We start from the raw sequence: 121828 nt of genomic DNA, 5'->3' as shown, positions 1-121828 counted from the left end.
GAAAAGGGGAGATGTAATTACAAACTGTAATTAATGTAATTACAAACTGGGGTAAGGGTCAGGACAGACACAAAGCAGGGTTTCTGCCCTAGATCTGGTGGTCAGGGAAGATCCATTTCTAGAGCAGAGGTCATTAATTCTATACTTCATCAGAATCACCTGGGAGTGGGGCTTAGTGGGCCCGATACTCAGAGACTGGCATTTTTCACATGATGCTTCTGGTCCCTGTGGGCCATATTTGGAGATGTTTTGGTCTGGAGATGTGAAGGCAAGATAGTGGAGTGGCTAGGAGCCCAGACTTCAAGGACAACAGCTCTGTGATGTGTAACCTTGGGTAAGGTACTGATCTCTCTGGGAGTAGACCAGAGTTTGCAATCTCTATTTTAAGCTGAGATAATACCATGAATAAAAACAAGTGAAGGTGAAGGACATGTTGAAGAGGGAACAGACTAGTGTAATCTGAAGCATAGAGTTTGTTGAAGGAAGTAATGGAAGATAAAACTAAAGATAATTTAGGGACAATTCTTGGTAGGCCTTGAATACATGGCAGGGAATTTGGACTTTAGTTTTACAGGTAGGTTTTTGAGAAGAGGAGTGACTTCCAATTCATGATTCTGATGACGATGGGAAAACAATGAAAATTTGGTGACAATATTAGTAAGCTTTGCAGTAATTCATGTGAGAGGATTAGAACTTGAAATAGACCAGGAAAGAGGACAGAGACATGAGGGGAGAAAAATCAACAGGCCTTAGTAACTGACCAGATTCACTCAGCCAACATTTACAGCATGCCAGTCAAGTGCCAGACGTGGTTCTAGGCATTTGAGATACACAAATAATTGTATATTCCTTGAAAGGAATTTAAAGCTTAGGTGACGTACACTTGAACAAATAACGGGAAATACAGAATAGCATATTGCTAATAGGTAGGAATTAAGTACAATGGGACAACAGGAGGAAAGGGGTCAACTGTCTACCTGGTGGGATGCAGGAGGGAAGTTTTCTCAGGAATCATTGGAGCTGAGTTCCAAATAGGATCAGATATTGGCAATGAGGAAAGGGGCTAACAGCCAGGTTGAGCACGTACCGTGAGTCACGAACTAAATATTAAACATCTAGTCATCCCAGCAGCTTTATAAAAAAAGACTATTATCATGTCCATTTTCTATGTGGGGAAACCGAGACAAAGGACAAAATTCACGTAGCTAATAGTAAGAACTGGGATTTGAACCCAGAAAGTCATTCCAGAGCCTGGGCTCCCAACCAGTGCACATAACAAGGGGCATGTAACTAAAGATGAGTCACAGATAAAGACAGAGGTTTCTAATCTGTGAATGAGAGGAAAGTGTCGTTAACCTGAATAGGGAGAAGAGGATGAGCAGGTTTCCGGGGTGAAGTAATGAGCTCATTTGGGGAACAATCGGTTGGAAGTGCTTCCCCATAAGAGGGGGTTAGCCAGAAAAAGGAAATGTGGGTCTACAGCTTAAGAGAAAGAAGTTAGGGTTAAAGACGTGAATTTGGGAGTTATCTTCCCAAAGGTGATCAAGAAATTCCAGGAATGAATACAGCCACTAGAGTGAACGCGAAGAAAGCGAAGAATGTGACCTTAGGGACTTCCAGAAGTAATCTGGAACAGAATCTGGAAAACAGATGCATGATAAAGGTGGCTAGTGCTCAGCTTTTTTTTTTAAAGTAATTTTGAAGTAATGAATCATTTAAATGTGGCTCATAAACTAGCTGTGAAGGAGTTCCAGAAATGTTTTGTGCTATGAGAGCATTCCTGAAATAAGTGTAGGTTGAGATCATTTCAGCTCAAGTCCTCTAATGATTTGCTTTACTGGATAAACTTCAGAGATCCAAGCCTCTTAACATTTGGAACAAGTCAACAACTTGCAAGGGGATAATAAGTTCCTGTGTGTTAGATTTCCCCACACTAGCTTTTTAGTCACATAAAAGCAATTTGGATTAAGATCTAAGAATTTGTAGCTGAAAAAATCAGTATAGGGTGGCATTAGCTAGTCATTGGTTTTAAGGTGAAGAGACAGAAGGAAGGAATTAGGCTGTGATGTGGAGACACCCAGCCTGATTAGATTAGGGTATCTTACTGGAAAGAATTAAGGATTTAAAAAATGGGTGATTTAGGCAAGGCATATTGATAATAGGAGCATGTGTTTGAACAGATAGGGCACTGAAATCCCTAGACGGGATTAATACGATGAAAGCAGTGTTTTAGAGATTTAAGTGTGGTGAAACTGGGGCACCTGGAAGGCCATTGTAACACAAGCATGAAATAGATGATGTGATGGAGGAAGCAATGACTGATGAATGATGGGCATGGCAGAATAGAAAATGTCTGATAATTCTTAAGGTTGGAAATAGATGGAATTGAGAGAATAGTACTAACAAATGGAAAAAGTTGACAATGTGATTCTGGGAAAGAAAAAGTTTTGTTTGTGTTTTAGGTCGGAGTCCCCAACCCCCAGGCCTCAGACCGGTAAGGGTCTGCACAGCAAGAGGGGAGTGGCGGGGCGAGCCAGCGAAGCTTCATCTGCCGCCCCCCATGGCTCACACTGCCACCTGAACCATCCCCCCCAACCCCTGTCCGTGGAAGAATCATCTTCCATCTTCCACGAAACCGGTCCCTGGTGCCAAGAAGGTTGGGGACTGCTGTTTTAGGTGACATTAGGTCAGCTGTGCAGACATATAGGCAGCTGGAGATATAGGACGATGGTGTGGCTGAGAGGCCATGCCTGGAATGGTAGCTTGGGGTTTCTCTTTCTCGAGGAGGGAAAAGAATGAAGCTTTAGTAAAACTCCTCAGAAGAAGGGAGAAAATGAGATGGAGAAACAGTGTTCTACGAGAAAAGCAAGGAAGTACAATGTCTCTCAAGCCCAGTAAGAAATCAGTGGTTTCAAACATAGCAAAGTTTTCTACCACAGGCTATTAAAGATAGCATGGAGCTGGAGGCAGAGGGTATACATTTTATTTTATTTTATTTACTTTTTAATTTATTTGGCTGCACCGGGTCTTAGTTGCAGCATGCGGAATCTAGTTCCCTGACCAGGGATCGAACCCAGGCCCCCTGCATTGGAAGCTCAGAGTCTTAACCACTGGACCACCAGGGAAGTCCCAGAGGATACACATTTTATTTTAAAAAAAAAAAAAAAAAGAGTAGAAAACAACATGGTGATTTGAAAGTGTCAAGTGAAGGTATAGTATTGTTTGTCCTAAATTAATTAAGGATTGAATGAGTAGAGTAGGAGAATTTTAACTTGTTATGGAAGGATATTCATGGAAGCTTCCTTAGGAGGTTGAAATGAGTGGGACTGCAAGCCAAGGTGCAGAAGGTAACTTCAGCTCAGAAGAGCAAGGCCAAATACTGAACCAGAAAATGAAGAATGCCAGTGGGTAGAATGTAGTAAATACGTAAGAATAGTGAGAAAGGGGGCCTGGTTATGCAACACAAAGAAAAATATAAGGATAGAGACAGAGGATTTGTTGGGATGGAAGGGTGAAGGAATTGTGTGGGTGGTGGGCTATGGGGATGGTTACAATTTGAAATTATCTATTGTACAGGAAGGTTCAAAGTCTTGGCCTCTCACCTCCAGAGTTACAAGTCAAGCATCTGAGAGTGAAAAGTAGTATCTCAAGTACCAAACAACCTCAGCCAGTTTATTCTGGATCCAGATCCTCCATTTTGTAAACCATGGGGGCTTTCTTCTCTTCACAACATAGTTGTCGGTTGCCCTCTGCTGGTCAATTTTGGTCTTGGCTCTTCAGATATTTAAATTTGAGAGTGTGTGCAAAATGGGATTTGGTAGGAAGTCCAGTACAGAACCTATTAGATTCTATTCATTCAGTACATTTTTTTTTTTATCACATCTATGTCTAAGGCCTAGTAGAGTCCTTACTCTCAAGAAGCTTACAGTCCAGTCTGAGTGAAGATTAAAGCATGTACACATGACTATGTTAAAAAACACCCATGTACGCAAAAAGGTTTTTTTGGAGTGGCTTATATGTGCCAAGAGTGTATATTCTATGGGGGAAGAAGGATTTCACATAGAAAGATTAGAGAATAGGATATGGTGGGAGACAGGTGGTTAGAGAAGACTTCCCAGGAGAACCAACATTTAAGTGGAGACTGAGAAGAAGGTAAGGATGAGAAAGATTATTTCAGGCAGAGAGCAGCATGAACACAGAAAAATACTATATGCCACCAGGAACTAACAGAATACCAGTGGATGAAATGTAGTGAATATGAAAAAGTGGGGAGAAAAAAAGGGACCAGATCATGAAATACAAAAAGCAACCATGGAAGGGTTTAAGGTCCCCGGCTACCTTAAACCGGGGTAGTGTGGATGCTTTAGTGAAGCTTTATATATACATCAACTCATGTGGTCCTCAAAAGTACCCCTACCTTCAGCAAGTGGTGGGTCCAGCCTGCACTCACCTCTGAGAAAAGTGGACACAGTTGAGACTATTTAGGAGGTAGAATAATGTAACTTGTTTTATTTTATTTTAATTAATTTTTGCAGAAGCGTGTCAAAGGAGATGCCTTGCATTCAACCTAGTGGATGGTGGTGGTAAGTTCTAGCTGTTGTAATCAAGAACCTCAAAGAGGAGGGGTAAAAAGACGGGGAGGATGGAAAATAATAATGGTGTGGGGGCCAGGGGGAAGGAAGTGGTGAGGGAAAAACAGCATGAATGGAAAAAACAGCATAAGCAATGATAGGAAGGTGGGAAACTCCAAAGTGTAAATGTGTAAAAAGCTCTGTGAATTACCTTTGAACCCCCCTGCCCCCTGGGGAACCTTCTTGGAGATGTGGCTGTGCAAGAAATAAAATACAAAGAGAACATCTTCAACAGGTATCCTAGATATTCCCCACAGTGAGCAATTGGGAATAGGAAGAACGAGCTGAGGTGAGTACAGGAGGGTTAGAGGCTAGAGAAGGATTAATACCCTAGCTAGGAACTTGGAACATGGAGAATTTATTTATTTATTTATTTATTTATTTTAACGTCTTTATTGGGGTATAATTACTTTACAATGGTGTGTTAGTTTCTGCTTTATAACAAAGTGAATCAGTTATACATATACATATGTTCCCATATCTCTTCCCTCTTGCGTCTCCCTCCCTCCCACCCTCCCTATCCCACCCCTCCAGGCTGTCACAAAGCACCGAGCCAATACATGGAGAATTTAGAACACATAATGAGCACTCAATAAAAAGTGAGTTATCTTCGCACACTCTGGCTCCAGCTAGATTGGCAGCGTTCATGATTCAATAGGTTACTCCCCACTAGCCCTGTGATACCTGAGGTGCAGCTCTTCACAGCAATCCCAGTGAGAGAATGCCTTGTTTCCCGGGTCTTCATTGTAATCAGGCCTACAAGATGTGACGTCTGGTCATGAAATCCAGAGGTGCCCTCTTTACCTGGAAACTCCAGTTTTGACTATTATAGCACAACAGTTATTCACATTCCCGAACAAAACTTAACCTTTCTTCAACCAAATCCTTTGCTATGCCCTCCCAAAAGAATGAAACAAGGTATGCCAAAACTCTGCTTGCAAAGCTGAAGTTACAGAACTCTGAAAGTGCCTTGTATCCTAGCAGCCAATACAGTGGTGCATAATTACGCTTCTCATGGTCACCCTCATTCCCGCCCCCTCCCCCCAAATCCAGAGGTGAGACCTTCTGGCTTCTGTTTCTGAGACAAAGGGAGGTGCACGAAAGACACGTGGAAGACAAGGGGCTCCCTTCACACACTCTTGAGGAGAAAAAAAAAAAGCGGCCGTCACGAACAGGATTCGAACCTGTGCGGGGAAACCCCATTGGATTTCGAGTCCAACGCCTTAACCACTCGGCCACCGTGACTTCCAAAACCACTCTCCGCCGCGCATTTACAGAAGGGGTCCGCATAGCGACCCGGAGGGAGTGCGACACAGGGAAGCCGGGCCAGGCCCAAACACACACACCCTGTGACCTCCTCCCGCCCCGCTCCTTACCTCTTCCTCCACGCCGCTCAGAGGAATAGAGTCTGGTGGACCGGGTGACCCAAGGAAGGAGGGTCTCCCGCCCCACGAAGATGAGGGTCTCAAGGAGCGTAAAGCTATTCAGGAGGCGACGGTGAGGCCTGCAGAGGAAGCAGTTGGAGAGGAGGGGCTGGGCCCCCAGGGTAGCGGCTAGGGGACTCCTCGGGTTACGGAGTGAGAGGCGGACCTGGGACATGGCCTTAGGGGCGAAGGAGGCTCAGAAAGAGCGTAAACGGGGAACTCCTGGGGATGGATGAAAGGAAAGAACTTCTTGCGGAAAGGGGTCCGGGGTTCCTTGGGATTAGGGGTTCCGTGGGGTTAGAAATGGGCAAGATGAGGACTACCCGGAGCTATGGGCTGGGGGCTTCTCATGCCACGGGCATCCCCTTGGGGTAGGATAGAGAGGTACCCCACTTCCCGGGCTGAAAGACAAGAAGAGAAAAGGCTTCAGGTCGGTAAAGGGCGATCTCAGGGGAGTGTGCGCCCCCTCCAGGAAACAGCCTCCTCCCCGAAGCTCCGGCAGCTCCCACCGCCGCCGCCGCCGCCGGGGAGGCCGCCAGGGTCCGCCCAGCGCCCCGCGCTCCGCCGCCGCCGCGTGCGACCAGCCGGCAGGGGGCGCTGCGCGGGCCGGGGCCAGCCTAGGCGGCGGGAGGCGGCGGCCGCGGCAGCGGCGGGAGGCGGCGGGAGGCGGGCGGAGGAGGAGGCGGGAGCTGAGCGGGGCGGGCGGCGGCGGGGCCCGAGCCCGAGAAGATGGCGGTGCGGAAGAAGGACGGCGGCCCCAACGTGAAGTACTACGAGGCCGCGGACACCGTGACCCAGTTCGACAACGTGCGACTCTGGCTCGGCAAGAACTACAAAAAGGTACGCGGGCAGGGCCGCGCGGGGCCCGGGGGCGGGACAAAGGGACCGAGGGCCCGCGGCCCCCCCGGCTCCTGCCCACCCTCCCGCGGCCCGCGGCCCGCGGCCCCTCCCCCGCGGCGTCCTGAGCGGCCCCAGCGCGCCCTCCGCCGCCCCGCGCCCCTCCTCCAGCCTCTTTTACCGCCCCCCGCCAGCCTCTGATTCCAGCCCCCGCCCCCACTGCTGCGCCCTCTGCCCCTTGTTTTTCTCCGCTGGCCCGGCGGGTCCCGGTGCCAGCTGCCCACCCTCCATAAGCCATCGCTTTGCGGGCTTTTCCGGGAGAGACGGCCGGGGGTGGACGGGGTGCCGAATGCACACCCCCCCCACACACACACAGCGTGCCCGGCACGGTGCCCGCCAGAGCTCCCCACGGGGCCAGGTACCAGCAAGGCTGAGGCCTCCCCGGTGCTTTGTGTGTGTTCAGAGAGATGATGAAAGCGGGAGGGTAAACAGCTACAGAGCAGGCCCTCGACTGCTCATCAGCCTGAAAAAGGCCCCCACCCCGGGATCACCTGTCTATCGCTCGTCCCCCATCTCCGTACAAGGGGCAACAGAACCTCTTTGGGAGTCAGGGTATATGAGTTCCTGGGCAGCTACCCCTTATAAAACCGTTCCTCAGCTTCACATTGAAGTCACCTCACCACCTGGCCTTGCATTGCCTTGGGTTTGGGGTTCAGAGTCTAGGACACACTTTATGTCCGTAGTCCCCCATCCCATAACAGGAGATATAATGTAGTGAACAAAGGGTTCAAGCCTTACCTGTCTTTTCTACCAGACCTCTTCCTGGTGGTGTCTTTGTCTATAGGCCTGGTTGAAAGGAGCATCTCTACATAGGGCTTTTCTCTGGAGATGGTCTGCCCTTCTTCCTTCTCACTACCCCCAGTTAGGGGTTCTCTTTCTGACTTTCCTTCAGCTCCCCAGTTCTTCCTGCCCAGCTTTGCAGCCTGTCGGAAGTGTGATGGGTGGTTTAGGAGAACGCCCCCCTGATCCTGGTCATGAGCCTGGGAGGTCTCTCTGGGTGTCAGGATCTTGACAAACAGCTGCTGGGTCTGTGGCTTGTCTGTACCCCAGCGTGAGGCTCTGGTTCCCAGGCATCTACCTTTGACCTTTTGGAAGGGAGATCAGTCTAGGGGCTTAGTCTGTGGCCCTGGGGGGGTTGACAGCCTGTGACCTGGTTCAGCTTTCAAGCTCTTAGCTCTCTGTCATTTGCCTTTTCTTTCAGGGATCTCTTTACACCTCCCACTGAAAGGTGCACTTTTCTCTGTGATCAGGGTTGAGGAAAAAGGGGTCAAAAGGTAAAGAGAAAGTCTCTTGGCACAGTTTTTAAATGAGAACAGAAGGCTAGGATGCTAGGTAGCATAATATGGAAATATTTAAGAAGGCCCAGGGTTGCTTGTCTCCGATACAGTTTCCTCAGAAAGGACAGATGTCTTGCTATTTCCCACCAGGCTGGGTAGTAGCTGGTCTTTTTTTTCCATCTAGCAAGGCCTCTGAAGACATTTGTGCCCAGTCCTAGCAGAAGCAGAATGTACAAACTATTCTCTCAGTCCATTTGCCCTACCTTACTTCCTTGCATCTTTTTTATTAGGCTGTATTATCGAGGGAATCTTGACCTTCCACAAAGTTACCCCAAGGAGTAGACTGTTGTCTCGCTTAGAGCCTTGAAGATGTTGCTTCTGTGGCCTGAACTCCGTGAATCTTCAGAATTTTACAACTCTCAGTGCTGTTGTCTAGAGATCAGGGTCCTGCAACTCCATTTTTAGGGTGTTGCTGAGGGAGAGTAGGAGACTGCCTTTACCTCCAACACCAAAGACTGGTAACCTAGGCTGGAGGCAGCAGAATTTCAACTTCTTGGTGAGGGGCATCTAGGGCCTTCCTTCTGCCATTTTCTTTTTAGAGACTAGACACGTGGGGGAAGAAGACACTATTTCTTTCTGCCCCAGATGCTTCCAGAGCTCCTGGGGAAGAAATAAGGGAGATGGTGGATAATTGATCTGGGGTCTATTTTTCTTTCCTTTTCCCTGTTTCCCCAGTATATACAAGCTGAACCACCTACCAACAAGTCCCTGTCTAGCCTGGTTGTACAGTTGCTACAATTTCAGGAAGAAGTTTTTGGCAAACATGTCAGCAATGCACCGCTCACTAAACTGCCGGTGAGTGCAAAAAGCACGGGGGCAAAGCCTCCAAACCCGAGAGGGAGTTGTTTTTTTTGTGTTTTTGTAAATTTCGTAATTTTTGAGATTTGGGTTATTTCCTACCATCCCTTTCCCTGGTTGGGGTGTTACTGGCTTAGCAGAGTCCCCAGTTTACCATTCCCTTTGTCCTAGGAATATTCTGTGCAACAGGTTATCTCACGGTGTCTAAGCTCAGTCATGAAACTCATGGCATGGTTAAAACATATGAGATTTGGATTTGCACAAGCTTGTGTTCAAATCCTGGCTCTGCCACTTGGTGTCTCTGTGATCTTGGACAAGCCATTTATACCTTTTGAGTCTTGGTTTCTTCATCTCTCCATGGGATTAATACACCTACCTTGTAGGGTTTCTGTAATGGTTAACGAGGTAACCCAGTAAAGCACATGGCGGGGCTTTGTGAATATTGGTTTCTTTCTCTCCTCTCTTCCAGGCCTCATGATAGAATGGCACAGGTGTTAAAGAATTCCAGCTTCAAGAGGGAGATCAATTCAGCATAGGATTTTGTGAAAGGATTGTTAAAGTCATAAGAAAATTTAGGATGTAACTCTCACATACTTCTTCCCTTCTCAATTTTGTAGATCAAATGTTTCCTAGATTTCAAAGCAGGAGGCTCCCTGTGCCACATACTTGCAGCTGCCTACAAATTCAAGAGTGACCAGGGATGGTGAGATGCCTTCTCTTCTCTCTGTGCTTCTTACATGTAGTTTAGAGGGAATCCCCCTTTATGATTCCCTGGGGTCTTTGTGGGGTGGGAGAGCCTAGTCATTCTTGCAAGTCTCTTACTTTGCTAGGTCAGTAGGCCTGACCTGCTAGGTTGGCTGGGAGTCAGAGCCAAAATAGTCTCCAAGAATGAGTGAGTATGTGTATGTGCATCAGTGTGTGTATTGTAGAGGAAAAGGGATTCTTAGGTTGGCATCTCAAGCTTTTCTTTGTCCTTTCGCACTAAGTACAAAGTGATTCACGGAGTTATGATCAGTGAACCCCAGATCCCAGGTGATTTTGGCAAAGCTGAGGGCACGATTGCCTCCTAATTTCCCATGTTAAAAAAGTCACATACTCTGACCTCATCCCCAGACTTGAGCTATACCACTCACTAGATTATTGCCTCTTTACAAGGCGGCGTTACGATTTCCAGAATCCATCACGCATGGACCGCAACGTGGAAATGTTCATGACCATTGAGAAATCCTTGGTGCAGGTAATAGGAACCTCCTCCATCCATCTCCCTTCCCTTGGTGAGAATCCAAAACCCCTTCCCTGTAATCTCATCCCATTTATTTCTTCTCCCTACAGAATAATTGCCTGTCTCGACCTAACATTTTTCTGTGCCCAGAAATTGAACCCAAACTGCTAGGGAAATTAAAAGACATTATCAAGAGACATCAGGTGAGTGGGTGGGTCGGGAGAGGTTTTAGAAACCCCATGACTCTCTTTCTGAAGTTTTCCGTACAAGCCGCAGCCCTGAGGTAGCTCTACCTACTTGGAAAGGTATTAGAATGAAAGCCTTGAGCCTCTCTTTCGCTGTTCCTCCCATTTCCCAGTCTTGGCAGATTTGGATCACTGTTCCTAGAGACCGCATGCGCCTGGGGGAAGAGCATCTACTTCCACTGAGCTAGAGGTTGCCTGGTTTCAGATCAATGAAATCTTTGCTCTTTGGAACTCTATAATAACAAGCAGATGTTGTTGGGACATACAGGGACATAAAATCGACTGTACGTTTCCCATGTGTGACAGATTATCTACTCAGAGGATTATCTGCAATTTAAAATTCTTTGATTTGTCTCCATTATTTGCACAATCCCAGCTGTTTCTCTCTGCCACTTAGCTGATGTGTGCTTAGAGAATGCAAACCAACTTCGATACCATTCTGAGCAAAATATGATGAGGAAGGCAGATCTGTGGTTAAACCTTACTTTGGTTTATTTACATCCATGAGTAATTCGGAGGGGACCATACTTACCTGCTTCTCCTTGTGCCATCCAGGGAACGGTCACTGAGGATAAGAACAATGCCTCCCATGTTGTGTATCCTGTCCCAGGGAACCTGGAGGAAGGTGAGACCAGGGTTTTCTTGGTCACTGCAGTGGACAGCCTGGACTAGGAGGTGGAGGACTGCTTAGCAGCTATGCAGTGCCTGGGCTCCTCTCTCCTTTCAGCCCTGAATCCTCTTACCACCTTTGTTCCTATTTCCAGATCCCCTGCTGCAACAGGAGTTGTGTACAGAGTTATTTTGTGTGTATCTCCCTTTAGCTTATGTTTCTCTCTGCTCTGTCTCTATCCCCAGAGGAATGGGTACGGCCAGTCATGAAGAGGGATAAGCAGGTTCTTCTGCACTGGGGCTACTATCCTGACAGGTGAGGATGGGTTCCTGGGGCAGGTTTAAGTACAAGAGCCAGACTGAGAAGCCCTAGAACATCTAGTAAAGCGAGAAGGCACTCTTCGAGGGTTATTTTTAGGTCTAACGTTAATTTGTTCTCCTCCCACCTATTACGCGAATCTTCTGTCTTGGGGGAAGTTTGGACTTAATGGACAAGGCTTAGTCTAAAAGGATTGGGGCTTTCTGTGTGAAATGGTTAGCGTAGTATAATTTTTGGTAAGTAAACATTAGAAATAATCTCAATATCTAACAGTGGGAAAATGTTTCAGCAAATTTATATATCTAGTCAGTGGGCTATTTTGCAATCTTTAAACTGATAGAGATAACACGTGATTTGTAGATAAATATTGCAAAAAGTAGGACGTACGATAACATCTAGTATCAATGCAATTATATAAAAACAAAATTGTACAGAAAAAGTTACTGGGTCACAAGAACTTGTGTTAGAGTGATTCTTTTCTATTTTTGAAATATTTTATAGTCATTTTTATTACTTTATAGTGAAAAGAATCCCAATATTAATTGGAAAAATAATCATACCAACAAATAACCCAACAACCCATACTTTTTGTAAATGAGAAAGGTAAAAGGTTTGCACTTTATTTTTCCACAACTCTATCCCATTGATTGTGCTTTATGTTCAATTTCCCGTGGCAGTTACGACACGTGGATCCCAGCCAGTGAAATTGAAGCATCTGTGGAAGATGCTCCGACTCCTGAGAAACCTAGGAAGGTGAGCTTTTCTTGTCTGTGCCCCCTCCCCCAAGAAGAATGCCAGGGCCAGACCACTTTTTGGAGGTGAAGCAGAGGCTCCTGTGCCCTTGGGCTCCTCTGTTAAGGATCCGCAGACAGAACTGGGGCTTCCAGGCCTCTCTCCAGGACAGTCTGCCTTTGTACTTCAGGTTCATGCAAAGTGGATCCTGGACACAGACACCTTCAATGAATGGATGAATGAGGAAGACTATGAAGTAAATGATGACAAAAACCCTGTCTCCCGCCGAAAGAAGATTTCAGCCAAGACACTGACGGATGAGGTGAAAGCTATTCTTTTCTCCTTGATCCCTTAGCACAAGTCCCAGAACAGGTCTTTGCTGGAGATTGTTGGCTGACATTTGCCCCAATTCTCCAACCTGCAGGTGAACAGCCCAGATTCGGATCGACGGGACAAGAAGGGGGGGAACTATAAGAAGAGGAAGCGCTCCCCATCCCCTTCACCGACCCCAGAAGCTAAGAAGAAGAATGCTAAGAAAGGGTAGGCCAGCCCCTAACCCGCCCCCGCCTTTACTGCTCTGTCCACACCATGGTGAAGGAAGGAAGGACAAATTGCCTCCCGTAACCACTGGGCCCTGACCTGGCTGAGCCTGAGCGGGAGGATGAGGAGGTCTTCAGCTGTCCAGTGGATACTTCTGATCCCGGCCACTAGTAAACTCACAGAGAGCTTAATCTCCAAATGAAAGGCCTTTGCCTCTTCCCATTACTCTGTAGTGATGGGTTTCTCTTTGCTCAGCTCTGCCCTCAGGATTCTCTCTCCCTTTTTTATTTCCTTCCAGTTTTATTGAGGTGTAGTTGACATACAGCCCTGTATAAGTTTAAGGAATACAGTATCATGATCTGGTTTACATACATCATGAAGTGATTATCATGATACATTTGGTGAACATCTATCGTCTCATGTAGATAATAAATTAAAGAAATAGAAAAATAAATAAGTAAAAACATTTTTTTTTCTTGTGCTGAGAACTCCCAGGATTTCCTGTCTTAACAACTTTCATGTGTACCGTACGGCAGTGTTAATTATATTTATCATGTTGTACCTCACCGTCTCTTTGGGAGTCTTTCTTGCTTCCCTTCCATTGGACCTCACCTTCCAGGGATTCCTTGTCCAGGGGTGACTAGATTCTCTTTCACTCTCTTTCCTTCCCAGTCCCTCAACACCTTACACCAAGTCAAAGCGTGGCCACAGAGAAGAGGAGCAAGAAGACCTGACAAAGGACATGGATGAGCCCTCACCGGTCCCCAATGTGGAAGAGGTGACATTGCCCAAGACAGGTATGGGCCAGACCAAGCTCCTGGGCCCCCGCTCCCTGTCCGGCTCTTCCTGTGTCAAACCCCCTGGGTGGGCTGACTTCCCAGGCCCAGCTCCAGGTGTAGAGGATCTTTCCCTTCAGCTTAGCTGGTTACTGAAACTATTTTCATCAGACAAGCCTTGAACTTCATATCCGTATCTGAGTTGTGGACTGTGCTCTGTCTCCAAACTCTTTTTTATTACACACCGTCAGTAAAATATATTTGAGCACAAATTATACACGTGTACTATTTACCACTACTTTAGGAGTGTTATAAAACACATACATTGTCTAAAAATGGGCAAATGTAGAGGATAAGATTAAAAAATATAAAGAGAGGTTCTGATATTCTTTGCCTGTATTTCAGTGGACCCTCTTTTGCGTCCCCATTTTGGAGACCATTGCTCTGCAGTACTGGTTTACAGTCTATATTCCATAGACATCCAGGAGTGGGTTTCTGGAGTAGGATAGGGGAGGCCACTGAGAGAGAGGAGTTCCGGCTTCCACCCCCTCATCAATCAGAGCAGCTCTCCTCTCTATTTATGTTTTCTCCTGAGCTGCTGTGTATGAATTCAGTGGAGGAAAATGTCCTCTGCTTTCAAAAATGTTTAAGATCCAACTACTCCTCTACAGAGTGATTTGGTCAGACTCTGTCTCAGTCCATGAAGAACTTACAGACACATGAATGGAGATAAGGGCCAATCAAAGACAAGAATGATTGATGAATGTTCATAGAGTAGAAGATGCTTCTTTATAAGAAAAAAGTTGAGTTAAATGAATTTTTGGTTGGGGAAGGGGAGAAAGTGGCAGGAAGGGGAGAAAGTTTCAAGCCACAGAATGATTGTGACTGGAGGAAGTTGCTACGTTTTGTGATCAGATGGGGCAAGCTTTTGGAGAAAGTGAGCTCTCTGGAACTGTTAGCAGTGGAGAGGCGAGGGCTTGATTTAGGCAGAACCTGTCTGTGAAAATGACTCTCTCCCCTGGCAGTCAATACTAAGAAGGACTCGGAGTCAGCCCCAGTCAAAGGAGGCACCATGACTGACCTGGGTAAGATGGGGAGCTTGGGGCAGGTGGTCAACGCCTAAAGGAGGGGAGGGGAGGCTGCCACCTGCCCCTAGCCTGCCGGGGCCTTTCCGAAAGCACACTAGTTCTGCGGCCCCTGAGGAGGCTCCAGCCTGCTATCTTGCTGTCTCTCTCTTTCAGATGAACAAGAGGATGAAAGCATGGAGACCACGGGCAAGGTGGAGCCAGTTTAGAGAGGCCCTACCTCTCTATGTGATTCTGACTTGTGATTATAAAGTTCCTTCTACCCAGAACTTTCCACTGCCCAGACTTCTCCCACCCGATTTCTAGCTGTTGCTCAAAACTCTGACGCTTTGAGTCCCGGGGCCCAGAACTGTTCATTCCCATCCCGTCTTTAGTGCCCACATTCCTGGGGTATAGGAGAAGCAGGGGGTTGCTAGGGGCAAGATGGGAATGCTGAGAGTCCAGCAGCCTCCATACTCGCAGGATGAGGATGAGAACAGCACGGGGAACAAGGGGGAGCAGACCAAGAATCCGGACCTGCATGAGGACAACGTGACCGAACAGACCCATCACATCATCATCCCAAGCTATGCTGCCTGGTTTGACTATAATAGGTATCGGTGCTCCACCTTCTCACTAAATCCTCATTTTCCTGCTCCACAGATCAACATGTTGTTCCTCCTCCTGCCTCCAAATGAGTTACCTCTTCCTCAGCCAGGTAGACCGGGGTACAGTTCAGTTTTAGGGAAGCTCCTGGTCTCAGAGTCTTCCAGCCCTGGCAGAGAGTTCTCCCCAAGCGTCTCATTCCTTCCTGCTGCCCCATCTTCCAGGCTTTTCCTCCCTTTGGGGTCTCATCTCTCCTCTAGAGCCTCCGAATGCACCCTTTCTTGTCTTGCAGTGTTCATGCCATAGAGCGGCGGGCTCTCCCTGAGTTCTTCAACGGCAAGAACAAGTCCAAGACTCCAGAAATGTAAGGAAATCTCAGCTCATGATGCTCTGCCTCCTGTGTCCCCATTTGTTCCTCCCAGTCCAGTGTGGCAAACATTTCTTGAGCTCCTTCCATGAGCCAGGCACTGTGCTAGGCTTACAGAGACATGGTCTCTGCCCACAGGCAGCCTCAGCCCAGCACTGTGACCACTGCTCTCTAGGATTTGCCTGGGGGCCATGTTAAGCATATGCCTCTTCTGCTCAAAACAGGTATCTGCTCCGGTGCCTACAGAGCCTCTCCATCCATAATTACTCATGCTGTCTAAAATGCACATGTCTCTAGCATAAGTAGTAGCTTTGACTAAAATATAACTGACTGCTATTGGTCCCTTAGAGTAGGTTTTGATAGGAAAAAATGGGAGGAGGAACTATTAAGACCCAAGTCTGTGAATTTAAGGGATGGAGAGATGTGTTTTGTAAAGTCTGGGCTTGGGGCTCAGAAGTCTTCATCTCCTTCAAGGCTCCTCCTGCCGGGCCAAATCTGCCTGGCTTCAGTTTGGTGTTTTCCATGGTTAGGGATGCTCCAGGATATATATGGTGAGGCAGGTGGGACTTAGTGCTGAGCCCAGGCCCCCTGAGGACTGAACCAGCTGGCTTCCCAGCTGCTCCTCAGCTTCCCCACTCCCTGCTCCGGGGCCACCTTCCCTTCCACCATGTTTCTTTCCCTGAAGCCTGGTATGGTTCTCTCCTCCTCCTCTTCCTGGGGAGAACAGTGTGTGAAAAAGCCTTACTCTCTCCAGAGGAAGTAGTGACAGATGACAGGAGTGCAACTTGATCTGCAGGCAGAGTTGGAACTAGAACTGTTCTACACTTTGCACTCTTGGTGTAAAATAGTAAATGATAATTGCCTACATGTATTGAGAGCTTACTGTCTCCCAGGCGTTATCCTAAGTGTCCTACATACCGTGAATAATTTAATATTCATGTCAGCTTTAGAAGTAGGTCCTGTTATCTTCAGTTTAGTGATAAGGAAACTGAGGTGTAGAGGTGTTAAGTCACTTGCTTAAGGTCACACAGCTCTTGAGTAGTAAAGCTGGGATCTGAGTCCTTTAGTCTGGCTCATGTTCTCAAATTTTACACTATACCACACAATAGCTACCATTTTGGGGGCTAGTACAGTGTGCCCGGCACTGTTCTAAACCTCTACAGACCTTTCTAATTCTCAATAGACACTTCATTTTACAGATGAGGAAACTGAGGTTCAAAAATTGAAGGCCATCACAATAGAACTAGGATTTGAACTTAGACCTTTCCACCTTTGACACACGTTTTCTCAAGACTACGCCATGCTGAGGAGGTGGAGGCACCGATCAGGACTTCCCTTTAACAGCTGCCTTTGGAATTAAGGGCACTTTCTCTTACCTTTTGATTCCTTTTCAAAAGTTGGATTGAGGGAGTTCCCTGGTGGCCTAGTGGTTAGGATTCCAGGCTTTCATTGCGGTGGCCTGGGTTCAATCCCTGGTCAGAGAACTGAGATCCTGCAGGCCGAGTGGCACAGCCAAAAAACGTTGGATGAAACATCCCCAAGTACAGCTAAGGAGATAACTCATTTAACTAAAAACCCCATCAAAGGTTTGAACCCCTCGTGTCTAGCACACAGTGACCCGCAGTGTGTATTGAGTCAGCTGCGGTGTTCTTCTCTGTCTGTCACACAGGAGGAGTCCTTAGCTCTCTTATCGTTTTACCTACCCTTCAGCCCTCTCATCGTTCATCTCTCTCTTTTCTAAGCTACCTGGCCTATCGAAACTTCATGATCGACACTTACCGGCTGAACCCCCAAGAGTATCTCACGTCCACTGCCTGCCGCAGGAACCTGGCGGGTGATGTCTGTGCCATCATGAGGTGGGTCTGCAGCTGAGGGGCAGCGGGTACCTGAGGATGAATGCCCACAGATGTCTCTTGGCTGATGTAGAGAGGCCGGCAAGGAGCATAGGGGACGAGCAGGAAAGAACATCTCTAGAGAAAGGCGAAGTTCAGGTTCGGGTACGGGTGACTTAGGGAATGGCAGGGGCGCTCTCGGAAGTGCGGAGGAATGGAGGAGGGGCGCGTCCGTAGTGAAGGAGCCTACCCAGCGAGATAATGCAAGGGGAGATGTTTAGTAGCTGGGTGGGTATGGAGAGAGGCTCCCGCTGTGGATGTGGACGTGGGTGTCACTGGCATATAGGTGCTGGGAGGAGGCGGTATTTCCCAGGGAGTGGGAGGAGTGGAGAAGAGGGTGCCCCAGCTCCACCCCAGCCCTCCTCCCCGTGTGTGACCGTGTCTCTGCCTCTCTCCTCACAGAGTCCATGCCTTCCTAGAACAGTGGGGTCTTATTAACTACCAGGTGGATGCCGAGAGTCGACCAACACCAATGGGGCCTCCGCCCACCTCGCACTTCCACGTCTTGGCTGACACACCGTCTGGGCTGGTGCCTCTGCAGCCCAAGACCCCGCAGGTAGGGCGAGGGGCTGTGGGGACAGGGTGGGATTGGGCAAAACGGGGCTTCTTCGCACTTTTCTTTTTCTGGTTTTTTAGGGTAATGGTTCAGGAGTGTTTTGAGGCTTCTTCCTTTCCCAGGGGATGCAAAGGGCCACAGGAATCAGCCCCATGTATTTAGCACCCTCTCTCAGCCTTTGTGCCCAAGACTCTGAGGACTTGCTGAGGCAGAAGAGATGCTTCTTGTCCTTGGGGAGCAGACAGGCTAATTAGGGGACGGAGCGGATAGAGAAAAATGGCTTAAAATTAAGTTGCATGAAATTTTTTAACTTTGTCACGTTTCCAACATTTTTTCATTTTTGCTTCATAATTTTTGTCACTTCCATTTTTTTTCCACTTCCATTTCATACATCACAAAAATTAAGAAGAGAAAAGTTACGTGGCTTGCCCAAGGTCACACGTGTAGGGTTAGAGCCTACTTGTTCAGCTCCTAAATCCTAAGAGAACCTGTAAAGATCCATGTGAATACAAGTGGATATCATGCCAACTACAGATCTAAACAATCATTAAGGGAGTACGGAACAGTGGCATGAGTGCCCCCCAAGCTTGCGAGCTGCCCGGCATTTGCTCTTGAGGCCTCCAGGGCCTCGGCCTGGTCTTTTCCTGCCCAGCCTCCATGACGCCAAGCTCTGTCCCCCAGGGCCGCCAGGTTGATGCTGATACCAAGGCTGGGCGAAAGGGCAAAGAGCTGGATGACTTGGTGCCAGAGACGGCTAAGGGCAAGCCAGAGCTGGTAGGTGGGGTGTAGACCCCGCTGGGCTTCTTATTTGCCCCTTTATTGGGGGGCCCCTGCCCGGGAAGAAGAGCCATGAGAGCAGAGGAGCTACAGCAGTGAGGGAGGAAGTCCCGCCCAGGGGTGTCCCTGGCTGTGGGAAGGAAGCTCCTTCTGTCTGTCCTGTCTCTCTGTCTGCCCCTGGCTCCTGGCAGTCACTCGGACTCACCTCTTTCTTTCCCCTCCACAAATAGCAGACCTCTGCTTCCCAGCAAATGCTCAACTTCCCTGATAAAGGCAAGGAGAAACCGACAGACATGCAGAACTTTGGGCTGCGCACGGACATGTACACAAAGAAGAACGTCCCCTCCAAGGTACGGAGGTGCGGGCTGCCTGGGCGTGGTGCACCTTCGCTCCTTGAGGCTGCGGGCTCCTCCCTCTGACCCACCTGTGTTTCCCCTGCAGAGCAAAGCTGCGGCCAGTGCCACTCGAGAGTGGACAGAACAGGAGACCCTGCTACTCCTGGAGGTAAGTAGGGCAAGGGAAGGGGAGCCCTATGAAAACGGAAGTGGCCAGGGGGCCGGCTGCACTCGTGAGTGGGGAGAGCATGATCTTGCCCCAGCCTCTCTCCTTCCTGGCGCCCACTGCACCTGCCCCAAGGACCAGCTCCAGGCCAGGGACTGGGACCATTTCGTTAACCCCTTGTCCTTTCTTAGTGCTACTTGCAGATCCCCCTTGGGTCCAGCAGAGTACACAAATACCACAACCCAGAGAGCTTTGAAGCAGCTCCGTTTAGTGGGATGGGGGTGTTGACCTTCAAGGAAAGTGGCTAAGTGAGGTTGTGTCTCCACCACCACCAGGCACTGGAAATGTACAAAGATGACTGGAACAAAGTATCAGAGCACGTGGGAAGCCGCACACAGGACGAATGCATCTTGCATTTTCTTCGGCTTCCCATTGAAGACCCATACCTGGAGGACTCAGAGGCCTCCCTGGGCCCCCTGGCCTACCAGCCCATCCCCTTCAGCCAGTCCGGCAACCCTGTGATGAGCACCGTGGCCTTCCTGGCCTCTGTCGTCGACCCTCGCGTGGCCTCCGCTGCTGCGAAGTCAGCCCTAGGTAATGCGGAGGGGTCCTGGCCCTCTCGGTTTGCGTTTGAAGGGCTGGGTACTCAGGCCGTGAAACCCCCTCAAGTTTGGCTGCCTTCCTGGCCTTGTCTGCTGCTGGCATCAGCCCAGGCACCTGTCCAGCTCCATGAAGGTGTAGATGAAGAGCTGGGCTTGTGAGGAAGCTCTCACAGGGAGAGCCAGAACTGCCTACCGCCCGCTCCCAGCCTCACCCTCTCTGGGTCTTACAGAAGAGTTCTCCAAAATGAAGGAAGAGGTACCCACAGCCTTGGTGGAGGCCCACGTTCGGAAAGTGGAAGAAGCAGCCAAAGTGACAGGCAAAGCAGACCCAGCCTTTGGTCTGGAAAGCAGTGGCATTGCAGGAACCACCTCTGATGAGCCTGAGCGGATTGGTAAGACCTGGCACGTTCCCGGACTCCTCCCTTTTTACCAAGAGCCTGAGCCACCTGGCCTCCCCACACCATCCCTGCGTCCACTTGGCCTCAGAGCACAAGACGAATGGGGAGAATTGGTGGGGCTTTTGTTTTTCCCAGGGCTTTACCTTAGGTACCGTGGCTCCCCACTGGTCCTCCCAGTAAGATCTTGGCTAGGAGAAGGGGCTGTTGGAAGAGCGTTGTAGACAGACTGTGTCAGACATTTCCCGTTTCCTCTCCCCCGGGCCCAGAGGAGAGCGGGACTGACGAGGCGCGGGCGGAGGGCCAGGCCACAGAGGAGAAGAAGGAGCCCAAGGTATAGCGGGACCCACACAGGCTGGGAGGGCAGAGGGGACAGGCGTGGACCGCGGTGGGGGGAGCCGGCTCCGTTCAGCTCAGGCAGGCTGGGCTGGACCTCCCAAGTAAGAGGCGTAAACTCAGTTCCTGGTCTGGGCCCTCTGTGTGCGAACCAGCGCCCTGATGCTCCCCCCTTTCCTGGGACTCCAGGAACCACGAGAAGGAGTTGGGGCTATAGAGGAAGAAGCAAAGGAGAAGACCAGCGAGGCGCCCAAGAAGGATGATGAGAAAGGGAAAGACGGCGACAGCGAGAAGGAGTCAGAGAAGAGTGACGGGGACCCGATAGGTGAGCCTCGAGCATGGTGGTTGGGGTCCAGGAAGGAAGCGAGGCTGTAGGGCTCAAGACCCTTTTCCTGGCCCAGTTGATCCTGAGAAGGAGAAGGAGCCCAAGGAAGGGCAGGAGGAAGTGCTGAAGGAAGTGGTGGAGTCGGAGGGGGAAAGGAAGACGAAGGTGGAGCGTGACATCGGCGAGGGCAACCTCTCCACCGCTGCGGCCGCTGCCCTGGCTGCCGCTGCCGTGAAGGCCAAGGTGAGGACCAGAGACCCAGGGGAGGAGGTGCCCCTTCCCTCATCTCACGTCACCTGGAAGAAATCCTTTCTTGTCATCCTTAAACGACGCTGGCCTGTTTCCTTTCTCTTTTGATCGTGAGAGGGAGACTCGGTCATCTCTTCTCTAAGCTTTTTTAAGCCTTTACCACTGGGCCTGTTTTCACCCTCTAATTATTTGACCTTGTCTTATCCTTTGCCACTCTCTCTCTCTCCTCATGTTCTTTTAAAAATATCGGTCAAGCCTGTGCTGCTTTCTGGGTTGTGACCACAGCAAGTTCTTTCTTGAAACCTGGCAGCCTCCATGCTACCCTTCTCGGTCCCGGAACGTCTTCAGCTGGGTCCTCCCACTGACGGGCCGCCCCACCCCTCCTTCCTTAGCACTTGGCTGCCGTTGAGGAGAGGAAGATCAAATCTCTGGTGGCCCTGCTGGTGGAGACCCAGATGAAAAAGTTGGAAATCAAACTCCGGCACTTTGAGGAGCTAGAGACGATCATGGACCGGGAGCGAGAAGCAGTGAGTTGTGTCCCCTGGGTGTTGGTGGGGTCCCACCTTGACACTGGGCTGGGCCCCAGTTTAGGATGGAGGGAGCAGCAGTGCAGAGAGCCTGAGGCCAACAGGGCAACACAGCAGAGCGGGCTAGCCCAGGCCGGAGCCGGAGTCAGCCCAGGCAGCTGGGGATAAGCAATCCACAGGTGCAGCCTGGAGACCGAGGTCCCACAGAAGGTCAGCTCCAGGGTCACGTTCTAGTCGGTTCTTTGACTGCTGCATCTCCAGGTCCTTGAAGGGTGCTTGGCCCATAGTAGACTCTCAATAGAGATTTGTTGAGTGATTGAACAGGTTTAAGGCGTGATGAGAGGGTAAGGGCTTCAGATCCAGGAGGTGAACTTGGAAAGGGAATGGGATGGACAAGGTGTTGAATCATTTTGATTTTGAGAAGATATAAAAGAACTAGAAGACAGGGACTCTGACCCTGATCTCCCCAATTGAAGATATCAAACATACAATATGGAGACATCAAAACCAGTTAATGCTTCAGGTATCTGACAAATGCAAATTAAGAGGTCTCCAATTAAGTATAAAAGTCCTGAGAGAGAATGAAATAAAGGCTGAAGCTCAGAGGCTAGGGATTTGATCTGGGATGGCTTCCTAAGAGTGGTGAGTTTTTCTCCAGTTTTGAAGGAAGAAAAGAACATGATTTGACAAGAGGAACTGGAGGGGTTTTCCAGATTAAAGTAACGACAGATTCAAAGCTTTGGAGCTGAAATGAGCAAGGGCTGCCACCAGATTAAGTCCACTGCAGTGAGAAGCCAGCGGGCAGCCAGAAGACCTGGTGGGGGGAATTGGAGAGGGGAGGGCGGGGGAGCACGGAGGAAGCCAAGCACAAGGGTGAGATTTGGCGTGGGGAACTGGCAGAACGAGAGTCTGGGTTTGTCAGAAGACAAAGCAGGGGACAAGGCGTTCGCCTCTGGGGTCTCCTGAACCCGAGTAACCGTTCTTCGTTGGCTCTGGCAGCTGGAGTATCAGAGGCAGCAGCTCCTGGCCGACAGACAAGCCTTCCACATGGAGCAGCTGAAGTACGCGGAGATGAGGGCCCGGCAGCAGCACTTCCAGCAAATGCACCAACAGCAGCAGCCGCCCCCGCAAGCACTGCCCCCGGGCTCCCAGCCTGTCCCACCTGCGGGCGCTGCTGGGCCACCCGCTGTCCACGGCCTGGCTCTGGCTCCGGCTCCAGCCTCCATGGCCCCTGCCTCTGCGGGCAGTGGGGCCCCTCCCGGAAGCTTGGGCCCCTCTGAACAGATTGGGCAGGCAGGGTCAACTGCAGTGCCACAGCAGCAGCAAACAGCTGGAGCCCCCCAGCCTGGGGCAGTCCCACCAGGGGTACCCCCCCCTGGACCCCACGGTGAGTGATGGGTTCTGAAGCTCTCGCTGACTGGAGGGATCCGGGTGACCGTGCCAGTTCCCCTCAGAGGGGATATGGGATAGGACTGGAGATGAGGCTCAGCCTCGATTTCTATAGATTGACCTTGGTTATATCCCTAAGCCAGCAGGGATCCCTCCCCAGTCCCAGACTTTGGGAATTTTGTTCCCAAAATTTTTTTTCTATTTATTCTAGTATCAGGAAAAAGGCAGGTGGCACCTAGGAGTGACGAGGTTATCCTCGCTGTGAAAGTGAGTTGGCAAGTGAGATTGTATGCTTCTAATCTTCTCGATCTCTCCTTTTCATTCCCAGGCCCCTCACCGTTCCCCAACCAACAAACTCCTCCCTCAATGATGCCAGGGGCAGTGCCAGGCAGCGGGCACCCAGGCGTGGCGGGTAATGCTCCTTTGGGTTTGCCTTTTGGCATGCCGCCTCCCCCCCCTGCTCCATCCATCATCCCATTTGGTAGCCTAGCCGACTCCATCAGTATTAACCTCCCCCCTCCTCCTAACCTGCATGGGCATCACCACCATCTCCCGTTCGCCCCGGCCACTCTCCCCCCCCCTAACCTGCCTGTGTCCATGGCGAACCCTCTACATCCTAACCTGCCGGCGACCACCACCATGCCATCTTCTTTGCCTCTTGGGCCGGGGCTCGGATCCGCCGCAGCCCAGAGCCCTGCCATTGTGGCAGCTGTTCAGGGCAACCTCCTGCCCAGTGCCAGCCCACTGCCAGGTGAGAAGGGTCCTGGAGGGGAGAAGGGTGAGGGAGAGGGGTCCACGTGGAGGGCTGGAGGGCAGGGGGGGGTGGGCTCAGGTACTAGAGCTTCCACAATCCCTTTTTGAACGCTCTGGTAAAATTAGAACACAGGAGGGAAGGGCCTCTCTGGCTGTCCTCCACCATTCCCCAGCCTGGCAGCTGCCACCCCTGGGATGACGCTGGGGCCTTTCACTGGTGGGTCATGGAGGAGTCCTGTGGCACAGAGCATCTCCGTTGTAAACTGGAAAAACGGCTACTTGTCTGCATGATGATTGGCGTTCCCTTTGCTTGTTCCCGTCACGTTCAAGTGCCCCATGTAGAGAGTTCCCTTGGGGGCAGAAGGATGATTTGGGGTATCCCAGTTTTCCCAGCGTATGGTGGGAAAGGGTGTCGGGGAAAGGAAGTTGTACACCGTGGGTACTCTTTCACCTCCTGTCCATTGCATGCCATGCCCGGTTGTTTGTCTGGTGGCCTGGGTCTGGAGCCCTCTCTCCTGCTCACCCCAGCTGATGCAGCTCCCTTCTCTCCACAGACCCAGGCACCCCCCTGCCTCCAGACCCCACGGCCCCGAGTCCAGGCACAGTCACCCCTGTGCCACCCACACAGTGAGGAGCCAGCCAGACATCTCTCTCCCTCACCCCCCATGGATATCAAGGTTCCAGGAACAGCCCTCTCCCCACCACTGGGACCCTTCCCCAGCCTGGAGAGTTCATCACTACGTAAGGAAAGCTCCTCCTGCCCCTCCAAAGCCCCCACCATGCCTGTCAGAGGCATGTACTTTTATATTGGATTATTCAAGGACTTCTGTTGAAAAGATGTTTCTAATGTCTGGGAGAGAAGATAGGATGGGGATGCTGCCCTCAAAGGAAGGGCTGGGGGAAGTGTTTATACAAGGCTCTAATTAACCACTTCTAAGGGTACATCCCCTCAAAACTATTGCATTTTTTATGGGTTGAAAAAAAGTGAAGCTCTTTAAAAGGAAGTAGAGGTTTTAAAAAAGCCACATTGGAGCTCCCTCCACCCAGTGGAAAAAATCCAACTTTTACATATTTTGAGGAGGGAGGTGAGTTTTAGGAAAGGGGAATTTAGGTTCTGGGGAGAGCTCTGGGGATAGAACAGGGTGCAGATACCTGTCTCCTCCGGCCTCTCGTTAGTGACTGAGGCAGCTCCCGAACCCCCTTGGCCACCCCACCCCCAGTTTATTCCCACTAATCTCTCCTGCTGCTTCCTCGGTGTTGCTGTTTTAGGCCACCCCAGCTCAGCCAATGGCCCCTTTCCCTCTGAATGTCAGCTTTGTGTTTTAAAGTCTCCTGCGTAGTTGATGTCAGCGTATGTGTATTTGGTGGGGACACATTTTGGGGGTTCCTGTGGCAGGCAGTAGAGGAAGAAAGGGCGCTTGGGGCTATGCTGCCTCCTGCCTGGGCTCTGTCAGCGAGCGGGCTCCCAGAAGATGTGGAGAGGGGCTCTAAGAGGATGGGAAGTCCTAAAAACGTGAAATTGTCAAAAGCACTTAAGCACCTCCTTCTTAGGGCTGGGTGGGTCACCCCGCTCACCTCTTCCCTCTCCCACCAAGACCATCAGAGCCGTGGCTGGCAGTAGCTAGGGATTCCTTGGGATTTGGGGCAGCAGCCGGGGAGGGGGTGCCCGACCTAGGGTAGGGCCGACCCCCTGCTCGCAGCTCATGGCTCAGCTCTGCTCCCCGGATCCCAGTGCCCCCAGTACCGGCTCCCCGCTCTTCGTCCTTGGTGTGAAGGCGAAAGTGACTCCAGGCTCTCCACCAGTTCTTCCTGGTTCCTCCCACCAGGCCTTGTGTTCCTCGTGTCCCCATATTTCTCTTCCTCTGCGTCTTGGCACCTTTCTTCTGTTCAAAAGTTTTCTGTAAATTTTCTTTTTTCTTTCTTCTTCTTTTTCTTTTTTTCTTTTTTTTTTTTTTATAAATTAATTTGCTTTCAGTTCCATCTGTGGATGCCTTCTGTGTTCTCTTACCTGTGGCTGTTAGGCGGGGCGGGGGGGGGTGGGGAATCAGGCTGTGGGCAGCACTCCTGGAGTCTTTCGCAGTGGCGATCGGTGGGGCTGCAGAGGCACTGGGCCTCTCTCCCAAACAGGCCAAGGGCAGCACAGCTGTCCAGACTGTACGACTGGTGCAGGGACTGGGCAGAGGCTCTCTCTCACCTGCCCTCAAAATAGCCATTTAAGACTTGGAAGGACATCCTCACATCCCAGAGATTTTGTCTATTTATCCTTTCAGAAGTGGTGGCTTCATAGCTTCCCTTATTAGGCGGGGAGAAGGCAGGCATCTCAGCTACTTGTTACTGTTGGCCCCTAGCCCTGCTGAAGTGAGACAGGCTCAGGCAGTGCTAATATGGCCTGGCTTTCGTGCCAATAAACAAACACTCCCCGGGCTCCCCGACAAAAGGCCTTCAGTGCTGGGGAGGGCTAGGAGAGGACTCAGCACCATATGGGATGGCACAAGGGTGGCCAGCGTTGGTGCTACAGGGATTTATGGCTTTCCTAATCCCCAAGGGGTAGCCTTTGTAGCATCAATAACTAAGGCCAGCATTTCTTAAATCAGGCAAAGATGGTTCCTAGAGGCCCTTTGCCGGCCGGCTTTCCCCAGCCTCTGGTCCATTGACCCCAGACTGTCCTCCCCTTCACCCTGCTCAGGAAGGAAAGCAGAACCGCATGTAGGGCAGAGAGCAAGTTTATTTGGTGAATGCTGAAGGCAAACATCATCCAAGAGAGACAATCTGGGAAAACTACTGTGACAAGAGCACCTAGGAGGCCTCCGGGGCTACATACACAGTCTCCCACAGGGAAGGCGTGGTTTCCGTGCACACTGGGAACGTCCTCAGCCATTCAGCACCATGCGGACGAGCTCTGTGGAAAGGAGAGGGGGTGATCCAGGGAGCAGGGCCAAGGGGAGGGGTCCACCAGGGGCCAGGAGACCACAAGACCACAAAGGTAGCCTAAGAAGGAATGTGCCCACAGCAACCAACCTTGGGGTCAGTTTGCAGAGGGGCCACCTTGAGTCTGACCAGTCCTCTCAGCCCCCAGTTCCCCTCCCACCAGCTGTTATTTCCCCACCCCACCCTGAGCAGCAAGAACACAGCAGAGGCAGAAGAGTTCTCAACTACACCTACAGCTACTGTCAGCCATTGGCGGGAGGAGAAGACAGAGTTTTGGGTTAGGGTACCTCCGAGCTGCCCAGCAGAAGGACGGGAAAGAGACTTCAGCTACAGTAGCACAGTGGGACAGGCAACCCACCCCCCGCTGCCAGCTGCCCGTGCTCCCGGGCTAAAGGATGACCATGAAGCAAGACTGGGATAGGCTGGTGTGAGTTCCCAGACACCAGCGCCCTAAGAAGCAAAACCTCAGCCCATTCTAGGAGAGAAGGAGGTACCACACCCCCAGGCTGTCTTCCTCTTTGAGGAACCCCTCCCCTCCCCAGTCAGCTCCATGCAGACACATGCCAGGAGGAAGTCAGATGGTAGTAGGGGAAGGGCAGGGGCTAGAGAGCAAAGGCTGGGAAGAAAAACACTGGGGAGGTCAACTAGAGAAGAGGGGCTGGGAGGAGCCGTACCCGCCCCATGGGCCCGTCACCCCGACAGGATATGCCTCACAAACGCTGCAGGAAGGAAGAGACATTAATGGTGAAGACAAGACACAGACATGGGGTGAAGGGGTCAGGCGGCGAGGGATTAGACATCCATTTATTTTACTTCCCATCCCTTTCCCACCCTTCATGCCACATAAGCCCTTCCTTTCCTGTCATACCCCCCTGGCCTCCCACTCCTGGGCTGGGCTGGGCTGGGCCCTGCCCCTTGCCTGTTGGCACTTTTTGGAGCCTGAATCCAGGGACAGGGAAAGCCCCAAATGCTGCACTTGACCTGCCCTGTATGGCTGCTTCCTCCGTGAGACCCCAGTTAGTCCCTCACCTTCATAGTTGATACAACCATTGCTGTCCTCATGCCCCGCCACCAGCATCTCTACTTCTTCCTCTGTCATCTTCTCACCTGCAGAGGGGAAGAAAGAGTGAGCGTTCTGGAATTGGGTGACACGTGAGGTCTATCAGGTGGCACCTCAGCTCAAGAAGGAAGGGCAGAGCCTTACCCAGTGTGACGAGAACATGCCGGATCTCAGCACCCATGACCGTGCCGTTCCCTTCCTTGTCAAACACCCGAAGGCCTTCAACGTAGTCCTCGTAGGTGCCCTGGTCCTTGTTCTTGGCCACAGTCTGCAGCATGGGCAGGAAGTGCTCAAAGTCCAGCACCTTCACGTTCATCTCTGCCATAAAGGAGGTGGAAGCAAAGTCACATGCATCCTCAGGACTGGGGATTATGTGGTTCCCACTCAAGGCAAGAGAAATCTTATCTGGGATTTGCTAGACAAGAGCTGCTTGAGTTCAGGGCCTAAGAAGACAAAGCGAAGCCATCAGCTAAGGACTGCAGACCCACTACCACACTGCAGAGTTATTCTTAAGGACCCTCACCATCACTCTTGGGGTTCCCCAAGACCTTGAGCACCTCGGCGTTGGTGGGGTTCTGGCCCAGGGCCCTCATCACGTCCCCACACTGGCTGTACAGGATCTTGCCATCCCCTGTTCGGTCAAACAGCTGGAAGGCCTCCTTGAACTCTGAGGATTCAGATAAACATCAGCACTGGGCACGTGGGGGTTGACCCAAACCCTCCCTTACAGCCCCTGCGGCCCATTCCACTTTGATCATGCTGCGGAAACCAGATATTTATACCGCTGTGCACCCAAACCCTCTAAGTGATCCAGCGTCCCTTCCTCCGACTCAGGTGTCCCCCATAAATACCCGGCCTGCCTCCCCTGGCAGAGGCACCAGCCATTTACATACCCTCCGCCTGCCCAGCCTCCTCACCGCACTACTCAGGGCAGGGATTTGCCACCGCCCTGTCTGGGCCCTGTCCTTATAAGGAAGTGGGAGCAGCAGCCTGGGACTGGGGTCATCCCAGCCTGCCACTTCCCACCCCTCCAGTACAGAGACCTTTCAGAGAGTACAGCTACAAAGAAGTATCCTCAGCAAACTCCCCTGTCCCATTTTCACAAAGTAACAGGTCACTGCTGTCTACAGCCTTCACGATTCCAAGCTGGGGGAGGGGGAAAGTTATCACAGGAGGAGAAAAGAGGCAGAAGTAGCTAACTAAGGAACAGGGGAGCACAGGCAGCTTAATACACAGTCCCCAAGCCCCACACACAACAGGCATTAGTGACCAAGTTGTTTCACATGCCCACACCACCTAAAACTCACCCAGTGCTTGGGGCTCAGATCTAGAGTACAAGGGAAGGGAGGAAGAAAGAGTGAGAAAAGAAAATGGAAGATCCAGAAGGAGGGAGAAGGGAATCCACGAAGTACTCCCCTGGGGGTGCTGAAGAGAAGACAGGTGGCTGGAGGGTGCTAGAGGGAGTGTCCTTCTCCCGAAGCATGACCTCAATAGGGGTCAGATTACCTACCTGCGGTCTGGTCCTCGGTGAAGTCACACTGCTCAGAGAAGAGGGGAGCGGTCAGCATCTTAACTCCAATCCCCCAAGCTTCTATCCCCGTCCCAAGAACTCTGAACCACAAACTCCCGTTCCATGCTGGGGACCCGCTTCCCAGCAGGACAGGATCCCCGACACTCCAACCCCACCTCCAACCTTTAAGGCCCTCAGGTTCCTTTACCCCCTACCTTTTGCCTTCTCCCCGCCCCCTATCCCCGGCTTCCCGCCTCTCGCCCCAAATCCCGCTCATCTTCCCAGCGCTGGGCCCCACCATCTTGACTGCTCAGCTCTGCGGGACCTTTTCCTGCAGTAATGGCTCCGGTTCCGGGCCCAACCCTAGTCTTAGTACGTCCCAATTACGTCACCCCCAGGCGACCCAGCCAATAGGAATCCTGGCCCGGGTTTATGCAGATGACGCTGCTATATTAGTAATGAGGTGGGCGGGACCCACTGCTGTTCATTTCTCCTGAGCAGCCCTAACTGGGGCACAGAAACTGCAGAAGAGGGTGGAGTGGGGCGCGAGGAATCTGCTCCTCCGAGAAGCAAGAAAGTCAGAGGTTGTCGGATTGGGGAGGGGTGGGGGGAGAAGAGAGCCCTCCCTTTCCTTCCTTCCCTCCCCCACCTATAAAGAAAGCAAGAGTCGGAGACCAAGGGAGGAACCGTCTCTTTATTTTGAAACAATAGCCTCCTGGTGGCAGGAACTTGCTTTCGCCTGCGGGGGCGGGAGGGGGGAAGTATCCGACCCCACTGCACCTGTGGAAAAAGATGAAAGTTGCCAAATCCTGGCGCTCTCGCGCAGCAGGACATGCAGACGTACTTCCCTGCTTTTGCACCCTGGCTGAGGGAAGGGAAGGAGGCTTGCCTCTCAAGGCGAAGTGGGAGGGCCCTACCTGTGGAGCTCAGACGCTTAGGATGTGCTTCAGGAAGGCTGCAGAGAGAGGAGGCAAGAGGGGCTGCAGAAGCTGGCCTGATGATAATCCACCTGACTTTAGATAATATGGGTCCCAGGATGCCTCACCCACATACCTCGAACTTCCTGCCTCCCCGCTTCCCCTGTCCCTTCTGCTCCTCTGGCCCCTCACCTTCATAGTTGATGCAGCCGTTGCTGTCCTCATGTCCTGCCAGAACTGCCTCCACCTCCTCTTCAGTCATCTTCTCTCCTGAGCCCCAGACACGGCGTTTTAGCCCCTGCCTTCCCTCCCTCATCAACCTAGGCCTCTTTCTTCTGAGTGGTACCTCCTCTTCTTCCACCCTGGAGACTTGCCCACAGCAACAGTCCCCCAAGAGAATCCTCTCCCTGTAATGAGCATGCCTTGAACGTGTCCCTGAATCTTGCTTTCCGTTTCACCTCAGTTACACCCGGTGAAAGTTTTGACAGATAAGGAAACTGAATTCCAGAGGATTAAGAGACATACCATATCATAGAGTACGACCATCTCTTCCAAAACCGAAACTCAAATCTCCCACCTCATCCCCTTTCCTCTGCCCTTTGGGAGGCATCTGCAGCCCACACACTTTAGCCTCCACAGGAGTAAGACCTTCAGACTGTCCCCAAGGCTCTGACCTTCTCAGTCTCCTGCCCATGATCTGCAGGAAAGTAATCCCTCCCTGGCTCTGCCTACTTAGCCAAGCTTCTCCTTAGTTCACCCCCTTCTCTCAGCCCCACAGGAGTTCTGGTGCCTGCCTCACCCAGGGTGGTGAGGACATGTCTGAGCTCTGCTCCCATGACTTTGCCATTCGCCTCTTTGTCAAACACCCGAAGCCCCTCCAGGTAGTCCTGGTATGTGCCTTGGTCCCGGCTCTTGGCCACTGCCTGGAGCATGGGCAGGAAAGTCTCAAAGTCCACACGCCGGGACTTCAGCTCTGGAGATCAGAGAAGTGAAGGAGAGGTCACTGTAGTGTCACCCAGGACCCAGCTCCCATACCCACCATGAAGGGTTTTATCCCTTCAACATTCACGATGCTTTTCTGCCCCTGCGTCTGACAGTTTCTAAAGTCCTGGGACCCACCTCAGCATTTTTTGTCACCTTACCAACATTCCTCGGTTCCACCACCAAACTGAAAACCCGCATCGTCCCAGAGGTCCCCTCACCATCACTCTTGGGGTTCCCCAGGACCTTGAGCACCTCGGCGTTGGTAGGGTTCTGGCCCAGGGCCCTCATCACATCCCCACACTGGCTGTACTGGATCTTTCCATCCCCTACTCGGTCAAACAGCTCGAAGGCCTCCTTGAACTCTGAAGTATAAGGAGGGGTCAGTGTTGACAAGGGGTCCCATCACCACCAGGAGAAAGGAGATTCAGAAACTATGTGCTTGAGCTGAGCAGAACGGGGAACACAAAGAGTACTAGTGTGGGAGTTTTCAAGGTCAGGAATGGAGTTAGGGGAATAGAAGGAGGATCTGAAGAGGGACTTGGGATGGACAGTGGGCTCAGGGGCTTCGCCTCACCCTCCAGCTGGTCCTTGTTAAACTCGATCTGTGGAAGAAAAGAGCAGGTGAGGAGAGATGACAGGGCTCATTCAATTCCTCTCCAACACTCCTCCCGACCAACTGGCAGCCACTTCTGGGGAGGGGCCCAAAGGGACCAGGCTGGGAGCCCAGCCACCTCAGTCCCATTCCCAGCTCCAGACCTTGGGAGAATCCCAAGAGGAGGAATTATTGGGGGGAGGGTTTCCAGGGAACGGGGTTAATCCCATGCCACCTGTTCCCCTCCCTCTACTGCCCTGAGCCCTGCATCCCTCACATAACTGGGGGCTGAACAAAAGCTAAATTTACCCCTGGCCCCCAGCTGTGATTGTCTAACAAGTCTGTCCTCTTCAGCCTTTCCTCCTGGGGTTCAGAGCTGTGGCCTTTAGTGTTGAATAGTCAGCCAGGCACAGGCAGCAGCTCCCTCCCTTCACCTTGAAACTGTCCTCAGAACCCAGATGTTCCCCATCTTACAGGCCCTGCCTCCAGCAGGAGGGTCGGTGAGAAGGTGGGGGGGTGTGGGTGTGTACATACACACACGTGACAACAAAGACAACAGCAGAGTCATAAGCCTGGATGCTTCCAAATGGGGTACTAAGAGAAAGCGCCACTGTTATCCAGTGCTTACCGATTCCCTACCTTCTAGATACCCCTAGTCCCCTAGGCTGTATCCCACCCTTGTACCACCCCCTCCAAACTCTTTTCTCATTTTCCAGGGACTCACCACCACTTTGGAGAGATCGATGGGGGGCTCCTGGGTTTTCCCAGGGGTTGGAAGGACAGCTGGCACTGGTGCTGGCACTGGCTCAGCCTTGGTCTTGGCTGGAGGGGCCCCTGCTGCTGGCTTGGCAGCAGGCTTGGGGATAGAGGGTCCTGCTGGTTTCTTCACGGGAACATCCTTCTTGGGAGGCATGATGTCCGGTGGCCAAAGGACAGTGTGCTGATGGGGGCACCCATCTCTGTTTAAATAGCCAGGGAGTCTGGGATGTCAAGGGGCGGGGGCAGGGGCAGGGAGCCAGTTGGCTGTGGGGAGGGTGAGATAGAGGAGAGATATGACGGCCTGCCCTCACTCCCCTGGCCTCCTACAGTTCAGGACTCCTGCCCCAAGGTCTTCTCCCTTCTGTCCACCCCGCCCCAAATGCTGACCAGAACAATGGCCGCTTTGGGGGGGAGGGGGGGGAGGAGGAGGCCAGAGACTGCCCCGAATGGGGGAGTTAACCTCCAGGGTGAGGATAGGATGCTTGCCAGTGACAAACACTGAAATAGGGGTGAGGCAAAGAAGGGCATCCAGGCATTTCAGGCCCCCAACCGCCTGACTCAGAATAGCCCTTTTTCCTAGCAGCTTTAGACTCCTGAAGGCTGAGGCAGGGATGGGGGCCTTGTGAACTGGGATTGTTCAAGTGGAATCTGGGAGTAGTGAAAGGAGAAGGAAACAACCAGCCCTTCCATTTCCCTCTTACCATGGATGAGGAGCAGGGTAGTTGGCCCCACAGCCTAATAATCCTTAATACCTCAAGTCCCTAACCCCCTCCCTCCCAGCCCAGAACTGGAACTTTGCACAATATAGAGAAAGAATAGCAACAGAAGAGTGTGACCCCCACCCCCCGCATTGTACCCTGTGTCCAGTGTTGTTTTAGAGGTGGGGATGAAGGCAAGGATCAAGGAACGAACCTTGTCCACAAGCTTATGGTCATTCAAGTCAGACAAAGGTAGGGTGCCTGCTGAACCTGCAGGGACTCCGTGGTGGCACCTGGGGGGAAGGGCAGGCTCTGAGAGGCAAAGGGCCTAATTTCTAAAATCTCTAATCCAAAACGATGCGAGAGGTCCCCTGGGCTCCATGAGTACTCACACCCAACCGGAGGGATAATAAAACCCTGACTCAGTAGCCAGGTTACAAACCTTGCTGGGGGCGCTGGGGAAGGGTGAAAGTCGATGGGGGGAGTACGGAAGAGGGGATGGGTTGCTGGTTACTTTTGTTCTGGGGGTAAAGAAGGAGACGATTTAGATAGCATTCTGAGGAAGATAGTAGTGATACCTCTTAGGCCCTGGGATTCAGAGAGTTGATGCTGGGTCTCCCACTCGCAAATAAAGAATTTGAATGTCATTACTGCAAATTGTCTCATTTTAGGAAAGTCAGAATCATTCCTCCAGCCGGGAGTACATCACACACACCCCTAAGCCTTAAATAAAGGAAAGAGTCCCTCCCCAGCGCCCCAAAACTCACCCTGCGGGGTCCAGGTAAGGGGCGGAGGCGGGGCGCAGGGCATCCGCGGGCCCTGAAGGGTTAATTCCCGTGGCCTCTGAGCATGCCGGGAGTCGTAGTCCTCGCGCGCCCGCGGGCTCACGGGAAACGCCGCCCTACATAGCAGGGCGGACGCCGGCTCAGTGACTTCCGGCCCGCGGCGGCGGTTGGTGACTCACGGTCGTTGGGAAGTGATTCTTGTCCCGGAACCGAAAGGCAGTGAGCACTTTACAATCCTCTTCCCTGACCCTAAAGCCGCGCGCGGTCCCTCAGGATATCTCCCTTGCTCAGGCCTGCGTTACGCGTTTAGTGTGGGCGGGGATATTTTCCTGAATCCACTGGTGAGAACGCAGAACGTGGGGAAAGGCTGCAGTGGCAGCCGGCCGGATGGAGGTCAAATAGTAGGAAGCGTTTACTGCCCGGGGCAGAGTGGTGCGGTCTCTAGCTTCCTCTTGCGGTTTGGTAGAAAGAGAACAGAAGCTGTTGAGTAGCCGTGTGACTTGGAACAGTGACTTGGAACAGTGACTTGGAACAGTTTTTGATATGAACTGGTAGTTGAAGTAAGTGTTAAATTTTGGAATTGAGCCGGGTCACCTGCCCCAGTCTCTAAGTTGAGATTTCTCCATTCTGCGCCGCGTATGCGCCAGCCACCTTGTCGGTTCCTCACAGGTCTCCTTGGAGTGGAGGACTGGGTTCTCCAGCCCGTGACTAAGACATCTCTTCCCAGCATTGGACATCTCTTTTCCGGAGATTGTTTGTTCTTTAGATCTGTTTTTTTTTTAAATTGAGGTATAGTTGTACAATATTACAGAAGTTTCAGGTGTACAACAGTGATTCACAATTTTTAAAGGTTATACTCCATTTATAGTTATTATAAATATTGGTGATATTCCCTCTGTTGTACATCCCCCAGATGTTCATCAAAGGTCTCATCTGTGTCGGGAGGGAACCAGCCCAGGCAGGCCCAACTTCACTTGCTGAATCAGTAAATGCCCTGGCGGCATACCTTGCTGGACATTGGGGCTTGCATGGGCCTGCAGGCAGTGGGTCAGAGTAGAAAACCCTCGGGAGGTCAGAAAGGTGAGGCATAAGTTAACTTTATGGGCAGTGCAGAAGTGATGTATGCTGGTTGGGGAAAGCTTGGAAGAACAGAAATGGGTTGTATAATATGGTTGGTTACAAGACTGGGTGAGGGCATAACAGATGCCTTTTAGTGTCTTTCATCACTTACACAGAAGTTGATTTCGAAGATGTGTTTTATCTGATCTTTTTACTCCTCCTTTCCTTTATGGCTGCCTTTTGGCAGTTTGCCAAGTAGAAGTAGTTATGGCATCATGACTTCTAGCTTTGTAAAAAATATATTTATTTGTTTATTTTGGCTGCACCACCTCTTAGTTGTGGCATCGTTGTTTGTTTTTTGTTTTTGTTTTTTTTGGCTGCGTTGGGTTTTTGTTACTGCATGCGGGCTTTCTCTAGTTGCAGCGAGCAGGGGTTACTCTTCCTGGCGGTGTGCAGGCTTCTAATTGTGGTGGCTTCTCCTTGTGGAGCATGGGCTCTAGGCTCGTGGGCTTCAGTAGTTGTGGCACGCAGGTTCAGTAGTTGTGGCGCACAGGCTTAGTTGCTCTGCGGCATGTGGGATCTTCCCGGACCAGGGCTCCAACCCATGTCCCCTGCATTGGCAGGCGGATTCTTAACCACTGCACCACCAGGGAAGTCCTGTCTTTTTGATAATAGTCATTCTAACAGGTATGAGGTGATACCTCATTGTGGTTTTGATTTGCATTTCCCCGATGATTAGTGATGTTGAGCACCTTTTCATGTACCTATTGGCCATCTGTATGTCTTCTTTGGAAAAATGTCTATTCAGATCTTATGTCCATTTTTTTAAACAGGTTATTTGTGTTTTTTTGCTTTTGAGTTGTTTGAGTTCTTTATATATTTTGGATATCAGTCTCTTATCAGATAAGTGATTTGCAAATATTTTCTCCCATTCAGTAGGTTGTTTCTTTTGCTATACAGAAATTTTTTAGTTTGATGTAGTCCCACTTGTTTATTTTTGCTTTTGTTGCCTTTGTGTTGTGTGTCAGATTGGTTTTTAGTTCTTTAGGGCAGTCTTACCTTTACATTTCAGTAGTACCTTTCTAGTGCAATGCTCCACAAATGTTTTCTGAATTCCTGCCGAAGATTAGAAAATTGACAGGTAGGGGGACTGCTACTGGAGAGAAAGCTTACTAATTTCACCCAGAAATGACAATTGGTAATCTGATAGTGAGGGAAGAGACAGGAAAAATCTGTAAAAGTAGGCAAAATTTTGCCCATCATTTGGCAAAGATTTTTAAAATTGTAATATCCAAAAGAGAATATAGGAAAACATTTTTGTGTAATGCTGGTGGGAGTAGAGAATTCATATAATTTCCTTAGAATGTAGTTTGGAAGACTGTACTAAAAATCGTTAGGGGACTTCTGTGTGCCACAACTACTGAGCCTGCGGTCTAGAGCCCACGAGCCACAACTGCTGAGCCCGCATGCCACAACTGCTGAAGCCCACACACCTAGAGCCTGTGCTCCGCAACAAGGGAAGCCACTGCAATGAGAAGCCTGCCCAGTGCAACTAAGAGTAGCCCCTGCTTGACGCAACTAGAGAAAGCTCGCGCGCAGCAACAAAGACCCAATGCAGCCAAAAATAAAAAAAAATAAAAATAAAAAAAAATAAAAGTCGTTAGGGAATTCCCTGGTGGTCCAGTGGTTAGGACTCTGCACTTTCAGTGCTGAGGGCCTGGGTTCAGTCCCTGGTTGGGGAACTAAGATCCCACAAGCCACGTGGCGTGGCCAAAAAAAAAAAAAGTCATTAAAGTACATAAGTTGACCCACCAATTATACTTATCCTAAGGAAATCATTTGAGATGTGTATACTTTTGTGTTCCCACAGTGAATAGCAAAGCAGAACTACCTTCATTTCTGACAATAGAGAATCAGTTAAACTATGGGGCAATCATTCTAAGGAACTGTACACATTGTGACCATTATAAATTATATTTTCAAGGAATATTTAATGAAGTGTAAAAATGCTTATGTGTTAAGTGAAAAAAGCAGGTTATAATATAACTCTAATTTATAAAATATGTATCTCTGTTATCATGTTAGCTTTTCTTCCTTGTGTTAGCGACCTCAGGCCTTAAAGAAAGCTTTGCAGCTCCAGGCGCCACATCGTCCCACTAATGACCCAAGCAGAAAGGAAGGGAGCAGTGAGGGCTCTCTTCTGTTGGCGCTCCATCCCCAGGTGTATTCCTCTTACATCTTATTGACCAGAGCTGGATCATAGAGCCACTCGGAGTTGCAGTGGAGGCTGGGAAAGTGAGTATCCAGCAAAGAGGATTGTGATTAATCCCTTGGGGCTGGCACACTGCCATGCCACTAAGAATGCTCTGGGGTTCTGTAGGTAGGGAAGAGGGGCAAATGGCGGGTAGACAAATGTGTTGCCACACCCAGTTAACTACAGCATGTTGTTTGGGCCAATAAAGCCACATTCCAAGAGGGCAGTATTTGTAAACATCAGTGACAGTGTACCCATATGCCATCATCTCTGCCTTTCTCTGGAAGAGGTGCCAGTGTCAAAGACCAGCTGTTTGAGAAATAACAAATTAGCATTTGTTTAATTCCTGTGATTAATGACCCTTAGTTTACTTCATCTTTGTGTAAGAGCAACAGTGTACTGAATTGTGTCTCATCTTGTATTTAATACGTAGATCAGTACTTCTTCTCTTATGTATCCTGAACTTGAAAAGGTTGGGAAAGAGTAGGGACCCTTCTGGGATGGAAGAATTTGTGCCATGTCCTTTAGTTTTCTGGAATTGTAATTACTTGGAAGTGATGAACTAGGTAAAGAGTGCTTCTTAAAATCACACATTGCAGGATCTCTGAAGCCAGCTAGAACAGCAGGCCTTGGGCTACATGCCCAGTATTGAATAATAAAACGAGAGACCTTAGAAATATAAGCTCCTCTGCCCTGTGTTTTGGGGGTTTTCACCCCTTCAGTTTTTGGGTCTGGGGAAGGGCAACAGAGACTTCTTGCTCACAGCCAAGGCTCTTAAGTTTATGGGGAGGAAGTAGAGATGGCAGAAGAACCAGCAGTGAGTACCAAGGAGTTATTGGGAAAAAAAATTAGGAGCTGAGTTAGTTGATGGCATAGAGTTTATTTTTATTTTTTTAATAAAGTTTCTTTTATTTATTTATATATATATTTGGCTGTGTTGGGTCTTCGTTGCTGCGCATGGGCTTTCTATAGGTGCGGCGAGCTGGGGCTACTCTTTGTTGTGGTGCGGGGGCTTCTCATTGTAGTGGCTTCTCTTGTCATGGAGCACGGGCTCTGGGCACATGGGCTTCAGTGGTTGTGGCTCACGGGCTCTAGAGCGCAGGCTCAGTAGTTGTGGTGCACTGGCTTACTTGCTCTGCAGCATGTGGGATCTACCTGGACCAGGGATTGAGCCCGTGTCCCCTGCATTGGCAGGTGGATTCTTAACCACTGTGCCAACAGGGAAGTCCCAATGGCATAGAGTTTAAATTCAGCTTTTGCTAATAAGGTGGATTTTGACAACTCCTTGGAAGCTGAGTTTAGTTCTTTCCCTTGAGCCTTTCCTCTCCTCCCAGTGGACAGCATCTTAAATTCCAGAGAAGATGATAAAGCTCCCCTGAGGCAGTTATGGAATCTCCAAGTTCCTATTCCAGTGACTCAGTTTTCAGTAGTTCACTCTTCCTCCATCTCACTCTCCCTTCACGTGGTAATTAGAAGGGATAGGGCACAGTCTCTCTAGCTTGCATTCCAGGAAGGGTCCCGAAAGGAGCTGAGCTCAGGGTGAGCAGCTCTGAATGGGTATAAAATATTTCTCATGTAGCTGCCCATTGGGTGGGGCCTTAAGCCCTTTTGGATGTGGCTGAACATGCCACTGATACTCTGTGACCCTGTGCTGTGGCACAGAGCTTCCAAGTTCACCAAGTTTAGGAATCCTTTCCCTGGAAAGCCCAGAGGATAATAATCGGTAACAGACTTCATCACTGTGACTGGGAATGAATCGCACCAGAAACTCAATAGCAGCTAATTCACACAGGTCCCTTGACCACCCTGAACACTACCAACAATCTTGGTGATTGCATCCACAGTAGGTTCTGACCACTAATGAACTTGACTCAATCTCTAAGAAGCAGTCTCAGCTGCAGGGAGCTCCAGTCCACCTGCGCCTACCTCACCACTGTTTGCTCTCACGGAGGAACAAGTTGGTCAGGAAGCTGCACCACGGCCTGGCTCTTAAAGAGAGACTCTGAGAACCAGAGGTGGAGATTCACTGACTTAGAATTACTCTAAGCAGCTACAGCGTAATGTCTTCGGAGAAGGTATGTGCTGACTTGATCAGAGGCGCAAAGGAAAAGACTCTCAAGGGGAAAGGACGGATGCCCACCAAGACTGTGAGAATAACTACAAGGAAAATTCCTGTGGTGAAGGCTCTAGGACTTGGGATCATTTTTCAGGTGAGGATCCACAGCGACTCAGTGACACGCACAGTCCTTCTGCGATTGTTAATAAGATTACTTCCATCAGTACTGAGCCAGGAGTCGAGGTTGAAGTCACCATGGCAGATGTTTTAAATCAACTTTTTTAATAAACTGATAATCAGGGGGCTCCCCTGGTGGCGCAGTGGTTGAGACTCCGCCTGCCGATGCAGGGGACGCGGGTTCGTGCCCCAGTCCGGGAAGATCCCACATGCCGCGGAGCGGCTGGGCCCGTGAGCCATGGCCGCTGAGCCTGCGCGTCCGGAGCCTGTGCTCCGCGACGGGAGAGGCCACAGCAGTGAGAGGCCCGCGTACCGCAAAAAAAAAAAAAAAAAAAAAAAAACTGATAATCAGTTGTTAAAAATATAAACAGACGTCATTTGTGAACTGAATAAAGGCTTTTGACACTCGGAATAAACACCTGATGGGTAGGCTGGATTCTCTGCCCTTAAGGAAAAGAGCCACAGATGATTTGAGTATGACGTTTAATGTAAGATACAGTGGATTGGCAGAGTTGGTACAAAGCTAAGAGATTCATTTCTAGTCAGTGAGTTAACAGCCTAGGCACCTGGACAAAAAATTGGCTCTGCTGTCCTGGGTCCTCCAAAGCCCCCTGTACAGCACCAGCTAGAGGCCCCACACCAAGACTGGTATTGGCTACCTGAAGGCGTTGATGGAATCTACTGTTCCCAGAGTGATTCAAGAGACTGGCTGGCCCTAGTCAACACAGCAGGTGTAATTTTCAGGACAGGCTTGAGGAAAGTGGGTATAGAACTGGACATGGGGTTTGGGTGGCTGTACATTTGCTGCATGCAGTAGTCCAAGAGGCTCTCAGCTGGAGAGGTTAGCCTTTCCACCCTCCCTGACTGCTGTTTGGGAAGAAGGAGAAAAAAGGTCTTTCAAAAAGCTGTATTTGGCATGAGCTAATGCCACTGCCAGTGGCCAGGCACAGACACAGAAGGCCCTGAGGAGCTGGGCGGAAAGGAGAATGTGCAGGCAGAGCAGGAGATAGCCAGCTCACGTCCCTGCCCCAGGAGCCCAGAAGGATGAAGGCCGTGCAGTAAAGGGTAACATACGGTCCTCCTCTTTGGTCACGCAAAGGCCCTAGCATGGGCCTGGGAGGTGAGAGGGCTGAGGGGTGCAGGCTCTGCCCCCGGGCCCCAACCTTTAGGCTCATCACATTGAGGCGGTGATGCAGCGAGAGGCGAGGCAAGGAGACAGAGCAGTCAGGCTGGTAATCTCTGGCTCCTAGGAGCTGCCCTTGTCCTTGTCATCCATGAGGTCATACCTGTGGGAACAAGCAGAGAGGGCTCAGGTAGAAAGATGACTTCTGTGTCCTCTTACAAATGAGACAAGATCTGAGGGCTCTTATACTTCCGAGGATCAGTGGTTCTCAGCTTGGGTTACATCCTTTTTCCCTCCTATGATTGGGATTTTTCCTACTTAAGCATCCAAGCCCATCCCCAGCTCATCAGACACTCACCACTGGGCTGCACCCTGGGAAAGGTCTATCTCAGTGAGGTCCAACTGCACCTGTGTTGGGGGATAGTAAGGGTGAGATGTTACTTTTGATGTTTCCAAAGACCACATCCTACCTTGACACACTTCTGGTCCCAAACCAGTGCAGAGGTAATTGGGTAGTAAAGTACTATAAAGTACATCTGTAAAGTAATGTCACCAGGGTGCTTACTCCCTAATAGGGACTACAAGCCTTTCCACCAGCAACTTCTAACTCTCACCTTTGCCTGGTCCACCTTTGCCCTCTTCTTACCTTCCCCAGCAGCTCACGCTCTCTTGACATGAAGGAGGAACTAGACTTCACAGAGACATCCAGCTTTCGCCGAAGGGCCTCATCCAGGGGCAATTCCCACTCAAACCTGAGGAGGGACTGGGGTTAGGGGAAGGGGCCCTTCCCGAGCCTGCCATCTCTTCACTTGAATGCTTACTGACTGACCGTTCATCGAATTCAGGATTTAGGGTCCTCTTCTTCTGTGAGCTCTTCCTCTTGGTACCCCGGTTCTTGTCTGGCAGTAGCAACAGTGACACATAGGGGTCGGGGGGATCCCGTCCATTTTGTCGAAGGGCCCTGTGACAGGAGGAAGGAGGTGATGAGGCAACCTGAGGGGAGGGACGGGGAGAACCTGGAGGATGTGAGGGATGGAGTCTCACCGGCAGCTGTGAACGATGCTGATCAGCTTTCGTTCTTCACTGTAGTACCAAACAGTGAGTTTCACCTGGCCTAGAGGCCCGGCTGGAGCCTCAAGGGGACTGTGGAGAGATGGAGATAGCGTTGGGAGGAGGTAGTGCCTCGGGAGTCTGTAGCTTATCCTTTGTATCCTTGACTGAGTCCCATCTTTCCGACCCAGCGCTTTACCTGTCACTGTGTGTTAGGCGCTGCCGGAGCTCTGGGGCTGAGGAAGTGATGTGAGGGAGTCCTCCCCAGAGCTCCGGTTCTTCGCTTAGAGATGAGGAGCTGTGGCTGTAAGCTTCCACCCCTGAGTGCTGGGACACCAGGATCTAGGTAAACAAGAAAGCAGCACGCAGAGTCCTTCCGCTCCCGGGCTAGAAGGACACGACCCTCTGCTCCCGCCCTCCCTCCCCTTGCCCACTGTCTCCTGGCACTCACCCTGAGCTGTGCTCTCAGTAGCACCTGCCCTGGACCATTGCTGAGCGTAAACCAGTGGTCCAAGCAGAGCCGGTCAGCCACGAGGAGCTCAGAGAGGGGCAGGGATAACGAGCCCAATGCGCCAGTCCCCTCACCCTGAACCTGTGGAGCAACAGGACTGCCGTCAAGAGAGAAGTGATTTGGGTAGGTCCCTGGCGATCCAGTGGTTAGGACTTGGCGCTTTCACCGCCAGGGCCCGGGTTTGATCCCTCGTAGGGGAACCCGCAAGCCGCAGAGCGAGGCCAGAGGCAAAAAAGAGAGAGAGAGAAGTGATTTAATCCTGGCATTCCAGGTCCAAATGCTTGGACACTTGAGTGGTTTTGGAGAGACTCCCCTTCGTGAAGGGCAGGGGAGCTGTGGTAATAGTTGCTGCTGGTCCCACTTCCCTGCTTCCCTTTCTTTTTTAACCAGAGTAGACTGTACTATCTTTACTTCCTAAGCTTTCACAAATTATCCCAGTAATACCTGCATAGGGTAGAAAAAAGAATAGTAAAAATAGAATAAAATTGTTTCCTGCCCATCCTGTCCTCATGTCCATACTCCAAATGTAATGAGCCCTTCCTATTTTCTTTGTTCTGGCGTAATTCTAACTAATATGTTTATACCTCTATTTCAGAATTTGCCAACTTTAATATCTACTGATTCCCTGCTATTCAAGATGACAAATTGAGCTTATTTACATCTCTTCTCTACCTCTGCCAGTGTTGTTAATAGTCGCATTATTTGACATTCTGTTGGTTTCTATTCATGTAATTCTCTACTTACTGTTCTATCAACTTTGGAAGGTATTTGACTTACTCCATATAGAGAAAGTCAGCACTCCTATATTACCTTCCCCCATCCTCTCCCCACCTCCCATACCTCTTCACTTTTTGGTCACCCTTTGACCCACTGAAATCTAGCTTCTACTCCATTCCAGCCACTGAAGTTGCTCCAGTCATCAGTGACCTCCTAGTTTTAAAAGTCAGTGAATAGTTTTCAGTCACCTAATTTTACCTCTCAGTAACATTTGACCACTTCCTGTCTTTTGAAACACTCTTCTTTTGGCTTCTGGAACCCACTCTCTCCTGGGGAGCGTCCCACCACCCTGGCCACACTTCAGTGCTCTTCTTCCTCCATCTGCCCTTCTGTTGCAGCGCCCAGCATGTCCAACCTTTGTCTTCTTTTCACTCTACACACGCCCTGAGAGATCTCACTCACGCTTGTGACTGCAGCTGCTACCTGTTGCTTGCTCATGATGCTCAAACAAGAGGGAGAGGGAGGAACACCACAGTGGGCCACAGATCTACCTTCCAGATGGCTGTCTCCCCTTGGACAGCCCTCAGACATCTCAATTTCAAAAACTCCTGCTCGGTGCATTCCCCGTGTTGGCAATGGCACCTTTATCTGTCCATCCACACTAAAACCCCAGGAGTTAACACCTAGGTGTTCTTTGTTCCTCTTCCCCCTCCATGTCAAAATAACCACCAAACACTATCTGGCCTTTGTCAGTTCTCGCTTCAATTACTCTAACAGTCTCTTAAGTGACCTACCTGCCTCCAGTGCTTCCTTCCTTCAGTTCATTTTTTTACCCTGATGTCGACACCATCTTCCTAAGATGCAAATCTGAATGCTACCTCTCATTCCGTCAAATGTTTCCCTATGCCTTTAGGATAAAATCCAAATTCTTAGCATAATTTTTTTGTGATCTTGCTCTTTCCTGCCTCTATAATGTATAATTTGCCTTCTTTCTCCTCCATTCCCTTCTCAGCCTTAAGAGTTTTCCTGGCCTTCTTTTCTTGGTCAGGGCCTATTTACCCTTAAGCTAAGGACGCCTTTCTTACTATCTTTCTTACCTCACCTTTTCCCTTGTCTGAGTTAGAACCCCTCCTTTTTTCCCTACACTGCCTTTACCTCAGCAGTTATCAGTCAGGAAGTATTCTCTGGTTATTTTTCTCCTAAAAGAAGAGTGTGAGCTCCAAAAAGATAAGAACATCTTTTATCTCTGAATGCGCTGTGCCTGGTTCAGTGCCTGGCCTGTGACAGCAATCTGCAAAATGTTTGTAGAATGAATTTACGGTACCTGCAACTCCAGGCTCTCAGAGTTTGGTTTCCTGATGAGAAAGGAGGCACTCTCATCCCAGACAGGGGCTGACGTTTGGGAAACAGTCTGGTGGAGATGAGGGGTATGATCAGTGTTGACATTTTCTCCTCTACGCCTCTCATCCCTCCCATTCTTAGTCCTGCAGCATTTCCTAATACCTTAGTTTTATGAGAAGTACCTCCCACGGCAATAGTAGCATAAGGGCTGGGAGGCTTGGTACCTTTTCGGAGCTGGAAAGAGAATGTTATTCTTAAATTTGGACCAGTTAGGCAGATTCCCCCCTCCCCTCACAAATTACATCCACAGCCAGTGGCCCATGTCCCCATGTCTCCACTTGACAGCCCTCACCCTCCTGGCCTCGAACAGAAAATTCTTCCCACCCAGCACCACCCTGGGAGAGAGGAATTTGGAATTTACTATTCCAAATACACTAGGAGCATCCAAACCTGAGGGATGTAGAAGAAGGGCCAGGGAGCTATGGGGCGTGGGGAGCATATCTCACCGGCAGGTCCTCAGCCCGCTCCAGGTAGACGGAGAGCAGGGCCGCTGCCAGTTCTGCACTCTTCTGAGTCTGGATCAAACTGTTCACCTGCAGCACCTGGGGAAGGACACATGGGAGCTGGGGAGTGGTAACTGACACTCTGGGGCCTGGCATATGCCTTAAAAGCTCATAGAAGAGTTTACCTTGACCCATCTTGGGTCCCTCTTGGGTCCCTTCCTTCCTCCAGCATCTTTCCTTACCTCCTCTAACTCAGCAGCAGTGGGACGGGGGGTCAGACGCTCCAGACACAAGTGTAGGCGGCCAGATGGGACATCCTCCAGGGTCAGCCACTGTGGAAGTGGGCAGGGTTAAGACTTGGGGGCGTGGGGACAGGAACTATGAGAATGAACCATGCGTCAAGATCAGGACAGACTGCTGATTCTAATTCCATGCTCACCTCATCGAGGAAGCCATTGTTTAGGACTGTGGTGAGACTCACTTTACACCTGTAGAAGAGAAAGATTAAGGTCTATGGTCAAGAGCCAAGTCTTTTGTCTCCAAGGTCTACAGAGGCCCAGCCCATCTTCCCCGCTGGACGCCCCCCGACCGCCTCACCTGCCCAGAAAGTCATCCTTGTCCAGGTCCTTGTCAAAAACTTCAACCTCTAGCTCTTGGCCTGGAATTGATGTGACGATCACCTAGTGGGAGAAAATAGTGGGATCCTTTCGTTTTCTTCTCAGAATGACTGGACACCTCCCCCAGTCAACTGAACCCCAGAAGTTTTTTAGACCACTCTCAGAGCTGGGGGAGGAATGGGGCAAGACTGGGAAGAGTCTTAGCCCTCAATTCTGACCTCAAAGACCTCGTTCCAACGGGGATTGAGATCTTCCCGAACAACACGGCTCCGGAAGCTTCGTCCTCCCAGCTTTAGTTTGACATAGGGGTCTGACTTCCCCTTCACTAATCCCCCCAAGAAACGGTCTTTGGCAATCAGGTCCTGGGCCTCTAATACATGAATCCGAAGCACATTCTGTAAAAGGGACAGATGGGGCACCAGGTGGCGGTCAAAGAGAGAATACTGTCAGACCCAACCCTGAAACAGGCTTTGCGCACGTAGGGTGGGCAAACAGACTCCAGTACTTTCCAGATATAGACTTACCTCCGTCCCAAAGTTACTGTCAGGAGTAGTGTGACTGGGTCGAGGTGGGGCATCCACACTGCTGCCTGTCTGGGGGCTCTCGTCGTCCAGGTCCCAAGCTCCAGGAGTACTAGGCACAGCAGGGAAGCGCACTTCTGATGAATCCAAGTACAAGAGCTGGGAAGGGTAGTGTGATTGTCAAATCAAAGCAGTGCATTTAGCCACCAGCAGGCAAGGTATGTGGGGGCTGGGGGGGGCGGGGCAGAGCAGGGGCTCTGACAGGGAAACTAGGTCCCTGCCTTGGCTGTGCTTATCTCTGGGGGGTTCACTCCACACTCACCCAACTCAGACACCATGTCTTCCCCCAGTTAGATCAACAAACATTTTTTGTGCGTCTGCTAGATGCTTTCAGATACACTAGCTCATTTCATCGTAGAGGATCCCCTTTCCTTACTCTTAATACCACCAGGAATCCACGAGGCCCTTCCCCTCTACCTCCATACCCTCATAACCAGTTTCATGTACAGCCGGGAGTTTGGGCCAGAGCTGCTGAGCTGGAACCACTGGTCCAGGGTGAGTTCAGGGGCAGTCAGCAGGCGAGCCAGAGGCAGGGTCAACGCCCCTAAAGTCAGGGCCCTGGAGTCATCCTTCACCTATAGGCACAGGAGGAGGGGATGGAGTGAGGGATTAGGGAAAAGGGAGGTAGACTGCAGAAATGATGACACAGCTGCAGCTCATTCTCTCTGTGCCAATCAAACCTTTTGCTCCACTCCAGGCCATCCTTTTACAGTCCTCTGCCTACTCTACAGTCCCTTCCTCCTTTGCTCTTTCTGGTCTCATTACCTGGAAAGTTCTCATTCTGCTCTTCTCTGCCTATTTAAATCCTACTGATACTTTAAGACCCTCTGAAAATCCTACTTCCTTCACAAAGACTCTAGTTACTCCAGCCTCTGTACCTTTCTCTGGCCATCCTAAGCACTATACTATGGGTATTTTACTCCCAATGATTAATGTTGAATCATTCTTAGATGGTTATATATGTTTGTCTCCTCTCTGAAACTAGCCAGTAAGCTTCGTGAGGGCAGATACTGTATTTTGTGATTTTTCTATGACCTTAAAAGTGCTAGATGTCTGGGAGGCTGGGACTGGCATATGCACACTACTCTATGTAAGGGAGGCTGGGACTGGCATATGCACACTACTCTATGTAAAACAGATAATCAATAAGGACCTACTATATAGCACAGGGAACTCTACTCAGTACTCTGTAATGACCTATATAGGAATAGAATCTGAAAAAAAATAGGTATATGAATACGTATAACTAAATCACTTTGATGTACATCTGAAACTAACACAATGTTGTGCTAACCCTATACTCCAATGTCAAATTAAAAATTAAAAAAAAAAGTTAAAATCAAATAAAAATAAACCAGAAAAAAAAAAGTGCTAGGTGTCTAGCTGGTGCTCAATATGTTCCTCTCTTCTTTTAACAGGGTTTTTGTTTAGTTTTTGGCTGTGCCGCATAGCATGTGGGATCTTAGTTCCCCAACCAGGGATTGAACCTGTGCCCCCTGCAGTGGGAGCGCAGTCTCAACCACTGGACCACCAGGGAAGTCCCCTTCTCTTCTTTTAAAAAATAATTTTTTTGAGGCATAATTTACATACCACAAAAATCACTCATTTTAAGTGCACAATTCTCAGTTATAAAAATGATTCTAGAGAGACAGGTGGGGAACCGTGGAGAGTAGAAGAGGTGGAGAGTCTAGGTAGGTGGACTGAAAATAGAGATCATGGAATTCCCTGGTGGCCTAGTGGTTAGGACTCCGTGATCTCACTGCCAAGGGCCTGGGTTCCATCCCTGATCAGGGAACTAATATCCCGAAAGCCACACGGCACAGCCGAAAAAAAAAACAGGAAGAGAAAATAGAGATCAAAGGAGAAGATGGAGAGAAGAAATGGTGCAGATCTGAGAAGACAGAATAGGGTATCGAGGAGGGACTGATAGGTGATTCTCTCACCTGCACATCGAGCTCCTGGCTTCGAGGGTCTTGCAGGAAGAACCGGAAGGCCGCCTCCCACACCGGGCAGTTGGTGTTATAGACAGCCTGGAGATGTGCAGGATGTAATCAAGGTACATGCCACAGTCCCAGTCCTGTTTCTCCAGAAAACCCTTCCTCTTACAGGCATCCTAAAGAGAACACTTCATCCCAAGAACAGTCCTCCCTCCTCCTGTCCCCACACACACACGACACCTGGCACAATGATATCCTTGTCCTGGCCCTCACCTTGCTCTCCTGGGTCACATCCTGAATTGACAGCTGTACCATGGGGTTGGGCTCCTTGTTCCCCTTCTTCAGCTGTGGGGGGGTAGAATTCAGAAGTCACTATCTTGGTTGTTTTTGTTTTTGTTTCAGTGAAGGAAGGACAGCTGTCATCAGAATCCTTCCCCTCGTGCTTCCCTGGTGGCACAGTGGTTAAGAATCCACCTGCCAATGCAGGGCACACGGGTTCGAGCCCTGTTGCGGGAAGATCCCACATGCTGCAGAGCAACTAAGCCCATGCACTGCAACTACTGAGCTTGCGCTCTAGAGCCCGCGAGCCACAACTACTGAGCCTGTGCACCTAGAGCCTGTGCTCCGCAACAAGAGAAGCCACGACAATGAGAAGCCCGCACACTGCAATGAAGAGTAGCCCCTGCTCGCTGCAACTAGACAAAGCTTGCACACAGCAACAAAGACCCAATGCAGCCAAAAATAAATAAATAAAATAAATAAAGATTATAAGAGAATATTATGAACAACTTTATACAAATAGTTAGAAAACATCGATTGAATAGATAATTTAAAAATATAACTCACGGGACTTCCCTGGTGGCGCAGTGGTTAAGAATCCACTTGCCAATGCAGGGGACATGGGTTCAAGCCCTGGTCCAGGAAGATCCCACATGCCGCGGAGCAACTAAGCCCATGCGCCACAACTACTGAGCCTGCACTCTAGAGCCCACGTGCCACAACTACTGAAGCCCGTGCGCCTAAAGCCCATGCTCCACAACAAGAGAAGCCACGACAATGAGAAGCCCGCACACTGCAATGAAGAGTAGCCCCCGCTCGCTGTAACTAGAGAAAGGCCGCACACAGCAACGAGACCCAATGCAGGCCAAAAAAAAAAAAAAAAAAATCGTACTCCTGGACCCCCTCTTTGGAACCCTTGTGTTACATGTTGTTGCTACTGAAGCAGAGCAGGCCAGGGGAAGGGAGAGTGTGGGAATGCTGCACCCATGGCTTCCTGTTCACCTGCCCTCAGAAGCCACACTCACAGGAAGATCCTGGGCCCGATCCAGATAGACAACTAAGATGGCAGCTGATGGGGGCTCCGGGTGGGAGGAGACTCCTCGGTTCCACTGTAGAACCTGGTGTGGGGTGGTAGTAGTCAGACCTTCATCCCTCCAGCCCCCCATACTTCTAGCTATGTATTTCTCCCCTGCTAGCTTCCTGTTTTCAGTGTTAGTTACCTGCTCCAGTTTTTCTGCATCCGGCAAAAGTGAAAGCCATTCTAGCCTTAAGTGAACTTGGCCTTGCCCACTTTGTAGAGGGAACCACTGGAGGGAGAGGTAGAAGTGAGGTATAGTAGAGATCATATACACCCAATCTCTTCCCCACCAATGTAGCAACCACCGTCTACACAATGGGGGACAGCACCCTCCACCTTCCTCTTCTCTCAACTTACTTCATCCATTACTCCAGCCTGCAATACTTTCCCTACATCCAGCTTCATTCTGGGGGCAGTGAAAGGGAAAAGAGGGGAGTGTTACAATTAGCAACATGTCATTCACTGGCCCCCTTCTCATCCACACAGAAATAACCGGCACATCTCAGACTCCCTTCTTACCCTCCGGAAATATATATGCATGTGTGTGTGGTGGGGATGAGGGGTGGGAAGGCTGGGAAGGAAAATGAAAATATGATTCCCAGGCCTGGAAAAGGATTATAAGTACCTCTGAGACCTTGGTGGCCCTGGGGATTTAGAATCCTAACACAGGCAGAGTCTCACCTGCCCAGAAAGTCATCTTTGTCTGGATCCTTGTCAAACACTTCCACCTCAATTTCCTGTCCTGGGACCTCGTGTACCATAACCTGAAGAACACAGAGGGATGAGGGTCCGCAGGTGTGAAGATCATCCAATCAGCATATTCTGTCAAATCTCCTGGAGCCTCCCCATCTGACATAGCCCCACTTGTTGGCTCTCCCACCTCATAAGTCTCTCCCCACTGGGGGTTGAGTTCCTCATCAATGACACGACTGCAGAATGTCTGGGTGCCCACTCGCACCAGTGCGTAGGGGTCTGACTTGCCCTCAATCAGGCCCTTTACGTATTTGTCCTTGGAACTCAGCCCTCGAGCGGCTAGCAGGTGAATCCGAATAATGCCCTGAGGGTAGGAATCATATTGTGAGAAATTAAAGACCCACCACAGGGTTCCCGAGAGAATGATCTATCTAATAGGGGAGAGACCATACCCTGGGAAGAGGGGAACGCAACTGGGCCACATCTTGAAGGTCAGGCACAAGGGGCACCAATAATCGGTTGGGCAACACAAGAAAGGCAGCGATGGAATCCATGATCATGGTGTCAGAGAGGGAGCTGAATGGGGGATTGGAAAAGGAGGTGAGTGTGTCAATATTTCCCCACCGCCAACTATGTTTCCCACAACCAAGAGAGACCTTAAAGCTAGAGGGAAGTCCTTTCTTGAAAATACCTTTTTGCTTCTCTTCTACCCTGATTTCCCACCTACTGCTCTGTCCCCTCCTCACTGCCATCGCAGCTCTTCTTTTGCCCTTTGCCCTGGCTGAGGAGTCTGTAGCCCACTTCATTCTCTACCAAAATGCACAGTCCCCCCACAGAAGAAAAATCACAGTATGAAACTTTTCAGGGGTATTTGTCTGATCTCCCCAACTACGGTCAAGGCTCTTAGAGGGCATCAGCTGCATCTTTTACTGCTCTGTATCCCTTAAACCCCCAAACCAGGGCTGGAACACTTAGCAGGTGCTCGATAAATCCTTCATACCTGAGTCCTGGGATATCCAGCAGGTTGGTCATCCCTGTCCAGTTGATATCTAGGGTCTGGAAGCAAAGAGCAGGGGGATCGGGACAGAGCATATGGTGGCATGGTCACACCCATCCAACAGTTGCCAGACCCTCAGCCTACTTGTCAGTTCCCTCCCCCATTCCCCATAGCTTCCAGTCCTCTCTGCTTCCCCCGCTTCCCTACCCCTCCTCAACGTTTTCCCTTACCGGGCGTCGGATAAAGAACATCGACACAGCCCCCACGATAGGAAGGTTCCCAATGAGTGGTTCAAGAATCACCCGTAGGACACCCTGCAGCTGGGGCAGGAAGAGACGAACAAAGCCTTTCCTCAGAAACGGCCTTCTTTCCCTCCCAGACCTCCCCAGCCTTGGTTTTCCCAACCTCCCACTTCCCCATATCTAATGAAACTTAGGGCAAAGGCTTCTTATGGAGGCCCCTGACAACTGCCCCACCTGCATGCCCTTGACTCCTGCTTTGCAGAAATATTTCTTCACTTCCACATCGATCTGTACATCACCTACGTAGCTGGGAGTTGGTGAGGAAGAGAACAGAGGGTTAGTACTAGGCTGAAGTGGGTAAGGGGAGTGAAGTAGTCAGAGTGACCAGGAAAGGGAATCGGGAAGAGTGGTGAGTGGCATTACCTGATGTTCAAGTCCAGCAGGATCTGTTCTTTCCTCTGAGCAGGGTGAACCCTGACTCCTACGATGCGCAGTGGCTGCAGAGATGAATGCTTGAGAGGGGAGGGAAAGGCCCCTTTGGGCCACCCATCTCCCCTGCTCCATCTCTTCCCTGTCGTTACTTTCCCTCCTACACACGTACCTTTTCACCCAATTCCACTCGTGTAAATGTAAATGTTTGCAGGTGGGGGTTAGATCCTCGAACAGCTGGGGCCACAGTTTCGGCCAAAAGCTTCTCCATATACTGGCCCAGGAAGGGCCAGACCTGGGCCACAATCTGGGAGGAAAGGGAGCTTGTCATAGGAGAGCACTGCCTTCCCTCTAAAGGCAAGTTCCTTCAGACTCCTCCCCATGGGGAGGCTAGATTTGAAGCGTGGCAGGGTCTGACAAGAGAGCGAACCCCATTCCCCCTCAGGAAAAACAAAACCCAAGACAAGCAACCCTCACCTTATTTAGCCACTCAGCTTTTTCCACATCTGGGAAGCTGACCTGGAGGTGGAGAACGTGGAGATAGTGAGGAGCACTGTCCTCTGCCCGTAGTTTCCTAAGATGCCAGGTGGATGCTCACTAAGGAAAGCTAAGTGTGACAGGGCCTCCTCACACCCAGGGGTTGGGGGAGGGGCCGGGATGTCCTGAGGATTCATTCCTCCAGGGGGTTTGGGGCCCTGGGAGCTGACAGTGTCAGCCACACAAAGTTGCTTTGCAGATAGCTCAGGGGTGTGAAACGATGACAGCTGCTGGGGCAGAGAGGAGGAGGAGGGAAGAGAAGGGCACATTCTTTCCGGAGGGGGAGGTCCTGACAAATCAGAGTTTGAGGAGGAAATCCTGGGATTGGAGAAGTCCTGGTTCCTTTTACCAGCCTTCCCTCTGCCCCTCGAACTGGGGCTTCTACACCAAGAGGTGAAGCAGGATGCGGCTCCTGTGTTAGGGAGGGGCCAGAAGAGCTATACAGGCCCAGGCTGGTGTTTTCTTTCTTTTTAATCGGTGTTACTCTTGATGGGAAGGAAGGACACCTGTGCTTTGTACTGGGGGAGGAGGAGGGGTAGTTGCTTTAGGAGGAAAATTAGTTTCCATGATGAGAAGTAGGAAGAACAGAGACTCTTGCTGCCTGGGCTACAAGTCCCATGGGACCATTTCTTCCCCTTTCTCCTCCCCAGTCCAGGGTCTGGGAAGCATAGCTGTGTTTGCCTAGTGTCAACTTTTTCGGTACGCGGGCCTCTCACCACCGCGGCCCCTCCCGTTGCGGAACACAGGCTGCGGACGCGCAGGCTCAGCGGCCATGGCTCACGAGCCCAGCCGCCTCGCGGCATGCGGGATCCTCCCGGACCGGGGCACGAACCCGTGTCCCTTGCATCGGCAGGCGGACCCCTAACCACTGTGCCACCAGGGAAGCCCTGCCTAGTGTCAACTTTGATTCCCCCAGGCAGGCACCTCTGCTGGGAGGAGCAGGAAGGGAGGGGCCGGGAAGGGCCGGGTAACGGGCTCGGCATCTGCAAGGCCTGAGAAGCCATCGAGGGCCCTTACCACAGGAGAGGGGGCGTAGAAATAGGGTCCTGGCCCCAACCCAGCAGGCGCAGCCCGCAGCCCGGAAAAGGGTGGGGCCGGCCAGGGGCGGTGGAGTGCGGCAGCGGGCACTGCAGCAGTCACACTACCCTCCCCCCAGTACCCCCGCCCTTTGTCCAGCAGCCGCCTCCGCTGCGCTGCGGCCAGGCCGCCTGAGCCTGGAAGGCTAGGGCCGGAGGGTCCATCCGGGTGCGGGAGCTCGACTGGGCAATGCTCCCGGGGAGGGTCTCGGGATATGAGCGGGAAGAGGGAGAAGAACCTTATGGCCTTAAATAGGTTTTAAAAAAAAAAAAGTCTTGGGGAGGACAGGAAAGAGGAGGGAACCCACTGAGCGGCAACGGGAACAGGGACGCCCAGGAGCAGTGTGAGTGGCACCAGAAACGAGGAGGGGCGTTCGAGCGGTTTGGTTGGAGGAAGAGCCACGGCTGAGACGGGCTCCCCAAATGTTATTGCTCTTGCCCAAACGTAGAGGAAGAAGTCCTGATTCTGTGGAAGAATCGGGATCCGGGCGTGTGGAAGGGGGGGCGGGTAGTGGATAGTCGGTCCAAAGAGTGGCGCGTCCCTGCAGGTAAGAGGCTAGCGGGCCAAAGGGGAAAGTCTGGGGCCCATCGTCCCAAGATGCGGAGCTGACTTTAAGGATAGGGAGGGAGAGCCCGAGAACTAAGGGGCAAGAAGGGGACTATGCTGCACTGAGGATTGAGGGTGGTCGCTCACCCAGGCAGGTAGTTCTCGATGGCTCATGTAAAGAGTTTTCGTCGTGAGCCTCTCCTCATCATCCAGCAGCTGTCGCGCTACTCGAAGGCTCCGTTCTTTCTCCTCGCGGACCCGGCGCCAGCCCAGGTAGAGGGCGAGGCCGAAGAGCACAAAACCCACGCTGAGTCCTATTGCCCCGGCCAGGTACACCGGCACCAGCACCAGCAACCGCCGCCCGAACGAAGTCAGCACCGCCAAGGCCTCACCCGCGGCGCCTGGGCCGGCAGGTTGGTTCCCAGAACTCTGGTCCAGCTTTGCGTGAGCAGTGGGAGGCTGGTCATGGGGGTCGGAGGGAACGTAGGGCTGGTCCACTGGGCTGGGGCGGTCTCCAGGAGAGCGGTCCATGCTGCCACCTCTGGGAGGACCCGCCCGACCCAGCGACCAGCTAGAGGTTGCCTACTTCTGAGACCAGATTCCCCGCCTACAAACCATAAACCCCAGAATGGGGGAGGGGACTTAGAGCCACGCCCATTCGTTCTGACGGTTCGGGTTGGTCCGTGCCGCATAGATGAAGGTGGAGTCAAAAGACCGAAACCCCGCCCCCTGCCTCGGGGAGAGGAAAGGGCTCGGGAGAGGCAGTACCTTCCTGATTGGACCGGAGTGCCAAGATGGGCGGTCTGAGATGGCGGGAAAAGGAGAAAAAAGGCTAAAGAGCAGCATGAGATTAGCCAGAAAGAGGGGGAGGAGCGGCGTACAATTTCAAGAGGAGAGGCGGGACCAGGAGCTCCCCCACGTGGGATTGGAGTGCCTATGGTATGACGTCATGCAGAGCCGCACCGGCAATTACTCTGTTTTAGAGAGAGCTGGAGTTGCGAAGTTGAGGGGTTGTGGAGCGTCGGGATTTCCTTCCCCTCCCTTCAGACGGTTTGGCAGAACTTGGTGTGCGATTCCTACATGTTCATTTGTCTCCTTTCCCACGTTTTCATACTTTAAGCACATTCCTTATCCTTCTACTTTTTTTTTTGCTGGTTGTCCTTATAAAAGGAAAGTAAATTACCCTATTTGGAATGAAAGTGTTCGATGATCGACCCTGTTTATCTTGTTCCCAGTCCTCTATTTTGTCTATGCAGTGTAACGACAGACTCTAGAGAAAACTGGAGAACCCGAAAATTACAGAATTGAGATAATCTAGCCTTCAGGCAAGAGGGAGGGGGGAAAAAAGCGGAGTGAATAGGAAGTGAGGCTTTATTTCTCTTTAGAAATCTCCAAGTTAGTTCATTCTATGTCCAAGAATTAGTCATCTCTATTTTAAAGAGCAAATTAAAACTAAATTGGCTCCAAGGGGGGTGGGGTCTCAGCTGCCGCAGAAATGATTACATTTTCCAAGAATTCCTGACCCTGAGGAACTGCTAGGACACTAAAATGGGAAATCAAGAGTAATGAGACAATTCTGTTTCTCATTTGCCTGGGTTATAAGGAAGGTTTAGAATACAGTCAGATGTAGAACTAAGTTCTACATCGCACTGTGTAGGTTTAGGAAGGAAAAAATGCAGGGTATATTGATGATGACTCTTGTTACTAGTTAACTGGACTTAGAGGTGTACTGTTGTCCAGGGACTTAGAAACTGGACTGATTGGAAGCCCAGGAGGGACAGATTGGTCATGATTACCTTCTAATGCGATGTATGTGGGGCTTGTGTTATTCTGTTTGGTTTACAGCTGTTAAATTTTATCTGGCTCTGCAGGACATAGATTTCATCAGGCTATGTTTCATCAAAGCTGTTTAAAACTTATCCCTCCCTCCCTTAATCTTAAATTTTCTCACTTCCCTTTCTCTACTTCTCTGAAACAGTATCTAAACTGCTTCTTTCAGTTTGCAGAACTGTGTAAGGAACAGTTTTCCATCTGCCTCCTATGTTCTCTGTATTCTCAGAGATGAGCAGGTAAAAAAGGAGCTCAAGGAGTTTGGAGGAGGTGAGTGCCCACCAACTTGATGAACCAGAACTATAGCAGGAAAATGGATGAACATCCTCAGAAGGAAACCTCCCTATAAACTGAAATTTGCCAAACACTGGAGTAGGGGAAGGGATCCCTTAGGCTGGGGGATGAAGAGGGTGACCTATGGAAGTTCCTTTTCAAACTTTTCCCCTTTCTCATCCTATCTAGATCATCAGATCCTCCTACTGAAGACAGTGTATGGAGGACAAAAGCTCATCCCCAGGAAGGTCTCTTCCCAGCTGGGGCCCAGGAGCCACAGAATCAGCAGCTGCAAGGCACCGGAACAAGTAAACAAGATGGGTCCCCGCCCATTGACAATTCTGCTGCCCAGGTGCCACCTGGTGGTGATAAGCAGTAAGTGGGTAACACGAAAAAGGATGGCCATTTGTTAGAGGAAGTGTCTAAGCGAGGAGAGCACTTAGACTTCCTGGTTTTGCAATCTGCATTTATATGTAAACTACAGCTGCCTCCCAGGGTTGGATGTGGTAATCTGGTCCCAGCCTACTCTCCAAGATGGAAGGGGCAACGGGATTTGAGGAAACTTCCTCTGTATTATTCCTTGTAAGTTACTGGAAAGTAGTGGTCCCATTGCTGGATGGCTATCATTAGAACTTTCTTATGCCAAGTCTGGAGTCAGACTGCCTGAAGAGATTCCTAGTTCCATTCCTTACTAGTTGTGGAGACTTGGGTTGATTACCCTCTTTAAGTCTTTCTCCTCTGCAAAACAAGTATAATAATAATGCCCATTGTGTCAGTGAAACATTGCATGTAAAGTGCCTAACACAGTACCTTGGTTTATATTAAGTACTCACATGTTAGCAATTTTTCTAGAACTCTCTGCTTATTTCCTATGCAGCAACACAGGACCTTTTTCTCCATAAGGTAGCCCTTCATATATCTGAAGACATCTATTTGGTCAACCCTCAGTCTTCTCTTGCCAGTTTTTTTCAGATACCCCACTGGTTTGCCAATGGCCCTCTGCAAAAACTATTTAGAAGAACACACAATACTTTAGAACTGGTTCCACTCAGATAGACGTGGTAGAACTACTATATTTACAATGCAGCACTATGGTTCTTTTACCCTTATGGAGTTTCTAGAAAGGTACCTAGAACGTAGCAGCCTCTTGATATTTATTAACTGACATATTATGAAGAATAAGATTTTAATTTTTTGCAGCCAATTGGAAGTCCCATGTTGTTCTCACATGAATTATTGCTAATATAGATCTCTGCATTTGTTTCTCAGATAGGCTCAAGCAATTTTTAGAGGGAAGGTCGGTCAGTCCAAATTGACCCTTTGTATTAATTTAGTCAATACAAGTTACAGACACTTTCCATATTACTTAGTGTTTCCTTGTGTTACTGTTGGTAACTGGGCTTTTCATATTTTTATACAATTAAAAAAAAAACCATAGCCCTTGGGTATATCACTAGAGACTAGGGATTTCTCTAACATGAATGTGCTAGTCAACATTTACTAGGCACAAATGTTCAGTTTTGATTCCATCAAACTCTACTGTTAACTGACCCATAATTATTCTCTTATCTGCAATGACTTAGCAGGTGAGAAAGAGGAAAGCAGTTCCTGACATCTGGGAGCTGGCCTGACACAGCTAGGCTTTGGAATTATTAGGATCTGACCTGGGCTCACAGGTACTGTTGGACACAATCTCACAAAACACCAATATCAGACAAGACTACTCAGTGACTGTGATGAAGTGAGGCAAAAAACAAGATCACTTCACAATTTTGTTTAAGCACTAGACAAGGTCAGTGTGCAAACCACAAAACACCAAACATCCCCCTCTCCCAGCTAATGCAGCTTCAGCTTCACTTTAGTCTGCCCTTTTTCTAGAGAAGATAAAGATATGCAATTATAAAATTTTCCCTGCTTCCCTGACAGCACTCAATTTAGAGTGAAGCTCCACTTCCTTGAACCTTCCCCCGACTCACTTAATGAAGTTCAAGTCCTGTAGGGTCCTTCCTAACACCCTCTTGCAAGACACACCGTGGTTCCAAATGGCATCCTCTCTCCATCACTGCAATGAGCATTAAACCCAACTTGTTCAATTGCAGGTGTATTCCTGGTGGTCTTTAGCTGGAGCACGTTAATAAAGTACATACGACATCTACAGTTTCCCAAATCTCTCTCTTTAGAGATACTTGGCAAAAAAATAATAAAGTTAGCTTGTCAGGGTTTGGCTAGGATGAATTCATGTTGATATCTATGATCACATTTGTCTAAATACTCATAAACCATCTCTTTTAATAAACCAGAATTGTGCCAGAAAATCAACATCAGGCTTATCAATATGTGGTTTTTAGAATCCACAAACAATATTTCAGTATTTGCCCATTTTTAGTCTTTCGTGCTGCAGCACCGCCCCCCCCCCTTTTTTTTAAATGACTGGCCTTAACCTAGCCCACCATCTCCAACCCCAGGTGTAACCTGAGTGATCAACCAGACAAGAGAGCAAGAGGTAGCAGCAGATATCATGGGGAAAGAACAAACCAGGATCACTCTCTCTACCCCCAAATCCACTGTCCCATAGACTAGACACTTGAGTTGTTTCCCCTCCATCAGCCATGAGCTGAGGAGGAACTGAGGTTTGGCTACTGAGACCCTTGGCCTTACTGACTCTTAATTGGATTTAAAACCTCTGTGGTTCTATGTGGAGGCAGAGGGAAGAAAGGGACGAACCCTGAGGCTTGTGTCCCCAGAAGAACTCTCCTTTCCCCAGCACCTCTTAAGCCTTGAAGGCTTAAGGCACTGGTGACTGAGGAAGGGATGGGGTAGGAGTTACATCAACTGCTGTCAACTCAGAGAGCAACTGCCACCTGCCCTGCTCTGTTTGAATAAGGGAAGGATCTGTCGATACATATCCCATTCCCATGTCCCAGCACATCCACCCTTCTTAGTACCTGCCCCCTAAATGACCCTAGGAGCCCTGGTTACTAAGGCAACCTGTGAATAGTTCCTGCAGATAGAAACCAAAACAGATGGGACTATTTTTAAACAAGACTAGGTGGCTCCAATGTTTTTACCTCACAACATACCTTCCCCAAAGCCCCATCTGATCTTGTTCTGGGTCCCTACCCTTCTTCACTGGCCTCCATCCATCCTTACCACTATGTGAGAGTGGGGTCTTTATTTCATTTTGGCAGGAGATCAATTTACTGCTCCCATCTTCCACACAGAATATCTAAGCAAGTTTTCACTGCCTCCATTTGTTAAAAATATATTTTTTTATTTCTTTGGAACGTGGTGGGCCCTGCCCTATGGATGTCCAGGCCAAGCCAAGGTAATGAATGCTCCCCTAGTCTTTGGGCTGGAGTACTATGGTCCCCGCCTTCCCATGGGCCCAGGAGCAGTTCCTGTATTGTCCAACTCAGCTAGGCCCCAAATTGTCTGAAGGCTCCTATCAGGCCTTCTCTCCTGGCCACCCACTTCCCAATCTTTCCTGGCTTCCCCTCTGGGCAGGGTATTTTTTTCTTCCAAAGCCAGTGCTGGAACCTGTGCTGTGCAGAAGAGAGGACAAGACCAACGATGTCCCCCAAATTCCCATCAGAGAACACACAACCCCTCAGTCAGTCCTTCCTCTGCTGGCTTCAGTCTGCATTCCTATGCAAGCCCCCTCTGTGAGGCTGGAAGATGGACAAGAGGACCCTCATAAAAGGGAGGTGAGAGAAAACACACCAACCCAACCCCTGCTCAGAAGCAAACTCCTGTAGTCTCTTGTCCTAGTTCATGAGTGAGCCCTTTGGACAGGGCCTGGGAGGGCTAGGCGAGTGGGTAGGTAAGGGCCCCTCGACCCCAGCCCTGGGAGGCTATACCAGGGGAATGTCCATTAGCCCCATCAGTGTGGCATGGCTGTGATACGCATGCTCTGGGAGGCGATGGGGTAAGTCACCATGGGAGTGGTGGTGTGGCTCATTGTGATTCCTGCCAAGGGTTGGGCCATCGATACAGCCACAGGAGCCACAGATACAGCCACAGGAGCCATGGAGACAGGTGGGGGTGCCATTCCCTGGGCAATTGTTTGAGCCAGAGCAGCCGACAGTGGCGTGATCTCTGGGTTCAAGTGTGGGGGTGGGGGTGGTGGAGCAGCAGGCGGTGCAGCATTAGCTGGGGGAGCGGCTGGAGCTCCCGCAGGGGCCACCAGTTCTTGCTGGGACACGGGGCGAGGCTGTAGAGCCTGGCTGCTGAGAGTAGTGTGAGTCTGGGCGATGCCATGGTTAAAAGTGGCGACAGTGCCCACGGTGGGGGCCAGAGTCTGCTCAGTTGCTGGTGCAGTGGAGCTCAGGGTCATGACCTTAGCCTGATTGCGGAACTGGGCATTTTGTTCCAGCAGTACCTCGTTGGTGGCCAGAAGGTTGCTGACCTGCTTCTTTAGCTCCTCTACCCGCTTCCTGAGCATGGCATTCTCTTCCTCTAGTAGCCTGCACTCCACCCCTCGGGGTGGAGCCAGGCTGTATTCATATGATTCAAAATGGGGGCCATCTGGAGGGCAGCATCCACCTCGCCGGCGCTTGGGGCCTGGCTCATGGTCCTCAAAGCCCCTGTCAGGGAGGTCGTAGATATCATAGAGGTCATGACGTCGTCCTGGGGGAACTGGGCCTGTTGAGCCCCCACCACCAGCACCTCCTCCACCTCGGGCATCAAACTCAAAATCCCGCTGCAGGTGACGGAACTTGCACTTGGCGCCTCTCTGGCAATCACCCTTGAGAAAGTCACGGCAGATAGGGACCTCCTCCTTCCCATTTGGTAGGTCAGCTGGTGAAAGGCCCAGGCCGGCTGCCACTTTCTGCCTCAGCCGAGGGGGCAGTTCTCCTGTCTTCTTATAGCCATCCTCATCCTCCTTGGAGCCATGGATGAATCGGCAGTTTGGGCGGCTACACTCCTTGTTCTGGAAGTCATGGCAGAAGATGAACTCGTTTTTGCTCACCCCCAAGTTGGACACCTCACTCATGTCCGGATGGCGATAGCGGCAACGCTTGCCTCGCTTGCACACATTCCTCAGGAAGTCTCTACAGATAGCATCTGAGCTGGCCCCGCCACTGCCTGCCCCTGTCCCACTGGCCTCCTCGCTGCCACCGCCTCCAGGGCCTCCACCGCTGCTCCCAGTGCCGTTGGCATAGCTGTCCCGGTCAGGCATCCTGGTCCCCCCCAACTCAGGGCTTTCTTCCTTTTCTTGCCACCCTTGGTGACTGCTAGGAAAGAGGAGAGCTGTGTCAAACAGGAGTCCTCCAGTGAGGCCAAACTCTTGCTGACTGTACGGCAGGCAGTCCAGCAAGAGGCAGGCCAGAGGCATAATGGCTCTGGAGATGGAGAATCTAACAGATGAGAATTCTGCCTGGACTGGCTGGCTTGTCAGAAGTCTTGCCCAGGCCCTGTGCACCTGGTCTAGGTCAGAATGATTCACACTTGCCTGGCTGTCGGAGGGAGGGAGCTGGGGTGAAGCTACCTCATCTCACTAATGGTGATATGCCAAGGAGGGAGCAGGGAGAGAACAGTGTTGGATTTTATTTCCCCTTCTGAACTGACCTTATTAAAGTTGTGGAATCAAAATTAAAACTGCTGTTGGTGTCTCATTAGGCTAAGAGGAGACTGAGAACAGTGGCTAAGATAAGCTGCTGAGCTACTAAGGGCCGTGGATAATGGAGTACTGGTGACATTACTTCCCTGACCCCCTCTTCCATGGGATCTCAGGTGAGGACTCTGTGAAGTTATCAGATCTCTAGACCCCACGAAATCCTGAGTAAAAAGACTGGTATCACCAGCTTTAGGGCAATACCTAAACCTGTCATTTTTTGGTATTCTCTCCCATATTACCATTATTCTCAACTCTAGGGTGGTCAGCCCCCTCCCCCTCCATTTCAGGGGAAGAGTTCTACAGCTGGAATCTCTACTTATAGACCTCAAAAGGACAAAACCATTTGTGGCAAGATCAAGGCAATAGGAAGGAGTTACTTTCACAGGAACAAGTGACCTTTCTTTCCCCATTCTATACCCCTCCTATCCCTCCATCGGAAGATCCCACTGACATCAAACCATACCATTCCTTGCCCTATAAAGATGCTCTTTACTTACAGACTCTATAAAAGCTTTTAAAGTCTCCTCTTTCCCAAAAGAGCTCAAGAACGTCAGTCCACTGCCCTGGTTCTAGCGCTGTCCTCTCCCCACAGCCAACAAGACTAGGAGTCCCTGCTACCACGTGTCTGACCTCCTAAGCCTTTCCTAGCCTTTTCAGGCTCCCCCTGCTGTTCAAATAGGAAACCTTTATATTGTTTCCCCTTGAGTATAAGGGAATCTTTCCAATTTCTTTGGCCTTGACCGCCCCCAACCACCCGGTCCATTGCCTTGACTTTGCCTTCAAGACAAAATGAACCCTAAAATGAACCGACTAGGTCACAGGCCAGAGTTGCAAGAAAATCTGTAAAAGAGGGGTCATCTTCCTCCAAAGGGAGGTAGTCTCAGAAAGACAGAAACAATCAAGCAAAAAAGAGTGGGAAAAGAGAAGACACAAATTTTCACTAAAAGGGAAATGACCTGGTGAAAAATAAATGGCATCTATCCAAGCCTGACCCGTGTTACAAGTCCCACCAGAAGCTGATAATCATATCTGATATTCCTCCCCACCCAACTTTCCCAGGATTGTTTGATACCTGAGGTAGCTCAGGTGAAGTCCGGGGCTCCTGTGGGTCTCCACCTCCACATCACTGCTGGGTTCTGAACAGGAGAAAAACAGAGACTTGGGTGTGAGAAGGGGTAAGAATGGAGAACTACGGGGTGGTTGTTATAAGAATGAAGTCTGACAAAATGGCAAGAGCTCTGGGCACGTCAAGATTTCCTTAGGATTCAAATTGAACTTCCCCTGTCAAAGGGAGAAGCTGCCAGTAAGAAGAGAGTAGTAAGGAACAGAACTAATTTGGAGAGCCTAGGAGGACGGGTTGGAAAACCAGCCCTAAGTGAACAAAGCGTGAGGGGCACCCCGTCTCAAGGTGAAGGAGGATGTGGGGATCAAAGCCCGGCCTAGGGTTGGGGTTAGGAACTCCGAACAGGGAGCCGTGCAAGGGCAGCGACTGACAGTGCAATGGGATGGCGGATTAGACTTGAGGGCGGTGACTGTGACGCTTCTCAACACCCCAGAGTTTGCGAAAAAAGTCCTAGGAGTTTACCGCAGCATGTCTCTAGCCTGGCAGGTTCTGTGCAGTGCCGCCGGAGCTCAGCCGGGGACCAGGTGAATAGGACACTAAACGGAGCACTTAGTGAAGCGGGGAAGGGGACTCCAGGTGACATCAAGCAGAGGGGATGGGCAGGGCTGTGACGTCACAGAGCTGGCGTTTGCTCGCGAAGCGGGGTCAGTCAGAAAAGGGATTCGGCCCTGATACGTGAGGAAGAGCCAAGTCGGTCCTGGGGGGCCTTGTGTAGCCCGGCCGAGCCCAGCCGCTGGGCCGGCCCCGACTCCTCCCCTCCGGGCGCGGCCTCCACCTAAGTCTCCCGCCTCCCTCACCTGCCGCCGCCGCCGTAGTTGCTGCTGCCGCCTGCCGGTCCTCTAGCTTCGACAAAGAGCCGCCTACCCTATCGCCCTTCCGCTTCCTGCGGAAGAAATGACACTCTAGCCACCAGACCCGGAACCACACTCTATGGTGTGCGAAGTACTTGCGCGACAAGCCGCAGGAAGTTCCCAGCAAGCTTTGCGTGTCACCATGGCAACCTGACCCAACAGCCAAGAGCCCCCAAAACGACTTTGTAATGCAGGCCTAGACAAGGGAGGAGGGGAACCACATTTTGCCCCTGTGCCCGCGAGATCAGCTTGAACACTCTCCCTGACGTGTGTAACACCCTTTCCAGGAAGTAAAGGGCACCCAATGCTCCAGCAGCTCCGAGGGCCAGAACCCCCACACCCGACTTGCAGCCTAAGGAGCTTGCTTGACTTCCTCTACATCACGGGGTAGAGAGGTCGACTGTACTGGTACAGAATCCCCAGCCAATGGAACCATAAAAATCACATAACACACAAGACGAATTTTTTTCTTCAGCTAAGACAGCAAAAGATATGATTTATTGTTACATGTTACATTCAGCCACAACTGAGAATAGAACTAGTCCAGTATGTCAAAAGGTCCAGGGCAAAGGGCCAAAAGGGGCCGTTTTGATACGAGCAAAGTGGGTCTCTCAAAGGCGGTCGAGGCGATCAGAATGGCCATCGATGTTCCAGATCCACTGAGACAAATTCTAGACAGGAGGCAAGCAGTCCAACAATTTGTACCAGCGTCCCTGGCCTCTGGCTTCCCGTGTTTCTGCTCCTGTGGCTTCCATGGGTGTACAAGTTTACTTGGACCTCTGCCTCATCTTTCTTCTTTTGCGCTTCAGCCTGAAAACCAGACATAAGTATACACCTCCTGCCCACAAACCCGAGCTCAGTCTTTCCCTCCCATTTTACATCTAGACAACACAAGGGAGGGGTAAAATCAACAATACGATGCTACCGTCTTGTGTCCCAACTCCTGGCTTTGGCCAGTCAATGCTCATAACGTTTTTCACCTAAAGTTGTTTTAGATTTCTAAACCAAATGTTCCTCCCAAGTTTTATCCAAGGCGCGCTCCACTTCCCCCCTCCTGTACTGGAAATGTCTCAGCATACCTGCGCATTCGCTTCTTCCTCCACTGGCAACCGATCATAACCAGAGGCAGACAATAAAACAAGGTATCATTAGTTTTAGTAACAAGTTTAGGCAGGGATATGAAGAGCATTATATGAGTAACCACATCAACAATTTGGACTCCCACCCGGATCCCAGACGTGAAACCCCGAATCCCGCATGCGCTCTTCTACTCCCGCCCTCTCTCGCACTCCCAGCCTCTCTCACCACAGCACTTACCCACCACTTCCTTTGCTTCTCCCCAAACTATCCTTCCTCTCCCAACATATCTTGGGCACCCTTGAGAACCCAGCGATCCCGGAACGATGGCGGACTTCCCTTGCCAAGGTCTACCCCCACAATCGCCAATTCTTAGCAGCCTCAGATCACTGCCAGGGACTGCTTACCTTCGCTCTCATGGCGCGGAGGTTTCTACGGGGAAAGAAAAAAAGTCTGCAGTTAGTCTGCTATAACGATGGTAACTGCAGAGATCAGATGTTAGTGGATTGTACTCGGAAACCGAACACAGCAGCACAGACACTCACCTCCGAAGATGGCGCTAAGGCCGAGAGAGGGCGACAGGCCCGCCTACGGATATTTAATGGAACGCTCATTGTCGTCATTTCCGCTGTCTCGCCCTGCCCCTAGGGGCGGGGCTGCCCGAGGGGAGTAACAATGGGTTTCGGCCTTAGGTATCTGAGAAGTGATTGAATTAGGAAAGTTCTGTTGGAAAACAGTATTTTGAGTTTGAGTTACAAAATTCCCCTTTCCCCAGTTTTATTATGAGGATACTGTATTATTTAAATATGAGCACATATTTCCAATAAGAGACCTAGAGGTGCAAACGAGCAAAGGGCAGCTACTTCCGCCTTCCCTCTCATTGCTTCATGGGAGTTGCAGTTTGTTGGCGATATCCTCCATTTTACTATGGATAGGTGCAGATTGAACAAAAACTCCTGATTTTACTGGTTTACCTTATTTTCTAAACTAAATTGCTGCAGGGAGATTCGATCTTGGAACTTACAAAGGTCCTAAGATTTCAGAACATTGAAAGGATGTAAAGTGAGGAGTCGAGAAAGCTGTCATACTACAGAGAACTTTGTAACAATCGAAGATAAACTCTTTTCCTAGCCAAGTCCGGTCTTTCTCTACAATGCCTGAGGCAGATTATCACTATATTCCTGGCCACGATGCATCTTGTTCAGAAAATACTTAAGTGATTCTCCTTCTGCATAGGGTGAAGATCAAATCAATGGACAGAGGGGAAGCAAGATGAGCTACACGTTTCTTTAGGGCAAGAATGGTATTTGGTGGCAAGACAACTTCCCAGTCTCACGGTATGGTTAGGTCAGAAGTACCCGGAAAAGACACCCAAAGATTTGGCTACAGTTATGGATGAAAGAGAACTCTTCATCATACAGACTTCACCTTATTCACTGTAAGATACGGTACGGCTTGTTATAATCCCTTTTTTAGTGGTTTCCCTTTATAAAATTTCACTTTTTAGCTCTGGAAAAACAAGGTTTCTAAATTTAGGGCCCTTGTTCCAAGTGCCTAAGCGGTTCTAGTATTGTCACCAGCAGAAGGTAATGTGTTTGAAAACAAAAAACCCCAGGATTGTTTTTATATCAAATCCACTGGGCTCTCACCTGTTGATTGCCCACTCTCTGTAAGTTCTCATGAAGGGATGTGTTCAGTTTCACTCAGCATAGTATCTTCAGGTCAGCAATGCCTCATGCGGAAGCAGCTCTAATACAAATTACCCATCCAATCTCAGGCTGGCCCTGAAAAATTGCATAACACTAAATGCATTCTTCCTGGCTTCCTAAATCAAGATAATCACTTGCATACAGTGTTCTTACTTTTTGCAGTAAACATTAATGTCCCGAACAGTGTCGGCAGCAAGGTTTATGTTTTTACGTCAGAAAACTAAATCACAAACTCCCATAGAAAACGTACTCTTTTCAGAGAACCCAGGATTTATGTCCCCCCAACTCAAGGTATTCCTTGTTTTAGAAAGGTAAAATATGGCTATAGAAAACTGGTTCCAGGGACTTCCCTGGCAGTCCAGTGGTTAAGATTCCGTATGGGTTCAATCCCTGGTTGGGGAACTAAGATTCTGCATGCCAAACAAAACAAAACAAAACAAAACAGGTTCCAAATGATCACCACTTCAACTCACACTCTCCCACCGCCATCAAATAAGAGCAGCAAACAAAGACACATGATTATGAGCAAATCCAAATTTATTTTAACGCCATGTCATTTTCAATGTGTTTAAAAACCTTGTAAGTTAGCGGGAGCCCTAGTTCCCTGGGACAGCATGCCAGAGGTACTGAAATTCGTCAACTTTCTCTCCAAACCCCTAGCAATTCATCCAAGTCCACAGCTTCAGAAAGCCAGGAGTTTTGTCTCTTCAATCAGTCTGCTCCTCTGGTTCCAGGTCTTTCTTTCAAGAAAGGGAGGTCAAAATATTTCATACAGGGAACAAAACCACAGTGGAGCTTCCGACTCAGGTTTCTAAGATAGAGCAAGGGAGGAATCCCACTGACTCCAAAGAAATGGACATGGTTGAGATGGATTACTTTACAGCCTTGTGGAGGGGGAAAAAAATGTCCTGCAGAACAAAATTGACTACAAAGATTTACAAATGAGGATCCATTTGATAGATGAGAATCCCTTGGTAAACGCAGGCTCCAGCTCCTAAAAATGGGAGGGGCCTGACTAGACAGCCTGGATCATAAAAGGAATCTGCCACATGTGAAGAAAAACAGTCTGAAGAATAGCTCCTCTATTTTGAGCCCTGATAAAATACTTGGGGAGAGTGGGACAAGAGAGAGGAACAAGCCCCAACAGATGGGAAAATGCTGACGCTGGAGTGGTATAAAAACATTTCAGCTGAGTTTTTAGTGGTGGCGGCTACTTTAGCCTCTTCCCCGTTCTGTTGTAGGGTCATAAACCTCGACCAAGCAGAGAATAGTAGAAAAAGGCTAGAAAGAGGGGCTTGAAGACGATGGATTTTGACTCCTGATTTTATTATTCAATTTCTCTTTTCTATTTAAAGTAGTCTTCGATGGCTGGGAAGCCTGGCCTCCCAAGACCAGAGTCAGTTGGAGCTGGTTGTTGTTGGAAGGGGGCTGGGTTGGGGGACTGGGACGAGGACAGGGAGACCCCGCTCTGCTGGTGGTCCTGGGTGGAGAAGACGAACTGCATTTCACAGAGCCTGGGGTGTGGTGGGAAGGGGATGAGGCAGGAGTGGCAAGCTGGGGAGATGGGACCCACCTCAGTCCCCAGCTTCATTTTCTTCTAAAGTTTCCCCACTGGTGGCATTCTCTGCAGTCTTAGAGGCCTACATTCATGGAAAGGAGAGGGAGAAGACATGTCAGTTTCCAACAACTTAGGGTAGTGTCTGGGGGACCAAGGACAAAAATATCCTAATTCTCTAGGTCAGGGCTGAGACGGGGAGAAATAAGGACATACAGAAATCTATACACCCACCATGACCCAGGAAGGTGGAATAAAGAGGGATCAGGTTCACCCTGCCAGAGAGGGATGACTGTAACGAACCTTCTTTTTTTTCTTTTTCTGGGTTTTCCGACTTGCCGAACTCTGGAGGAGGGCCTGGAACATATAGAAGAAGGAAAACAAATTTTGAGGAATGTGGAGCAAACACCAAGTGCTACTCTCAGCACTGTAGCTCTCTTCAGGACCTTCCCATCACTTATTCCTCACTCCCAAGACAAGTGCCACGTGCCCGCCCCTTTCCATCCCACACTAACCTTGAGCTCTGCATCCTGGACCTCCATCTCAGACTTATAAAGGTCAGGCTCAAAGGGACCACTGGTTATCCGCATGGGGCCATTGGGCATAAGCAAAACTGTAAATTTAAACTGGGCAACAAATTCACCTATGAGAGAAACAAAGTATTTTGATAAAATGTTCCCTTGTCATCCATCCTCTTTTCTGTGAGCTATAGGGAGGAGGGGACCATAATCAGGGGCTCCAAAGTACAACTCTCTTCTTAGAACTCACCCTCCTTCTCATAGAGAACATTAAATGGTTGTAGCAGTTCGTGTTTGGCGCACTCCACCACACCCATGCGGGCCTTCTTCTCATCTTCAAATGCTCTAGGGAGGGAGAGACAAATTCAGGTATCCTTATCTCCTTATCATGTCTTACCATTTTGCTCATGTTTTTAAATAACTCCTACCCTCAGGCAGAAATCATGCGTAGGATTGCTTTTTTACACTACCTTCTATGAGAGGGAGATGGCAGAGGGGAGAAGGCATGCACACAGGCTGGAGCTACAAGTCTAGGCAGGAAAGGAGAGAGAGGGAGGGAAAGGTGGGGGAAGGAAGAGTGCTCCTGGGGGCTTCCCTGGTGGCACAGAGGTTAAGAATCCGCCAGCCAATGCAGGGGACAAGGGTTCGAGCTCTGGGCCAGGAAGTTCCCACATGCCACGGAGCAACTAAGTCCTGGCACCACAACTACTGAGCCTGCGCTCTAGAGCTCGCGAGCCACAACTACTGAAGCCCACGTGACTACAGCCCGTGCTCCGCAACAAGAGAAGCCACCGCAATGAGAGGCCCGCGCAGCGCAACGAAGAGTAGCCCCCGCTCGCCGCAACTAGAGAAAGCACGCGCGTGCAAGGAAGACCCAACGCAGCCAAAAATAAATAAATAAAATAAATTAAAAATAAATAAATAAATAAAAGAGTGCTCCTGGGTGTGTGGTCTATGGGTCAGACTGGTTCCAAGCCCTGAGCTTGTAAGTGCAGTAGTACCTTAAAGTAAAAGGCATGGCATCAAAACGCCTTTCAACCTCACTGAAGAAGGCACGAGAAGTTTTCATTTTCAGGCCATACTGCTTAGAAGGGTCTCTTTTGTAAATGGTGGTTCTCTGTCCTGCATCCTTGGCCTAAAAAAGATCACATTTTGGTCTGGTGCTCTTGGAACACACCCTCAGCACCACCCCCCCACCCTGCTAGCTCTGGTAAACATTCTTCACCTTGCCCTCTCCTGAGCTGACGAGAACATCCACAGCATATACTTCATGTACCTCAAATTCAACTTTCTCATGGTCCTTCCTAAAAGGAACAGAAAGGGAACCATAAAGAGCAATAAATAATTCCTGGAGTTTAGAGTAGAAAGTAGATAAGATTAGCCTGAAAAAAAAAAAAAAAGATTAGCCTGGAGTATGGAAGGATAAATTCATGACTAGTCTGGTATGACAGAAGGTACAGGGTGGCATACAGGGCACCTACTTCTGCTGGTCTGTGGGATTCTGGATAATGGTTTTCTCTCCATCGATGACATGCTGCTTCAATTGGTGTGACAGCATACCTGCAGATTGGACAAAGTCTATGGTACCACTCACCTAGAATCCCAAAAGGTTTCCAACCCACCCACCCAAGTAATGAGAGCAAAGTGCCTGGCTATGGAAACACAGGGCACTGAGGTTTTTGGCTTGGATTATGTCAGAGCCAAGATGGATCCTCAAAGGAGCAAAAGTCTTAATTCTGCAAAACCACTCATACTTAGACCCCCAACCCTACTATCTGAGGTCTCACCTTCTATTGGTGTGCAATTAAATGAGTGGGCAACTTTGTTCCAGGCTTCTGTCACTTGTGTGTTCTAGAAGTACAAGATCAAATAAAAGATAAGATACACGGGCTAGTAAGTTGTCTACCATGAGAACAAGAAGCATAAAAGAACTGAGAGGGCTTCCCTTGTGGCGCACTGGTTGAGAGTCCGCCTGCCAATGCAGGGGACACGGGTTCGTGCCCCGGTCCAGGAAGATCCCACATGCCGTGCAGCGGCTAGGCCCGTGAGCCATGGCCGTTGAGCCTGCACGTCCGGAGCCTGTGCTCCGCAGTGGGAGAGGCCACAACAGTGAGAGGCCCGCGTACCACAAAAAAAAAAAAAAAAAGAACTGAGAGATCTAATATCCTCAAGCAAGTGCAATGATTCGCATTGGTTTTTCATTTCATAGGCCCTATCATCCCTACAACCTAGAAATAACATTTGCATACCATTTTACAAAGCACTTTCACGAAGATGGTCTACTTAGATAATGATTCTCTAAGGTGAATAGTGCAGATCTACAACCCAATCTAGAGGAGGAAACTGAGGCTCAGAAAGGTTACATGATGATTTGCCCAGGGTTAAACCAGTTAACCAAAAGAACCTGGTATAAACCCAGGTTTTCTGACCATAGTGTTTAGTCCATTATACCTGGAATTCTAACCTGTTGAAAGGGTATAGAAACTCTTTTTTACATGGATGATCTCAATCTTCACAGCCATGTGATAATAAGGCACAATTTAATTTTCCCCACTTTACAGATGAGGAAATTTGAACTTGAAGTTATTTAAAATCAGTATGGGGTGGCAACAGGGTGAGAATTCAGAAAGTCTAATGTCACAGCTAGACAACAGCCACTATATTAACAGTACCTTTCAGTGAAAAGACACAATATAAATAATGAAAAGACACAGTATATAAATAATAAAAATAATTAACGTGCAAAATAATAATAGCTGACACAAGGGCTTACTATGTGCCAAGTACTGTTCAAAGTGCTTTATGGTAGCTCTACGAAGTAGGTACCACTGTAAGAAACCTACAACAGAGGTTTAAGTAAAAATGATGCAATTAAGTTACAATGGGGACAAACTGATGAAAAGTGTAAAGAAGAGAGCACAGAAAAAAAGAGGATGCTTTAAGTATTGAACAGGTCTCTGAAATCTAAGCGTTAGAGAAAAATCTCCATTAATAGTCTAACACACTAAATTGTATGAATTCATGAGCAGTTTATGATCCCTGGGCTTCCTAATTTTGTCTTGCAAGGGGCTTTGGCCTCTTTGCCACCAATTTACTGGTACTATTATGATTTTTGTTTTATAAGCTTCTAAAATTGAGTTTTAAAACTGTGGTATCTGTGTTTTATTGTAAGCTCTCTATCTCAAATTATTTTGGGGAAAGATGCACATCCAAAATATGAAAAAGGATCTCTACAGGCTCCATGAGAAAGGGACCACATATCCCCTTACACCTAGCACGATACCATCTAAGGTAGGCACTCAGATTTAACTGCTCTTTGGTATTACTCTTTAATTCCTGCCTCTTCTCTTTCAGTATAGAATAGCTGTAGATGCCTAATGCATCTTTGGCTCTAACAAGCTTTGGAGTTGGACTCAACAGCTTACCTGGTTTCCAGGTTTGACCAGGCGTAGGGCAGCTTCAGCACAAAGGTGAGCTGCCTTAATGACATCTGCTTTCCGCCCTGTTACTTGGGTCCCCTGTAGATAAGGAAATGCAGTGAGTGCCTTCCTGGAAAGCTCTTTAACACAGCTGGTCTTTCAGTTAATATCTGTTTGTGTCCATTACGCAGCCAGTGGTCAGGAGAGAAAACACCCTTTCCTCTTTCATTTCTCTAGATACTCTCTCAAAACTTGCGTGGTGGTGGGGCTGGGGATAAGAAGCAAGCAGCAGTGCGCCCTCCCCCACTCCCCACTGGCTGAACAGCGTTCAAAGTGGTCCACCTACCAGAGCTACATCAACCACAAAAGTGTGAGCCACATTAGCGATGAAGCCATCCACATGGACCCCAAGGTCGCTGAAAGGCAAGAGCAGAGTACAGCATTAGCAACTGGCACTACTGTGAATGCTTAGGAAGAAGACAAGTGCTCTAAAATAGTTTAAGCTTACATTTTTACCAAGTCACCTTCCTTGAGAATATAGTCCTGGTCGCTCTTCAAAGGGGAGAAGTGACATACACAGTTATTTACTGAAATGCTGGTGGGAAAGGCAATACCTGTAAAGAGACAATCAGCCTTACTGCCTTGCTCACTCTCTTGGAGCCCTGTTGCCCCTCAGAAAGATGAGTGGATTTTCTTCAGGGTCTTGCTTAAGTTTGATCAATTTGGATTGGGTGGGAAACTGCTTGAATCCCCCCTGCCATTCCAAATTTCCAAATATCTCAATGAGTGCTGGGGTAGGGGTTGCATCATTACAATAAAACAAACAGGACTGAATAAGGGTCAAACTTAGGAAATTCGTGAGGGATTATTTTTACCTTTCTTCATTTCTTTTTCTTTTTTGAAAATCTTCCCTGTCTCTTCCATTATCATGGCATCACCTTTCTCACACAGGCTCAGTACCGACACACCTGAACAGGATGCTTCCACCAAAGACCGAAGTACCCCTGGGAACAGAACCCCGTATCAGTCCTGCATGTGTTGTCTAAGTTACCATCCAAGAAACACCTAGAAGTTGGACTTAGAGTTTCTAATATTCCCTAGTGCCATTGCTCAAAGGATGAAAGAGGGAATAAGTTTTGTCTCTTGCAATGTACCTCCCTATAATCTCGAAATCTCTACCTTCCTTTCCTGAAATAAAAAAGCCAACACTCCCTTTCCTCCCTTATATAGTGTGACAACTGGGTATGCACCATCTGTCTCCTTAGGCAAGGGAGACTTTCAAAGATGGTATCTGTGGTGTGGTAGGACAGGATTATGAACTTTAAGGGGGTTCTCACCAAGGTATCCAACATACATGCAAAGCAGCCTGGAGGAAATTTATAGGCGTCAGGGACAACAGGAAGATAGACATGCAATTGCTGACTCCAAGCTGATGCACCGTTAAATGCTACCTTCTTCCCTTCCCAGACACCCCAATTAGATGTTAGTAATCCCAATTTATGTAAACTTATTTCTTCAAATAACAAGTCAAGGAGACTTAAACTAAGGTCCCTGAGCTTCAGCAAGCTCTGCTTTTAGCAGGTTTCAAAGAGGTATGTGACCCAAAAGAGTTTCAAACTGGTATCTGGAATCACAAGTGCCTCAGAAGTTATAAACTGCAAGAGGGAAAAAATTTTTTTTCTGATTCAAACCACTCCATGTCCATTATGTTATAAAGCATTGTTTTGTTCACCGGATACCCTCTCCGCGGCCCATCCTGGACTTCAGATTTGATTTCTGTGATCCAAGTTTTGGTGATTCTTTGGAAGTCTGAAAACCTCAGGTTTTCAGCCATAGGATCAAAGGCATCCTAAATGCCTATCTTTACTGTCAAAACCATTTAAAAGCCCAAAGACAAGCACTTTCTGTCCCCCTAACTGGGTTTTAAATTGGAAAAAGAGAAGTCAGAAAGTGAGACATCTGTCCAGAGTGGCAGGGGCAGCTACTGAGTAAGTCAGAGCACAGTCCTAATATTCTGAGATTCTAACATCAGTCCCCCCTTTAACAGTACTATTCACAGGTTTGCCTAGTTGGGGGGAGGACCTCAAAACACTCCTAAAGTTGTGAAACCCTTGAGAACAATCAAATTTGACGACTAACTAAAGCCATCTGCGCAGATTGGAGGTAGTGATGAATAACTTCGAGAACAGTGAGATACATCTCCAAGAGTTATGGGGTGCCCTCCAACGGTCCCTGAGCTGGCCCAAGAGTAGAAGGCGGCCCCCATGAAGGAAGGAGCTGAAGTAAAGAACGAAAAACTACAACAAAGCACGTGGTAGGGAAGCTGGTGTCAGGGACCACAGCGGAGAGAGCCGGCGATCCGCAGGGGACCTGGCAACACGTGCCGGCTAGGCTCCTGACGGCGGAGAGCCGCTACAAAATAGAGGGGCTCTTCCTTTTCGAGATGGCTTCGTTGCTGCCAAAATCAGAGACAGAGATCCGGACTGAAGGGTGAGGGGCAAGAGATACGCCTCGCCTCCTTACCAACCACCTAGGGCTGGAGCCGGCCGGAGGCCCAGCTCTCCGCCCCTCCCGGCCGCCCGCTCGCCCGCCCGCATCTCCAGAGACTCCAGCCCAGGCCTAGCCTCTCAGGTCCCAGGCGTGACACGGAGCCTTCCCACCACGCCACCTCCAGCAAACCTGCGCGGGGCCCTCACTAGCCCACACTGCATGACCCCACCGCTCCAGCCCCTCAGGGGCCAGCTCAACACCGTCCCCCTTGCCCCTCCCTCCCAGCCTCGATCTCCGGACCCCTGAGGCCGCACTCACGGTTGGCAATGTCGCCCCCCATCTTATACTTGGTCACGACCAGGTCCTCGGCGATAGTTTGCTCCTGCTGCTCGTCCTCGCCCGACATCTTCCCACCACCACCACCCCTGCAGCTTCGTTTCTCCTGAACCGCCGCCTCTGTCGCCCTTCCCAGCCACAGGCTGTAGCCACAGTCCCTTCGATCCGCGAGGAGAGCGCGAGCAAAAGCGCGAGCAAGCTAGGGAGCGGAGGGCGGGCGAGAGCGAGAAACTGCGAGCGCGCGGGCTGAGGCGCAGGGCACGCTGGGACAACGAGTCCCTCCTACCGCCAGCCTCTAGCCCCCCTCGCGGGCTATCAAACTACAATTCCCAGTCTGCCTTTCGCGTCCCTAAGCCAGGCCCTGGGGCCTTGCCCTCCGAGGGCCTCGCACGCCGGAATCGCCGAGCACGCTGGGAAGGGTCAGGCTCCGGCGGGAAGGCGGAGCCGTTGGAGAGCGTGAGTAGAAGCGTGGTCTCTCCCGGAAAAACCACAATCACCAGGAGCGCTGAGCGAGAACCCGTAATAGAGAGGGACGGGCTAAGGGAGAAGGGGCGGAGCTACGGCGGGGAAGTGTGTTTGGAGGCTGCGGGGCAGGGTGGAGCCGAACAGAGGCGAGTCGGGGAGATTGCGTTAAGGGCGCGTACGCCCTTCCCCGGATCCCTGGAGTGGCAGGAGGGACCGGCCCGGCCAGTCCGCTCGTCCTCAGGTGCTGCGAGAACGGGGAGGGGCAGAGCGGGTGTGGAAGGAGATCGGGAGTCTGTGCAGCAGGGGCTAACTGAGCAGCCAGACTTCTGAAGGATTATCCGTTTACAGCCTCCCAATCTAGAGACGGGACTCCCACTGAAGATGGCACTATTGTTTAACAACAGGCTTTGATGGCACCTAGGGGAAGTGTTCACGGAGATTTAAGAGAATGGGAGTTCTAAAACATTTGCGTTTTCAGTATTCCACCTCTTAGGGCTTTTTCTAACTTCCTAAACGTGTTGTTTTTGCTTGTTTTGTTATTCCCAGTTGGTTGCCCTGTAGATTCCTAGTAAAACCCTTAAGTGAGAAGGACTGTGCCCTATGCTGGTCTTAAGGGAATAAGGAAAAGTAGGGCTGGAGAAAGCTACATGGGGCCGAGTAGGCCTATCAGGAGACAGAGAAAGAAGCATATAGTGGTAGCTATCCACTGCTGAGGGACAGAGAAAAGGGGCGGTCTACCTCACACACTAAAGGTTTTTATTTGACAGACAAGAAGCTGCAAAACGTTGGCATTTTTATTCAGACGTATAAAAACAAAACAAAAAAACTTCAGGGCTAACAACAGATACCCCCAGTTTCCCATCCATGGGGACAGAAGTCTGAAGCTGGGTCCTCTTTCTATGCCACCTGGAAGCTTCCCACTACTGGATGAGAATAGCTCCTAAAAGTGGCTATTGGGACCACTGTGAATCCGTCCCTTGGGTGGAGATCATATACAGCACATGTAGGTTATGGTTTACACAGAGATGCCCAGTTATTTTTCCTTCTGACCACCCCCTACTCCCACCTTCTGAGATAAGAAGTCTGGGTGTAGGAGCAGGCTGTAGTTGCTGGAGTTAGACTTGATTCAGTGCAAAAACAAGAAGACAATGCCCCTTCAAGGGCTCTGACTTATATATCAGTTTTCCTTGATACTTTACAGTAAGAGCACATGCATTGGAAAATCTTGAATCCGGACCTGCTATTTGATTTACTTAATCTCTTTAAGGCTCAGTTTCCTTATTTGTAAAATGGGATAATACCTAGCATACAGAATTGGTGTCAAGGATTAAGTTAGATAATGTTGGTAAAGTTTAGCATGATGCTCAACACGTAGTAAATGCTCAGTTAATAGTAATCATTAATATCTACTCCCAACCTCTTCACAAGATTTTAAGCTTCTCATTTTTTCTAGGGGGTTAAGGGTCACAAGCCAAAATTTTGCTTTCCCCTGCCAGGTTTCCCCCTTTCCTCTTCCTTCGAAGTCTGATGGGCAACAAAGGCACACTTTAAAGCCTAGTCTCAACAAGTCAGAGTCTAAGAGAAAGGGACATGGGGAGTAATCCTTCATATCGCCAGGGAGTTCCCCCAAGGAAGTTGAGGAATGGGACTGGGAAAGCACATAAAATAGGGAAAACCATCTCCTTTCCTGGGTTTGGGAAAGAGAAAAAGTGCAAAGCTGGCTAATACCACAAGAATTTTGTGTCCGAGTGTTTAAGGCCTCCAAAGGTTGATTGGAATTGTCTAGGACTAGGGAAATGGGGCTGAGATCTGTGAGGGAGACAGACTAAGGAGAAGAGGGGTACCCTCCAGAGGCACTAGCTGCCATCAGATGCTCCCTGAGTACCTCAGTGAGCAGGGGTTATGTTCTCTGGGCATTAGCCTTGGGGAAAAGCCGGCTATGCCAGTAATCGGGGTTATCAAAGGCAGAGTCAGTGGCTTCTAAACTACGTAGAGTTTTGAGGCGGGCATAATGGACCTGGGGGCCATGGTGTACAGGCCCCTGGAAAGCTCTCATTTCTTCATACCCTTGCTCAGCTGCTGGGCAGGCCTCCATGGCTGCATAATCCCCCCCAGGACCTCCTCCACCACGTCGCCGATTCATATATTCATAATCTTCATCCGGAGTTGTGCTGGCGTTGGGCATGGTGGGCACGGGGTTGAGCGGGCAACTCTGTGTGCTGCCCAGGGAAGCACTGAGGTCTGATCCCACATCCATGTACTCGTAACCCAGCTCCTCAAGGGAACTTGGCCTAGGGGGACGAGATGAACTGCACTTTCTCCTCTGGTTCATGTATTCATACTCGTCGTCGTCATCTTCTTCTTCAGTACCCAGGACAGAACTGAGACCCACTGAAGAAAGGGTGCCTTCCCGGGAGGAGGTACCTGAGGGTTGAGAAGAGAGGCTAGGTATGTGGTATTACTTCATTGTAATAGGCAGTGAGGAGTGGGGGAGTCTTAGGAAAAAATGAATAGGGAGGGATATGATCAGAGAAGACAGAAGGATCAAGAGGAGCCTGTGGAAGGAGGATTAGAGAAAGATTTGAGGAAAGCGCTACAGAAAGTCAGGCACCTTTGAGGTGTGCATCTGGCATGACATAACCATTGACATCCTCTTCCTCTAACCCTGGTGGGGACTGTGGGGTGACAGGAGTAAGCAGGCTGTGGCGCTGGGAATGGTAGGCACTGTCTCCTCGTGGCCGTGGGCTCCGGCTCCGGCTTCTACACATGGATACCTTCTCCTGGAGCTCGGCCTCAGAGCCTGTCACATGGCCCTCCGATGACTCTGATGCCAGGCGTCCCCGTGGCACTGGGTGCAGAGAGGCTGGACGGTGGCACCGTTCACTACACCCACGAACTGCAGACTTCTAAGGAGGAAAATAATACATGGAGATTTACACAGAAATGAGGGAAGAAGAGAGATTTGTTTAGAAGGAGCTTGGGTCGTTCAGTGCCTTCTGTTTTGTAGGACACTGATTAAACCTCAGAGGTTTCTAAAGTCTCCCACACTACCCCTATCAATCCTAAGACACTGCCACCCAGCCTCTTGGCATCCTCTTAAAGAGACAGACCTTACCTGGGCAGCCTCCCCAAGATTCCCCTGGTTCATAGGCATATATCCCGATGATGGACTTACAAGGCTCTGGCTCTAGGGTGAAACAAGTGAGGAAGAAGTTTAGATTAGGAGAGAAATCTACTCACCACAGCGGCCTTTGAATAGTTAATATGGACATCTGTGGGATTCGTGAGGGCGCAGGTGTACAGAGGGCTTAGGGTGCAGAAAGTCTTGGGAAACTGGAAAATCTTACCCCACGTGGCCGAGTAAGTGTTCCAAGTGGCAGGCTAAGGGCAGAGCCTAGTGTGGTTGCCAAGTTCTCCTCCTCTGCCTCCAACTCCAGGTCTAGGTCTAGTTCTGGCTCCAGCTCTACTTCCTCCAGTTCCTTGTTTGTTAGAGCAGGGGGCTCTGCCCCAGGCGGAATTCCAGGCCCACTCTCTCTCTGTGAGGGCAGGTGGTTGATTGTTAAGGTACATCCTGGTTCCAGCCAAGTTCCCTTTTCTCTAGATCTCCTTGGCACCTCCTAATCTCCACTCACCTTTATGACCAGGTACCGTGGTGGGTCTCGGGCCATCCTGGTGAACTCATTGGCTAGTTCTTTAAAGGTTGGGCGAATGTTCTCATCAATCATCCAACCTGGGGGTAAGATGTAGGAAGGAGAGCGATAAGAGGGGAGTGGAGTAGGGAGGGAAGCTACTTAGAAAATGGCTGACGCTTTGTTCCCTCATCTTTGTGTGGGGAGCCTGACATCCACGTAGATGCCATTGGCATCAATAATGTGGAGAGTGCTTAGTGTTTATTGGGCGGAGACCGTTTGGGGCATGCACCGCTGTCCTGGGTATTCACTTTTCATCACTGAGCATTGTTTATCTATGCTTTTTAGGTTTTCAGTCCAATGAAGCAATAATGGAGTAAAAAAAAAAAGGCTGAAATCAGCAGGTAACTCACACTTGACCATGACCATGTAGACGTCAATGGTACAGATCTGGGGCTGTGCCAACCGCTCCCCCTTCTCCAGCAGATCTGGTACTTCAGCCAGTCGCAGCCCTGCATAGGGCTCTGCCCCAAAGGTCATCAGCTCCCAAACTGTCACTCCTGGTATAGGAAGACATGACTAGTTGATGGCAAAATAGTAGACATGGGCATGCAGATGAAGAGAAGGCAGAACTTGATCTGACCCAGGATCTGAAGGGCTTAGAGATTCTAAGAAAGGGTCTCAAAAGGCATCTTTGGAATTTGGACCAGTGATGGTATGGTGGGCATCCAGATGGACTGACCATAGCTCCAGACGTCACTCTGGTGTGTGTATTTCCCAAAGTGGATACTCTCGAGGGCCATCCACTTAATTGGAGTCTGGGGGATTAAAGACAAAGGTGTCACCAGCTGATTTCCACACATTTTCTTAGCATTTCTAAACCCATGTTCTCCGTCGTTCTTTGCTGCTCTCTAAACTTTTATTTCTGGCATCTCCAGGTTCTTCTCCTTGGACTAACCCTGCAGCATCTGCTAGCCTCTCAAAGAGACCACAGAGTACTTCCCGTCCCCATGCTTCACTCCACCCCTGCCTCCTTACCCAGCCTTTGTGTCACCTTACCTTGGTCTCACTGTGCAGTAGCTGCTTATCATCAGGGGGCAGCAAGTCAGCAACCCCAAAATCTGCCACCTGAACCTGACTAGGTGATTTCAGTAGCACATTTCGGGCAGCCAGGTTCCTGTGCACCATACCATGTTCCTCAAGGTAGTACATTCCCTATAGGGAAGGAAGTATTCTCAAGGTTGGGGAAATTGGTCCTTGAGCTTCAGAATCACCTCAAACCCTAAGGCACCTCTCAACACTTGAACCTCCTGGTCCCCTCCCTGTGGGCCCACAGGCAGTTTCATCTTAGAACTCCTCCAGTCTCCTCTCACCTTGGCAATTTGTACTCCCCAGTTGAGCAGCAGCTGTGGCCCCAGTGCCCCACGGTGTTGTCTCACATGATCCAGCAGGGAGCCCAGAGGCAGGTACTGAGTGATGAGCTGCAGAGATGACCCTGGGCACAGTCCCAGCAGCCGTACAATGTGAGCATGGTCGAGGCTGCCAATGGCCAGCATATGCTAAGAGACACAAGAAGGGTCATCCTGGGAACAAACAGGGTCACATAAAACCAGACCAGGGCTCCCCCAACATTCGAAGACATCAACATGGCTAACACAGTATCTGCTAACACGAGACCGTGCTTCTACATAATCGTATCTAATATCAACCCTCTCCTAGTGGCACACAGAACACCCTGCCTTCACTTACGTCCGTCACAGCTTGAAAACTTTGCCGTCCACTCTTGTCCTCAATGACTTTAATGCAGACTGGAATCTTGATCGATTCACCCTCAGGAATCCACACTCCCTGGGAAATTTTGGGCAGGAGTCAGCCTAAGGTCATTCTCCCCAGGCTAGTCCTGTCTCTGAATCTTTCCCTCCTTTGCCCTAGATCCTTTTCCCACCTCCCCAGACTTCCTGTGGGCCACTCACTTTGTGCACAGTTCCGAAGACGCCCGAGCCCAGCACTTTAAGCTTCTTCAGCTCTGTTTCCTTGAAGATTCTGGCCGAGACTTTGTTAGCCTTCTCACTGGGATCCAGAGGCTCTACGCTCTGGAACAGATGGAAAGGAGGTACTCAGGAAAGCCCACTCCCATGTCCCTCTCCAACCCCCTCCCCAGAGGTGGATGCCAAGAGCAGCAAAGCCCAAAGGGGTGGGAGCAGGAAGAGGAATGTCTCTAGTCTTGGAAAGCATTGCAGGCATATGGGGGAATAAAAGACCTGAGGATTGAGGAAGTCGTTTGTGTTCATGAGACCAGAAATCAAGAGGGTCAGGTTTTCCCTTTGTTGGGAGAGAGTTGGTAATACTATCACCTTGAGTACTTTTATACAATTCTCTCTGTTTTTCAAAGCACTTTCACATACATCATCCCCTTTTACCCTTACAGCCACCTTGTAAGGATGAATGTTATTATTTCCTCTGTATACATGCATAAACTGAGGCACAGAGAAGGAAGCTAACTTCTTCAAAGTCATACAGCATATTAATGGCAAAATCAGGACTAGAATTCATGTCTCCCATTTCTCTGGCCAGAGTCCTTTCTAATGGACCATACTACCTCCTTGAAGAAAGGGATCAAAGCTCTGGGGAAGGAAGAGGATCTTAAAGGGTGATGGTATAGGGTATGTTTCAAGGGTAAGCTAGGCACTCACCTCACCCCGTTCCAAGTAGCGCCTCATAGCCCTCTTATTCTGAATCCGGCGCCCACGCCAATAGAGAAAAGTGCTGCCCAGGATCAGGAAAATCACTGCCAATCCTACTACCACTGTTAAAGCCATTGCCAGATGGGTTTTGCTGTGGGACAGAGAAGCCCAGAATTATCCTGGGTCTACACTTCCCTTACAAATGTCATTTACACCTGTACTAAAGGTATAGCGCAGATCTGGGGCAAGAAGTTAACATTCACATCTACATATATCCTTGAGCAATATGAAGGGGTTAACCTCAATCTCCACCCCAAGACTACTGCAAGTTAATCTTAGGAAGGGAAGACCAGAAGCCTGGATTCTTGTGTCCCCAGGTCCAGTGATAGTAGCCTGTATATAGAGGGCCAGAATGAATAGAGACTTAATCTTCCCAGGAGGTAACGGCCCTTCCCCAAATATTCCCAGCTCCCTAAATCTCCAAGCCCACCATACCTGATCAGTGCCAGTGTTTGGCCTAAACAGTCTTGTAGCTCTGGTCCCTTACACCTGGAGAAGAAAGTCACCTCCTTAAATGGGAGCTTGGTAAACTTCCACAGGAAGCTCAATTCCAACACTCTCAACGTACATTGTTTCAGACCCTACCATGGCATCCCATCCTGAAGCCCAAAGCATATCCCAAGACATGGCTCCCATCTCTGGCTCACCAATCCTCCCTGAGTCCCTCTCTTGAATGAAACTCCCCTGAGCTGAGGTTATTCCAGGTTCCCCAAATTGTAGCGTCATTTTGTGCTGTTACTGAGTTTCCCTTTCTCCAATCCTTCACTACACAGCTGGGAGTGGTTCTTAAGTCATAGTTCCTTCTTTCTTTCTGCTCTCCTCACCATCTTCTTTCCCTCTAGTTCTGTACTCTTACCCCTCTGCCAACACCCTTTTATCATCCCATCACTGACCCCTGGGTGCAGTTCTCATGACAGGGCCGACATTCATTCTGAGCATCTGGGTACTTGTAGATGGGGCCCTTGGCACCGAGGACTCCAAAGGGGCAGCTGCTCACACAGTGGGGCCCATCTCGAAAATGGGCACACTGGGCACAAGCATCAGAGCCCTGGGTGGAAGAGAGAAGGTCAGGAAGTATGGTATTCCAAGATCAATTCCACACTTCCCAACAAGAACTAGCCCAGCCATTTAGGATCCTCCATTCACAGACCCTAGCATTATCTGACCTCCCTGTGCCTCTCTATGGCCTTGAAATTTGGCCATATCATTCCCTAGACCCTCCAGTGTTGCCCCGCCCTCTCTCCCTTAGAGATCCTGGTGCTGCTACTGTACCGAGCCATTGCACGTGGTAGTGCCCTCCATGGGTTGGCATTCCGGGTGGCAGGAAAAGCATTCAGCTTCATGGGCAAACTCACGAGGCTCCCTGCAGTGGGGGGCCGGGGGTAAAGGGAGGTGGGTCACTTCCAAGGCCTGACCTTTATGCTCTGATCTCCCAACCACAGAGCCTCCTACCTAATTCCCACCAAGGCATATACAGAAAGTTGTCTAAAGGCTTTCAGGTGCCACGTGAACAGCTCCATCCCTTGGGTCCATCCCCCAACCCCTTCTTGACTCTCCCCCCTCACTGTACCCATTCAGAAAGTTGCAGTGGGTCACACAGACACCTCCTCGGCTGTAGTTTCGGCAAGATAGGCACTGACTGGGGCCTGGGCCCCAGCATCCCCCAGAGGAGCACAGTGGGTCACACACTTTGCCTTCTGCCACTGGAAAGGAAGGGGTGGGTTAGGAGGAGTCTGAGGTCTCCTAACAAGCCTGTTCCTGAACTCTTGCTCATTACTGCTTCCAGCCTAATGTCCCCCTCTCCTTGGCTCTGTCCCCCATCCCTACTCCCACTTGCAGGGCAGAGCAGCCCTTATACCCCTCTCCTGCCTGATTCCACCGCCCCGTCCGTGGGCCCTTTCCCTCACCGCAGTCTCTGCGGGGCCGATTATGCTTGATGTCCAGTCTCTCTTCCGAAGGCCCCCGAAGCAGCCTGGTCCAGTTCAAAGAATGGTGGTAGCAGAGCTGTCGATTGGCACTTATGTAGATACGCCCAGCACTAATTTCTTTCAAGGATCGGAGGCCCAGAGATGTTACATTCAAATTCTTCATGATCAACAGTGAGAAGCCCCGGCTGAGAACAAGGAGACTGGATGAGAGGGGAGACTACAGAGGAAAACCTGAGCACGCAGTGGATTCATTTCCATTCAACAAATTTGCTCTGGGCTAATCAACCCACTGAGAGGGACTCCCCCCTCCTTTAGCCTTTGCCCCATCAAACTCCCACTGTATGAGACCATGCCTTGTATTTCACTCAAGGATGCCTGAGAAACTGGGTTCTTTGCCTGGAGATGCGACGACCTCCACACCCCTTACTCACTTGTAGAGGCTTCGGCCCCCAATGGTCGTCAGGTTGGAAAAGACACTGAAATTGTGCATGTGGGGAGGCCAGGACTGGATGTTCAGGTAACCTGAGGGGTTGGAGAGGGGCACATGAGTGGGGAGCCTCTCCCCTTCCTTCCTCAGGTTTGCCCGGTCCCTCCCCTGACGCCTGGCACATGATTTTCTCAAGTGGTATACTCAGTAAGGGCAGGCTCTCCTCCCATTCACCTGTGATCTCCCGCACTGTCCGGAAGACATTGAGCTTCTCAGGGTCCAGAGCAGGTATCTTGTGCCAGGGGTCTCTGAGGAGAACAGTAAAAACCAGTCAACAAGGTAGAGGCATAACCAAGTAGCAGTGAGCACACCTAGCCTCAGAACTTAGTTTCCAAACAGCGTTCTCCACTAAAAGGAAACAGGACTCTTGGGAGAAATGGCTGAGGCAGGAGAAATATAACATGAGCCTACAGCATCCTGTGCAAAAAAGTAAGGAAATGCTCAAAGAATGAGGGGTATAAGCCCAAAGAACACAGGAGCCATCATGAAGGGGCCCCACAATGAACAGACCAAGGACAACTGGAATGATGATTGTAAGAGACTCTGAAATGTTGACTAAAACAAGTATCCACACAGATTAAACACACAAACAAGTAAGTAAATAAACAGGAAGGGAAGGCTCTCCCTCACACGAGAATGCCTACAAATAAATACAGGAGGAATAATGGAGCTAGAAAATCATCATTTGGCAATTCTCATAAAAACTGCTTCAGGCAAATATCTCCCCACAAGGTACTTATTAATTGCAAAGGGAAAATAGTAACTTTACAGTAGAAAAGCTGGCAGACGCCCCCTTTACCAAGTGACTAGAGGTATCATCACCAATGATGGAACAAATCAACATCATGTGCCTCCTTGATACTTTGCACTGAGAATACAACTGTAGTATTCCTATCAAAATGCATAACTTGAAGCTAAGTGTGAGGCAACATTAGATAAACCCCAACTGAGGAACACACTACCAATCACCTGACCTGTACTCTATCAGCAATGTCAAGGTCATGACCTGTGACAGATTAAAGGAGACTGAAGAGACACCAAATGTAAATGTGTGATCCAGGACGTGAGCAAGACTATTAGCGAAATGTGATTAAGGTCTGTAGATTAGATAACATTTTGTATCAATGCTAATTTCCCGATTTAAACAATTGTACTATGGTTTTGTAAGAAAATGTTCTTGTTTTCAAGGAATACACACTGAAATGTGTATTTCAGTGGGGTGAGGGGACACCATGTCTGGAAATTTACCTTCAAGTGGTTCAGAAAAACAAGAGCATGTATATATAGTGTGTGTGGTGTGTAGAGACAGAAATGATAAACATGTGGTACATTGGTAACATTTGGGGGATCTGAATAAAGAGTGTATGGGAAATCTTTATACCATTTTTTGCAACTTTAGATCTAAAATTTTGTCCAAAGTAGACAGGTGGCCCTAACGTTTCACACACACACTCACACACACACACTCACTCACTCACTCACTCACTGTAAATGCTGTCCTATGGATTAGAATGTCCCTTTGCTCTTTGTGGCTCCAAACCAAGAAGCAGAACTAGGGGAAACAGCTGGAAGTCATGAGACAGATTTTTATCCAATTTAAGTAAGAACATTTAGAAACCTTTAAGAAGGAGGACACAACGTCCCTGTCCCTTGCCACTCAGCTGGCTGGATTGCTTAGGGGTATCTGAGGGGATTCAAGCCCTGGCTGGGGAGTTAAGCACTGTCAGGTCCTTTGTGGCCTCTAAGATTTTATGATCTAGATTCCTGATCAGCTCCACATACGAAGGCTTGAACCAATGCAATGAACCGTGAGCAGGTGGATGGGGTGGGGGATCAGGGGATGAAAGCAGAATCTCTAACCCATTGAGGCCGGTGATAAGAAAGTCCAGGTTGCCCAGGATCTTGGTGCAGTTCACAAATCCATCAATGTTGCTCGAGTCCACAGTCTGGAAGCGGCTCCCAGAGCCCGTCCCCTCACAAGCTGTAAACACAGAAGAGGCTCACTGGGGAGGGGGTGTGGGGGGTGGAGTCTGAGTAGGCTCAGGGGAAAGGGTAGCTCTTCACCAACTCCTTACCATCTCTTACTCACCTTTGGGGCACAGACCCCCACAAGGTTCACATATCTTGAGTCCATTTTTATCTACTTCCATTTTGTCAGGAGGACAAGCCCTGACACAAGATGTTTGATCCACCACAAAGTTATCTAGGAGGGAGGAGGGCACCATTAGAGATGAGGGAGGAACACTGCCAACTACCAACTAACTGAACCTCCTTCCTCCTGCTCTGCACTGCATTTGCTCCAATCGACCACCCGAGGTTCCTTAAGTGCTGTCTCATGGATTAGAAAGGCCCTTTGCTCTTTGGATCCAAAGAGCAGAGCTAGGAGCAACTGCTGGAAGTCATGGGGAGATAGATGCGGGAACGGGACATAGGGGTCATTCATTAGGGGTGACTAGATGATCACAACCAATTGCCCTCTATATCCTCTATTAACCACCCAACTTGATCCATTTTGCCTCCTAAAATTTCATCTAAAATCCTCGTTCCACTACCATTGTTCCTTCCCTTCAGACACTTACGGGGACAGCTGGCTACACAAACTCCTCCATACTGATACTTGGTGTGGGGATTGGGTTCCAGCTGGAAAGTTAGCTTGTTGTAGACAAGAGGCTGTGGACACTGGCGTACACAGGCTCCACTGTCATTGAAGAGCCGGCAGGCCTAGGAACACAGAAGGCTCATAAGACTCATGTTACATATGGACCCCTACTTCCTCCCCAAAGCCCACATCCCATTTCAGAACAGGCAAGCGGTGGTAATAGTACGTACAAAGCAGTCTGTGTCCTGAGGGCCCGAGCAGCCCCCTGCACACTCGTCGTGGCAGCACTGGTTGGGGTTCGGCCCAAAGCAGTGACCATTACACTGAGGGGCACAGATGGTCTTGGTCACTACGGACGGAGAGAAAGCACAGCTGTCAGGGCTCACAGGACTGAATTCTGAGGCTATCTCTCACCCTCTTGCCTTAGAGGCTCATCGCTACCCCCTGTCGACACAGGCTGGGGTGGGCAAGGATATGAAAGTGTATATGAGTTTGAAGTCTTTAAAATGAAGTAAACCCACGTGTCTGGCAGTCTTCTGGTCCAGGACCCCAGCATCGCCCCTTGCAGACCTCATGACAGGGGGGACCTGGTTGGGAGGGAAAGTAGCACAAGCGGCTGTCAGAAAGGCTTGCTCAGATCAACAGGGTATGATGTCAGCACACAGGCACCCAGTCCCGGGAAGCGAAGAGCCAGGGCAGCATCCCTCCTTACCCCAGCGGAGCTGGGCTGGGCTCAAGTGAACCTGTCAGCAAGGGGTGGAGCCGCGCCTCCACACCACCCACAGGGCAGCTGAGGGGAGGGCCCGGGGCACATGCCTCACTCAGCCCAGTCCCAACCCAGGAATTTGGTTCTTCTTGGCAAACTGAACCCAGTAGGAATATGTGTGAGTGAGTGGACAGGGAGTGGCAGACTGCGGTCAGGGCTAGGTAGGTTCTAAGAAGCAACGATGTAGGAGTGGAAAGAGAAATGGATGTGCAGTCCAGAGACCTGGCTTCCCACTCAGAGCACAGAGTTCTTTAGCCCCTTTCCTTCACACGCTGCTTCTGCGGTTCGGGTTCTAGGGGACTGACCTGCTCCCTCCTGGCAGGCTCCTTGGGTTAGAGCCCAAGGTTTGTTCAGTGGCAGCTGGGTTCACATTAGGGACATACTGATGAGGGGAAAGGAGTCACTCTGGTTGGGTGGGGGCAAGGGGGCAGTCTTGATCATGGCCACTCACAGGTCCTGCCATTGTCCTTCACCACTATCTCGGCTTCTCGGTCCCGCACGATGTCCCTCCAGTCAACTGTGTCCATGTGACAAAGTTTATCATTCTTCTCAATGTAAACGCCCCCTGACAGAATCTCTGAGGTAGGGAAGAGAAGTGCCGGGGTCAAGGGCTAGTCAGGGAAGTCCTCCTTCTCCCTGCCTCCCCACCAGTCTGAGCAGAGGACATGGGCAGGCGGATATGTCCAATTAAATCCAAACTGCAGAGGAGGCGCGCCTTGTAAGAGGAGCAGGCCAAAAGAAAGTCCTTCCCCCTCAGACACCTGTCCAGATCCGGTTTAGCGAGTTGGGGAGGGGAAGGGAAAGAAGGAGAGTAGATCCCTGACTCAAATCCACACCTCCCCACCCCCGCGTGCCCTACCTGTGTGTTTTTCAACTGACTGGGACAGGCAGGATCAGAAGGTGGCCAGGTGGTATTTAACCCCTCTAGTCCTCCAGCTTGGGGCGACTTGTGAGGGCGGGAGGGAGGATTCCCATTCCCAGGGAAGGAGGGACATCAAGGGACACTGTACTCGGAAGTTAGAAGAATGTGTAACAGCCTCAGCTCCAACTCCAGCCCCACCAGGACATAAGGACCCTCCCTGGGGATAGATGCCTCAGCTCCCTGTTAGGGCCCTCTATCATTTAAGGAGGAGTGGACCTTTAGACCGTGGTGGTCAAGGTGGTGGGCACGTTGAACGGGGGTACTTAGAGGGAGCAGTCTTGGGTCATCATCAAAGAGGCACCTGTCAGCAGGTTGGCTGAGGGGCAGGCCTGGAAGGAATCATCAGGAACTGACCAGTAAGCTGAGTAAAGCGGAGCTGGCGCAGAGCATGGCTGGAGTTGGTGTTGTAGTTCAACATGACAAAGATGGCAAACTTCCCATCGTAGACCTGGGTCCCCCGCACCACTCGGAGGTTGGGCAGTGGCAGCGTAGAGAACTCATTCATGGCCACAAGGACGTAGCCGGTCACTTCTCGGATCCACTGTGATGGAGCAGATCGTGTGGGTGAGAGGGAGAGTGGGGCAAGAAGTGTCAATCCGCTTTCCCTCCCTAAGGCACTGAGGAAGCTCTAGCTCCTCTAATTTTTTCCAAGTCCTGTTTTGGAGTAGGGAGTAGCAGGCGCCACACGACTTCTGCAAGTGAAGACAAGCTGTAGAAATAACCGAGGAATTCTAGGCTCCTAGCCTTTCCTTCTCAGGGCTCCTCAGGCCAGGAGGGTCCTTGCTTATCCCTTCCTCACCTCCTCAGGTGCCTCTTGGTCCCTGGTGCAGAACCCCACGTGCCCCTGCCCCCTTCTCAGGGCCAGCCCCTGTGCATCCCCGGCTACAGCGACCAGTCCACAGGCCCCAGATTCCAATCATTGCCCCATAAACACACTGGCTTGGATCTTAGGAACCATGGAGTCTTAGGAATGCTCAACTCCAGCCCTGAGGACAGGAAAGAGGCTTCTGTAGGGAGGACAAGGGGGAAGAGGTCGAGGAAGGAGGTCGGCACTCTAACCTGCAGGAAGGAGAGGTCAGCATTGTGTCCTGTGAGCACGATCTCCAGGTTCCCCATCACCACCTCACACCTCTCGTAGAGCTTGTACAGTGTCTGGTACTGGTTCTCGGCATCGCCGGTCACACTCAGCCCATTCAGAGTCCCAGGGCACACTGTTCCAAGTGGAGGTAAGAATGGCAGAGGCCTGGACACAAGTTTTCGGCCCTGTCCCCCAGGACCACCCCTTGGTTGCCCTCTTCCAGTAACATTTAGCACGATCAGAGGCAGCTGCCTCCAAGCCTCCGCCCTAGAGGCAGATTGCAAGGCCAGACTGAGAGCCTCAACTTCCTCTTTTCCCAGAATCCCTTCACTGGCCCCCTGAACAGGAAGGTGAAAGATTGCCTTTTCCCACCTGGGCCTCCTCTGTGCCTCTACTGGGTACTACTTTAGATGCTAAGGAGTTAATCAAGGAGGATGTGGGGTTGTTTTCCCCTCCCTAGAAAGAAGTTAGAAAAGGACCACAGCTTGGTTACCCTCCTCTTCCCTCCCCCGCTCCAACCAGGGCACTTCTCTACCCCCATCCTGCCTCTCTAGGTCCTGGAATAAATATCTCTTTGGGGCAGCACACAGCCCCTATTGTGTCTACTGAGGGTGGGATGGGGGCAGAGGGCGGGGGCAGTGCCTGGGGCCACGGTACGGCCCACAATGAGGCGATTCTATTTAGGAGGAGGGGGCTGCCCCACCCTGTCCCCAGACACCCTGTCCTCAGCCGCTGGCCCCCTCTCTCCCCTCAAGCCTTGGGCTCAGACGAGTGACCTCACTGGCAGGGGGCCTCTGGTGGTAGTGTGGGGGGCTCAGTGTGAGCTCTGTCTATAAAGCTGGAAGATAGGAAGCTGACTGCCCACCTCGCACCCCCTTCATCAACTCTGGCTTTCCTCTCACTCTGCTCCCCGTCCCAGCCCACTCCAGCTCCCTCAGCATCACACTTTCCAGCCCTAGAGTATTTTTCAGCAAATACAGAGAAGCCGGATGGAAACAGCAGCCGACTGCCTCCATTCTAAGCCTTCTACCCAATTTCATCGTCAGAGGAGATTCATTAAGAAGCCTTCCAGGGCTTCCCTGGTGGCGCAGTGGTTGAGAATCTGCCTGCCAATGCAGGGGACACGGGTTCGAGCCCCGGTCTGGGAAGATCCCACATGCCGTGGAGCAACTGGGCCCGTGAGCCATGGCCGCTGAGCCTGCGCATCCGGAGCCTGTGCTCCGCAACAAGAGAGGCCGCGATAGTGAGAGGCCCGCGCACCGCGATGAAGAGTGGCCCCCATTTGCCGCAACTAGAGAAAGCCCTGCCCAGAAAACGAAGACCCAACACAGCCAAAAATAAATAAATTAATTAATAATAATTTAAAAAAAGAATGTTTCCAACATGGCACTCTCAATCACATTAGGGACAGCCTAGACTCGAGGTACATGAGGCATGTCAGTCTTGGGGGTTCACTTTACTTTGTAAGTATGGAGGACATAGGGGCTATGGGAAATGTTGGACCCTGAAGCCCTCCCTACAACTTGTCTCTCCTCTGGCTCAGTGAAAGACCGTGGGGAGGGGGGTAGATACCACCTGTCCCAGCCACCCTTCCCTGAGGCAGTGGCAGCCTAGTGGCAGGCAGGAGTGAATGGAGGGAGGGAGATTGGTGAGGCCCCAACACCTCCTCCCTGATGCACCCCTAGTCTGACCACCTGACCTCTGAAGGGCTCCCATTCCCTATCACACCCCATGAAGGGAAAGGGGTGAGCTAGACCCAGCAGAGGGGTAAACAGGCTGGGAGCTCCCAGAGGAGCCTGGGAACTCTAGGGTCCTTGGGTTGAAAACGAAACGACTAGGAGGTTAGTCGTTTCTGGAACAGCGCCACCCCAACCCCCTTCCTGGCAGGACACCCCCTCTTCCAAGTCAAGGCGCCAACCCTTCTCCCCAGATAAGGGAGCCACGATTTCTGCACAGGGAAGTGGGGTGTGGGCGTGTACACACACACACACACACACACACACACTTGTACACGTACACAGCTCCCCTATTGGCCCAGAAATCTACACTGGTTCTGTCCTTGGGTTTCCTTATTTGGAAGGATTTCAGGTGGCCCCATCCATTCCACCTGCCCATATGTGTTTGTGCAAACTTTGTGTCTGTGCTTGGGAGGCTACGGTGTTGGAGATCCCAGTTCCCTGCCACCCTGAGGGTAAAGTCCATATTACACAAATAGGAGCAAAGGGCTGGGTGGGAAGAGAGTATGAACAGCACCTCTGAGGAGGAACCAGGCAGCTTGGGGAGGAGAGGGGGGGTAGGGGAATTAGAAAGTCCCTGCTATACGCAGGGATTAGGGGCACAGGGAGGGCCAGTGGCACAGACCCCCCCTTTGGTAAAGAGCACTGGGGTGGGTCACAGCAAGAATCTCCAGCCCCTCCTTAACCAGAGGCCTCCTCTCCAAAGTCCCCCACCCCCCATCACAGCCAGGACAAAGGGGCTATAGAAGGACTGAGACAGGGCCGGATGCCCAGAGGCTGCAGGATCCAGATAAAGGGTAAAGAGACCCAACCATGCCTGCCTCCTGTCTCCCTCAGGGAAGGTGGCCAGGATCTGGGACTCCTGGGTTCCCAGCTGAAGATTCCAGGGGTCTGGATGGGACAGTGATACACAGTCACTTTACTCAGTCTCTCCCACTCCAATCCCCAGAGCCTCGCCCTCCACCAGCTGGGAGTGTTCACATCTCAAGATCCCAGGGTCTAAATTTAGGCCCAGCAACTGTGAGGGAAGCACAGGTGTTTCTCCCACTCCCACCCTGGGGAAGGGGCCCTGACTGTGCCAAACCCCAAGCAGAGATCTGGGGGGAGGGGAGGAAATCAACAGGGTTCCTCCAGTGCCAGCAACCCCAGCACCCCTCAGGTGTCCATGGTCCCAGAGACACCCCAAAGAGGTGGGCTCAGCTGGCATGGGAGTGGGAGGAGGAACAGAGGAGCAATCTGACTCTTGTCTAGACTGCTAGAGACAGCCAGACAATAAACAGAATGGGGGTGGGGGTGACTCTGGGCCTAAGAAGGATGCCCCACCCCAAGGACAGGGAGCTCAGAAGACAGGACAGGTGCCGTGTTGGCCCTCAGGTTGGCGAGAGAAAAGACAGAGAGAAATAGCGTCTGGAAGTCCTTGACCCTATAGCTCCTGGCTCAGTGCTTTGTACATAGTAGATGCTCAATAAGTATTAGTTGAATTGATCTGGGTCTTGACAAAAAAGTTTGGTCAAGTCGGGGACCAGCTAACTTTATTATTTTGAGAGAAAGAGGCCAGTCAGCCTCTGCGGGGCCTCTCACCCTGCTGTCACCTGGACTTGGCCCTTGGGTTAATCTCAGCTCTCCACAGGGCAGGCCCACTCACGGAAGAGGAGGTGCCTCTCTTGTTTTCCAACAGTAGACAACAACAACCTCCCCCCTTCCACAGCTCCGCCCTGCCGGCAAAACAACAAAACTGGAGGTTTTTGAGCCCCTGGGGGCAGGAGGTTGGGAACAAACCGAGAACCCTCCCTTCCCTGCCCCACTCTTTCCAAGATCTCCACCTCCAATCATCCCCTCACGTTTACAGAATGGAGGTCCCAGCTCCCCTCCCTGCAGGGCCCCTCAGAAGTGTGAACTGTTTCGGCATCAGCCCTATCCGGAGAGACAAATCAGAGGGTCCGCGACACGGCAGGGAGGAGGTGGCCGGGGCAAGGTAGTGGTTCGGGAATCCCGTCCCCGCCCGGACCACGCCGAGAACCTGATCCTGACGGTCTCCGCCCAGGGGGCCCCAGCGCGCCGGGGCTCCGCACCCCCAGCCTCGCACAGCCCGAGCTCCTGCCCCTGGCCTCCGGCACCCCGCGAATTTGTCTCGGAATCCCAGGTTCCGAGCCTGCCGGTGCTCCCGCACCGCTTACCTGCCTGCGAGTTGCCCACCTCGGAGCCCCGGGCCAGGCTGAGGAGGAAGCCCAGCACCTGCAGAGCCCCGTTCGCTCTCATGACTCCAGCGGAGAGTGAGGGGAGCCCAGCCCAATCCGGCCGGGGGGCGGCCCTGGACTAGGACATCTAAGCGGAGCCACCTGAGCCGCCGGAGACTTGGTAGCGGCGGCAGAGGAGGTTGCAAACTGCAACCGGAGCCGGAGCCGGAGTTTGGGGCGGGATGGCAGGGGAGGGGTGTAGTCTGCAAGGGAGCGCAGGGGGAGGGGGTGAATCTCGGCCGCGCCCCCTCGGGCGCGAGGCTGGAGTAGCGATTGCTGGAGCCTCTGCGGCCCGCCCCGAGCGCGCCCCACGCCCCAGTGCCCGGCAACTTGGCCGCGCAGATCCAGGACGGGTCTCGCCCTAATTTTTCTCCGGGAGCTGAAGTAAGGGGAGGCCAAGATTCCAAACGCCCCCAAATGCTTTCAAAGGAGAAAGGTAATGGGGGTGGGGAGAGCGCTCCAAAGCCCGACCCCCTGCAAGTTGGCCTCGCCCACTAACCAAATCACTCAACTCCCCTAGCCGGTTGGGTCACTTGGGGGATTTTCCGTCTGAATGTGAATGCTTCTCTCCGAGTGTGTTTTTGAGGGGGAGGGTGTTTTTGCCGCCCGCTCAGGCCACCTCAGTTTCCCCGGAACCGCCTCGAAACCCCATAACTCATGCACCCTGCCGAGGAACCCGAGCCCCAGAGGCCGCGTGAAATTGCAGTGTCTCCGGCCGCTTCCTCCTCCAGACCCGGCGCCGGCCCGGCCTCTCCCGGGGATTTGGTTGGGGGGCGGGGGTGGCTTCCAGCCTGGGAACAGACCCCGAAGCCCGCCTTTTCACTTCCACTCCGGGAGGGGCTCCCGCACCTGTCGCCGTCCCCTCTGCTGCCCCCCAAGGCCGCCTGGGAGAACAGCTGCCTCCCCTTGCACACTGGGGTCGGACCGCGCCGTCGGGGCGGCCAGCGTTCCCACCACAGGCGCTCACTTTCCCAGGCCTTCCGGGCCCGGGCTGTCGCTGGAGAGGAGAAGGAGGGGGACGCGGAGAGGGCACTAGAGACTGCGTCCCCCAAAGGCATGAACCCTGGGCACCTCCAGCACTAGCTCCAGGATTCTGGCCAGAGGCGGTGGGGCGCACAGCGAGGGGCTGCCCCAAACCTAGCCAGACTCCAAGTGGATCCGACGGGCACCCCCTGGTGCCCAACCGGCGGCAGTGAGGCCCCACACGGCGTTGCATTCCGGATCTTGCCCAGAGACCCTAATTATCTTCCCCGGAGTTTCAAGCCTGAAGACTTCGAGAACATTTCAACTTTGATTAAGAAAAATTCCACCTCTCACTCCGAGCAAAGATTACTGGCTAAAATTCTTTAAACTTGCTTTGTATCGATCTTCATCCTAGAGGGCCCATTCTCTGGGGAGGCTACCTCTCTGGAGGCTACCTTTGCCCTCTGGGCGTTGATCTTGCCCTGACCACTTACATAACAGTCATAATAGTAATAGCAACATTAACACATACATACATATACCACGTGGTTTTCAAGTGCTTCCTCAACTTAGATAATGTTTCACTTAACATAAAAATTATGTGACCTAGGGGACTTCACTCTAGTTTACAGAACTGGAAATGTAGACTACTCCAAGGTCATCCACCCGGTGACAATGCTGAGATGATCAGGTGATCAGAAGAAGGGACTTCGGTTTTTTGCTAGGATTTCGTCTGTCACTCCGAGACTGGAGCTTCCCCTGCTCAGAATCAAACTGCCGTGATAACTGAGCTAACAGCACTTAAGGGGACTTTCATTTTATCACTCATCCACCTTGACTTAGTTAGTCTTCAGGCTCTGGTTCTGAAGGAGGAAACCCTCCTTAGTTTCTTTGTTTGTAGAGCAGTCATATTTACTTAAAGGTTGTCGTTTGTATTTACTGAGAAAAGACAGGGAGGTCTTCATTACTGAAAGCTAGCTGTATTTCTTCCTGTTATCACCAACCCTAACCCTCTCCTCCCCGACTAGATAGCCAGGTGTGCTTGCTGGTATCCATTCTTCAATACATTATGCTAAACATCAGGGATGTAAACATTGGATAAAGCTGACAAGTAAGGGGCCATCTCTGTTGGGTGCTGCTCTGACTCAATAAATGAAGGAAGGGAGGCTTTATTTACGAACGCTCTCTGCAGTTATCCAGCATCCCTTTATTTTTCCTTTGGTTCTTGTTTTATTGTGAAAAGTAATCAAAAGAAGACATCCTTATCTATCTCACACCAATCTGGCCAAATTACCTCCATCCTCACTTATGTATTCTGACTTCCATCTTGTTACAGTGAATTGTCATTGCTGCTATTTAAGCTAACTGTCACTCTCCCATTCCCATCCCTCACCCCACCCTCACCCCCACCCTCCAGTTCTACACCTCAGTCCATTTCTTTAATTAATTAATTTATTTATTTATTTATTTTTGGCTGCATTGGGTCTTCGTTGCTGCACCCGGCCTTCTTTAGTTGTGGTGAGCGGGGGCTATACTTTGTTGCAGTGCGCGGGCTTCTCATTGCTGTGGCTTCTCTTGTTCCGGAGCTTGGGCTGTAGGCATGTGGGCTTCAGTAGTTGTGGCACACGGACTCAGGAGTTATGGCACGCGGGCTCTAGAGTGCAGGATCAGTAGTGGTGGCGCACAGACTTAGTTGCTCCGCGGCATGTGGGATCTTCTGGGACCAGAGCTCGAACCCATGTCCCCTGCACCGGCAGGCGGATTCTTAACCACTGAGCCACCAGGGAAGCCCCGTCAGTCCATTTCTTCTTGTCTTTTTCCTGTATTATCCCCTTTCTCCTGTATTATCAATTTTTCTCTCTACTAGATCATTCCTATTAGCATACAAGTATGCTGTAATATCTACCATCTTAAAAAAATAAAACAAAACAAACTTTCTCTGACCACGCCCCTCATGGCCTTCTAGTCCTTTGCTCCTAACTGCTGCAAGATACTCTATTGTGGGAATCCCTATCCTTTATTTGTTCACTACTCCAATGATTGCCTCCAGCTTCCTGCTACCACAAGCGATGCTGCAATAAATATCCTTGTACGCACATGTCTGCTTTGTTTCTGTGATAATTTCTTCTGCATATTGAGCTCCACAGTCTCTGGAATGTCACACCATTAATAGTGGGATTTCTATATCCCAACCTTCTTGCCAATACTTGACGTTATTTTTATTTATTTATTTTTGGCTGCGTTGGGTCTTCGTTGCTGCCCGCGGGGCTTTCTCTAGTTGTGGCTCTCAGGGGCTGCTCTTCCTTGCTGAGTGCAGGCTTCTCATTGCAGTGGCTTCTCTGGAGCACGGGCTTTAGGCACACAGGCTTCAATAGTTGTGGTATGTGGGTTCAGTAGTTGTGGCACACGGACTTAGTTTCTCCATGGCATGTGGGATCTTCCCGAGTCAGGACTCGAACCCGTGTCCCCTACATTGGCAGGCAGATTCTTAACCACTGCACCACCAGGGAAGTCCTTGACATTACTCAAATTTCCAAGTTGCCATGAATTAAAAATACCTCATTGCCACACACACACACACACACACACACACAAAGGGCTTCCCTAGTGGCACAGTGGTTGAGAGTCCGCCTGCCGATACAGGGGACGTGGGTTCGTGCCCCGGTCCGGGAAGATCCCACATGCCGCGGAGCAGCTGGGCCCGTGAGCCATGGCCGCTGAGCCTGCGCTTCCGGAGCCTGTGCTCCGCAACAGGGGAGGCCACAACAGTGGGAGGCCCACATACAACAACAACAACAACAACAAAAAATCTCATTGCATTTCTTTAATGTGTTTGAACATCTCAAATTTTTTCTTACTTTTGGTTTTCCTTTTATGAATTGCCTATTCATTTTCCTTTGCCTATTTTTCTTTTTCTTTTCTTTTTTTTTTTTTTTTTTTTTTGCGGTACGTGGGCCTCTCACTGTTGTGGCCTCTCACGTTGCGGAGCACAGGCTCCGCACGCGCAGGCTCAGCACGGGCCTAGCCGCTCTGCGGCATGTGGGATCTTCCCAGACCGGGGCATGAACCCGTGTCCCCTGCATCGGCAGGCGGACTCTCAACCACTGCGCCACCAGGGAAGCCCTCCTTTGCCTATTTTTCTATTGAGATTCCCATTTAAAAAAATTGATTTGTAGCAGTTTATTTTATTCATTTATTTATTTTGGCTGCACCACTTGGCTTGCAGGATCTTATTTCCCCTACCAGGGACTGAACCCAGGCCCCGGCAGTGAAAGTGCCGACTCCTAACCACTGGACTGCCAGGGAATTCCCTGTAGCAGTTTAGTGTATATGTATTTACCATATTAGTCCTTCATTGATTTTAGACATTGCAAATATCTCTTCCTAAATTTTATCATTAGCTGTCAATTATGAAATCCTTAATTTTGGTATAATCTAATTAGTCACTATTATTCTTATGGTTTCTGATCTTGATATGTTTAAAGACTTCCCCACCCTGGCAACGATTTATTGAGGTATAATTGAGATATAATTAATATACAATAAACTGCACATATATCAAGTCTACAATGTGATGTTTTGACATACATAACCACAATCAAAATAATGAACATATCCATCACCCAGGAGAATTTCCTTGTGCCTTTTGGCAATTCCTCCTTCCCCATTATCTCCCCCTGCCCCACACCAGCATGTGTATGCCCAGTTGTTCCAGCATCATTTGTTGATAGTAGTAAAATTTTTTTTTAATTTATTTATTTTTGGCTGCAGTTGGGTCTTTGTTGCTGCGTGCAGGCTTTCTCTAGTTGCGGCGAGAGGGGCTACTCCTCGTTGCAGTGCGCGTGCTTCTCATTGCAGTGGCTTCTCTTGTTGTGGAGCATGGGCTCTAGGCGAACGGGCTTCAGTAGTTGTGGTTCACGAGTTCAGTGATTGTGGCTCGCGGGCTCTAGAGCGCAGGCTCAGTAGTTGTGGCACACGGGCTTAGCTGCTCCATGGCATGTGGGATCTTCCCCGACTAGGGCTTGAGCCCGTGTCCCTTGCTCGAACCTGTGTCCCCTGCATTGGTAGGTGGATTCTTAACCACTGCGCCACTAGGGAAGTCCCGATAGTAGTAAATTTTTAATACTAAAAAATTCTAGTACTACATAGTTAGAAAAACTAGGCATTTTTTTAAAAAGTTATTTTTTAGGGGAGAAAACTTCAGGGGAGGTATTTTACATACAGAATCCTTTGAAATGGACCTTGTTAAATAAACACTTAGAAGAGGTAAAACGTATATGCCAAGTAAGTTTCATTTAACATAAAGCCCCTGCAGGGACTTCCTTGGCGGTCCAGTGGTTAAGACTCCAGGCTTCCACTACAGGGGGTGCTGGTTCGATCCCTGGTGGGGAACTAAGATCCTGAATGCACACCCGGTGCGGCCCCCGCACCAAAAAACAAAAACAAAAGAGCCCCTGCAAGAGTGATTAATGCAAAAACAAACAAACAAAACCCCACATACACAATTACAACTAATAAGAACATTAAAAAGATTTCTGGGGACTTCCCTGGCAGTCCAGTGGTTAAGACTCCATCTTTCCAATGTAGGGGGTGCGGATTTGATGCCTGGTCAGGGAAATCAGATCCGACATGCCTTGGGGCAAAAAATAAAAATAAAAAATAATTTCTGGGACTTCCCTGGTGGTGCAGTGGTTAAGAATCTGCCTGCCAATTCAGGGGACACGGGTTCGAGCCCTGGTCCAGGAAGATCCCACATGCCGCTGAGCAACTAAGCCCATGTGCCACAACTACTGAGCCTGTGCTCTAGAGCCCGGGAGCCACAACTACTGAACCCGAGTGCCACAACTACTGAAGCCCGTGTGCTTAGAGCCCATGCTCTGCAACAAGAGAAGCCACTGTGATGAGAAGCCTGCGCACCACAACGAAGAGTAGCCCCTGCTTGCCACAACTAGAGAAAGCAAGCGTGCAGCAACGAAGACCCAATGCAGCCACAAATAAATTAATTAAAATTTATTTAAAAAAAAATTTCTGAGTACAGCATGAATATTACCCAACCAATAGTTGTTATCTTGATCCTAAAACTGGATAATGAAAACGCATGAAATGAATGTTACTGGTCCATCTTACGTATATGTATATATATACATCTTATACTTATGTGTGTATATACAAGTGTCCTAAGTAAAATACTAGTTAACTTAGTATATTAAAAAATAATTGTCTGGGGCTTCCCTGGTGGCGCAGTGGTTGAGAGTCTGCCTGCCGATGCAGGGTACATGGGTTCGTGCCCCGGTCCGGGAAGATCCCACATGCCGCGGAGCGGCTGGGCCTGTGAGCCATGGCCGCTGAGCCTGCGCGTCCGGAGCCTGTGCTCAGCAATGGGAGAGGCCACAACAGTGAGAGGCCCGCGTACTGCAAAAAACAAATAAAATAAAATAAAATAAAATAAAAATAATAATAATAATAATTGTCTGCACACTCCTTTTCTAGTTTCTGAAAAACTTGCATGAAGTAGTAAGAAACTGTTCTTGAAAATCAGTAGAACATATCTGTAAAATCACCTGGGTCAAAACTTTTGGCAGGAAAGTCTTTGATTAACATTTTATTTATTTATTTTTCAAACCTTTATTTATTTATTTGTTTGTTTGTTTATGGCTGCTCCGGGCCCATGGCAGTGAAAGCACGGAGTCCTAACCACTGGACTGCCAGGGAAGTCCCTTTGATTAACATTACATTTCTTTAATGCTTGCTGGTTTTAAATTCCTTCTCGATCCATTTTGCTATTTATATTTTCCCAGAAATTTATCCATTTCACCTAGACTTATAAATTCATTAGTGTATGGTTATTAATAATATCGTTTTGTTGGTTTTGTTCTGTTTTGTTTTTTGGCCAAACAGCATGTGGAATATTACCCAGACCAGGGATCGAACCTGTGCCCCCTGCAGTGCAAGCGAGAAGTCTTAACCACTGGACCTCCAGGGAAGTCCAATATTGTTATTATTTTTTAAAAAATCTGTTGTGGGAGCTTCTGAGTTGGTGAACATGTGGACATGTGGGGAGAGTAGCACCTGGAGAGGGCATGGAAACTCCCACATACTTTGCCTTATACATCTCTTCCATCAGGCTGCTCCCTGAGTTGTATCCTTTTACAATAAACCAGTAATCTAGTAAGTAAAATTTAAAAAAACTGTTGTGTCAAAATAAACTCAAAATGGCTTAAAGACTTAAATATGACATGACACCATAAAACTCCTAGAAGAGAACGTAGGCAAAACATTCTCTGATATAAATCATACCATTGTTGTTTTTTTTTTTTTGGCTGCGTTGGGTCTTTGTTGCTGCACACAGGTTTTCTCTAGTTGTGGTGAGCGGGGGCTACTCTTTGTGCTTGGGCTTCTCATTGCGGTGGCTTCTCCGTTGCGGAGCAGGGGCTCTAGGTGCGTGGGCTTCAGTAGTTGCGGCACACAGGCTTAGTAGTTGCGGCTGAAGGGCTCCAGAGCACAGGCTCAGTAGTTGTGGCACACAGGCTTAGTTGCTCCTGGGCATGTGGGATCTTCCTGGACCAGGGCTCGAACCCGTGTCCCCTGCATTGGCAGGCAGATTCTTAACCACTGTGCCACCAGGGAAGTCCCCATACCAATGTTTTGTTAGATCAGTCTCCAAGGGCAATAGAAATAAAAGTAAAATTAAACAAATGGGACCTAATCAAACATAAGCTTTTGCACAGCAAAGGAAAACATAAACAAAACGAAAACACAACCTACGGACTGGGAGAAAATATTTGCAAACGATGCTACCAACAAGGGCTTAATTTCCAAAATATACAAGCAACTCCTACAGTTCAATAATAACAACAACAAACAAAACAAACAAAACCCAATCAAAAAATGCGCAGAAGACCTAAATTTTTTTTTTTTTTTTTTGGCTGCGCCATGCGGCATATGGGATCTTACTTAGTTCCCTGACCAGGGATCAAACCTAGACCTTGGCAATGAAAGCTCGGACTCCTAACCACTGGACCGCCAGGGAATTCCTCCAGAAGACCTAAATAGACATTTCTCCAAAGAAGACATACAGGTGGCCAATAGGCACACGAAAAAATGCTAATTATTAGAGAAATGCAAATAAAAACAACGAGGTACCACCTCACAGCAGTAAGAATGCCCATCATTAAAAAGTCTACAATAGAGCTTCCCTGGTGGCGCAGTGGTTGAGAGTCCGCCTGCCGATGCAGGGGACACAGGTTCATGCCCCAGTCCGGGAAGATCCCACATGCCGCGGAGCGGCTAGGCCCGTGAGCCATGGCCGCTGAGCCTGCGCGTCCGGAGCCTGTGCTCCGCAGCGGGAGAGGCCACAGCAGTGAGAGGCCCGCGTACCGCAAAAAAAAAAAAAAAAAAAAAAAAAGTCTACAATAATAAATGCTTGGAGAGGGTGTGGAGAAAAGGGAACCCTCTTACACTATTGGTGGGAATGTAATTGGTACAGCCATTATGGAAAACAGTATGGAGGTTCCTCAAAGAACTAAAAATAATGCAGCCACTATGGAGAACAGTATGGAGGTTCCTTAAAAAACGAAAATAGAACTACCATATGACCCAGTGATCCCACTACTGGGCATATACCCTGAGAAAACCATAATTCAAAAAGACACATGCACCCCAATGTCATTGCAGCACGATTTACAATAGCCAGGACATGGAAGCAACCTAAATGTCCATCAGCAGAGGAATGGATAAAGATGTGGTACATATATACAATGGAATATTACTCGGCCATAAAAAGGAATAAAATTGGGTCATTTGTAGAGATGTGGATGGACCTAGAGACTGTCATACTGAGTGAAGTAATTCAGGAAGAGAAAAACAAATATCATATATTAACGCATATATGTGGAATCTAGAAAAATGGCATAGATCATCTTATTTGCAAAGCAGAAATAGAGACACAGATGTAGAGAACAAGCATATGGACACCAAGGGAGGAAAGTGGGAAGGGATGAATTGGGAGATTGGGATTGACATATATATATACTATTGATACTATGTATAAAACAGATAACTAGTAAGAACCTAATGTATAGCTCAGGGAACTCTACTCAGTGCTCTGTGGTGACCTAAATGGGAAGGAAATCCAAAAACGTGGGGATATATGTATAAGTATAGCTGTACAGTAGAAACTAACACAGCACTGTAAAGCAACTATACTCCAATAAAAATTAATTTAAAAAAAACCTAAAATTAGAATTGCCATATGATCCAGCAATCCCACTCCTGGGCACATACCCAGATAAAACTGTAGTTCAAAAAGATACATGCACCCCTATGCTCATAGCAGCACTATTTACAATAGCCAAAACATGGAAATAACCTAAATGTCCATTGACAGATGAATGGATAAAGAAGAGGTGGTATATACATACACTGGAATATTACTCAGCCATTAAAAAGAATGAAATAATGCCATTTGCAGCAACATGGATAGACCTAGAGATTATCATACTAAGCGAAGGAAATCAGAAAGAGAAAGACAAATACCATATGATATCACTTATATGTGGAATCTAAAATATGACACAAATGAACATATCTATGAAACAAAAACAGGCTCACAAATATAGAGAACAGACTTGTGGTTGCCAAGGAGGGGGGTGGGGGAGGGAAGGATTGGGAGTGTGGGATTAGCAAATGCAAACTATTATATATAGGCTGGATAAACTACAGGGTCCTACTGTATAGCATAGGGAACTATATTCAATATCCTGTGATAAGCCATAATGGAAAACTACATTTAAATTAACATTAAAAAAAAAAACCTATTGTGTTTGTGTTGTATCTGTGCAGTCTGTGTTCCATTTTCATTCTGTAATTTGCTTATCTGCATTTTTTTTTTTTTGGTCCTGTTTATCATTCTAGCTAGAGTTCTCTTTTTGTTTCCTCTCTTGTTCATTGATTACATGATCCTCTTTATTCTTTTTTAAAAATATTTATTTATTTATTTGGTTGCACCGGGTCTTAGTTGCCATGTGCTGGATCTTCATTGCCGCGTGCAGGATCTGTAGTTGCGGCATGCGGGATCCGGTTCCCCGACCAGGGATCGAACCCAGGCCCCGTGCATTGGGAGCATGGAGTCTTAAAAGCTGGACCAAGGACGTCGCCTCTTTATTCTTATTTCATCTTCATATATCTCACAGATTTACCTTTTTAACGATATCCTTCAGATTTTCTGTATTTCACCTTATTGTTTGTCTGAGAGGGTATGTTAAAAACTCCAGTTCTAATAGTTGATTCATTCTTGAGTTGAATGCTTTGTTCATTAGTTTCCAAAATTTTTGCTTTCTTTCAAGTATATTTAACATTCTACAGCTCTAATTAAAGCTTTCGTTGTATCCTAGATTATTTGATAAACTTTTATTTAAAGTATTTCATAATTTCTCTTTTTTAACCCAAAGTTTACTACTAATAGTATGTTTTTAGTTTCCAGACATTTGTCAACTTTAAAAAGTTATCCTTTGCTTAGTAATTTCTCATGTTATTGCATTAAAGTCATAGAACATAGGCTGTGTAATACTGATTTTTTTTTTTTGCGGTATGCGGGCCTCTCACTGCTGTGGCCTCTCCCGCCGCGGAGCACAGGCTCCAGACGCGCAGGCTCAAGGGCCATGGCTCACGGGCCCAGCCGCTCTGCGGCATGTGGGATCTTCCCAGACCGGGGCACGAACCCATGTCCCCTGCATCGGCAGGCGGACTCTCAACCACTGCGCCACCAGGGAAGCCCGATACTGATTTTTTTTAATGTAATATTAACCTTCCTTTGTAATTTTGTAGTCATTTTTTGTAAATGTTTCACATGTGCTAGAAAAAGTGTATTATCTATTTGTTATATGTAGAATTCTTCATATATAGTATATTGAGCTTATTAATTGTATTATTCAGATCTTTTATTTATATCTTTGCTTATTGTTTGTCTTTTTTTAATTAACTAATTAATTTTTTGGCTGCATTGGGTCTTCGTTGCTGCATGCAGGCTTTCTCTAGTTGCGGCAAGCAGGGCTACTCTTCGCTGCGGTGCGTGGGCTTCTCACTGAGGTGCCTTTTTTTGTTGCAGAGCATGGGCTCTAGCCGCGCAGGCTTCAGTAGTTGTGGCACCCGGGATCAGTAGTTGTGGCTCCCAGGCTCTAGAGCACAGGCTCAGTAGTTGTGGTGCATGGGCTTAGTTGCTCCACGGAATGTAGGATCTTCCCCGAGCAGGGCTCGAACCCGTGTCCCCGGCATTGGCAGGTGGATTCTTAACCACTGTACCACCAGGGAAGCCCAAAATTAACTATTAAAATTTATATATTTTGAGGCTACATTGGCAAACACATTTATGATGGCTATATTTTCTTGTTCTCTTTATTTTATTGTTATGTAATACTCTCTCCTTTGTTCCATAATTATTTGCCTTGAATTTTATCACATTAAAATCCCAATTTGCTTATGGTTTATTTTTGCCTGGTAAAGCTTTTCCCTTGATCATGGGTTGAGCTTCCAGAGAAGCCAATTCTAAAGTGGAGATTAGACGGCAGGCAGTTTATTAGTGAGTGCTCTTGGGATCAACACTTGCAGGAAAGGAAGGAAACAGGATTGGAAAGGAGAAGTTGGACAGCTGAGCAGTCACAATGCTGCAACTAATCTGGAGGGAACTCTGAAAAAAGTTAGCATCTCACCCTCTGGAGAGCAAGTGTCTTACCAAAAGGCATCTGACATACTTGCCACTTCCTGCTCAACCAGTCCAATTTACATGATGTTATCAATATAGCAGATCAGTATAATGATGTTCTGAGAGATGTACAGCTGGTCAGGTCTCTTTAGATTATTTTCTGACAGAGGGCAGGAGATTTAACATAACCTTGGGGCAAGACTGTAAATGCATATTGTTGCCTTTTCCAAGTGAATGTGAACTATTTTTGTTCTCCTTTCTGATAGGAATGGAAAAGAATGTGTTTGCCAGAGCAATGGTTGCATACCATGTAGTTGAGGCCTAGCTATTTTTCTGTTCTAGCAATGATACCACATGTGGCAAAGCAGCTGCAATTAGAGCAAGTAGTTGGTTGAGTTTGCAATAGTTCACTGTAATCCTCCAGGATCTATTGTTTTTTTTGCAGGGACCAGATTGGTGAATTAAATTAAGATACAATGGGGACCATTACCTTTGCATCCTTTAGATCTTTGTTGTCCAGTATGGTGGCCCTAGCCATAGGCATCCATTTCGAGAAGTCAGAAAAAGAGAAAAAAACCCAAAGAAAGTAGAGGAAAGTAAATAATAAAGATAAGAGCTGAAACTGGGACTTCCCTGGTGCTCCAGTGGTAAAGTGTCTGCCTTCCGACGCTAGGGACGCGGGTTCGATCCCTGGCCAGGGAACTAAGATCCCATATGCCATTGGGCAACAAAGCCCGGGTGCCGAAACTAGGGAGAGAAAACCCTCACGCCACAACTAGAGAGAAGCCCACGTGCCACAATGAAAGATCCCACATGCCACAACGAAGATCCCATGTGCTGCAACTAAGACCCAACCGCAGTCAAGAATAAACTAAATTAAAAAAAAAAAGAGCTGAAACTAACGAAATACAAAATAAATATGCAGTGTTGAAGATCAACAAAGCTAAGTTTGTTCCAATATCAGAAATAAAAAAGGAGACTTCCTATAGATTCTACAGATAACAAGAGGATATTATAAGTAACTTTATTAAATTTTAAAAATTGGTTGAAATAGAAACATTCTTAGGAAAACAAAACTTACCTAAACTGATCAAAGAAGTAACAAAAAATTCTGAATGGTTCTGTATCTATTAAAGAAATTGAATACATAATATAAAAACTTTCCCACAAGAAAATTCTAGACCCCAATAGATGTACTAGTGAATTATTCCATTTAGGGACGATCTTACAAAAACTTTTCTAGATAATAGAAAAAAGGAAACAATTTCCCATTCATTTTATGAGACAATATAACCTGAACAAATTTATTAAGAAATAGGAAAATTACAGGCCCATCTCTCATTAACTTTGATGCAAAATATTAGCTACTCAAAATATTAGCAAACAGAACCCATTGATAGGCTAAAATTATAAAACATTGTAGTCAGGTTGGGTTTATTTCAGTAATTCCAGTGTGGTTTAACACTGGAAAACCAAATAATATAATTTACTACATTAACAGTATAAAGGAGAAAAATCATGTAATCCTCTCTATGAATGCAGAAAAACTATTTGATAAAATGCAACACCCATTGATGATTTTTGAAAAAACATGGGAATTCCCTGGCAGTCCAGTGATTAGGACTTGGTGCTTTCACTGCTGAGGCCCGGGTTCGATCCCTGTCGGGGAACTAAGACCCTGCAGGCTGCGCGGCCAAAATATAAAAAATAAATTTTAAAATTAGAAATTAAAAAAATTAACAAACTAGGAATAGATAAGAACTTTAAAAAATTTGATAGAGGGTGCTTACCAAAAATCTACAGCAAATATCATACCTAATGATACAAACCTTGAAAACATTGGGGGCTTTCCTGGTGGTCCAGTGGTTCAGACTCCATGCTCCCACTGCAGGGGGCACGGGTTCGGTTTCTTTCTTTCTTTCTTTTTTTTTTTTTTTTGTGGTACGCGGGCCTCTCACTGTCGTGGCCTCTCCCGTCGCGGAGCACAGGCTCCGGACGCACAGGCTCAGCGGCCATGGCTCACGGGCCCAGCGGCTCCGCGGCATGTGGGATCTTCCCGGACCGGGGCACGAACCCATGTGCCCTGCATCGGCAGACGGACTCTCAACCACTGCGCCACCAGGGAAGCTGTCTTTTTTTTAAGAGAGAACAACGTTTTATTGATTGATTGATTGATTGATTGATTGATTTTAGGCTGCATTGGGTCTTTGTTGCTGCACTCAGGCTTTTTCTAGTTGTGGCGAGGAGGGGCTACTCTTCGTTGCGGTGCGCAGGCTTCTCATTGCCGTGGCTTCTGTTGTTGCGGAGCACGGGCTCTAGGCGCGCGGGCTTCAGTAGTTGTGGCTTGCAGGCTGTAGAGCACAGGCTCAGTAGTTGTGGTGCACGGGCTTAGTTGCTCTGCAGCATGTGGGATCTTTCCCGACCAGGGCTCGAACCTGTGTACCCTGCATTGGCCACTGTGCCATCAGGGAAGTCCCGGCTTCGGTTTGATCCCTGGTTGGGGGAACTAAGATTCCTGCATGCCGTATGGTGCCGCCAAAAACAAACAAACAAGCAAACAAAAACAACCTTGCAAACATTATGCTAAGTGAAAGAAAGCCTGCTTAAAAGATCGTATTGTTTGATCCCTTTTATATAAATTATCCAGAATAGATAAATCCATAAAAACAGAAAGATTGGGGTTGCCAGGGCTAGGGATAGAGTGGTACAGGGAGTAACTGCTTACAGATATGGGGTTTTATTTGGGGGTGATGAAAACGTTTTAGAACTACATAGAGGTGGTGGTTGTACAATATTTTGAATGAACGGAATGACCCTGATTGTAATTTTCTTTTCTTGTGATGTCTTTTTCTGGCTTTGGTACTGGGGTAATGTTGGCCTCACAGAATGAGTTAGGGATTTTCTTCTTCTCTCACCTTCTCCTTTTTCTTCTTCCTTCTCTTCTTAAGAGTTTGAGAAGCATTGATGTCAGTTTTTAAAATGTTTGGTAGATTTTACCAGTGAAGCCTAGTCCTGGACATTTTTTCAGTTGGGAGGGTTTTGGTTACTGATTCAATATCTCTACTTGTTATAGGTAGGTTCAGACTTTTTATTTCTTCTTGGGTCAGTTTTGGTAATTCCTGTGTTCCATGGATTTGCTCATTTCATCTAGGTAATCTAATTTGTTGGTGTACAATTGTTCACAGTATTCTCTTACAGTCCTTTTATTTCTGTAAGGTTGGTAGTAATGGCTCCACTTTTATTTCTGATTTTAGTTATTTGTGTCTCTCTCTCTTTTTCTTAGACTAGTTAAAGGTTTGTCAATTTTGTTCTTTTCAAATAATTAACTTTGGGATTCACTTATTCTCTCCATTATTTTTCTTTTTTTAAAAAAAGAAGTATTTATTGGGCTTCCCTGGTGGCGCAGTGGTTGAGAGTTCGCCTGCCGATGCAGGGGCACGGGAAGATCCCACATGCCACGCAGCGGCTAGGCCCGTGAACCATGGCCGCTGAGCCTGCGTGTCCGGAGCCTGTGCTCCTCAACGGGAGAGGCCACAACAATGAGAGGCCCGCATACCGCAGAAAAATAAATAAATAAAATAAAAAGAAGTATTTATTTATTTATCTATTTGGCTGCATTGGGTCTTGCAGCACGTGGGATCTTCATTGCGGCATGCGAGCTTCTCTCTAGTTGTGGCACAGGGGCTCCAGAGCTCGCAGGCTCTCTAGCTGTGGCCCACAGGCTCTAGAGCGCGTGCCCTTAGTTGCCCCACAGCCTGTGGAATCTTACCTACATCCCCTGCATTGGAAGGCGGATTCTTAACCACTGGACCACCAGGGAAGTCCCTCTCTATTATTTTTCTATTCTCTATTTCATTTACCTCTGCTCTAATCTTTATTATTTCCTTCTTTGTGCTAGCTTTAGGTTTAGTTTGCTCTTCCTTTGCTATATCTTCCTCTTCTTTTTGATCTCTAAATGGTGAAGGGTCTTAGGCTCAGTCCTTGAACTGTTTCACTGTCTACTCTCACTCCCTAGGTTAGGAAGTGGGGAAGATCCCTCAAAGAAGACAGAGAGCAAATGTGTCCATGAAGTAGGAGGAAAACCAAGAGAGAAGAGTGTCTCAGAAGAAAAGCAAAGAAAGACTTTTAATAAGCAGGGACAAATACTGCTGGGAGGGCAAGAAGGGTGAGGATTGAGAGCTGGCCAGAGATTTGATCACATATGGAGGTTTTTGAAGACTTTAACAAATTTCTCTCAAATGGTGTGGATTAAACTTGATTTATAATGGATTGAAGAGACAATGGGAGAAGCTATCAAAGACTACTAACGTTATGTCAGAAGAACTCAAGAGCCAACCTGAAGAGAATCCCAATGTAACCATCTCAGTGTAACTAGGATAATAACCACAATGGGTTAGAGCACATTAAATAGAAATAAATCCATGAATTCATAATGTTCTTTTAAGAAATATGAAGTAGTCATCATTGGAAGATAAGAGGGAACCAACCCATTATTTTAAAAACTTTTGATCAAGTATCAAACATTTATCTTGCCTTTCCTATATGAACTATACATCAGAGTAGCCTACTACTACTCTGAGGGGAAGTTTCTCATTAACAGAATACGCCAGCCAATAAATGAAGAAGGGATATTATAATATCACCATTTTGCAACTCCTAATGAATGTATGGATTTAAGCCTTGAGCAACAACAGTTGCTAACATCACAAAAAGAGGTAACCAGATATTATATGCCTCCTGATGGAAGAACTCACTATCATCTATGAAGGAGTCTTACCAAAATAATCAAATCTGAATCTGATCAGCCTCTCAATCCAATACCAATTTACAACAAATTCATAGGCCAAAGGAAAGATACCACACAGTCAGCAAAATTCAGAATGCAGGAAATTTTATAGGACAACAATCCAAGTTTCTCCAACAAATAAACTGCAAGAGAAGGATACCCCAGAAGATTAAAGGATGATTGTTTGCCAATTTTCCCCAAATAGCCCCAGGATAGGGAATGCCTTAGACAGTCATTACAGGGTTGGGCCACTATGAGAGTTAGAAATGTTTTTACTCTCTCTAAAAGCACAAAATTTGGGCTTCCCTGGTGGCGCAGTGGTTGAGAGTCCGCCTGCCAATGCAGGGGCACGGGAAGATCCCACATGCCACGGAGCGGCTGGGCCCGTGAGCCATGGCCGCTGAGCCTGCGCGTCCGGAGCCTGTGCTCCGCAACGGGAGAGGCCACAACAGTGAGAGGCCCGCGTACCGCAAAAAATAATAATAATAATAAAAAAATAATAAAACCACAAAATTTCTTTCTCTTTTTTTTTTAGCCACACCACACCGGCTTTCAGGATCTTCGTTCCCCAACCAGGGATGGAACCTGGGCCCCAGCAGTGAAAGCGCTGAGTCCTAACCACCGGACCACCAGGTAATTCCCCAAAATTTCTTTTTAAAAAGTAAAAAATCTGGACTTCCCTGGCGGTCCAGTGGTTAAGGCTCCATGCTCCCAATGTAGGGGGCATGGGGAAGATCCCTGGTCAGGGAAGATCCTGCATGCCGTGTGGCACAGCCAAAAAAAAAAAAAAAATATATATATATATATATATATATATATATATGTAAAAAATCTGTTTACATATGTTTAAAGTATATCTTGAAGGATATGCAAGAAACTGCCTATAAGAAGGGGAACTGAATGCAAGACATCACTTGTATATCCTTTTGTACTTTCTGTTTTGTTCATGTTTTATATAGTCAAAAAATAAAATAATTGGAAAGGAAAGAAGGAAAGAAGAAAGGAAGGAAGGAAAATCATCAGACCAATTATATTTCTCTGTAACTTCTATCAAGTAGGCCTCATTCTATCCTCTGGTTAATCCCTCTTCTATGTCACAACTCTTCAGATATTTGACGATGTCTCTCTTTTCCCCTTTCGTTTTCTTTTCTCCAGCCAAATGTCTCCAGGTCTTCCCACTGTTCTTCAAGTGACTTGCTTAACAATCTCTTCTTTATTGCCCCTGTCTCTCTTGGTTGTACGTGGTCCAGTTTGTTAAAGTGTGTAGCCCAAGACTGAATATCAGATGACAGATGGGGTTATCACTTAGCACATCCTGAACACTATGTCTATTAATGGAGCCAAAGCCTAAATTAAATGACCCAGCAATTCCATTTCTGGTTATATACCCAAGAGAAATGAAAACATATGTTCCCACCAAAACCTGTACACGAATATTTATTACAGCATTATTTATACTAGCCAAAAGATGGTGAAGGAAATCAGAATATATCATCTCAAAATATGCCTCTTTGACAAAAAAAATTATTTTGAGCTGAAGGCAAAAAGCAAACACAGAAACTTCCCTGGTGGTCGAGTGGCTAAGACTCCGTGCTCCCAATGCAGGGGGCCTGGGTTTGATCCCTGGTCAGGGAACTATATCCCACATGCCGCAACTAAGACCCGGCACAGCCAAATAAATAAATAAATATTAAAAAAAAAAAAAAGAATAAAGCAAACACAGAAAAAGCTTTCTCTCTCTACACTCCTCCTTTTCTGCCTGAAGGCAGGATATAAATTCTCCTTTACTAGAGACACTCTAGACGCTTATCAGCCCAGAGAGAGCACCAGAGAAATCTGCAAACAAACCTCACTCCATTAGTTTCCTCGCATATATTTATCTTCCCACAGTTGGCCACCCTTAGAAGCCTAAAACCCTTTTCCTTTATTTATTTATATATTTTTAATTGGGGGTAGAGTTGCTTTACAATGTTGTGTTAGTCAGCTATAATGTTTACAATGTTAAGTGAATCAGCTATATGTATACATACATCCCCTCGTTTTTGGATTTCCTTCCCATTTAGGTCACCACAGAGCATTAAGGAGCGTTCCCTGTGCTATACAGCAGGTTCTCATTATAAAACCCTTTTCCTTTGTCCTATCATTTCTCCACAAATTTATTGTTTTTTTCTTGAAGATGCCATATTAGCCAGAGTTCTAAGTCATTGCTTCGAGTTACTCTTCGTTGAAGTTTCTCATGTGTGATATGCACTGCATGTGTTAATAAACTTGTTTGTTTTTCTCTCGTTAATCCATCTTTTTGTTAAAGAGCCCTAGCTGAGGACCTAAGGTGGATAGAGGTAAATTTCTGCCTACCCTACAATGGAAACAACCCAAATGCCTATCAACAGAAAATGGATAAACCAAATGTGGTGTATCCACACAATTGAATATTATTTGCCCATAAAAAGAATGGAGTATTTATAAATGCTACAACTTCAATGAACCTTGAAAACATTATGCTAAATGAAAGAAGCCAGTCAGAAAAGGCCACATATTATATAATTATATTTTTATGAAAGTCCTGAAAAGGGTAATCCATAGAGACAGAAAGTAGATTAGTGGTTGCTTAGGGCTAGGAAACGGATGACTGGGGGTAGGAGGATGATAGCGAATAGGTATGAGGTTTCTTTTTGAGGTGATGGAAATGTTCTAAAATTGACTGTAGTGATGGTTGCACATATCTGTGAATATACTAAAAACCACTGAATTGTACACTTTTAATGAGTTAATTATATCATACGTGAATTATATCTCAATGTGAATTTTAAAAACAAAATACTTTTGTTTTTTAAAAAAGTAAACTAACATTTTTGGTTAGTTTCATCATAGTGTCACTTCATATAGTGTTGCTGTTACACAAGCTATTATTTTTTCTTAATTGGACTATAGTTGATTTATAATACTGTGTTAATTTCATGTGTACAGCAAAATGTTTTAGTTATACATATATATATTCTTTTTCAGATTCTTTTCCATTATAGGTTATTATAAGATATTGAATATAGTTCCGTGTGCTATAAAATAAATCCTTATTGTTTATTTTGTATATAGCGCTATGTATCTGTTAATCCCATACTCCTCATTTATCCCTCTCCCACTTTCCCCTTTGGAATAAGTTTGTTTTCTACGTCAGTGAGTGTTTCTGTTTTGTAAATAAGTTCATTTGTATTAGTTTTTAGATTCCACGTATGTGATATCACATAATATTTATCTTCGACAAGCTGTTATTAAACCAGCCTATCCTTGTTCATCAGTTATGAATTGGGGGCCTGAACGAATGAGCTTTCATTTATCTTGGCTAATTATCATCTCTGTGAGATTCATCCTTCTTCTGGCCATTCTATTGCTTTTTGGATACTGATTATGTTTTCCACTGGGCAAGCTATCTGAAAATCAGATCACTATATTCAGTTTTTTATTCATCATTTATATTCAAATGCTGGACTAGTCCCATGGATTCTAATCTTGTCTCCAGTTTTGTCTCCCACAATCCATTCTCCTTACTGAAGTTTGTGATGTTAAAAAAAACAACAACAAAAAGAACCAGAAATTTGGGACTTCCCTGGTGGCGCAGTGGTTAAGAACCCGCCTGCCAATGCAGGGAACACAGTTTCAATCCCTGGTCCAGGAAGATCGCACATGCTGAGGAGCAACTAAGCCCATGTGCCACTACTACTGAGCCCGCGTGCCACAACTACTGAAGCTCACGCACCTAGAGCCCATGCTCCACAACAAGAGAAGCCACTGCAATGAGAAGCCCGCGCACCACAACGAAGAGTAACCCCTGCTCGCCGCAACTAGAGAAAGCCCGTGCACAGCAACGAAGACCCAAGGCAGCCAAAAATAAATAAATATATAAATGTATTAAAAGGTAAAAATCTGTATTAAAAAACCCAGAAATTTCATCAGACCACTCCCTTGCTTAAAATCTTTTAAAGGATTTTCATTGCCTTCAGGATAAAGGGCAAACTCCTTAATTGGCTTACAAGGCCCTACACTGATGTGGTCCAATCCTCCAGCCTTATCTCTTACCACTTCTCTATCCCGCTTTGTGTATCTGCCATAAACTGACCCTTTTCTCTCAACCTCAAAATAAGCTGCTTTTTGTGGAACATTTTTCTTTCACCAAATATTTACTGAGCCCCAACTATATTGCCAGGTGCTGTTCCTGAGCTCTCATGGAACTTACATTCTTCTTTTTTAATATATAAACTTATTTATTTGTATTTTTATTTATTTTTGGCTGCGTTTGGTGTTTGTTGCTGCGTGCGGTCTTTCTCTAGTTGCCACGAGCGGGGGCTACTCTTCCTTGCGGTGCGCGGGCTTCTCATTGCGGATCACGGGCTCTAGGCGTGAGGGCTTCAACAGTTGTGGCTCCCGGGCTCTAGAGCGCAGGCTCAGTAGTTGTGGCACATGAGCTTAGTTGCTCCGCAGCATATGGGATCTTCCCCCACCAGGGCTCGAACCTGTGTCCCCTGCATTGGCAGGCGGATTCTTAACCACTGCACCACCGGGGAAGTCCCATGGGCAACATTTATAAAAAAATTAGATGACAAGGTATCCCCACAAACCCCAAAATACAAGCAATGAGAATGAACACCGAAAGTCACAGGACCTGCTTGTTATGGGTGTCTATGCAGGAGAGAGCTGAGGAAGCAACCGGGGTGTCAGAGAATATGAGAACAGGAGAAGCTCCAAACAGAAAGCCTGGCAGGCCAATCTGACAATGGCAGCTGAAACAGAGAGAGGTTTTGCACCCCCCCAGTGGCGGGCGAAGACAAGGGCCTGTGCATGTCAGTAAGGACTGAAGAGTTTGGAGTAACTTCACCCCCTTTGAACTCTCCAAACTGACTATCCAGGGCTTCCTTTCAGGATAGGCCCCATACTGAAGAAAGACTGATGAGAGAGGAATCAAAGTTGAGCAGGACAGGGACAACAGAGACAAAGGAAGAGAAGGTCCGGAGAAAAGTAGGGTGCGGTACGAAGCTGGAAATCTCAGACAGCAAGCCACTATATTTCTGAACACTACTCAAAGCAGCAGAAGAGGGAGCTCTGTCTAGATAGGAAAGCTATCTGAACAAATCCTTCAAAATATTAAATTCAGGTAAAAATGAGCAACAGAAAGTAACAAGTTAAATCCTATACAAAATTTCTATTAGAAAAAAGAGAATCAGAAACAGAAAAGCATCCCTACAGACAAAGAAAGCATGCCAGAGAAATAGGCACACAAAATGGATGAAATTAACAACATCAAAAATGCTTAAAGTGGTAGAACTCGAGGAAAAATTAGAGTAAAAGAAAAAACATTTTAGAAATGAAGACTAGGGAATTCCCTGGCGGTCCAGGGGTTAGGATTCTGCGCTTTCACTGCTGAGGGCCTGGGTTCAATCCCTGGTCGGGGAACTAAGATCTTGCAAGCCACACAGAGAGACCAAAAAAAAAAAAAAAAGACTAAACTATGAGGAACATGATGAGAAAATAAACACAATAAATAATGCCTTAAAAAAAGATGAAAAAGAGGTAAATTTTTAAAGTAAAAAGAAATGAAGTTAAGAGGATTTAAGAGAAAATGATAATATTAAAGACGGAAAAGGAAGACATTATACAACCCTTGGCTCATATTGTCTTTTATTTATTTATTTATTTTTGGCTTAAATGACAACCATTTATTTCTCATCGTTCTAGAGGGTGAGTCTAAGATCAAGGCTTTGTAGATCCAGTGTTTGAGGAGGACCCACTTCCTGGCTTATAGACAGCCACCTTCTCCCTGTATCCTCACATGGCTGAGAGAGAGGAAGCAAAGTCTCTCCTGTCTCTTCTTATAAGGGCACTAATCTCATCATGAGGGCTCCACCCTAATGACCCAATCACCTGCCAAAGGCCTCATCTCCAATTATCCTTAGGTAACTTTCTTTGAGTGTCTTCATGGACCCCACTAACAGGTTAATAGAAATCTCTGAAAAAGAAAAACAAAGCAAGGGGACAGAAAAAAAACACCAAATACTACTCAAGAAAACTTTTCCTAAAATTAAAAATTTCAAAACTACATATTAAAAGAATATAGAAGATACTTAAAAACTTTGACCTAGAATGACCAACACCAAGACATATTCTAATAAAATTACTAGACTTATAGGAAAAAAAAAATCCATGACCAGACAAAAAGAGTATGATTCATAAGTGACAAGTTAGATAATTATGAGACTTTCTGACAGCAGTGCTTTATGTAAGAAAAAAATGAAGTTGACATATTTTAAATATTCAAGAAAAGTACATGTGAGCCAAAGCAAACTAACCTTCAACTATAATGGCCACAGACAAATTGTTACCAATATGGAGGAACTCGGGGAGTATTGTTCCCATGAGTCTTTCCTAAGAAATCCACTAGCAAATGCACTTCAGACAACCAAACTTCCTAGAGAGACATCAACATAAGGGTTGTGTGTGAACATTGTAATATTATTTATTTGCAGAACTGAGACTGAATAAAGGTTAAAAGAGAGAGTATAGTAGTATGTAATGACCATATGATCTGACAATGTAGATATTATAACCATAAAAAATGGGAGGAGAATGGGGATGGCATTACAAAAAATTTTTTTAATCTGTTTTCAGTAATCATAATTGGTGGAGGTGGTATTACTGGTGTATTCTGAGACTGTGTAATGTGGGGTAAAGCAAATAAGAAATTATGAAATATTCTATTTCTCTATTTCTGTGCCCTTAAGAACCATGATTATTATTATTTGGTTTATAGAGATTTATTAAAATTGAAAGTTGTTTGATCTTCTGTCCCATGAGCATCCATCCAGCTGCCTGTCAACTAGTAAGCTGCAAGATTACTGCTGTCATTAATGCCTTTGAAATCTTCAGGGTAAGAGCAGGTCTGCCTTTGCTTGAAACTCCTTGTTCCATGCCTTGTAGCCAACCCAACTCTTCATACCTTTATATAAAAGGTCTCCAAAACCTGCACTCCAAGCAAGTCATCCACAGATGAAAACATATACCCACTAGCAAAACAAAAAAATTCATCCAGACACATCAAAGACTCAAGTCTTCAACTTCCAGCTAATTCTGACTAATGCCTGTTTAGTGCCTGTTTGCCTGTGGCTAGAGTGTGAAGCATGTGATTTAGAACCTGGGAAGAAACAGCATCATGTAAACTTAGGGGCAATCTCTAAGAAGGAGCACTTTTTTTTTTTTTTCTGTGCTGCACAGCTTGCAGGGATCTCAGTTTCCCAGCGAGGGATTGAACCCAGGCCCCAGCCGTGAAAGCACCGAATCCTAACCATTAGACCACCAAGGAACTCCCAAAGAACCACAATTTTTGATGGAAGAAAGAAAATATAGATTTTTTTGGTAGTTTTATAGTTCCAAATTTGAACTAGAAAAGTCAGTATGAACACTATACATACATAGCTTTGTCCACTGAGAAGACCTAGAGTGACCAACGTGATAGTAATGAGTTCTCCTAGTTCATGGTGCTCTCTAACGGCCATTTTTTAAAATATTTATTTATTTATTTTTGTCTGCATTGGGTCTTCATTGCTGCGCGTGGGCTTCCTCTAGTTGCAGGGAGCAGGGGCTACTCTTCGTTGCGGTGCGAGGGCTTCTCATTGCAGTGGCTTCCCTTGTTGCGGAGCATGGGCTCTCGGCACGTGGGCTTCAGTTAGCTGTGGCACGTGGGCTCAGTAGTTGTGGCTCATGGGCTCTAGAGTGCAGGCTCAGTAGCTGTGGCGCAGGGGCTTAGTTGCTCTGCAGCATGTGGGATCTTCCCAGACCAGGGCTCGAACCTGTGTCCCCTTGCATTGGCAGGCAGATTCTTAACCACTGTGCCACCAGGGAAGTCCTCTAATGGCCATTTCCCATTAAAGAAACCAAGATTTTTGGAGAAGTAGGTGAGACTGTTGGATGCTCAGGAAATAGTAGGATCTATGGATTGGAGGTGAATGTGAAGGAGACAAACTATTGAGGTAAGCATGGTTGAGCCAGTGACCTGAAGGTGAGGTGGTTATTGGAGAGCTAAGTTTGAAGTTTCTAAGATGGCACAGTTTTTTGGTGATGCCAAGGTCTAAGTTATGACTGGTGGGGTAGAGGAAAGATCACGGAGGGCAAGGTGGTCAAGAAACTGAGAAGTCAGAGTATTAGATGGGAGATCCAAATGGATGTTGAGGGCACTAAGAATAATAAAAGAGGATGGTCTGCAGAAGAAGACAGTGAATCAGGAGCTGAAGTTTTCAGTGAGTAAGAGTCAGTGACCTGAGGGGCGAACAAGAGCATCATGGAGGGAGAGGGTGTCAGAGCCTGACTGAGTGAGTCTGTAAAGAGCAGAGGGGTTGCCAGCAGAAGGGAGTAGTGGGTGGTCTGTAAGACATTAAGGAGCAAATGGGACACTACCCCAACCCCCTGCCCCTGAGTTATTTGGAGTATGAGAGAAACCCGGAGAAGGCAGCCAGCAAAGAGGTGTGCTCTGGACAGACACAGGTAGGTTTCAGTTAAGGTCAAGAGACAAAGGAGTCTTCCGAGGGTGCTCATCACAAAGTGGGGATTCAGAAGAGCACAGAGGAGGCAGTTAGAGCAGAGGGAACAGGCTGGGACTGTGGTGGGCAAGGAGGCATACAGCAGTGTCGGACTGAATGGGGAGAAGGAAGGGAGGGAGGGAGGGAGGGAGGGAGAGAGGCAGGGAGGGAGGGAGGGAGGAAGGAAGGAAAGAAGGGAGAGAGGGAGGGAGGGAGGAAGGAAGGAAGGAAGGAGGGAAGGAAGGGAGAGAGGGAGGGAGGGAGGAAGGAAGGAAGGAAGGGAGAGAGGGATGGAATGAGGCAGGGAGGGAGGAAGGAAGGAAGGAGGGAAGGGAGAGAGGGAGGGAGGAAGGAAGGAAGGAGGGAAGGGAGAGAGGGAGGGAGGGAGGGAGCAAAAGAGGGAGGGAGGGAGGGAGCGAAAGAGGGAGGGAGGGAGGAAGGAAGGAAGGAGGGAAGGAAGGGAGGGAGGGAGGGAGGGAGGGAGGCAGGGAGGGAGGAAAGAAGGAAGGAAGGAAGGAAGGAAGGAAGGAAGGAAGGGAGAGAGGGAGGGAGGAAGGAAGGAAAGAAGGGAGAGAGGGAGGAAGGAAGGAAGGAGGGAAGGAAGGGAGAGAGGGAGGGAGGGAGGGAGGAAGGAAGGAAGGAAGGAAGGGAGAGAGAGAGGGAGGGAATGAGGCAGGGAGGGAGGAAGGAAGGAAGGAGGGAAGGGAGAGAGGGAGGGAGGAAGGAAGGAAGGAGGGAAGGGAGAGAGGGAGGGAGGGAGAGAGGGAGAGAGGGAGGGAGCCAAAGAGGGAGGGAGGGAGGAAGGAAGGAAGGAAGGAAGGGAGAGAGAGAGGGAGGGAATGAGGCAGGGAGGGAGGAAGGAAGGAAGGAGGGAAGGGAGAGAGGGAGGGAGGAAGGAAGGAAGGAGGGAAGGGAGAGAGGGAGGGAGGGAGAGAGGGAGAGAGGGAGGGAGCCAAAGAGGGAGGGAGGGAGGAAGGAAGGAAGGAGGGAAGGGAGAGAGGGAGGGAGGGAAAGAGGGAGGGAGGGAGGGAGGGAGGGAGGAAGGAAGGAAGGAAGGAAGGAAGGAAGGAAGGAAGGGGAGATATGATGGGATTGGTCCAGATGGTCTCTTTATGGAGAAAGACATTTCTTCTTAAACAGCTTTATTGGGGCATAATTCACATACAATGAACTGCCTATGTTTAAAGGGGTCAGTTTGAGAAAAGCCTTCAGCTAGAATGACAGCCACGTGTCCTGAGCAGAGGGGAGATCCCAGAGTCCTTCTCACTGCAGTCAGTCCTCTGGACCACGTAGTTTATGCCAGGGTCATTCCCTTGTTTTTCTTTTTAAAATATTTATTTATTTAGGCCGTGCCAGGTCTTAGTTGTGGCACGTGGGATCTTCGTTGCAGCATGCGGACTCTCAGTTGCAGCATGCATGTGGGATCTATTTCCCTGACCAGGGATCGAACCAGGCCCTCTACATGGGGAGCGCAGAGTCTTACCCACTGGACCAACAAGGAAGTCCCTCCCTTGTTCTAATTGTGTTTTTTGTTTATTGTTTTTTTTTAATTGTTTTTTTTTGTGTGTGTGTGGTACGCGGGCCTCTCACTGTTGTGGCCTCTCCCGTTGTGGAGCACAGGCTCCGGACACGCAGGCTCAGCGGCCATGGCTCACGGGCCCAGCCGCTCCGCAGCATGTGGGATCTTCCCAGACCGGGGCACAAACCCGTGTCCCCTGCATCAGCAGGCGTACTCTCAACCACTGCATCACCAGGGAAGCCCTGTTTTTTTAAATTTTAAAAAAATTTTTTGGCTGCGTTGGGTCTTCGTTGCTGCATGCGAGCTTTCTCTAGTTGCAGTGAGTGGGGCCTACTCTTCGTTGCGGTGCGCGGGCTTCTCATTGTGGTGGTTTCTCTTGTTGCAGAGCACGGGCTTCAGTAGTTGTGGCTCCTGGGCTCTAGAGCGCAGGCTCAGTAGTTGTGGTGCACAGGTTTAGTTGCTCCACGGCATGTGGGATCTTCCTGGACCAGGGCTCGAACCCATGTCCCCTGCATTGGCAGGCAGATTCTTAACCACTGCGCCACCAGGGAAGCCCCCATTTCATACTTTTGACATCTAGAACTGTAAGATAATAAATCTGTGTTGTTTCAAGCTTTGTGGTAATTTGTTACAGCAACCGTGGGAACTAACAAAACAGTCCACGACCTGAAACCTTCCTATGTGACCTCAGACATCATTCATTGATTCAGTGCCATGCACTGTTCTAAACACTGAGTAAACAGTAGTAAAACGAGATAAGGCCTCTGCCCTCAAGGAGCTTACATTCTAGGGAGGGTAGACAGTCAACGGACAACTCAAGAAATAACTGCAGTAGTAAGTGGCATGACATAAACAAAACAAGGCACTGGGGAAGTGACCACTGGTGTGCCTGGGGAGGGGCTTCTTTAGACAGAATCCTCAGAGGGGGATTCTGTCGGGTGACATGTGCACCAAGCCTTGAGTGACAAGAAGGACCAGTTGTGGTTGATCTGAAGGAAGAGCATTCCCGGCAGAGCAACCCGCAAGAGCACAGGCCCTGAGGTAGGAATGAGTTTGGAGTGTCTGAGGAACAGAAAGAAGGAAGTCCATGTGGCTGGAGCAGAGAGGGTCCTGGGCAGGCGGTCAGAGAAGAAGCGAGGAGCCACATCATGCAGAGGCTCACATTCACAGCACGGAGCTGGGATTTTACTTTAATTGCAGAACGAAGCTTATTAGAAGGATTTGAGTCGGGGAGTGACAGGATTGGGTTTATTTGTCTAAATAATCAAGTCTTGTTGCTGTGTAGTGAATCAACTATAAGGGGTGAGAGTAGGGGCAAGAGGACCAGTTATGAGGTCACTGCTGTAATCTAGGTGAGAGGCGATGATGGCTTGGACCAGTGTCCACAGCCTGGAGGCAACCACTGCTACCGTTTCTTGAGAATCCTCCAGAACTGTTCCATGTACAAACACAGCAAATGCTTTTTTTTTGCAAATTCATTTTTGTTTTTTTAAATGACAATTTAGAAAGGTTAGTAGGAAGGTATCCTGCTTATAGAGTAATAGAGGGTGTGCTGTGTTTATACAGAGACGATTTTTCCTAGATAAAATTGTCCCTAGAGTAGAGAGGGGCAAATTACTACTTCAGCCCTAATCCTGTTTTGATTAAACAACCCTCAGTTTTATACTTTGGTCTCCTGAGTTAACTTAGGAGGGACTGTCCCACAGAAGTAACTGATGTTGATTCTTTTGCTGGGGATAGGTGCTGCTCAAAATACATACACAGAATTTCCCTGGTGGTGCAGTGGTTAAGAATCTGCCTGCCAATGCAGGAGATGCAGGTTTCAGCCCTAGTCCGGGAAGATCCCACATGCTGTGGAGCAACTAAGCCCGTGCACCACAACTACTGAGTCTGCGCTCTAGAGCCCGCGAGCCACAACTACTGAAGCCCGCGTACCTAAAGCCCATGCTCCGCAACAGAGACCCAAACGCAGACAAAAATAAATAAATAAATGTTTTAAAAAAAG

At 48.8% G+C, this 121828-nt stretch overlaps 7 protein-coding genes, 3 long non-coding RNA genes and 1 other non-coding gene across 41 annotated transcripts; 4 read left to right on the top strand and 7 right to left on the bottom strand.

The window, feature by feature from the left end:
* Window positions 1-5794: 5794 nt before the first annotated feature.
* TRNAS-CGA (transfer RNA serine (anticodon CGA)) lies at window positions 5795-5876 on the bottom strand. The gene has a single exon. It is a non-coding gene; the product is annotated as a tRNA-Ser (tRNA).
* An 858-nt stretch (window positions 5877-6734) lies between these two features.
* On the top strand, window positions 6735-25849 carry SMARCC2 (SWI/SNF related, matrix associated, actin dependent regulator of chromatin subfamily c member 2). 8 transcript variants are annotated; one of them, XM_067696940.1, is made up of 30 exons: window positions 6736-6895; window positions 8965-9084; window positions 9705-9790; window positions 10243-10324; window positions 10420-10512; window positions 11110-11179; window positions 11410-11479; window positions 12160-12235; window positions 12405-12536; window positions 12639-12754; window positions 13427-13551; window positions 14556-14615; window positions 14772-14809; window positions 15078-15208; window positions 15493-15564; window positions 17310-17423; window positions 17862-18015; window positions 18697-18789; window positions 19026-19142; window positions 19234-19296; window positions 19629-19887; window positions 20126-20287; window positions 20560-20624; window positions 20816-20951; window positions 21028-21194; window positions 21593-21727; window positions 22727-23114; window positions 23445-23528; window positions 23802-23867; window positions 24424-25849. In XM_067696940.1, exons 1-30 carry the CDS (start codon window positions 6785-6787, stop codon window positions 24498-24500), a joined length of 3462 nt encoding a protein of 1153 aa, XP_067553041.1. In that variant the 5' UTR covers window positions 6736-6784; the 3' UTR covers window positions 24501-25849. The 8 variants fall into 8 exon arrangements, with proteins under 8 accessions (XP_067553037.1, XP_067553036.1, XP_067553039.1 ...); XM_067696939.1 differs by having other exon boundaries at window positions 19023-19142; XM_067696936.1 differs by having other exon boundaries at window positions 6735-6895; window positions 23445-23867.
* A 727-nt stretch (window positions 25850-26576) lies between these two features.
* On the bottom strand, window positions 26577-29795 carry MYL6 (myosin light chain 6). 2 transcript variants are annotated; one of them, XM_067696954.1, is made up of 7 exons: window positions 29666-29795; window positions 29368-29395; window positions 28381-28524; window positions 28002-28175; window positions 27827-27904; window positions 27472-27516; window positions 26577-26768 (listed from the first exon to the last, which is right to left on the bottom strand). In XM_067696954.1, exons 1-6 carry the CDS (start codon window positions 29666-29668, stop codon window positions 27488-27490), a joined length of 456 nt encoding a protein of 151 aa, XP_067553055.1. In that variant the 5' UTR covers window positions 29669-29795; the 3' UTR covers window positions 26577-26768; window positions 27472-27487. The 2 variants fall into 2 exon arrangements, with proteins under 2 accessions (XP_067553055.1, XP_067553056.1); XM_067696955.1 differs by lacking the exon at window positions 27472-27516.
* Window positions 29796-30041: 246 nt separating this feature from the next.
* Window positions 30042-34221, bottom strand: MYL6B (myosin light chain 6B). Of its 3 annotated transcripts, none has more exons than XM_067696952.1 (7): window positions 34085-34221; window positions 32585-32819; window positions 31843-31870; window positions 31487-31630; window positions 31084-31257; window positions 30477-30554; window positions 30042-30147 (listed from the first exon to the last, which is right to left on the bottom strand). In XM_067696952.1, exons 2-7 carry the CDS (start codon window positions 32771-32773, stop codon window positions 30062-30064), a joined length of 699 nt encoding a protein of 232 aa, XP_067553053.1. In that variant the 5' UTR covers window positions 32774-32819; window positions 34085-34221; the 3' UTR covers window positions 30042-30061. The 3 variants fall into 3 exon arrangements, with proteins under 3 accessions (XP_067553053.1, XP_067553052.1, XP_067553054.1); XM_067696951.1 differs by lacking the exon at window positions 34085-34221 and adding an exon at window positions 30285-30322 and having other exon boundaries at window positions 32585-32817; XM_067696953.1 differs by lacking the exons at window positions 31084-31257; window positions 34085-34221.
* LOC137202056 (uncharacterized) lies at window positions 34213-48804 on the top strand. 8 transcript variants are annotated; one of them, XR_010932448.1, is made up of 4 exons: window positions 34248-34321; window positions 39260-39625; window positions 47510-48147; window positions 48431-48804. It is a non-coding gene; the product is annotated as an uncharacterized lncRNA (long non-coding RNA). The 8 variants fall into 8 exon arrangements; XR_010932445.1 differs by having other exon boundaries at window positions 34271-34321; window positions 39208-39625; XR_010932450.1 differs by having other exon boundaries at window positions 34286-34321; window positions 39302-39625.
* ESYT1 (extended synaptotagmin 1) lies at window positions 40115-54437 on the bottom strand. 3 transcript variants are annotated; one of them, XM_067696943.1, is made up of 31 exons: window positions 54054-54437; window positions 52224-52265; window positions 51919-52053; window positions 51741-51829; window positions 51552-51624; window positions 51306-51395; window positions 51079-51134; window positions 50531-50654; window positions 50266-50442; window positions 50067-50149; window positions 49743-49791; window positions 49528-49614; window positions 49333-49425; window positions 48302-48373; window positions 48035-48121; window positions 46517-46666; window positions 46035-46190; window positions 45729-45905; window positions 45491-45573; window positions 45333-45381; window positions 45136-45225; window positions 44897-44992; window positions 44553-44624; window positions 44374-44460; window positions 42273-42413; window positions 42021-42163; window positions 41816-41914; window positions 41601-41732; window positions 41418-41523; window positions 41130-41179; window positions 40115-40934 (listed from the first exon to the last, which is right to left on the bottom strand). In XM_067696943.1, exons 1-31 carry the CDS (start codon window positions 54435-54437, stop codon window positions 40895-40897), a joined length of 3312 nt encoding a protein of 1103 aa, XP_067553044.1. In that variant the 3' UTR covers window positions 40115-40894. The 3 variants fall into 3 exon arrangements, with proteins under 3 accessions (XP_067553044.1, XP_067553045.1, XP_067553046.1); XM_067696944.1 differs by having other exon boundaries at window positions 51306-51389; XM_067696945.1 differs by having other exon boundaries at window positions 51741-51814.
* A 17-nt stretch (window positions 54438-54454) lies between these two features.
* On the top strand, window positions 54455-58328 carry LOC137202057 (uncharacterized). The gene is made up of 2 exons (XR_010932452.1): window positions 54455-56006; window positions 56199-58328. It is a non-coding gene; the product is annotated as an uncharacterized lncRNA (long non-coding RNA).
* Window positions 57738-63695, bottom strand: ZC3H10 (zinc finger CCCH-type containing 10). 4 transcript variants are annotated; one of them, XM_067696949.1, is made up of 3 exons: window positions 63547-63695; window positions 62699-62762; window positions 57738-61243 (listed from the first exon to the last, which is right to left on the bottom strand). In XM_067696949.1, exon 3 carries the CDS (start codon window positions 61186-61188, stop codon window positions 59890-59892), a length of 1299 nt encoding a protein of 432 aa, XP_067553050.1. In that variant the 5' UTR covers window positions 61189-61243; window positions 62699-62762; window positions 63547-63695; the 3' UTR covers window positions 57738-59889. The 4 variants fall into 4 exon arrangements, with proteins under 4 accessions (XP_067553050.1, XP_067553051.1, XP_067553049.1 ...); XM_067696950.1 differs by having other exon boundaries at window positions 57738-61240; XM_067696948.1 differs by lacking the exon at window positions 63547-63695 and adding an exon at window positions 63212-63498 and having other exon boundaries at window positions 57738-61240.
* Window positions 63696-64060: 365 nt separating this feature from the next.
* On the bottom strand, window positions 64061-74964 carry PA2G4 (proliferation-associated 2G4). Of its 8 annotated transcripts, none has more exons than XM_067696931.1 (16): window positions 74687-74964; window positions 72754-72882; window positions 72387-72492; window positions 72225-72294; window positions 71885-71977; window positions 70247-70310; window positions 69941-70019; window positions 69685-69763; window positions 69461-69594; window positions 68710-68804; window positions 68457-68584; window positions 68235-68298; window positions 67960-68017; window positions 65085-67197; window positions 64680-64702; window positions 64061-64410 (listed from the first exon to the last, which is right to left on the bottom strand). In XM_067696931.1, the coding sequence occupies exons 1-13, from the start codon at window positions 74772-74774 to the stop codon at window positions 67974-67976; spliced, it is 1173 nt and encodes a 390-aa protein (XP_067553032.1). In that variant the 5' UTR covers window positions 74775-74964; the 3' UTR covers window positions 64061-64410; window positions 64680-64702; window positions 65085-67197; window positions 67960-67973. The 8 variants fall into 8 exon arrangements, with proteins under 8 accessions (XP_067553032.1, XP_067553034.1, XP_067553035.1 ...); XM_067696933.1 differs by having other exon boundaries at window positions 65085-67126; XM_067696934.1 differs by having other exon boundaries at window positions 65085-67122.
* Window positions 74965-75945: 981 nt separating this feature from the next.
* On the bottom strand, window positions 75946-93587 carry ERBB3 (erb-b2 receptor tyrosine kinase 3). Of its 2 annotated transcripts, XM_067696924.1 has the most exons (28): window positions 93236-93587; window positions 89304-89455; window positions 88599-88785; window positions 87774-87899; window positions 87078-87143; window positions 86787-86905; window positions 86537-86678; window positions 86047-86160; window positions 85818-85938; window positions 84132-84205; window positions 83902-83992; window positions 83450-83655; window positions 83113-83245; window positions 82815-82905; window positions 82436-82590; window positions 81978-82031; window positions 81492-81633; window positions 80772-80891; window positions 80548-80646; window positions 80172-80357; window positions 79858-80013; window positions 79541-79616; window positions 79212-79358; window positions 78802-78899; window positions 78517-78705; window positions 78285-78356; window positions 77781-78075; window positions 75946-77593 (listed from the first exon to the last, which is right to left on the bottom strand). In XM_067696924.1, exons 1-28 carry the CDS (start codon window positions 93315-93317, stop codon window positions 77070-77072), a joined length of 4017 nt encoding a protein of 1338 aa, XP_067553025.1. In that variant the 5' UTR covers window positions 93318-93587; the 3' UTR covers window positions 75946-77069. The 2 variants fall into 2 exon arrangements, with proteins under 2 accessions (XP_067553025.1, XP_067553026.1); XM_067696925.1 differs by lacking the exon at window positions 81978-82031.
* On the top strand, window positions 93534-113937 carry LOC137202048 (uncharacterized). The gene is made up of 3 exons (XR_010932443.1): window positions 93534-93731; window positions 110279-110376; window positions 113261-113937. It is a non-coding gene; the product is annotated as an uncharacterized lncRNA (long non-coding RNA).
* Window positions 113938-121828: the final 7891 nt, after the last annotated feature.

Source organism: Pseudorca crassidens, chromosome 11 (assembly GCF_039906515.1).
Source record: "Pseudorca crassidens isolate mPseCra1 chromosome 11, mPseCra1.hap1, whole genome shotgun sequence".
NCBI classification, from domain to species: domain Eukaryota; kingdom Metazoa; phylum Chordata; class Mammalia; order Artiodactyla; family Delphinidae; genus Pseudorca; species Pseudorca crassidens.
This window is presented reverse-complemented; position numbering and strand designations above follow the sequence as displayed.

Excerpts from the sequence above, each read along its gene's own strand:
- MYL6B (XM_067696952.1), bottom strand. The coding sequence starts at position 32,773 with ATGCCTCCCAAGAAGGATGTTCCCGTGAAGAAACCAGCAGGACCCTCT. Across the intron at positions 31,871-32,584 it reads TCGATCTCTCCAAAGTGGTG|ATCGAGTTTAACAAGGACCA; the intron begins GTGAGTCCCTGG and ends TTTCTTCCACAG. Across the intron at positions 30,148-30,476 it reads CGGCTGCATCAACTATGAAG|GTGCAGTGGGGTCGGATACT; the intron begins GTGAGGGGCCAG and ends CTTTTTCCACAG.
- MYL6 (XM_067696954.1), bottom strand. Across the intron at positions 28,525-29,367 it reads CACCGAGGACCAGACCGCAG|AGTTCAAGGAGGCCTTCCAG; the intron begins GTAGGTAATCTG and ends CTGAATCCTCAG. Across the intron at positions 27,517-27,826 it reads TGGTTGTATCAACTATGAAG|CGTTTGTGAGGCATATCCTG; the intron begins GTGAGGGACTAA and ends TCCTTCCTGCAG.
- ESYT1 (XM_067696943.1), bottom strand. The coding sequence starts at position 54,437 with ATGGACCGCTCTCCTGGAGACCGCCCCAGCCCAGTGGACCAGCCCTAC. Across the intron at positions 50,655-51,078 it reads CTGGATATCCCAGGACTCAG|CTCCCTCTCTGACACCATGA; the intron begins GTATGAAGGATT and ends TCCCCCATTCAG. Across the intron at positions 49,615-49,742 it reads AGGCTGGAGTAATGGATGAA|TGGTTCCCTCTACAAAGTGG; the intron begins GTAAGTTGAGAG and ends CTCTCCCTCCAG.
- ERBB3 (XM_067696924.1), bottom strand. The coding sequence starts at position 93,317 with ATGAGAGCGAACGGGGCTCTGCAGGTGCTGGGCTTCCTCCTCAGCCTG. Across the intron at positions 80,358-80,547 it reads GTTTTCAAGCTGTGACGGAC|CATATGCTGGCCATTGGCAG; the intron begins GTAAGTGAAGGC and ends TGTGTCTCTTAG. Across the intron at positions 78,076-78,284 it reads ATCTTGGGGAGGCTGCCCAG|AAGTCTGCAGTTCGTGGGTG; the intron begins GTAAGGTCTGTC and ends TTTCCTCCTTAG.
- PA2G4 (XM_067696927.1), bottom strand. The coding sequence starts at position 74,774 with ATGTCGGGCGAGGACGAGCAGCAGGAGCAAACTATCGCCGAGGACCTG. Across the intron at positions 70,311-71,884 it reads TGGTCAAACCTGGAAACCAG|AACACACAAGTGACAGAAGC; the intron begins GTAAGCTGTTGA and ends TTGTACTTCTAG. Across the intron at positions 69,595-69,684 it reads TCAGCTCAGGAGAGGGCAAG|GCCAAGGATGCAGGACAGAG; the intron begins GTGAAGAATGTT and ends GATCTTTTTTAG.
- SMARCC2 (XM_067696935.1), top strand. The coding sequence starts at position 6,785 with ATGGCGGTGCGGAAGAAGGACGGCGGCCCCAACGTGAAGTACTACGAG. Across the intron at positions 11,180-11,409 it reads CCCAGGGAACCTGGAGGAAG|AGGAATGGGTACGGCCAGTC; the intron begins GTGAGACCAGGG and ends CTCTATCCCCAG. Across the intron at positions 23,115-23,444 it reads ACCCCCCCCTGGACCCCACG|GCCCCTCACCGTTCCCCAAC; the intron begins GTGAGTGATGGG and ends TTTCATTCCCAG.
- ZC3H10 (XM_067696947.1), bottom strand. The coding sequence starts at position 63,332 with ATGTCACCTGGAGTCCCCTTCCCCGCTTCACTAAGTGCTCCGTTTAGT. Across the intron at positions 62,763-63,211 it reads CAGGCTAGAGACATGCTGCG|AACCCAGCAGTGATGTGGAG; the intron begins GTAAACTCCTAG and ends TCTCCTGTTCAG. Across the intron at positions 61,244-62,698 it reads CTTCACCTGAGCTACCTCAG|CAGTCACCAAGGGTGGCAAG; the intron begins GTATCAAACAAT and ends CCTCTTTCCTAG.